Below are 122,296 nucleotides of genomic sequence, written 5' to 3'. Positions count from 1 at the left end.
AGGTTGCGGGTTCGGTCCCTGCCCTTGCTCAGTGGGTTAAGGATCCGGCGTTGCCGTGAGCTGTGGTGTAGGTTGCAGACGCGGCTCGGATCCCGCGTTGCTGTGGCTCTGGCGTAGGCCGGTGGCTACAGCTCCGATTAGACCCCTAGCCTGGGAATCTCCATATGCCGAGGAAGCGGCCCAAGAAATAGCAAAAAGACAAAAAATAAAATAAAATAAAATAAAAAAATAAAGTAACACTTGGAAAATTCTGAAGTTTATAAAATAAGTCAATGTTATCTCAAAAAATAATTAGTAATAAAACAGTCATGGAGATATCTTGCAAAATTCTGTTTTAAATGTGAGATGGCCTTATCTTTTGGCCCAGATTCCTAAGAAAATATTTTCAGAATGTCAAATGTGACAAGCTCTACAATAAATGATACCGCTGTCAACAGTGTTATCAACATAATATATTGAAAAGCACTGAGAAAAGCCACCAAATAATAACCTAGGTTGCACAGTATGTGAAGAATTATTTAGGAAGCCAGGAGATGATTGAGGGTTTGGGTACTATTTTATCTCAGTTTAAGTTGATGCTCACTGAAACCCACTTTCTCCCCCTTTAGCCCTTGTTTAATGGGTGAGTGATGTTTAAAGATGTATTCTTGAAATTTAATTGACATTTTTGAAGTAGATTTGTAAGTCACATAGAAGGGGTTCTGTGCTGTTAGGAACTTGGTCCCATGTGGTTTTCACAGCAGTTGCAAAAATAAATGTTGCTTGCAAAAACATAACCCAGTTGTTTCAGATCAAATATAATTTATTGCCAGAGAAGTCATAATATAAATATAATATGAGATAAATGAGGGACATCAGCCAAAGTATGTAAAATCCACGATCTGGGTGATAAGGGTAACTAAAAGGAGAATTCTTCTAGATTATAAAGGAAACTCAAGGGAACTAAATGGCTCTGACAGATGACTTTAATGAAATTAGGAGATAGATGGATAGAAAGCTAGATAGCTAGCTAGATAGATAAAAGAGAGAAAGAAAGAAAGTTAGTTCACCCCAGAGAAGAAATAAAGATAGCCGTATTCCAAATACATAATAAAGTAAAATAGTGGGATAGTTCTATTGCTAAGCATCTTCTTAAGCAAGAATTTGATGGGGGCAGTCTGCCCTGTCCTTTGTGGATTTGGTTTAGCCAGTGGACTCTTCACAGAACAAAGAGACAAGCCTGTAGTCACTGACCCTCTGAAATTATTTAAAACCTTGCACTGGTCCAAAGAGCATTCCCTTCTTTGTTCCTCAACATTTTTTATTGAGGCCTTTACACTTCACATTAAGTTCTACAGGGAGCAATGGAAAGGGTGTGAAAACAGAGAGAAACAGTTATTTTTACTAGACCTTTTAGTGATGGTGGATTGGTATTTTAGGCAAGGTCAGCTCTTCAGGACCTTAAAGTGATGTTTGTTCCTGGAATGCTTTTCTTAGGAATTAAAGAGACATGGAGTTCCCATTGTGGCTTGATGGGTTAAGAGCCCAACATAGTGTCCATGAGGATGCAAGTTCAATCCCTGGATTCTCAGTGGGTTAAGGATCTGGCATTGCCACAAGCTACTGTATAGGTCACAAATGCAGCTCGGATCCTGAGTTGCCGTGGTTGTGGCGTAGGCCTCAGCTGCAGCTGTGATTAAAGCCCTGGCCCGGGAACTTCTGTATGCCACAGGCGCAGCCCTAAAAAGAAAAAAGAAAAGGAAAGGAATTAGGGAGACATAGCAAAAAGTGCTTTAACTAAAGATTCAGCTTATTTCTTGGGGTTCCTGTCGTGGCGCAGCAGAAACAAATCTGACAAGGAACCGTGAGGTTGCAGATTCGATCCCTGGCCTCACTCAGTGGGTTAAGGATCCGGCATTGCTGTGAGCTGTGGTGTAGGCTGGGAGCTGTAGCTCCAATTCAACCCCTAGCCTAGGAACCTCCATATGCCGTGAGTGTGGCCCTAAAAAGCAAAAAGCAAAAAAAGAAAAAAAGAAAAAAGAAAAAAATTCAGCTGTTTCTCTCAGAAGAGTTCTTGAGTCTCTACCAGGATGTAAACTCCACAATAGGGAGTTCTGTCTTGTTTTCTCTTGGGAACAAGAATGCCTGATTCAGAGTAAGGACTCCATGACTATTGGTTGTATGAATTACGAATGAATAAATGAAGAGTGAATGAATGTTGCATAGTTTGCATTATTATCCCTTCTTTACAGATAAGGCTAGTGAGGCATCAAAGGAAGAAACTTACCTGGGATTAACCCATACCACCCCTCATAGTGTGTAATGTCACTGCTGTGGCTTGGAATTTCCACATGCCGCATATATATATATATATATGAGATTCACTTTGCTGTACCCCTGAAACTAATACATTATACTGCAATGAAATTTGAAATAATAATAAGTTTATTATAGCTTCCGAATCACTCATTAGTAAAACACAGCACTGATTTTTTCAGTATCATATTTAAATGCCCAGGATGATGACCAAGGTTTCCATTACACGCCTGGCATCTTGCCTAAGTGTGGCTGCCCTGGGCTCCTCTCCATGGATCAGTCCCCCTTTAAAAAAAAAAAAAAAAAAAAAAAAAAACCTATTGACAGAGACACCAACAGCAAGGCCATCCCCCAGGATGGAGAGCTTCCCTGGGGCACCTCTGGGAGACCAGGAAGGGACAAGATTCCGTGGCTTTGGGGAAAAGCCGGGCGGCAAGGACTAGGGTGCACCTGAAGTGGGGTGCTGTCATGCACCTGGCTACCAGAGGTGCTAAAACCCTATCAAAGCCTCAATTTCCTCATCTGTGATATGGGGACAGCTCTACCAGTCTCCTAGGGTCAAATGTCAAATGGGGGGTCGTGGCACATGGAAAAGGCTCTCCCTCACCCAGCTAGTGAGATCAGCCTCTCTGCTCCCACCTCCACGTGGGCCACATGTGCTCTACCTGTCAGGGTTCTGTGTGGTATTTTGGGGACTTGGGTAGTTGAAGACAAGGGCAGAGCTTGTCCTCCTTCCTTCCTCCTCCGTGACCCCAAAGTGCCCACTTACAGCTGACTGTTACATAGGATCTTCGTACAAATGTCTGTTGAATGAATGTGTTATTCCAAACCATTTGGGAGCCCTCCCCCCACCCCACCCCATGAAGATCCTGCCCAGTCATGGGAAGCCACAGGGCAAGCATTCCAGCCCTGCTTCTCAGAATGACCCGCTCTGATGTTTTGCAAGCCGGTTGTTGAAGCGTGTGGTGAAATCCCAGGCACTTGTGGCCAACAGATGCCAGTTTGGGCAAGGGAATCTTTGGTGACATGATGGGTGGTTGGCCGGTAGATAAAGCCAGCCTTCCTTACTCATGCTCTCAGCTTGGATAATGATTCACTGTTGCATCTGGTACTGGTTATTCCAGATGCTGCTCTGAAAGAGGCCTGTCCCCACCCTTAACCCCCACACCAAGAAGGAACAGGCCACAGAGGAGAGGCCACTGGGTGTATATGTATGACCATCTCACTGCAGCTGGAGGGTGGTGTTCATGACCAAGACAAAGGAGGCAGGAGGCAAAGACAAAGGAGGCAGGAGGCAAGAAAGAAAAGACAAGGAGAAGCTTTTACAAGTCTTCTGTTGGCAGGAAACATGCTTTGCATATCACAAGGGGTCAGGTTATTTTTCCCATTGTAGGGCTTTGTCACTGAGACAACATGGTCACCAAGTCCGGGCAGGTGTGAGGCCCTCCTTGTACCTTCAAGGACAGAATCGCCTTCTTGGGGCAAAGCCACGTGATCCACGTGAGGCTCCAAACTGGGTCCTCCCCTGTCATGTCATATTTGCCATAGCAAAGACGACCAGCATTAACAGCTCTATGAAAAATGCTAAAAGTCCTCTTGAAAACATCAGGGAGATTCTACCTGTCTGGCTTTTTACATTTAGAAAAGCTTCTGAGGTTGTCAGTCCTCTGTAAGCATATAAATAAGTCTAGAAATGATTGTTCACTTTTTCCCTTCACCTGCAATTCCTACCCCACTCTCTGCAAATGTGGAAATTCCATCCTTAAGATCCAGCCCACATGAAGTCCTCGTGACATCCACACCAAAAAGAAGGTAGGCAGGCCCAAAAGGGACAGGTCTTCTCCTTTGTACTTTGATCTCAGTTAGACTCTGCTGTCCTCAGAAGAATGGTGCTAACACTTGAGGCATTATACACACGCGTGCTACAGATTGCATGTCAGATTCACACGCTGAGGCCCTAATTCCCACTGTAACAGTGTTTGGAGGAGGGGCCTTTGGGGCTGGAGCCTTTGTACCCTGCTAAGGTTGGAGAGGGCTTACCTCTCCCTGCTCCCCACCATGTGAGGGTGGCCACCTGCAAACCAGGAGGCAGGCAGGCACTAGATCTGCTGGCACCTAGACCTTGGACTTCCCCGTTTCCAGGACCGTAAGAAATAAATGTCTGTTGTTTAAGTTGCTCCGTCTATGGTATATTGTTATAGCAGCCTCAACTAAGACAGTGTGGAAATGGAATGGCTTCAAAATCATATAAAATCTTTGGCTTAGTAAGAGTGTGTAAAAACGTAGTTAGAGAGAGGATGAGGGGATAAAGAATGGCTGATGGAGAGGAGAGAGAGACGTATGTGGCAGAGGTTTATTGATTGAGAAGTGAATGCCTCTCTCTCTCTTTCTCTCTTCCCCGCTCTCCTCATCTAAACTATCCCTTCTTAACTCTAAACACTCCCAGATGCGGAATGCATTTTTTCCTTCTGTCCTTCTCTTTGTGCTGCCCTGACATGTGTCAAGTGACAACTGTCAGTTTCTCCTGGCTCTTGGCGTGAATGTCACCACTTTGAGGTCTGTAAATGGTCATCCCGCTCCCTGGGAGAGGTTCGTGGAATCCACTGGCGCTCTCTGCTTGACAGAAGGCACGGGCCAGCTTATTCCTTTACATCTTTCATCATTAGCCAGAACTCAGAGAGCTTGGTTAAAACTTCATGCAGGAGTTCCTGTCGTGGCTCAGTGGCTAATGAATCCGACTAGGAACCATGAGGTTATGGGTTTGATCCCTGGCCTTGCTCAGTGGGTTAAGGATCCGGCATTGCCATGAGCTGTGGTGTAGGTCGCAGATGCAGCTCGGATCTGGCGTTGCTGTGGCTGTGTGTGTGTAGGCCGGCGGCTACAGCTCCAATTAGACCCCTAGCCTGGGAACCTCCATGTGCCACGGGTGCGGCCCTAGAAAAAGGCAAAAAGACCAGAAAAAAAAAAAAAAAAAACAAACTTCATGCAGTTAAAAAGACTGGGAGTTCCTATCATGGCTCAGTGGGTTAAGAACCTATCCATGAGAATGTGGGTTCAATCCCTGGCTTTGTTCAGTGGGTAAACAATCTGATAAGCTGTGATGTGGGTCAGAGATGTGGCTTAGATCTGGCGTTGCTGTGGCTGTGGTGTAGGCCAGTAGCTGTAGCTCTGATTCAACTCCTAGCCCAGGAACTTCCATATGCCACAGATGTGGCCATGAAAAAAAAAAGAAAGCCAGTTTCTGGGATGGTAATATTTTCACTCTCCTGTCCCTGCTTGGATTTGATCTATGTCCTTGAATCTTTCTAACTTGAAATATTATCAAAATACCAAGATGCTAAGAAGAATGGAAATGAATGTGGAAAAATGAAAACAGTTGTCCATTAAGTTTCTGGGATTGCATTTTATTTTTTAATTTCTGTGAAAATAGTGTTTGTGTCATCGATACATTAACAGTGGTCAAACGCTCCCAGAGAGGGAGATAGATGCTGCTCAACATGGAAAATATGGGGAGTTCTGTCGTGACTCCGTGGGTCACAAACCAGACTAGTGTCCATGAGGATGCAGGTTTGATCCCTGGCCTTGCTCAGTGGGTTAAGGATCCAGTGTTGCCATGAGCTGTGGTAGAGCTTGCAGACGCAGCTTAAATCCTGTGTTGCTGTGGCTGTAGTGTAGGCCTGCAACTGCAACTCCGATTGGATCCCTAGCCTGTGTATGGTGCAGGTGCGGCTCTGAAAAGAAAAAAAAAAAAACAAAACACCACTGAAAATATGGAATCTATGTGGTGGTGCCAGTGAACCTGACCATGTCTCACCTGTAGGACAGGAAAGGAGGGCAGCTTGCTCCCGCCCTTGATTAAATGACAGTCATGGGCCAGTGCCCAAGGGGAGCCCTGCATCCATGAAGGGTGTCCTGCAGCAGTTCTTTCCGAATGGACGAGAGGCGGATGGAGGAGAGAATCTCACCTACAGCTCGGCCCCCGTTGTGTTAGGATCCAGCTCACAATTCCATCCTAGGGGTCTACTCAAGAAATAAGTCGCACTGTGTTTTGTAACGGTCTACGAAATCTCTCTTTGTCCTTTCCACTGTCCCCACTGTACTCCAAGTCTCATCATCCACCCTGGCAGGTCTGGCCCTCCCACCTCCAAGCCACTCCCTCCAAAGTGCACTCCATCTCTCTGCCAGCCTCCTCCTCCTTCACAAAGCCTCCAGGTGGGTAGCTCCTTTTTCGTTGCCACTGTTGGCCTAAACTCTCTGGCCTTCACTGGCCTCGCTCTCTCCCAGCACATCACCAAAGCCTCCAATCCAAATTCTATGTATTCTTGAAAGTTCGCCATCTGGCTGACCCTGACTGTGTCCCCTCTGGCTCTACACAGTGACTGTAAACTCCAAACCCACCAGCCCAGGAGAAAGCACACCATGCTCAGCATTCACCTTCTACGTGGTTCTAATCAGAGCCGTGCTTTAGAAATCATAGCAGACTAGGATGACCCAGAACAGGTCCTAGGAACTCGGAGATCCAGTTAGGGGCTGTTGTTCCTATAACAGGAAGGAGGGGCTCACGCAGGATGGCTGCAGTAGGATTGCGAGGACCTTAGTGTCAGAAATCACCAAGAAAGACTTGATGGGCTTAGAAATGATTAACCAGGAGGGACAAAGAAAAGGAAGAGGTAACAGCCAGCGAGCTCAGAGCTTGGATAATTGGGAGAATGGCAAGATAAAGGGGAGCAGGGAAGAGTCAGTAGGGAGAACTGGCTGACAGGGGGCGGATTTGAAGAGTTTGGCTACACATGATTTGAGTTTGAGGGGCTGGTGGTACAGGCAGCTGCAAAGGGTAAGTAGCCAACTGGAAACACAAGACTAGAGTTGACAGGTAGGTCAATGCTAGAATCTGTGGGAAAAGATGATAGCAGCTATCATTATTTTGTTTTTGCTTTTTAGGGCCACGCCTGCGGCATATGGAAGTTCCCCGGCTAGGGGTCAAATCAGAGCTGCAGCTGTTGGCCTACACCACAGCCACAACAACGCCAGATCCTTAACCCACTGAGCAAGGCCAGGGATTGAACCTGCATCCTCATGGATACTGTTGTCGGGTTCTTAACCCACTGAGCCACAACAGGAACTACTGGAGATGGTGGTTGAAACCACGAGAACAGAGACAGTCAGTGAAGAAGTATGGACAAGAAAAGGCCCAGAGCAGAACCATGGGATGCAGTCCCTGTTGAGGACCTGAATGGGGTGTGAGAGGGGCTGAGGCTGCAGAGAACGAGTCAGGGACGGGGCAGGGGAACTTGCCGTCTTTCAGCATCCTTGGTAAAGCTGACTTTTCTATACAAGTCTCATCAAGCCACACCCATGCTCTAACATCTTCAGAGAATGTAGTCCTCATTTCTTAGTACAGCCACCCTCAGGCCCACACTGCTTTTCCAGCCCCATCTACAAGCTCTGCCAAGATGCCAGGCTCCTTCCCATCTCTCATTATTCTCTCCCAGTTTTGCCTCTGCAAGGAGGGTTCCATCCTCCCTGGCAAATTCCTACCTACCTCCAAAGGCCAACAAGCTCATCAGTTCCCATCTCCCAGCTACATGCTCGGGCATAAATACATAGGTCCTTTTGGTTTTCTCATAGCACTTTGTTCTTTTACAGTCATCATCATTTTGTATTATTTATGTCTCCTTCCTTCCTCCCTCCCTCCCATCTTCCCTCCTCCCTCCCTCCTTTCTTTCTTCCTTTCCTCCTTTCTTCCATTCGTTCTTTCTTTTTTTCTATCTCTTTCCTTCTTTCTTTCCTTCTTTTTCCAGCTGCACCTGCAGCATATGAAAGTTCCCGGGCCATGGTCAAACCTCACAGAGACTACGTCGGGTCCCTCTGAGCCACAATGGGAACTCATATCTTCTTTCTGAATCAAGCTCATGATCAAGCAATCCAGAGGAGGGAAGCAGGAAAAGATACCCAACAAGGACACAGGTGGAAGAGAGCAAAAGCCAGGTTTATGCCAGGGCCCTGCACAGAGTAAGGCAGGGTATCAAATCAGCGGCCAAGATGGAAACGAGAGCCCACCTGCAGGTGATGCTGGAGCACAGAGCACAGCCCAGAACTGGTAAATCCAGGTGGAGTGACAGCATCTAGCCTTTGATTTCACTGATGGCAGCTGGCAGGAAATGCTTCTTGGAGCCCCTGATCTCCCAGAAGCTCTGCTCTTGTGGTGTTAGGAACAGAATGAGGCCGGACACACTTGTCTCTCATGAGATTTAATAGCATACGTTTCTAACTCACTTTGATGCTTTTCTCTATTCTTCAAGATTGATTACCTCCCCAAGACTCCTGGTAAAATCTGCTTTAACACCTCCTATAGAATGCTTCCATCAGTGGTTTCCTTGTCTTTTTGAACCTTCAAATGCTAGTTAAGTAATGGGAGAAGCGTCTACCTAACTCAGCCTCTCCAGAAGTGCTTAAACAACTGAGAAATTCCCTGTTTCTCTCGCCTCAATTCTCTCACTTCACTGTAAAGAAAGAAAAACCAATGGTTTGTATGGAACAAGGTGATTGTCATTTTCCAACCAAATATATTTCTCTCTCTGACTTATCCACATTTTCCAATCATACGTGATACTAGCATTATTGTTATTCCCAAATTGCATGCAGTTTAAATTATACATCAAATACTAAAGAGAGATTTTTTAAGATGTTTAAAAAGCTGATTTCTAAAACAATGTGACTTCAGGCCAGGAACTTTTTGGAAATCTTGACTTAAAAATAGACATTTAAAGGAGTTTCCTGGTGGCTCAGCAGGTTAAGGACCTGGCAGTTGTTGCTGCTGTGGCTCAGGTCACTGCTGTGGCGCAAGTTTGATCCCTGGCCTGGGAACTTCTGCATGCCAAGAGCACAGCCAAAAAAATTTATTTTAAGCATTTAAATAGAACATTACAAAATTTTAAGGCAGTTAATCATTTCCCCAAACTATTACTTATTCCTTTTTAGGTAAACTCTACTGCATGTATTTATATGAGTTTAGAAATTGTAAAGTATCTGATTTGGGGTGTAAATTGAATCATAAAAATTTCCATCTCAGGTAATTTTATTTATTTAATTTGTCAATTAATTTAATAATTAATTTTGTCAATTAATTTATAATTACTTTCATCATAAAAGTAATAATTATCAACAGAAAAATATTTGAAAAATAAACACACACACTATAACTGTGTGAACATTCTATTTTGTACACTGATCTTTTCTCCATGTATTACCAAACATACTAAAAATAACAGTAAAATTATTTTCATTACATAGTAGTCATTCTTTCAATTAAAAATGAATGTTACTCTAACTTGTCCCTTTCACGCAACAATATTATGAACATTTTTCTAATTTTGTTAAATATTTTGAAACATGATTTGAAGTCATATAGTATTCCAAAATAAAGAAATACATAATTTATTCAACCAAACCCCTATATTGGGATTCTTATAAATTCCAGAAGGAAGGTCTGTAGTAAAACTCACTTTTCTGGAAATCACGTGTCCTGCTCCCTAGTGGGTGACCCGGTTTTGTACCTGTGACCCCATCTCCTAGGTAGCAGGGTAGGGCCAATCTGACCACTCCTCTTATGAACTTGAACGTGGGACTGACTGGTCAGACAGTCTCTGGGCAGCAGAGACAGACAGAGAGAACAAGGAATCCTATTCCTCCTGAACATGATTTTGAGAAAGAGAACACAAACATCCAACTTCTCTACAGCCACCCCCTTTCTTCCGGGCATTTCCAGGGCCTGGTGGCAGGAAGCACAAGGACAGGGCTGTGCCCTTGTAGGACATTCTCCTCTTCCGCCTAAGTTAGCTTTACGAGGTTTCTACTTCTTGCCACTCAAAGTGTTCCACCTAGTGATAAAGGCATAAACATTTTTAAGGACTGGAAACACCTTGCAAAGCTTTCCTCCAGAAAAAGTCATATCTGCGTTGTAAGTTTCTTGTATCTTGTGGGTTTTGTTTGTTTGTTTGTTTGTTTGTTTGTCTTTTTAGGGCCACACCACAGCATATGGAGGTTCCCAGGCTAGGGGTCTAATCGGAGCTGTAGCCGCTGGCCCACACCAGAGCCACAGCAACAAGGGATCCGAGCCTCGCCTGCGACCTACACCACAGCTCATGGCAACGCCAGATACTTAACCCACTGAGTGAGGCCAAGAATCAAACCCAAGTCCTTACGGATGCTAGTCGGGTTTGCTAACCACTGAGTCACGACAGGAATTCCCCAGTTTCTTGTATTTTGGAACAAAGGTTCTTTACCAGATATAGTTCTTAATAGGAAGCAGGTCTACTGTTCACTCTTTTTTGTTGTTTTTTTTGTTTTTGGGGTTTTTTGTTTTTTTGTTTTTGCCTTTTTAGAGCTGCACCCACAGCATATGGAGGTTCCCAGGTTAAGGGTTCAATTGGAGCTGTAGCCACTGGCCTACACCACAGCCACAGCAATGCCACATCTGAGCCTTGTCTGCGACCTATACCACAGCTCACTGAAAGGCCGGATCCTTAGCCCACTGAGTGAGGCCAGGGATCGAACCCAAATCTTCGTGGATACTAGTCCGGTTTGTTAACCGCTGAACCACGATGGGAACTCCTGCACTGTTCAGTCTTAAGTGCTACCAAAGGGAAAGAAGTAAGGCTTTGCAAAGTGTCGACAGAGACTTAACATGCATGTACAGGGATGCAGGCTGTAATCATAGTTGATGTGTGTAGGCGCAGGACCCAAAGACCAGTGGAATTTTCCTTCTGAGAGGCTGAGGCTGGGGTAATTTTCCTGACTAATTTGAAACTGGGAACAGTTCCTGTAAATTGCTGTAATCCGAGCCCATCTGCAAAGAGGCAGAAGACCTACGGGCCTGTTGCTGTCATCCAAGCTCATTTTAGCAACAAAAATCTAAATCCTCATTTGCTGGTGATGGTTCTCTCCAGAGAAGGACTGAAGCCAGGTCAAGGCAAGGCCGCGTTTGATGGCCACACCCATGGCATGGCCCACAGCTGTCATTACCAGTCTATGAGTCCCCATCCTCGAACCTCCCATGACTTGCTCTTTTATTAACTTGCCCTCTCTTGCTTCTTTCTCCTGCTTTCTAACTAGCTGTTTGTTTAGCAGCGGGACATGCTGACTTCCCAGCATGGCACAGAGACAAAAGGTGAGGAAAGGGGGCAGGGCCTCACTGCCTTGTGAGGGTCTAGCTAGACCACATGGTTCAGCCTGTTTTCCCCAAGCACATTTTTTTTAAAATTTTTTATTTTTGGGGCCGCACCCAAGGCATATGGAGATTCTCAGGCTAGTGGTCAAATCAGAGCCACAGCTGCCGGCCTACACCACAGCCACAACAACATGAGATCCGAGCCGTGTCTTCAACCTATACCACAGCTCAAGGCAATGCTGGATCCTTAGCCTACTGATCAAGGCCAGGGATTGAACTTGCAACCTGCAACCTCATGGTTCCTAGTTGAATTCATTTCCACTGTGCCAGGATGGTACTCCCCCAGCACCTTTTAAAAGGAGAAATTTCCTGGAGTTCCCATCGTGGCTCAGTGGTTAATGAATCCAACTAGGAACCATGAGGTTGCAGATTTGATCCCTGGCTTTGCTCAGTGGGTTAAGGATCCGGCATTGTCATGAGCTGTGGTGTAGGTTGCAGACTCGCTCGGATCCCCCGTTGCTGTGGATCCTGGTGTAGGCCGGTGGCTACAGCTCTGATTCAACCCCTAGCCTGGGAACCTCCATATGCCGTGGGAGCAGCCCAAGAAATGGCAAAAAGACCAAAATAAATAAATAAATAAATAAAAATAAAACAAATAAAATAAAAGGAGAAATTTCCCTTGCTGCTTTTAGCCCCCATGTAACTGCCAATTGCACCTGGTTAGAAACACGCCCAATTTTATAAACAGGGACTTTTATGATCTTCTTTTTTATTGTTATTATTATTATTATTGTTTCTTCCTTATTATTTATTTATTCATTTTTGCTTTGTTAGGGCTGAACCCATGGCATATGGAAGTTCCTAGGCTAGAGGTTGAATCAGAGCTGTAGCCACCGCCCTATACCACAGCCACAGCAACACCAGATCCAAGCCATGTCTGCAGCCTACACCACAGCTCATAGCAATGCCGGATCTTTAACCCACTGAGCAAGGCAGGGATCGAACCCGCAACCTCATGGATACTAGTCAGGTTCGTTACTGCTGAGCCGCGAGGGAACTCCTATATAGGGAATCTTCTATTGCCCAAAGTTTACAAGTTGGAGGATGCCTTTTCCCCCACCCTCAGAACAAGTTTATTTATCATTCCCCAACACCAAATTAATGAAGGTGAAGTAAGACCAGATATGTCTGTGGGGCCTGGATGGACTCATTTGTCTCACTGGAGAGAAACACCCCCTTTACTCTGTGGCTGTCTCTCTTTGGGCCTCACCCCAAGCCATTTTCTTTATTTTTTTAAATTTTAATATAATATATCACAACCTTTGAATAGTATATTTTATTTTTTAATTTATTTTTTGGCCGTGCCTGCAGCATGTGGAAGTTCCTAGGCCAGGGACTATACAAATATTTTATTAGATCAGTCTCCCAGGGCAACAGAGATATAAACAAAAATATACAAATGGGGCCTAATCAAACTTAAAAGCCTTTTCACAGCAAAAAAAAAAAAAAAAAAAACACTAAAAAACAAGCAAACAAACAAAAAAACTGGAAAGACAACCTACAGAATGGGAGAAAACAGTTGCAAATGATGCAGCTGTAAGGGCTTAATCTCTAAAATATACAAGCAACTCATACAACTCAGCAACAAAAAAACAAAACCCAATTGAAAAATGGGCAGAAGACCTAAATAGACATTTCTCCAAAGAAGACATACAATGGCCAATAGGTACATGAAAAGATGCTCAACGTCACTAATTATCAGAGAAATGCAAGTCAAAACTACAATGAGATACCACCTCACACCAGTCTGAATAGTCATCATTAATAAATCTACAAATAACAAATGCTGGAGAAGGTGTGGAGAAAAGGGAACCCTCCTACACTGTTGGTGGGAATATAAATTGGTACAACCACTATGGAAAACATAATGGAGCTTCCTCAAAAAAGTAAATCTAGAACTACCACATGATCCAGTAATCTTACTTCTAGCATCTATCCAGACAAAATTCTAATTCCAAAAAGATACATGCACCCCTATGTTCATAGCAGCATTATTCACAAAGCCAAGACATGGAAACAACCTAAATATCCATCAACAGATGAATGAATTAAGAAGATGTGGTACATATATATATGTATATATGTGTGTGTGTGTGTGTGTACACTACTCTGCCATGAAAAAGAACAAAATAATGCCATTGGCAGCAACACGGATGGAACTAGAGATTCTCATTCTAAGTGAGGTAAGTCAGAAAGAGAAAGACAAATATCCTAAGATATCACTTATACTGGAATCTAATATATGGTACAAATAAACCCTTCCACAGAAAAGAAACTCATGGACATGGACAACAGACTTGTGGTTGCCAATGGGGAGGGGGAGAAAGTGGGGTGGACTGGGAATCTGGGGTTAACACATGCAAACTATTGCCTTTGGAATGGATAAGCAATGAGATCCTGCTGTATAGCACTAGGAACTATATCTAGTCACATGATGGAGCGTGATGGAAGAAAATGTGAGAAAAAGAATGTACATATGTATGTGTGACTAGGTCACTTTGCTGTACAGTAGAAAACTGACAGAAAACTGTAAACCAACTCTAATGGAAAAAATAAAAATCATTAAAAAATAAGATAAAATATAGCACAAATGAATCTATCTACAGGTAGAAACAGACTCACAGACAAAGAGAACAGACTTGTGGTTGCCAAGGAGGGGTAGAGGGATGGATGGGGATTTGGGGGTTAGTAGATGCAAATTATTACATTAGAATGGATAATCCATGGGGTCCTGCTGTGTAGCACAGGGAGCTGTGTCCAATCTCTTGGGATAGAACATGATGGATATAATATTCAAAAAGATAATGTATATATATCGGAGTTCCCGTCGTGGCTCAGTGGCTAACGAATCCGACTAGGAACCATGAAGTTGCAGGTTTGATCCCTGGCCTTGCTCAGTGGGTTAAGGATCCGGCATTGCTATCAGCTGTGGTGTAGGTTGCAGACATGGCTTGGATCTGGTGTTGCTGTGGCTGTGGTATAGGCCGGTAGCTGCAGCTCTGATTCAACCTCTAGCCTGGGAACCTCCATATGCTGCGGGAGCGGCCCAAGAAATGGCAAAGAGACAAAAAATAGTAATAATGTGTGTGTGTGTGTGTATATATATGTATGTATGACTGGGTCACTTTGCTGTACAGCAGAAATTGGCACAACATTGTAAATCAACTATAATTTTTAAGATTTAAATTAAAAAAAAAAAAAAAAAGCCAAAAGCTCTGGGATCAGACAGCCAAGGTTGAAACCTCAGCCCCATCTGTGGACTGTGACTTTCAGTGACTTTCTCACATTTTCTCCTCTTCCATTTTTCTATAGGTGCTATTTTTATTTCCCCTTCTATGTGTCTCACATGAGGACTAAATGGGATAATACTAGTGAGTGCTCAGCACCGTGCCTGGCAGATACTAAATGCTTAACAGACCTGAGCTATGATATTATAACTGCTTGTCTGTCTGCTTAACTGGGCCATGAGTGGGTAGAGACTGTGGCTTTTTCATTTCTATCCCCCAGCATTAGCCCGGTGCCTAGCACTTGCGGTGGCTTCTCAATAGACACTTGTTGGTTGGATGGATGGGGTGAATGAATGTGTGAATTAGAGGCAGACAGGCTTTTGTAAACAGCGTCCTTGTCCCATCTCATCCTTTTTCTGGTATTGGAAAGACAACTGTAACACTGAGCAGGGGGAGGTTCACGCTCCTCCTCTTCTCTCAGAGGGACACCGTGCCTCTTACAGACCACATGACGATCTGAGAACCATTTTTTCGCCAGTCACCAACGTTCTTCCCTAGACAAAAACTACCTACACTGTGATCAGTAAGGCAGACTAGGCACAGAGCCACGGGTTTAGCTTTCTCATCAAAAGCATGGTTCTACAGGGTCTGTTTTCTCATAATGCAAATTGCTGCAGAAATAGCCACAAGCAAAAAGAGCAGAGAACCATGTATGTATAATAAGATATAAAGAAAGAGATGTGTGGGTCCTGTGATATCAAAACCAAGGCTCAGCAGTTAATGAACCCAACTAGTATCCGTGAGGATGAGGGTTCGATCCCTGGCATCTCTGCTCAGTGGGTTAAGGATCCACAGCTGTGAACTGTGGTGTAAGTCGCAGACGCTGCTCGGATCCCACTTGGCTGTGGATGTGGCTGTGGCTGTGGTGTAGGCCAGCAGCTACAGCTCCGATTCGACCCCTAGCCTGGGAACCTCCATATGTCACAGGAGCGGCCCTAAAAAGCAAAAAAAAAAAAAAAAAAATCTTTGTGGTTATACCAAGTGCATGCAAAAAGGAGAAACTATTTTATTGGTTGATTGATTTACTTACTTACTTATTGGCTGCACCCATACCATGTGCAAGTTCCCAGGCCAGGCTTCAAAGCCTCGCCAGAGCAGTGATCTGAGCCACTTCAGTGACAATGCTGTATCCTTAACCCACTTCACCACAAGAAAACTCCAAGAAATGCATTATTTTAAGTTCTGATTATAGTGTTCCCATTGTGGCACAGTGGAAAGGAATCCATCTAGTATCCATGAGGAGGCGGGTTCAATCCCTGGCCTTGCTGAGTAGGTTGGGGATCCTGCATTGCTGTGGTCGTGGTGTAGGCTGGCAGCTGTAGCTCCGACTCTACCCCTAGCCTGGGAACTTCCATATGCCTTGGGTGTGGCCCTAAAAAGCAAAAACATACAAATAACATATAAATTCTGATCATAGTAAGTGACAATTACTAGTCTTTTTTTTTTTTTTTTTGGGCTTCTTTTTTCTTTTTAGGGCCACACACGTACCACATGGAAGTTCCCAGGCTAAGGGTCAAATTGGAGCTGCAGCTGCCGGCCTACACCACAGCCGCGCAATTCAGGATCCAAGCAGCATCTGAGACCTACACCATAGCTCTTGGCAACGCCAGATCCCGGACCACTGAGCGAGGCCAGGGATCAAATTCGCATCCTCGTGGATACGTGTTGGATTCATTTCCCCTGAGCCACAGCGGGAATTCCCAACAATTACTAGTCTTATCTGAGATTATATAAGCCTTGACAAATTTGTTCATTCTTAGGCAAAATGTAGAGTTGCCTTAAATACCAAACCAATCCATATGGTTCCCAATGGATGACCGCTGGGAGATCCTCTAATGTAACACGGTGGCATTTCTACCTGGTCTCTGGCTGGAACCAGTCAGAGCACTTTACCACATGCTTGCTCTCCCTCCTACCTTCCTCCCCCTCCCTCCATCCCCCATGTCAAATCCCAGGGGAAATTCATCCTTGGGCCTGCTGAGCTCAAGGCAGTTTTATTTTTTCAATGAAATATGGTGATTTTCACTTTTTATTTCCTTGTAATATTCTTTTCTTTAAAAAAAAGTTGAAGTACAATTGATTTACAGTGCTTTGGGTGCACAGAAAAGTCATTCAATTATACATACATGTATAAATATTTATCCTTTTCCAGATTTTTTTCCATTATTGAAAATAGTTCCCCATGCTATATAGTAGGACTTTGCTGGCTATCTATTTTATACAGAGTTGTGTGTATATGTTAATCCAAATTCCTAATTTATCCCTTCCCCCTCCTTTCCTTTTTGCTCAACTGTTAAGTTTGTTTTCTATGTCTGAGTCTACTTCTGTTTTATAAGTAAGTTCATTTGTATACATTTTTTAGATGCCATAAACAAGTGATATCATATAGTTTTCTTTGTTTGACTTACTTCACCTAGTATGATCATCTCTAGGTCCATCCATGTTGCTTCAAATGGCGTTATTTCATTCTTTTAATGGCTGAGTAGTATTCTATTGTGTATATGCACCACCTCTTCTTTATCTGCTCCTCTGTTGATGGACATTTAGGTTGTTTCCATGTCTTGGCTATTGTGAATAGCGCTGTGATAAACATTGAGGGGGTGCACATATCTTTTCGAATTAGAGTTTTCAACTTTGGTTCTGGATATATGCTTAGGGGTGGGATTGCTGGATCATATGGAAACTCCATGTTTCTTTATCTGATTGACTTCATTAAGTGGACATATATTTAGGAGCTAAGGCCAAGGGTGCTGGAGCCAAGCCCCACTGGCCCCACCACACCACACTTCATGGAGTGCTTATTCCATGGCAAACACTCCGGCAAAATTCAAGAGCTGTGACAGTTAAGTCACTCTCGCACCTGAGCCATCAAAGTGGAGAGAACACTGGTGCTAACCTCAGAGGGTTCTTGAGGGGATTAAACAAGCTGATAAAGTATAGACCTTAGAAAAATGCCAATTGTATCATGTGCTCAAGACGTGTGGACTCCAAGGACGCTGGAGGCCAGCATGGGCCACTCAGCACTAAGGACAGCGGGCAACTGAGAGCCTGGCCCCCAACAGACCATCCTGGTTTGGCTGGGAACTTCAACAAGGCAGTAAAACTGGAAATGTCCGAATCACCCTGATTTGGCACAGGTTACATTTTCTATATCCAGGAGAAACTAGAGCTTGTGAACTGAGCTGTGTTCAATTACAGGGAAATATTAGTTTCATCCATATTTGCATACCCACCTGGTAATGGAACTGGTAAAGGTGAGGCTTGCAAACTGTAGACCTAAAGTGATTTTATATTTGTGGGCACATAGCTTGAAGAAAGAAAAGGACTACCAGAATTCCAATCGCAACCATAATTATTCAAGAACATGCTTGATTCTCTGGGGTTTTAAAAAGAGGAGGAAAAAAAAAAAATCCCAAGGCAGTGGGATAGACTTTCATATCCTAGTTTGATGCTTCTCAGGCGTGGTTCCTGGACCATCTATGGTAAACTTCCTGGGCACTGATGAGGATGCAGACCAAGCCTATCCCAGGCCCCCAAATCAGTATTAACGGAGATTTTTCAGGCTGCTGCTGGTGATTTCCTTTCTCTCCCCTCTCTCCCACTTGTCTTCCTGTGCTGCAACTAAACTGAATTTTGACCCTGAACCCCTCAAAACCCAGACTCTTGCTTAAAACCACAGAGACTCCCACTCTAATGACTGTCTGAGGCAGAAGCATGGAGAGATGCTCTAATTTCAGGGTGGCAGCACATCCTAATGCAACGTTCTGCCTTGACTTTCTGCAAATGTTCTCTCTGTGCTGTCTGCTACGGTAGCCACCAGCTGCTCCTATGGAGCCAGTGTGACTGAGGAATGAACAAGTGTGTCCTTTCATTTTATTGAATCATGTGACAGTGCTGATGGCTAGACAAGTGCATATTGGGGACATTGTTAGAGGTGGACGTAGCTGGATGTGATGGTGAACGGGGCGGGGGGATTGGAAACAGAAACTGCCTCTCGCAGACTCAGGATGGCCTGAGGGGTGCTGGCCCGAGCTGCTGGGTAGGAGGGAAGAGTGGAGGATGGCACTGACCCTGGGGTAAGGAGTCACCAGCTCCAGGGCAGACATCTGAGGATGCTCATGGATATAGACCTGTCCTGCGGGTCTGAGGCACAGTGGGTGACTCTGCTGATTTCTGCTCTGATTCATATCAGTCATGTCTCCTTATTTACTTTTTTTTGTCTTTTTAGGGCTGCACACACAGCATATGGAGGTTGCCAGGCTAGGGGTCCAACTGGAGCTGTAGCCGTTGGCCGACACCACAGCCACAGCAACACCAGATCCGAGCCACATCTGTGACTTACACCACAGCTCATGGCAACGCTGGATCCTTAACCCACTGAGTGAGGCAAAGGATCAAACCTGCAACCTCATGGTTCCTAGTCGGATTCGTTTCCACTGCGCCACGACGGGAACTCTGTGTCTCCTTATTTCTAAATTATTGGAAGGCAGGCTTGGAGAGCTGGAGGTGAGTTTCCTGTCCCTCATACACTTTACTCGTCAGAAACATTCCGCACCAAGTCTCTAGTCCACCAACCAGCGCCACCTAGAGGATCTTTTCAAGTTAGTCTTTTAAAAGCGTGAACATGTTATTCATGGGAGCAAGCTTACAAACAGAGCTGAGATATTCAGAAAAGTCTACAAAATTAAGTTCACAATATAATGAAGTACTACCAGAGAACATCATTTGGGATTATTTCTGTGGAAAAGCTTATTCTGAAGTCAAAGGAAGAACTCTCTAAGCTGTACTGTTTCGCATAATAGCCACTGGCTACCTGTGGCTATCTGAACTTAAAGTCATTAAACTAAATTAAAGAGTTTCCGATGGTGCAGCGGAAATGTATCCGATTAGGATCCATGAGATTGCAGGTTCAATCCCTGACCTCACTCAGTGGGTTAAGGATCCAGCGTTGCCATGAGCTGAGGTGCAGGGTGCAGATGCAGCTCGGATCTGGTGTTGCTGTGGCTGTGGCGTAGACTGGCAGCTACAGCTCTGATTAGCCCCTAGCCTGGGGACATCCATATGCTGCAGGTACAGTCCTAAAAAGACAAAAGACAAAACAAACAAATAAACAAAAAACAAAAAATAGTTAAATTAAAAACTCAGTTTCTCCAGTCACATGAGCACTAAAGCAGGTGTTCAGTGGTCACATGCGGCTGGTGGCTGCCATCCTGGATGAGGCAGATATAGAACATTCCCATCACACAGATGGTCCTACTGGACAGCACTGGGCGAAGGGCGAGGTCCCCACGGGCAGCAAGACATGATGGTACTAAAGCGCAGTGTGGCTGAGGTGGATGCAGGGAAGAGCTGTAAGAGGTGAGGCTGGACAAACCCTGGGTTCTGGTAGACTTGGGTTTATTTCTGGTCAGTGAGATGCTGTGAGGGGCGTAAGCAGAGCAGCAGCAGGAAGACGGGTCAGAGGTGACAAAAGTGGTCAAGAGAGATTATGATGGAGGTCCCATTGTGGCTCAGTGGGTTAAGAACTTGACTTGCATCCATGAGGATGCAGGTTGGATCCCTGACCTCAATGCCAGGAGGTCACAGATCCAGCTTGGATCCTGAATGGCTGTGACTGTGGTGTAGGCTGGTAGCTGTAGCTCTGATTCGACCCTAGCCTGGGAACTTTCATATGCCAAGGGTGTGGCCCTAAAAAGCGGGGGTGGGGGATGGGGGGAAGCTGGACTGGGGAGGTACAATGGGGCCAAGAAAAAAGCACAGAGATGGGGGTTTTGAAGAAAGAGAGAAGAGCTGGCTTGTTAATAGACTGCCTTGGGCTGGGTCCTGGGAGAAAGTTTCCGGAATAATCCACAGTCCCCTCTAAAACACATTTCAAATTATATAGGGGGTAAAGGAGCCCTAAGACTGATAACAAATAGGCAAATGAATTATCTAAAGAATTTAAAAAAAATTTTTTTGGTCTTTTCAGGGCCGCACCAGTGGCATATGGAAGTTCCCGGGGCTAGGGGTCGAATCAGAGCTGTAGCCACTGTCCTACACCACAGCCACAGCCACAGAGATCCAAGCCGTGTCTGTGACCTACACCACAGCTCATGGCAACACTGGATCCCCAACTCACTGAAGCCAGGGATTGAACCTGCATCCTCATGGATCCTTAATCCACTGAGCCACAACAGGAACACCTGGAGAATTTCTAATGGTAATAGCTGGAGTACTAGAGAAACAAAATGCATGAGCACAGACCAACATGCAAAGCACTATACACACAGCCTCTTACACTTGAATCCGACCTGGGGCAGAAAAGCCCCTCAAACCTGACATTTCCAGTTCTCATCACAGAGGTTGAGGGAGAGTGGGCTCAGGGTGTCAGAGACCCAGCAGGAGAATCCTGATTTCTATGCCATGAAATCAGAAGGACCAGGGTAGCTAACAAGATAAAAACCAAACACAGATGAAGGACACTTAGCAGCCTTATAGCTGCAGAAGGATCAAAAGGTTTTGATATGAAACTTTTTTTTGGTCTTTTTGTCTTTTTAGGGCCACACCCAACAGCATATGGAGGTTCCCAAGCTAGAGGTCCAATTGTAGCCGCCAGCCTAGGCCACAGCCATAGCAACTTGGGATCCAAGCCGAGTCGGCAACCTACACCACAGGTCACGGCAACACTGGATCCTTAACCCACTGAGCAAAGCCAAGGATCGAACTTCAGTCCTCACGGATGCTAGTTTGGTTTGCTAACCACTGAGCCACGACGGGAACTCCCTGATGTGAATTTTTTCAGGACAAAAGCAAACCCTAATTCTAATTTTAAAGATAAACATTTTTTTAAAAAGGCTTTAGGGGAGTTCCTTGGTGGCCTAGCAGGTGAAGGATCCAACATTGTCACTTCTATGGCACGGGTTCAATCCCTGGCCTGGGAAACTCTGCATGCCACAGGTGTGAATAAAAAGGAAAAAAAAAGTTTTAAACAGAGGATGACCCGTATGCTGGAATTCTGATTTTTAGATGCAGTTTTTCAGTTTAATAGACGATGTGATGAGAGAACTTTTATACCATGATATAAAAGTGCGAAACTCCAAATCTCCATGACCTTCTCGAGACAAGAACCCTCAAAGGAGGGAACGGGAGGGAGCACCAGTAGGTGGTACTTTCCAGTAATGTGCAGGTGGCAAACTTAGATACAAAAAAAATTTCTAATCTGGGGTTTAAGACATATTGTCCTATTTTAGAAAAGGTAGATAATTTCTTTGCATGATTTCCCCACCTGAAAATGGGTGTCTCACCATTAAAGATTTTGAAGCGCTGGTGATAAGGAAAAATCCTTGACAAAGTTCAAAGAGTCTGATTTTGAGATAATGAGCCAAAAAGTGGAAACATTTTAAAATCTACTCATTTCTCCTTCATTTCATCTCTGCCATTTCCACTTCACTTTGCAGTCCTGCAGAGTGTATCTGGGCAGCTCCTTTGTGGTTTTAAAAATCTCAGGTAGACCAGTTGGTCAAAGAGAGAGATGGAGAGGAATGTGGGACCTGAATCCCTGGTGCGCTGAGACCATGGTGGGCATCTCAGGGGCCTGGCTGGGATCCCCACCATGGAGGGGGGGTCATTAAACCCGGAGCTTCAACTCCTTCTCTTCTGATATGAAAATAAAGGCACTTGTCTTTTGTGAGCACAGGTTTGGTCTCAAGGGAAAAATGAAGTCTGTGTGAAATTCGTTTGCAAAATTAGTGCACCTGACAATTTATATCACCATCATCATCCAGATGAGAGGAGAACACAAGCCACATCTCAGTGGCTGGTTTTTTTTTTTCTTTTTTTTTCTTTTTCTGTCTTTTTAGAGCTGCACCTGCAGCATATGGAGCTTCCCAGGCTAGGGGTCGAATCAAAGCTGTAGCTGCTGGCCTACACCACAGTCACAGCCACGCCAGATCCGAGCCGTGTCTGTGACCTACATCTCAGCTCATGGTAACACTGGATCCTTAATCCACTGAGCGAGGCCAGGGATCAAACCTGCAACCTTTTGGTTCCTAGTTGGATTCGCTAACCTCTGAGCTGCAATGGGAACTCCCCTCAGTAGCTGTTCTGAAGCACATGTCAGCGCCCAGAACGGCATCCATCCACAGTGCAAGTCCCATCTGCCTGAAGCGCTGCAGTCCTCCAAGAGCACAGCTAACTATGCTACTGCCCAGTGTTCAGTCCCCGCCAGGCAACGCCTGCAGACACTCCTTTGTGCCCCTCACGCAAGGTCTTGAGACAAAAACTACATAACAGAAAGCAGTAAACAGTTTAACTCTTTAACAAAAAGTCAAAGAAAAATGATAACGGTTTTGAAATGGCAGCAGTTTAATGAAGCCATTTTACTCACCGTCATTTACCTAGTCTGCAAAAAGAAATCAGTCATCTTCTGACCTCTTCTTGTACCTGAAAGTGACACTAGTTCACAGAATAAAAACATACATAATCCAGTGTCCAAAACTGGTGATTTATCAAAATCACCCGTTTATTTTTTTCCAACAAAGAGGGGAAAAAACCCCAAGCATGGTTCAATAATTCAGGGTTTGAGTCACTGGCAAATACTGACCGCGTCCTTCAACGGAAGAGTTCCTGGCCATGAGCTCCGGGCACGCGGGTTGATGGCCACGAATCTTCCACGGTTCCCATGAACTGAGCGCAGGGGGTTACGTGAGTTGAGAACGAGATGCCTGACCACAAAATGCACACAAAGAAAAGTCTCGGGAGAATCGCCACATCTTTAAAGGAATGAAAACGCTCTCGTTTTGGTGTTGGTTTTGTTCCTTTTAATTACTCACTTTCGGTTTTTCAAGTCCGCTGTTTTCGCTGTGAGGAAGGGGTCATGTGACTTTGTAAGTGGAAACCAATGGGCCGCTGGCTGAGAGACACACCTTTCCTCCCAGACACAGGGCTCTCCTGTCCCCTCGAAACCCTTTCATGATTTGTAGTACGGTTCAGAGAGGTAAAGAAAATGATTTCAAGTCGTCCGTTCCTATCAAAAATTGGTATCAAAAGTAATAAAGGACCTAATTTCTTTATAATTCCATGTTTTAAAAAATAACTTAGGAAGCAAGAGGCCCGGCCCTTTACTTGTATAAATACCACAGCGTAACTAGAGTTTCTTAAGACAGCGTGGGGAGGAGTCCGTGTTTAGCACCTCGATCATTGATCTTAACGTTGGGAACGTCTCTGACACGGACGGGAGAGTCTTATAAGAAGGCGAAATGCTGAAAAGGAAAAACACGAAGCAGGTGTGTGAAAACCAAGACAAGTTTACCAAAAAGGCAAAGCTCACATCACACGAATTCCTATTCCAATATTCGCTTCCCAGCGCCCTGTGTGTGCGACACCAGGCAATGTTACGAAGGCAGGGGCAGCTGTGAGCAGGGCAGATTCTGCTGCAGCAGTGAAACGGGTATCTGCAGGCTCCCACCGTGCGTGCACCCAGGGTCTCTGGAGAAACTGAATCTCTGATTTACACAGAGTGTGGGGCGCACACGTCCTGCTGGGATGCACACTGGGCGTGGAACCGGAAGACACAGGCTCTATCCTCATCAGCTTTGGTAATTTCTCTAAGCCCCGCTTCCCAAACCTGCAGCAATAGGAACAGTGTTCCTAAGTCCCAGAGTTACTGGGAGTAGGAGTGAGATGCTGGATGCCAAGGTACACCGGGAAACACCAGGTAGGGCTGTTATTCTTTCCCTAAGGTACTGCCAAAAGATCAACACTATAAAATCATGTAGGAAACAGAAGCGAGGCCTTTGAGTTTATGGCTGTTACTAAACTGGACCTGAAACAATACAGTGGAATAGGAAGTCCCCTGGAGGCCAGTGGTTAGGATTCAGTGTTTTCACCCTTGCAGCCTGGGATCAGTTCTTGGTCTGGGAACTGAGATCCCATACCAAGCCACCATACACCATGGCCAAAAAATAAAACAAAACAAATCAAAATAAAATAAAATGACTTTGTCCCGAGAATTAAGAAAAAAGAATACGCTGGAACAAGCCTCGGTTGTTAGGAGCTTTCATTTGAAGGCTAATGGAATACTTAGAAATCGAACAAGAGTGTCCTAGAGACATTTACTTTTCTGTTTTGCAAAACTGGAGGTGGTTATGATATTAAAAAACAATGGGGAAGGAGCAAGAATTAATAAGGCTGAATAGTGAGATTTGCTTATTCTTCATTAACTATGAAACTATTAAAGTGAGTTTAATTTCATCCCAGATTCACATGTTCCCCTACAGTCCTTCTGGAAACCAGAGCAGGAAAGGTCAGAATCTGCTGGGCTCACCCGCGTAAGCATCAGGGATCACTTCCTGCTAGTGGTGCCTGATTGGCACCTCACCTATGTTACAAGAAAGTACCACCTTCTCAAAACCTAGAGCGCAGGAAAAATGCAGCAGAAAGGCAGGTGCCCACCACCTGAGTCAGTCTGCGTCAGGTCCAAATGGGTTTCCAGACTTACTCCTGAACGCTGAGCCCGAGAGTCTGGGACAAAGGGGGAATTAGCCAAGAAATGTGACTGTCTGGCTATACAAATAATATGTGTAACCTCACCTTCACAAACCGGCTCCCCCACTTTGTTCATTATTCACTTTGATTCATACACTCACCTGTTCAGGGGGTTTACGTGACAGCAAAAACATCTTAACTTTGAAAAGTGGGTTCTATTCACTGTCTAAGAATAACTCCTAGAGATGAGTACGATTCCAGTTTTATGACGCTCTAAAAGTACCAGGAAGTTCCTTTTTTTTCCCTTTTCAGTTGTAACATCCTTTTGTGGATCCCTATCAAGCAGTTACCTTTTCAAGTTCATCCAGCTTTTAGCTATTTTGCTAAAGGCCTCTGAACCAGGGGCGGTCATTGCTTCAAAGTCAACCAACTGAAAAAGAAAGAAATTTATAAACGTGATTAAACATGAAAGAGAGAGGCTCACGTATCTTTTTTTTTTTTTTTTAAACTTGGCCTGATTGTTTACATAAGTGTATAATTGATAATATTGGCTTTTTTTTTTTTTTTTAGGCTGCACCCTGCAGCATATAGAGGTTCCCGGAGCAGGGACTGAATCTGTGCCACAGCAGGAACCCAAGCCACGTCAGTAACCTGCACCACAGCAGTGACAATGCCAGACCCTTAACCCGCTGAGCTGCAAGGGAACTCTGACTCATGTATCTGAACACAAAAACCTCACTGGGATTTGAACACACAACTGTTTTCCCTTCCAGCCTCAACATACCTTCCCTTTGGGAATTTTTCCTGCTACTTCTTTTCCACTTGCCATCAGAGCTCCCACGATCACTGAGTAAGCGATTACACTATTTACAAAAAGAACAATTACCAGTTAATCCCAGGCCTCAGACACCACAATAAAACTCCCCATGATTCTGCATCACGAAGGATGACATTTTACTTCTTTTAAGAATTCTTTGAACATTAAACATAAGAATTGTTTCATTGTTTTAAAGTATTTACTGATTCACTAATTCAAGGGTAAATGTGACCAAGAATAAAATTTTTCCGAGAACAAAAAGTTTCTTTTGATTAGGAGTTTTCTTCCCACTTGGTTTTTCTTTTTATCTTTCTTTCCTTTTTTTTTTGGCCATGCCCGCAGCATGCAGAAGTTCCCAGGCTGGGGACTGAACCTGTGCCACAGCAGTGACAACACTGGATCCTTAACCCCCTGAGCCACCAGGGAACTCCCACTTGGTTTTCCTGTTCTTGTGAAATAGTGAATTAGAAAATGTGCCTGCTTATATTTTTAACAACTTCATGATGCTTGTCTTTAAAATGCACATATATATATACAATATATTTTATAAATACAAACACATTAATCTTATTGTTTAAGCAGTAAAAATTTGGCCCCACCCTCAAGAAGAAAAGCAGAACCATTCTCAGAAGGCATGAACAGCCAGGTCTGAAAATGGCTGCGTTATAAGGACTTCCTTCCTGGCCTAGGAATATTCTGCATGCTGCAAGTGTGTCCAAAAAAATTAAAAAAAAAAAGATCAAGACATTCAATTATATTATTTTAGCCAAAACATCTTAAATTCAAACATATGCAAATAATGGCATATGCCAGTCACATGATTTACTGTACACAGTAATGGATAAAGGAGAATAAAAAGAAACTTCTAGGCTCACTGCTGTTTTAATGAACACCTAAAAGACTCCTGATGGATTCATAAGAAGCAAGAATTCATTCATCATAATAAAAATAATATGGGATGGTGGGTGACTCAAAAATAATAAACATTAGGGCCAAAGGTCAATTAATGGCCAAAATATAGGGGAGAAGAGGGCAGGGTAACAGTCTGGGAAAATATCAGAAATTAAAACACAATGACACATGTGTATACTAAGTGAGAATTTGACACATTTTTGCCAATGAATGACGCCTAGCCTGTAGACCTAATCACACTCTATTACACTATCTTCCATAACTCTTTTTTCTTTTTTTTTTGCTGCATCTGTGGCATGCAGAAGTTCTCAGGCCAGGGATAGGACCCTCACCACAACAGTGACAGCAGATCCTTAACTTCCTGAGCCACCAGGGAACTCCTCCATAACTCTTCTGACAAAGTGGCAAATCAAGGACATCATTGGGGGTGGACTTTGAAGAACCTAAAGGGGGCTTCTCGCCATTGCTGAGCCACCTGTACCCACACCCACATGGGTTATGCAAGCAAAAAGCGTGTGTTCTTCACTGTAAAACTGTCAGATGTCAGGATACCACTCACCTGGATCCACGAGAGAGTGGCATCAAATTATAAAAGTAATAAACTAAGGATAAGATTAAGTTGCAAACAGCATCAGCCTCCTAGGAAAAAAAAAGACACATGCTCATGAACTTAAGTACTAGATTTTTTTTTTTTTTTTTTGAGGAGGAAGAGGTGACATTTTTTTCTATTTTTTAATTAAAATATAGTTGATTTACAGTGTTATGACAATTTCTGCTGTACAGCAAACTGACTCAGTTATAGATATATACATACATTCCCTTTTTATATTCTTTTCCATCATGGTTTATCTGGGGAGATTTAGATATAGTTCCCTAAATGCTAGATTATAGACTTGTTTTTTATTAGGTGACCAAACACACTGGAATCATGTTAAGTTAGGGAGAGGATTATTTCATTCTTCCCTAAAAAGAACCCACTTTTCACATCTTCGAATATTTTATACTCTCTTGCATCATTTTTTTCTAATGAAAAAGTATATATTCAGTTCCGTTTAGAACAGTCTTCCCAGCTGCCTTTAAAACTGCAACCTTTTCTAATAAATGTAAACATCTCAGTCTCGCTCTATATATAATGTTACTGGAAATGTCAAAATATATATTGAGATTAAAATAAAGCATCATTTTTAGACTTTCCGTGGTTGCTCAGTGGGTTAAGAACCCGACTAGTATCCATGAGCATGTAGGTTCGATCCCTGGCCTCACTCAGTAGGTTAAGGATCCAGCATTGCCGTGAACTGTGGTGTAGGTTGCAGACACAGCTCGGATCCTGCACTGCTGTGGCTGTGGTGTAGGCCGGCAGCTGCAGCTCTGACTTGACCCCTAGCATGGGAACTTCCATATGCTGCAGGTGTGGGCCTGGGGAAAAAAAAAAAAAAAAAAAGCAAAATGAATAAGATAAAATAAAGCACTTCTTAATACTGAATATTCTTTCTCAAACTGCAGGCCTTTCTACTCCAAGATTCTGATTAGTATCCCACCCCTCCCATGAGATTTAGGTGATACATAACAATATGTATAAACTGATTAAAAATCCAGAGAAATAGGAGAGTTCCCGTCACGGCTCAGCAGTTTAACGAACCCGACTGGCATTCATGAGGATGTAGGTTTGATCCCTGGCCTTGCTCAGTGGGTCAAGGATCCAGTGTTGCTGTGAGCTGTGGTGTGGGTAGCAGATGAAGCTCAGATCCTGCGTTGGGTGGCTGTGGTGTATGCCAGTGCTAGGCTTCCCTAGCCTGGGAACCTCCATAAGCCACAGGTGCGGCCCTAAAAAGACAAATAATAATAATAATAATAATCCAGAGAAATAAAGTAACTTCCCAAGGGCCCCCAGCATCCATTCTGGAATGCGGATGGAGTGCCCCTCATGGCTGCTGCCGCCAAAGTGACATTGCAGATCCTGCCCCCAAGCAGCCCTTGAGTGGAGGAGGCAATGGAGGGGGGAGGGGCCACCCAGGAGAGGGTCCCTCATGCAGGAGAGGTCATTCCCATCAAGACCAATTTTCCATTTAAATCTTGACAAGCCCCATATTTAAGATACTCTAACGTATTAACTGCCTACATCTATCAATCTCCCCTACTCAGCTTCTATAGCTACTAAATATGGGAACTGTTGCTCTAAGAACATTAAAAAGGAAATATTTACCAGTCAATTAAAGCTGATTTCAAGCATAAAATATCTAATCCCAATGGTAGAGGTTTAAAAAATTTTATGAAAGACTCCTAGGAAGCAGGGATAAAATGGAAACAAACAAAAACCTACCCCAAATTCTGATGAGAGAATTAGTACTTTTCCTTTGGCCGTTAGATCTTTATAAAGTGCATCTATTTCGGCGTGATATAATTGCGTCCTTTCTTCTGTGGTTTGAGTCTCCACAGAAAATAGTATATTGCCAACCCTACAAATAACAAGGATGTGTGTCAAAGGCATATGTTATAGGAGGCAAAGAGCCAAAGGCAGGGGCGGGGGGCAGCGTGGTGACGTGGCACGGGCCGCGTAGAGGTCACAGCGGGCAGTTTCTTCACAACTTCAATCAGTCCAACCATGTGGACTTCCCGTATGAGCTCCCACTAATACGGGAGGAAACAACTGCACACAGGACAATACACTTCAAAGCCCAGGAAAGTCCAGCCACCCCGTTAGGACTAGGGCAGGGGCAGGGGCAGGGACAGGGACAGGGGCAGGGGCAGGGGCAGTGAGAGGTAAGCAGGCTCCAGGACGCCACTCCTTTTTTTTTTTTTTCTTTTGGTCTTTTTTGTCCTTTTTTTAGGGCCGCACCTGTAGCACATGGAGGGTCCCAGGCTAGGGATCTAATTGGAGCTGTAGCCACCAGCCTATGTCAGAGCCACAGAAACACAGGATCTGAGCTGCGTCTGGGGGACCTATACCACAGCTCACCGCAATACTGGTTTGATCCCTGGCCTTGCTCAGTGACCTTAACCCACTGAGCAAGGCCAGGGATCGAACCCACAAGCTCACGGTTCCTAGTTGGATTTGTTTCTACTGCACCACAACAGGACCTCCATCCTTCCTTCTTGAAGCTGCTGCTGCTGCACGTGCAGCTCCACAGAGGCTCAATGGAGGACTTAAACTTGAAGCAACAGGTCTTTACTGCCAAACACCTCCACCCAAATGCTGGAAGAGTCCTTGGAGCCGATAAAAGACAACCCAGCATAGCTGCTGCCTTTACAGGGGAAGTGGTGGGGAGGGGCAGGGCCGAGGCCACAGACCATCAAGTGAGGCCTCAGAGGAGGAAGAATAGATGGAACTGGAAGACAGGAAGGAGACAGGAAATGCTTTGTGGAAGTAGGGTCTGAACTTGGATCTTGAAGATGAGGATGGGAGTGACAGAGGCTCAGAGCCAGGAGGTGGGAGATAACCTCAGGGAACAAGGGGTCCAACCAAATGAGCAGGCCAGGCCCTGCCGGGAAAGCAGCTCAGGTAAAGTGGCAAGTGTTTCAAGGTCCTATTACAAAAGGCCTTGAATGCCTGACAGAGGAGCTGATCTTTGAATCAACAGGCAATGGTGGGGTGTGAACTGGGGAGGGGTTTGGGAGCCAGAGGGTGGAGCCATCAGGATGGATGAAACACTGGTCAGCCACCAGGGGCCCAGAGGTAAAGTCAGGAGTCATGCGGGGTTTAGAAGTCCCAACCAAGCCTGACAACAGATGGGTGAAAGAAGAGAAGGCGCTGGGTTTCGGAGAAGGATCTATCTTCTTTTATTCAGTGGCCCCATTTCTGCCTGGAAGTTTAATCGCAGGTGGATGAAGAGGTAGGAGAAAAGCTTTTACATCAGTGGAAAACCCTGGAATCCCTTTTGCCAGGGAATGCCCTTTACTGGGAAAGCACTTTAACAAGCGGCTCGGGGTAGAGGTGGAGACCTCAAGGACACAGAAGAGTCACAGAATCCGGAAGCCGCTAGGCGGGTGTTTGCTCTCGCAGGCCTGTGTGAGTTCTGACAAGGAAGCAAGAGCCCAGGAGGCAGAGGGGCTGAGGACCCAGGTAGGAGGCACTGGGCTGGCAGGAAGCACCTGAGGACTGTGTGCTGGGGAAGGGCAGTGAATGGGGAGGGTCAAGGTCATCCCACCCCAAATTCAAGGGGCGGAGGCTCTGCAGTGACATGTGGATTTCAGATGTAAATAAAATGACTATGAATAAAAAACATTCATTGCTATTTATAAGGTGAAAAAATGGGAAACACCCTAAATGCTCAACAATTACAAAATGAGTTGGAGAAACTCTACGCAATTCATAAAATGAAATACCATGCAATTTTAAAAAATGCTTTGAAGAATTAGATGTGAGAAAATGTTCATAAGGGCAGCAAAGAAACAGGCTATAAAACAATAGGTATAGCATAACCTCAGTTTTAAAAGGAAATAATGAGTTAAAAATTTTTAACCTTGCTTATCTGTGTATTCTCAATTTTCCACAGGACTGCACTTATGATTAAAACTTTAATATTTAAAAAATCTAAAAATAGCCTTCAATCTGCCAATCTCTCATCTTTTCTTTCATTTTATTAGTAAAAGTCTTCAAGAACCCAGAAAAAAGCTTTCCACAAACCTCGCTAGACTTTATACCTAATATCTAGAAAATTGTTAGATTTAGCAGTCAGAAAATCTGCTTGTGTAATAATACCCTAAATGTCACATTAAAAAAACAGTTGGTTCTGAGAGTTCCCATCGTGGTGCAGTGGAAACGAATCCAAGCAGGAACCATGAGGTTTCGGGTTCGTATTCATGGCCCTGCTCAGTGGGTTAAGGATCTGGCGTTGCCATGAGCTGTGGTGTAGGTCACAGATGTGGCTCGGATCTGGCGATGCTGTGGAGTAGGCCGGCGGCTGCAGCTCTGATTGGACCCCTAGCCTGGGAACATCCATATGCCACAGGTGCGGCACTAAAAAAAGACAAACAACAACAACAACAAAAACCAGCTGGTTCTATGGAGCTCCTGTTGTGGCACAGCAGAAACAAGTCTAATAACCATGAGGTTGTGGGTTCGATCCCCAGCCTCACTCAGTGGGTTGGAGATCTTGTGTTGCCGTGAGCTGTGGTGTAGATCAAAGATGCAGCTCTGATTTGACCCCTAGCCTGGGAACCTCCATATGCCTTGGGTGCGGCCCTAAAAAGCCAAAAAAGAAAACCCCAAGCAAACAAACAAACAAACAGTTGGTTCTAGCTACACACAAGACCCTGCTAATTCCCATCTCAGGAGACAAGGGCCTCACCCGAGGGCCCAGTATGTGGAACCTCCCATGCCAGAACCTTCTGCACACGCCCCAGCCCCAGTCTGCACACGCACACTTGGGAAGCACACGTACTTGTCTCCTGTAATAGTGATCGTGAAGCCATCGTATTCCTTCCCCTGGTCTTTGAGGCTGGGAACTTTTGTGTTCACAGTGAACCCATCCTTTGTTTTAGTATTAAACTGCTTTCAGGGAAAAAGAAAATTCACATTACTGGCGGAGAATACATTGTAAATCCCCAGCCGCTGCTCTGTGGTGCTGACTCCGACTTTGACGTTTTTAAGAGAGGTCACAGAAGTCCCCAAGGCAAGCCACCGTGTATTCTCTGTCCTGGCAATTAGTGGCCAGGACCCCACCCAAACTCCCAGCCCAAGTCACACTCTGCATGGCCCCTGCCAGAGGCCCGCAGAGAACCTCAGTGCGAAAGATGCCCAGCCTCCCTTCCACGGCAAGGCCCCTGCTCCCTTCTAAGAGCTCCCTTAGAGAGCAACATCTTAATATGCCGCAACACTGATACTTAACAGAATAGTTGTGCTCGATATCTTGTAATTCAAAAAAAGCAACTTGTGTTTGTGCCATCGGGCTTCTTCAAAGCAGATTCTTAGCTGTCTGCAAAGTACTCAGAATTTTGTCAACTGGAAAATTTCTCACACACACACACTAACTCTGCAGACCACAGAAAACAAAGCAGAGGAAGCTAAAGGAATTACTCAGAGCTAAGACTGGCTCTGTAGCGTGAGGAGTATGAACACAGAGCTTTCTGTTTAAAACTACTTTGACAAACTGAAATGCCAAAAAATAGGTGTTGTCATTGCTCCAGAAAAGTCCTACTCAAATTTAGTCATTTAGTGTGGCCAACCAAGGCTTTTAGGATTGACAGACTTGAATAAGAGAATCGATGATAAAGTAAAAGGAGGTTGTGCTTCACATAAGACATTGCTGGGGGGAAAGTCTGGCCAAAAACAGTGACATCCAGCAGCTATTCACCAAGGTCCAGAGAAGGAGAGGGATGAGTGGACATGAGCTGGACGGCCATGGCAGCAGGGGCAAAGACAGGAGGTGTCTTGAATGAAGACAAGGGCTTTTACAGCAAGAATGTGCTAACACTTAGCATGGGCCAATTGTCTTTTTTTTTTTTTTTTTTTTCGGTCTTTTTGTCTTTTTAGGGCCGCTCCTGCGGCACATGGAGGTTCCCATGCTAGGGAGCTAATCAGAGCTGTTGCTGCCGGCCTACACCACAGTGACAGCAACGCCAGATCCGAGGTGCATCTGTGACCAACACCTCAGCTCATGGCAATGCCGGATCCTTAACCCACTGAGCGAGGCCAGGGATCGAACCCGCAACCTCATGGTTCCTAGTCAGACTCATTTCCGCTGCACCAAGACAAGGACTCCCCAGTTGTCTTTAATGCTCATAATGTGCCCATAGGGCAGGGCATGGTCTCCCTCATATAGGTGAAGAAACCAAGTGAAGGTGAGAGGAGCTGAGCTGAGCTGTTGTGAGAGGAGGTAAAGTGTGCAGAGGTGAGGTGAAGTGAGAGGAGGTGAAAGGAGATAAGGTGAGGTGAGGTGAAGTGAGCTGAGATGAGGGGAGGTGAGAGGAAGTGAGGTGACCTGAGCTGAGGGGACAGGAGATGAGGTGAAGTGAGCTGAGGTGAAGTGAGGTGAGGTGAGGTGAGAGGAACTGAGGTGAGGCCCAGCCCGAGCTGGTGCTCAGGGGTGGCAGAGTGGGATCAGGGACCCAGGCCCTCGAGATGCGCAGTTTCCTTATTTGCTAACCAGCTGCCTGAAGGGGAGCGCAGGTACATTTAACTTGGCTTTCAGCAAAAGTACATCGTTGTACATCTCAGCCATGGCATCACATTCACCAAGCACTTTAAACACAAAAGTGCATTTTTATACACTTCCACATAAGCCTCTGGTAGCGCCAGTGTTCCCACAGCCTGGGTGGAGGCTGCTGTGCAAGGCCACAGCAGACGGCCACTCCCAGAGGCGGTCAGGCAGGCAGTGACTTCACACGGGGAGCCGAGCACCGGCAGCCTCTCAGCCGCTCTCCAAGCATCCGCAGCCTTTAGTCCATCACACTTTTCTTTTCAGACAAAGACACGTTTATTGCAATCTCTTTAAGGCGATCTTGTATTCTGCCTCATACAGTAAATTTAAAAGCCTAAAATACTCACGGAAAAAGCTAGAGACTCCAAACAGGCTCCAGTTTTCCTTCTGTCTGGTGCACCCAGCAGCACCTCCTGCCCCCTGGGGGGGCGTTTGGGGAATTTACAGGAGAGTGTGAGGGCCTCAGGGAAAAGGTGGGTGGGGGCCAAAACCACCGTGTGCCACAGAGCAAGGAACAGTCACACGTGCACAACTTCACTGGGCTTTCATGTAGATGGTGATGCAGATGTTTATAATTTAATAATTGCCTAAGCCTGGAACCAGACTCCGTTTTACACTAACATGCTGAATATTTGTTACTGGTGGAATACACGCTGACTTTTCTAGGAATGCAAACAGCCTACAAACTGAGGAAGAAGTAAAATTATATATTGCATGGAACTTCGTTAAGCGTGGTTTTACCATTACAGAAAACCATATTGCCAATGACATCATAGCTCGTGATACCTGAGTTACCAAGTGGCATGTGGACACAGGGCTGCTTCTGTAGCTGTCACGTTCACCAAGATTTTACACTCATGTGCAAGCAACTGGTGACTTTTTTGTGGCTTCTCATGAAGACATGCCTGAATGTTGACCTACTGAAATGCATGGTTTTTCTACTATAAATAGTGGTCTTTTAGAGCTCCTTGATGGCACCATGGTGATGTTTTAAAGACTTTTTGGAGTAGGTGGGATCTGTTCTTTATGAATTTCATCTTGGTGCAGTGAAGGGGGCATATGAACATGTTTTTGACCTTTTGAGGCTGGCTTATTTCACTGAGCATAATATCTTCAAGTTCATCCAAGGTGTAGCAGGTGTCGAATCTCATTCCTTTTTGAAGCTGAATAATATGGTACGGAGGGACCACATCTTGTTTATCCATTCATCCATCAACAGATACTTGGGTTGTTTCCACATCTGGCTATTGTGAGTAATGCTGCTGTGGACATGGGGATGCACATATCTGTCTGAGTCCCTGCTTTCAATTCTTTTGAACACATACTCAGAGGTGGAACTGCTGGATCTTACAGTAATTCCATGTTCAATTTTTTAGGGAACTCTCCTTTATCTGAAGTCCCCCAATTTTATCAACATGTGTCTAGATGCCCCCAGATGAGGCCAGAACTCCAGCACCTCTCAGTGCTGTGAAGTCTGCGATGCCGCTGTTCAGCTCAACCCCAGCAGCCACTCACTGCTGAGCCCCTATCTCACTGCAGGTGCACCATCCAGCCCTCAGCCCAGGTGACAGGTGCACCATCCAGCCCTCAGCCCAGGTGATGGGACTCCCACGCTGTCCTGTGGGCACCCCAGGCACGTAGCTCCCTGCTCTGTGGCACTGTCCTACCACATCACGTTCCAGCCACTGTCACAGACCCAGGCTCCAGACTCTGCCTCCTGAGCTGCTGGAGTTCCACATCCCTGCCCAGTGGTCTGGCAAGCCTTCCCAAGCAGAAAGCTGGGGTGAGGTGGGGCTCACCTCACATGGCTCCTTTCTCTCAAGAATCAGTCTTGAAACCATTCAACACCTGAAAAGAGCTGCCTTGTATTTTGTCCAGTTTTATCATTGCTATGATGTAGAAGGGCAGTCGGTAGTGGGGACGACTCTGTGTCCAGAAGCAGAATTCAATTACATGTATCTTTAAGTTTTCTTCGGTTTCCAACATCAACTGCTTCCCCACAGATCTGCTTTTAGGTTTAAGACGAATGCCTATGTTTTACTTTACTTTGGTTATTATTCAGAGTGTGTTTATATATGTCTATAAAAACACTTTCTATCAATATTTTCAAGCAGCATGCTTATAATACTGAACATGCTTCTAATAATAACAAAACATGCATTTAGTAATTAGGAGTTCTTTTTTAGAAAGTGCTAATTTTTTTTTCCTAAAAACACTTACTGCGATTTTGATGATAAATTTACCTTCATAATTGGAAGGAGGTCTTCTACTTTGTGGACCTTTTCCAGAGCTTCTCTAACTTCCAACAATCCCTTAGGATTATTAGCTCTTAAAAAGTGAGAGAGAGAGGGAGAGACAGTAACAAAAATTAATACATAAATTAATAATTATGATATTCCTTTAATTAATTTTTTTTCCCGCTGTACAGCATGGGGATCAAGTTACTCTTACATGTATACATTTTTTCCCCACCCTTTGTTCTGTTGCAATATGAGTATCTAGACATAGTTCTCAATGCTACTCAGCAGGATCTCCTTGTAAATCTATTCTAAGTTGTATCTGATAACCCCAAGCTCCCGATCCTCCCACTCCCTCCCTCTCCCATCAGGCAGCCACAAGTCTATTCTCCAAGTCCATGCTTTAATTTAAATAAAGCATCCTTAATTATGAGTGGCTCAATATTCAAGATGGTGGACCAGGACCAAAGTTTGTAAATAATGGGATGCGTTAATCTAATGAGTTTTGGATTATAGGTGAGAATTAAGGAAACAGAGCAGTCTGTCTAGAAGGTGAAACAGGGCAAATGGCATGGAGGAACAGCCAGTGCCTGTGTGGACATGTCTGAGCTTGGCTGGAAAATCCCGATTCTCCTATTCCAACTATGAAATTAGAAGGAAATGTTTTCTCTCTAAAGTGGCTCAAATGGGAGTTCTCTTGTGGTGCAGCAGGTTAAGGATCTTGCAGAGTACATCAGCATTGAAAGGAGGCTTGTGGGGAATATCCAAAAAAAAAATGGAAAAATGAGTTTCATGTTAAGTGAAAAAGAGCAGAGAACCACATTTTATATATATATGTAAAATATCATCATAAGGATAGACATATATTCAAATATGATTTATGCATCAAAAAAGAATGGAAGGAAATAAAATATTAACATTACTCAGAGATATTTTTTTTTTCTTTCAATTCTCTTTATTTTTTTTGTTTTTTTAATTTATTTTTTATTGGTATTTCCCCCAACATACTTTTTTTTTTCCCCACTGTACAGTATGGGTCAATTCTCTTTAATTTGTTAAAAATTTTAATGAGTCTATTTCTCAAATCTTTTAAAAATTATCATACAGGAAAATTGACTTTTGGGGGAAATGTGTACAGTTTTGCACATTTTGATACACGTATAGATTTATATAACATTACCACAGTCAGGATACGTGAATCACTTATTTATAAGAAGAAAAAAAGTAGTAAATTTTCTGAAAAAAGAAAATAGAGTTTCCTGGAGTTTCCCAGTTGCTCAGTGGGTTAAGGATCCAGCACCGTCACTGACATGGCTTGTATTGCTGCTGTGCTGTGGTCCAATCCCTGGCCTGAAAACTTCTGCATGTTTCAGGGGCAGCCAGGATAAGTAAGTAAATAAAAAAAGTTGCTCAAATAGAAGTATCCTATTAGTTTTTTTTTGGCGGGGGGAGAGAGGTTATGGCCGAACCCAAGGCATATGGAAGTTCCAGGGCCAGAAACTGAATCTGAGCCGCATCTGTGACTTACAATGCAGCTGTGGCAACGCCAGATCCTTTAACCCACTGCACTGGGCCGGGGATCAAACCTGTGCCTTCGAAGCGTCCCAAGCTACTGCAGTCGGATTCTTAACCCACTGCACCACAGCAGGATCTCCCCTAGGAGGTTTTTATAGCAATTTTATATTTCCTTGGTGATAGCTGACATTCAGAAGTCTTTTTTTCCCAGCGATGTGTTCTATACTATACTGCCTCTTAGGTGAAACGGAGTGAGACTTAAGGCTGAAATTCCTCATTTCATCCCTAATTAACACATGCAAAGAAACATCCTGCTTTTTAGAAGAAAGAGGCTAGAAAAGTCGCAGTATTGTGTGTAAGATAAAAATACTCAGTTGCGGTCCACAGATTTTGTGAGGCTCTTAAAGAGAAAGTTGATAAATGGCTGTGAAAGACTTTATGATCCCAAACACTAAGTAAAAATCTGATACACTCTGTTTTGTCCATCAATAGGCCTAGTTTTCAAGTTTCATAAATACAGGAGTGTCAAATATATTAAATCTCTCCATTACTATGAAAAGAAAATTGGAAGATTACCCATGATAAACCAGAATTCTATCTTTAATAAAATGGAGAATTTTCTCAAAATATTCCAGGTATCTCATGTTAATCACCTGACCCCTGTAAGAAAAAAAAAAATTAAGAATGTTTTTGCAAAAGAACATGCGCCACACAACATCTAATTTCAAAGTTAATTCAAACGGACACAAAGGCTCTGAGGATAATGCAGCAAAGAGGTTTGGGAAAATCTCTTGTGTGCATTCAAAGAGTGGAGGAGCAAGCACCTGTCTTAGCAAGGGTGATGGTCAGCACCTGGAGCTTGTTCTGGTGGGAACGCGTCAAACTCCGCCCTGGAGATGCCCGAGCAGGAAGAAAGGTCCTCAAGCACTTAAATAAGGCTCAGATTTTCACACCAGCTTCAGAGCACGTTACCTGCTAAGAATGGACTTCACCTCCTCCACCGCTTGCCACACAGCCTTTTCCCCACATTTCCAATCCCACTGCCATTTATTTTTATTTTATTTTTATTTTTTTGTGCTTCTTAGGACCCCACGGCATGTGGAAGTTCCCAGGCTAGGGTTGGAATAGGAGCCACAGCTGCCAGCCTACACCACAGCCACAGCAATGCCGGATTCTTAACCCACTGAGCGGGACTAGGGCTCGAACCCCAGTCCTCATGGATACTAGCTGGGTTTGTAACCACTGAGCCGTAACAGGAACTCTCCCACCCCCATTTTTAGAGCTCTCTTGAACCTCGTGTACAGCCAGCAGGCTGGTGTCCGTGTGTCCCACAGGCCCAGCTGCTCTCTGGACATGGCTCCCTGGACTGCCCACAGTTCAGCAACTCACACCCCCAGCCCGCTAGGCCCCCAGCTCCAGCTCCCAAGTGTGTTCACCTGCTTCCTGTCCTGGGGCCACCAAGCATCTGCAAGACCTCAGCCTAGCCTCCCCACAGCCACACACTTGAACACCTCTCACCCGCCCCCCAGTGCTCCGACCCTGCCTTCTCAGAATCCACACTTCCCCTCCCATTTACATCCACAAGGCTTTCTAGACTGCTGCACTAGTGCATCTGAATATTACACAACTTCCAGAGTTCGTGCCTGTGGCGCAATCAGATAGGTGGCGTCTCTGCAGCACCAGGATGCAGGTTTGATGGGTTAAAGGATTCGGCATTGCTGCAGAATCTGATCCCTGGGCTGGGAACCTCCATACGTCAAGGGATGGCCAAAAAAGAAAAAGAAAACCCACTCCCCACACATCCAGGGGAGCCGCTGACTCCTCATCTAATTCTGCCACCAGCGGCCACAGTGATGACCCAAATATGCAAATCTGCTCACGCCACATCTCTGCTTCTGATCTCTGAATGGCTCCCCATCATTTCAGGACCAAAAAAAATGCCTTGGCATGACAAAAGTTAGTTAGATTTAGGGTGAGGGGAGCTATTTCTGCTTTGGCCTCTGCCTGTCTTTCTAGTCTGATTCCTGATAGGTCCTTAATTGCAAACCAATCACCAGTGGTAACGAATCAGTCTTACCTCCCTGACCACATGGACACGTGAGTGGCTCTAGGTCCTTCCACCTCTCTTTGTTTTCCATCTTTCCAAACAGCATCACCTAAGGCTGGGCTGAGCACCCCTGGCATTCTGCACACATGACCACCACCACTCCTTACCCACTACATGGTCCTTCACTGGTCCATTTCCTCACTAGGCTGTGAACTTTCTGAGACCAGGGCCATGCTGCACGGCTGTATCACCATCATGCAGCACAGCACGTGGACAGTGGCCTTTGGTTAAAGCTAGTGAGTCTATCTGCACATGCCACAAATTATTCCATAAGAATCTTTACAGGAATATCCAAGTCATAAGGGGAAAAGAAATTTATTTATTTATTTATTTATTTATTTTTTGTCTTTTTGCCTTTTCTAGGGCTGCTCCCGCAGCATATGGAGGTTCCCAGGCTAGGGGTCGAATCAGAACTGTAACCGCAGGCCTATGCCAGAGCCACAGCAACTCGGGATCCGAGCGAGTCTGCAACCTACACCACAGTCATGGCAATGCCTGATCCTTAACCCACTGAGCGAGGCCAGGGATCGAACCCACAACCTCATGGTTCCTAGTCAGATTCGTTAACCACTGCGCCACGACGGGAACCCAGAAATTTATTTTTTAAAAATTAAAACAAAAATAAATGTCTCAATAACATTTCCATTAAAGATAAATGTCAAACTGGGAGTTCCCATTGTGGTGCAGCAGAAACAAATCCAACCAGAATCCATGAGGTCTCAGGTTGGATCCCTGGCCTTGCTCCATGGATGAAAGATCCAGCATTGCTGTGAGCTGTGGTGTAGGCTCGCAGCTACAGCTCCGATTAGACCCCTAGCCTGGGAACTTCCATATGCAGCAACTGTGGCCCTAAAAAAAAAAAAAAGTCAACGTGGTATAGTATAATATTGTCTTGATTCAAGTTTCTGGAATTAAAAGCATTTTAAATGTGACACAACAACCATATTTGTCCATTTTATCTGAATTTAATTCAGTGGGTCTCCTTGGAGCTGAAATTCTTTAATATTTCCTTATTGTTTACTCCGGGGGTGGCTAAACACATGAGGGGCAGGGTAAGGAAGGAAGAACTCCCCCACAGCTCTGACTGGCCAGGTAACCTGACTTGTCCTCCCTGGACGGTAGTTTAGAGCCCAGACCAGTGTTATTGACGCAAACCCTTCATGCGCTGCAGGCTGGGACAAGGGAGCCTTTTCCCCACCAGGAGAATGCTCTACACCAAGCAATATTATCAGGATGGCAGGGTAAACAAAATGTTCTCCATCCCATTACTCTGTGATGTTTTAGAACCCTTTCAAGATTGCCATCAAGGCAGAAAGCCAGCCCTCTACCCTGCAACAAGGCTCTGCATCAAAGAGAAGCCTGGAGAAGCAGCACAGACTAGCGCACAGCAACACAGGCAGGACCCTGCAGGTGCAGAGCTACACTGCATCCCAAAGCCAGTGGGAAGGGAGCAAAGGGCTGCTTGTGGTCTCCACAGACTGTATATTTCAAATAAGAGTCCTACGAAACCAGGAGAGATGAACAGGATGTTCATACCTGATTAAATTGATGTGGTTGTTAAATCCTCTGCTAAGACTTCGTGCCGGCATTTGATCCAACCATAGCACTGGCTGGTCTGGGTCAGCGATCCTGTAAAATAGGGCTTGTTAAACATGAAGGCTGATTAAACCTAGGAACGTTCAGAAACATTACAAATAAAACATGGAGAAGTCTTTGCAGAAGTGGGGAGAAAACAATGGCTCAGTTCATTACACCTAAAAGTACGAAACATAAACCTGCAAATTCCATAAAAGATGCTTCAACTGGGCCAAGTAAGAAGTCAGTACAAGTTTTTTTTTTTTTTTTCATAAAAATGAGTATCAGCCATTCCCCCATGTCAACTGTGGTGGGTTGGCCAGGCCCACACTTCAACCATGAAGACACTGACGCCCTGAGGTTCATTCAAAGGTACCTGGGGAATGATATGCTCCCAGGGAGGCTGTCGTTCCTACAACACTGCACTTCGAGTGTGCTTGGAAACACCTAAAAATCAGTTCCAATTTCACAAACAACTGTTGAGTGCATTTCAAAGAATAACAATGCCAGAAATTTCCAACAAACTTTACAGAGGAAAACATAACTTACAAGGTCTGTTATCAGTGAATAAAATGAGACTGAAAGTCTGTTAACTACGGGAGACTTAGACTGTTTTACAATGGTAAGACCTCTAGCTTGTTTTACTTTTTAAAAATTTTTTTACTTTTTAGCTTGTTTTAATTTAAACGCCAGTTACCGTCTCCACTTCACCGCAATGTCGAACATGTCTCTCCACTGCATCAGCCGCGTTTTCCCGTTCATCCGAACCTTTGAATTGGTCCACGTACGCTGTACGGCTTGCATGACTTCCAAAGCTGCCAAGCCCATGGCTGAAAGGAGGAAACATGGGGAAAACAGAGTTTGTAGAGGGATCTTTATCGGTAGCTCAGTGAACAACTCGGAAGCCATCACGTAAAAAAAAAAAAGAATCACACGAGTTCCCATTGGCTCAGCAGGTTAAGAACCTAACTAGTATCCATGAAGATGCGGATTCAGTCCCTGGCCTTGCTCAGTGGGTTAAGGATCAGGGGTGGTGGCAAACTGCGGTAAAGATCCAAGATGTGGCTCAGATGCGGTGTTGCTGCGGCTGTGGCTTAGGGTGGCAGCTGCAGCTCTGATTCGATCCTTAGCCTGGGAATTTCCATATGCCACAGGTGTGGCCCTAAAATAATAATAATAATAATAATAATAATAACAATAAAAAGACTAACAAGTGTGGGTAATTTAGTAAGACCAGAGATGCATTACAATCTTAATGCCTCAGAGTTCCCTAGTGGCCTAGTGGTTAAGGACCTGGTGTGGTCACTGCTGTAGCTTCAGTTCAATCTCTGGCCGGCCACATGGCTTGGCCAAAACAAAACAAACCAAAAAACAATCATGACAGCCTGCTGAAAACTCTGCTCTATCAGAGGAAACTGGAGCCGATCCCAGATGTGTCTGCTCCCAGCCCTGAAGGAGCTGAGGCTCACCCTCCTCTTCCCTCCGCAGCAAGGAGATGGCGCTGGGGGAGGAGCGGTCTGACTGACAGCCGTGATGAAAGACCCACATCCTACATCCGCATTTAGCATCAGCACAAAGGCCAAAGCTGGAAGCAGTCTTCTTTCAGAATTCACTGTGAATGAATCTACTCATTTCTGTTCCAATGTCATGCAGATTCTGAGTAAGCACAACAAAGGATTTTTTTTTTTTTTAAGTACAACATGATTTAATAATCCTTGCTCTTTGGTCAGAAATACTCCCATTTTCAGATAGTTTTCAAATACCTCTGTGTATTCTCTTGTTTGGCAGGAAACCAGGTGTTTCGTATTGCATCAGGGATCCCAAACGATCAGCTACACAAACCAGCTCTTGCACCTCAGGTTTATAACTCTCAAAATTCTGATGTAACACGTCTCTGGAAGAAACATTAAGTGCATGATACAGACTTTGACGACAGATACCTGGTTAGCTCATTTCACCTGAAAAGCAGTCACTTCCTCCACTGGAAAAATAATCAAGACACCTAGCACCGCATGATCCTAAATTCCATGCTCTGCACCCAACCATACACCAACTAAGAGAAGGAATCTTTGTGAGGGTGTGGAGACACTATCATATGCTTGGTAGCCACACTGATATTTAGTTTGCAAGGTACCTCTGAGCATCATGTGTTTCGTAAACTTCTCCAGAATAAACAACTTGCATGGACTGCCTTTTTCAACAAGCAACCATACCCAACCCTCTGTCCATTCTTACTCCAGCCCCAAGTGGTATCACTGCCAACTGTGCTTGGGGTTGTGTATGTGGCTCCTGTCTCGCTGCCAACCTGCTACAAGTTTCCGTAACAAAGACTGCAACTCTAAGTTATTCTAAGTTACAGGCTGTGTCAGGGTCCCCGAGAGTCCCCTGGGCTTCAGAAAGTCTCAGAGTGGGCTCCTGGGCTCCCAGTACAGCTGTACTCAGGGGGCATTGAGATTCAGGGGAAGCCAGGACTCCAGGGAGACACATGGCACTAATTCCAGGGTGACACACTCACTGGACACTTACTGCTCCGGGACTGTACTGGGAGGACCCCTGCCAGCCCCCAGGGAAAGTAAGTGTGTGGCCTACACTGTGCTGTCTGTACACACAGGCAGGTGCAGGGGGCCATGCTTCCCAGCTCGGGATGAAGGGAGCTCCCCAAACCCATGTCCCAGAAGCCAGCCTGGGGACTAAAGCTTCCCTCATTATTTCTTTAATCTGTCTGGTCACTTTTTAAATAATCTCACGTTTCTTGCTCATGTTTGTGATTTCTTTACTACTTCCTCTGGAGTGATTTTAGGGTCTGTTTTCAACAATTCCAATAGCTGAAGTCCCTGAGCGTCAAAGTCTATTGTCTGTTGTTTCTGCTGATTCTCACAGCTGGTTTTGGTAACACTGGTTGTAATTCTCACACCAGTGATCTTCATCTGTGGGAATACTCGGGGGCACAAACTGGCACTAATTTCTTCCCAGGATGGATCTGCATTTGCTTCTGTTGAGACCCTGGGAAGGCCTCCACCGTGGCATCAGCCAGCCATGAAGGTCTGAAAACCCATTTTGCCCACGCCTCAAGGCATTCCATGGACATCCTTTTCCTTTAAAATGTGCTTAACCATCCACCACTCTTGTTTGAATAACTCCCCTTTCTTTCTTTTTAGGGAGTGAGGGCGCTGATCTTTACAGATTTTTCCTAATTTTTTTTTTTTTTTGGTCTTTTGTCTTTTTTCAGGGCTGCACCTGTGGCACATGGAGGTTCCCAGGCTAGAGGTCCAATCAGAGCTGCAGCTGCTGGCCTACACCACAGCCACAACGATGTGGGATCCAAGCCACGTCTGTGACCTACACCACAGCTCACAGCAACGCCAGATCCTTAACCCACTGAGGGAGGCCAGGGATGGAACCTACATCCTCATGGACCTAGTCTGGTTCGTTAACTACTGAGCCATGACGGGAACTCCAGATTTTTCCCAATGTTTTAAGGCATTGCTAGATGCCCAGGAATTAATTTCTATTCTAAACCTAATTGCTCTGTAAAGGCATACTGTTTGAGCATATCTGTTCTGCCGTACTGCAGCAGCAATTGGCCAGTATGGTAATTTCAAACTTTTAATATGTTGAGAAACTTGTTTTAAGCTAACAAGGTATAAGAATGATGCATGTCAAAGGCTCTAATAAGCATGAGTGCATTTGAAGTTTGAAGGTGCCCCAAACTACGTCAGGCTAGAGGGAAAGATGATATTCAAAGGTGAGGTTCAAGGTACCTTATAAACTAGGAGAAATATTTGCAGACACATCAAACCCCCCAAAAAATCCATCAGAAGGCCACTTATCAATCAAGAGATATGATAAAGGTATAGCTTGGTGTCGAAGAGGAAAAAACAGCCTCTTTTTGAAGCACTCACTTTATGTGGGGTTGCAGCCCTGGCTGCTCTTCGTAGTCTTCTATGAGGAAAGGCAGGTTCTTAGCCCAGTGGTCTTTAAAGCTCCCAGGCAGATCCACGTCAATGTTGTACTCCGTAAGGGGGGTATCCAGGTGTGCGTGAAGGTATCGAGAATACTCTGCAGACAGGAGGTGAGATCTGATGCACCCAAATATGCCCAAGGAACTGTGTTTAGGGCTGTCATTTTTCATAGCCAATTTGCACAAAGTCCAAGGACTTCACAACAAACTTCCATTTAATGATAAGAATTTTTAAGTGGACTCCAAATTTTAGTAAGTCACTATAAGATGACAATGGAGGTGGCCTGCTGCTGACTTGAGTCGCCAAGGCCAAATACACGCCAGTCAATCTGGGCCCACTTTGGCTAAATTTTAACTGCTTTTCCACAAGCAATACTAAAGATCTCACTATTCAATACTAGAATCTAAGAATGCAAGTTCAATGCCACAGAGAGCCTGGTTCCTTGTCAACGGATAGATCTACTGACTGTGGATGCGATTTCATCAACTGACCAACTGCTGTTTGTCTCTAGGAACATGGTGTAGGGAAAAAACAGAATAAGGAGTGCCCGCATCTTCAATCGATAGTTTACAAGTCCAAGTTCTCCCAAACCAGGAACGAACAGAGAATTACAATTTAGAGTAAGCAGCTGCACTGTCCAAAAGGTGGCCCCTAGCCAGCTGGCTATTGAGAACTTCAGATGTGGCTAGTGTGGCTGAAAAACTGAACTTTAAATTTTACTTAACTCAGATTAATTTAAACATAAATTAATACTTTGCTATCTTGTGCAATTATTAGAACACAATGTTTGGAACAACCCACATATATCAACCTACTTTTGAACTTTAAATTTTATGAACTCTTGGAGTTCCTGTCATGGCTCAGTGGTTAACGAATCTGACTAGAAACCATGAGATTGAAGGTTCAATCCCTGGCCTCACTCAGTGGGTTAAGGATCTGGCGTTGCCATGAGCTGTGGTGTAGGTTGCAGACTCAGCTCAGATCTAGCGTTGTTGTGGCTGTGGCATAGGCCGGCGGCAACAACTCCGATTGTACCCCTAGCCTGGGAACCTCCATGTGCCGCGGGTATGGCCTTAAAAAGACAAATAAATAAATAAATAAATAAATAAATTTTATGAACTCTTAAGTCCACATCATGAATCTCCAATGAAAATTTAGCATCCAAGTTGACAGGAACTGTAAGTGTAAAATATATTTCAGGAGTTCCCATCATGGCTCAGCAGAAAGAAGTCTGACTAGTATCCATGAGGATGGAGGTTCGATCTCTGGCCTTACTCAGTGGGTTAAGGATCCGGGTTTGCCATGAGCTGTGGTGTAGGTTGCAGACACGCAGACTCGGCTTGGATCTCACGTTGCTGTGGTTGCAGTGTAGGCCAGCAGCCACAGCTCTGATTCAACTCCTATCCTGGGAACCTCCATATGCCTCGGGTGTGGCCCTAAAAAGACAAAAAAATAAAACAGATTTCCAAGACAAGTACAGAAAATGGAAAATATCTAACAAACAGAATTTTCATATTTACCAGAGGCTGAACTAATACTGTGAGTGTACTAAGGTACATGAAATGTATTATTAAAATGAATTCCACCTTTTTATTTTTTGTCTTTTGTTTGTTTTGACTTTTTACTGAAGCCAATAGAAATTTAAAATCACACATACGGCTTGCAATTTTTCTCACTTGGACAGTACTGGAACAGAGGGCAAAATATGACGAAAGAGAAATGAAAGTAAAGATTTGCCTTTCTATGAAAAACAAAACTATCTTTATGTAGGGCAGAGAGAAGGTAAGACTGACTAATGAAAAGATAACTCAAAGACGAGTTTCCTCTTCAGCCTGATTTAAATTCTCCAACATAGGTGAGAACTCTGATATGAAGGAATGACAGATCAAAGATACTAAGCTTATACTGAACAGCAGAAACCTTATAAAGGGGTACTTTTCTGTCATCCCTTTATCTTTGGATGAGACGTGACAAAACACACATACCCAGATGATGGTCACATTTAGTTCAAGATATGTTTTTTTTTTTTTTTTGACTTAAGTAAAAACTTTTAACTTTAGTGACAAAGAAGCCAAAAAAAAAAAAGAAAAGGAAAGAAAGAAAGGCACTGGACTGGCCTTCATAAGACATAGGGTCTCTAGCCCTGACACTCGCATTCCCCGAGGGGTGGCAGTGGGCAAGCTTCTCTGAGAGTCTCAGCTGCCTTGGAGGGGACCTTGGAGAGACAAGCCGTGTGACACCTGCACCTTCAAGCTTTTAAATGCGGTGACCCTGCAACTGCCTGACTTACCTCGCAGATACTTCACTTTAAGGTACTCTGGGCTAGCCTTCTGGCCGGGAAGAGGGTCATTGAGCATAACTTTCGTTTGGGCCTTTATCCCTTCATAAAACTGCCCCATTGCTACGTGGCTGAGTCCTTTCATGTACTGGCACACCTCATTATATGGCTCCAACTGCAGACACCGCTGAGGCATTGAAGGAGAAAATGTGTTATTAGTTAGCAATACACTTTAAAGTATATTCGTCTTTAATCTGGAATTGGAAAAACTTTCCCTCCGGGTTAAATCAGGCCAAATACGTCCTCTGTAAATCAGTCAACAGGACAAGGTAATGGTTTTCTCTTTCTTTTTGCTGCAGTATAAGCCCTATTCTTGTCCCTCCCCCACCCCCACCCCCACCCCGTTGCACCGAACTTTGCTGAGGATCCATGCAGGTCTGCAGTCACGGTGCTTCTCACTTTCAGATGCTCACCTTAAAGTTCTTCAGGGCCTCCTGTAAGCTGCCATGGTGATAGAGCATCACTCCCCTGAGCTGGAGGGTCTGCACATGATTTTGGTTGAGCAACAGAGCCTTTTGAAAGCTCTCAGTGGCTGCTTCAAAATTGCCCAGTTCTCTAGGTATTTAACAATAGTGATGAACATAGTACAGACATTTCAGTAAACATACAGAACAAGTTATCCTCAGAATTACCGTCCAATCTGCAAATAAGATAGCCCGATATGGGTGTTTGCTTTTTAATTTTACCACTTTATAGCTACTTAGCCTCATCATATCCTACTTGCTTTTTCTTTTTTTTTGTCTTTTTAGGGCCGCACCTGTGGCATATGGAGGTTCCCAGGCTGGGGTTGAATCAGAGCTGTAGCTGCTGGCCTACGCCACAGCCACAGCAATGCCAGATCCGAACCATGTCTGTGACCTACACCAGAGCTCGCGGCAACACTGGATCCTTAACGCATTGAACAGTGCCAGGGATCAAACCTGAGTTCTCATGGATGCTAGTCAGATTCATTTCCACTGAGCCACAATGGGAACTCCCTACTTAATTTTTCTAAATCTTACCAGATTATAGGACAATCATAGAGCTCTTGAAATTCTTTAGGGGGAAATTAATTTATTGATTTCCAAAGACATAAGCTTATTCAAATTCTTTTCCCCAATCCAGCATGAGCTCCAACCCCTAAAAAACTTTGTGTAAGTTTTAGTTTTTTGGCTAGAAACATGTTTCTCTTTTGGGAAAAAAGTATGTAGGTTATAATCATACAGAGGTATATCATTGTGAATCAAGTTCATAGGTTTAAATATTTTTTCTGTCACTAAAGTTACTTTACGTAAAATCTCGTAAATCATTAATTTAAAATTCTGAAAGAAGTATATTTTAGAATTTTTGATCATTTCAGAGTAGAAAGGTTCTTACTGAGCAGCCTTCTTTTATATATCAAATTTCTTATAAATAATAGAGCCTCCAAAATATCCAATATGTCAGTTTTCTATAAATAAGGAATATTTTAAAAATATATGTAGCACTCACTTTTTTTTTTTCTTTTTTTTTAAGGGCTGTACCTGTGGCACATGGAAGTTCTCAAGCTAGGGGTTGAATTAGAGTTGCAGCTGCTGGCCTACGACACAGCCACGGCAACACTGGATCGGAGCGCATCTGTGACCTACACCACACCTTGCGGCAATGCCAGGTCCTTAACCCACTGAGCGGGGCCAGGGATCTAACCTGCATCCTCATGGATACTAGTTGGGTTTGTAACCCACTGAGCCACAATGGGAACTCCTGTTATGTGGGTATTAACCTCAGTTACTGTCTAAAAAAGCAGCAGCATATAGAACTCAACAGTTTATAATGCCACTATTCAAAGCAACAACCCTTGAAGCACTACCATTTTCTAGACCAATATCTATAAAAGAGGTTCTCTTAAGACAGATAACAGGCATCCTGACATCCTCTTACTGACAGTTCTATAGTCCAGAGAAGATCTCAACAAGGATATACATGCCTGTGTAATTCAGAATGAGCATCTCTTTTGGTTAAGAAATGCTTTAAAATATGTGTGTGTGTGTATATATAATATTGTATATACCGATTACGAGGCTGTCTTATCTCCCCATCGACACCCTCCCTCCTCCCCCACCTGTTATTACTTTACTCACCTATAGGCCTGCCCAAGACTTTTATATGCATCAATAAAGTCAACTTTTTGCTTCAAAGCTTCTTTGAAGGATTCAATAGCTTCCTGTAAAAAGTATGTAGAAAATTATTTCATTTACTTAACTTAAAATTGAGTTTCTCTTAAATCACTAAAGGACTTATCTACATCTTATGCATGGTCTCTGAGTGATTTTATTTTTAAATAAGAGGACTTAAAAGAGAGAGGTATAAAGCACAATAAACTATGAGTCAGGATGATTTGATTTCAACAGTAAACAAATGCATTACTATGGAAAACAGGGCCTTAAGTTTCTCCCTTTCAAAAAGGGAAAACAGCTTCTCACTATCTCTTTCATTAGGATTTTGAGTGTTAATAACACCTTCATTTTAACATAGTTTCCTTAATGGATAAAAGCCGCATGGAACAAAAGGAAGCCTAAGAGCTGCGTGAAATAATCCAAAATGATCACAGCCAGCAGCATTTAAAAGTGAACCAACAGAAGAGACAGAAAAGAGCAAGCCCAATGTGCAATTGTTTATAAGACAAGAAAAAAGGCTCCTAGGAGAGCATCTGAAGGACTCCCATGATCTACAAGGAAAAAGGAACAAAATAAGAGAAACCTTCACTCTGGGGGCAGGCGGACTGTGGCTCCCACCAAGGTTCCAGGTGTGCGCTAAGGGCCCAGAACCGCACACACTATGCCTTGACACCAACCCTCAGAACCACAGTATACTTGGCTGCAAGGGGACTCTCTGTGAAAACTGGCAATAAAATGCACCATTCCATGTCAGAAAAAACATCCTAGGCTTCCACCAGCATTGAATGCACTTTTCATTATAACTTTATTTACTGTAAAAAAAAAAAAATTACGAAGACATTTCACCCATCTCCCCAGGAAAAGACATATCTCACTTAATAGCTATAAAGGATCACGGTCTCTAAGAGCTTTAATGAGAAAGCCTTAAAAACTCCTGGGATAGAACATTGCAGCCTCATTAGATAATTCATAGCAAAAACTACTAAAGATATCATATGCCTTGCACATGGTAGGCACTCAATAAACATTTAATTCCCTGGTAGGCACACAAAATAGTTTGGCAAAAGCAGGACAATCTTGATTCTTTTCAGAAAGTCATTCCTTCTCTGCTTCTTGGTTTCTCGGGGCGGTGGGGGGGCAGCAGTCAAGAGAGGCTGGATTTGAAACTCTTCAGAGGCAACACGGGGATAAACCTTTTCATTAAGGAGTCCCACTGCATAGCTACTGCCTGGGAGAAAGATGAAAATCAATTCGAACACTGAAGTGTTAAGGACCACTCTTAATTAGGCTTCTTGCCATGACACAGTCCGGATCTTTTAGGGTTTCTACAACTATATATTTAATTCAACAAACATATAGTGAGTGCCTACTATGTGCCAGGGGCCACAGGAGGGAAGGGAACACAAAGATAGGCAGGTCATTATCTCTGTCCTCTAAGAATTCACAGTGTTGTTAGAAAGCCAATTGTGTCACCAGGTTATTAGAATACAAACTAAGAGCTACGACAGAGGTGTGAGCAAAAGTCTCTGGGAATAAAGTGAAAGAAACAACTAACTGAGCCTGAGGGACCAGAAGAGGCTGCACAAGGAGGTGACAAGGAGCTGGGTTTACAGAATGAGGGTTTGGGGAAGAAAGTGGAGCTTCTTGGACGGGGAGCACTAGGACACTGGGGCGTGAGCACAGGGTGCATGGGTGAGGGTGGGAGAGGGAGATGCGGGGGTCAGGGGCCAGAGGGCTCTGCAGCCTGGGCCAACCCTGAAGCCCTGAGGACTGGGGCCTGGGTGGCGGTCCCCATCTCACAACATGTACCCATTAGAGATGATAAAGGCGGGCAAAACCAGAGAAGACACACGGGAACCGGGAGAGGATGGATGGAGCCCGGCCAGGAGGCGGCCGCATGGGTCCAGGCAAGAGATGATGAGAGCTCAGACTGAGATAGTGTCTCAAGGGAGAGAAAAGAAGGGTCCCATTCAGGAAGGGTTGGTTTTTTAAAGGCAAACGAAGACCCTACTGGCTGTGTGGGGCTGGGGGAGAAGGGAGGTGAGGGCAGGGAGAGTTGAAGCTGAGAGCCTGGGTGCAGGGCCGGGGTGTTAACCGAGGCGGTTTAGCAGGTGGACAGCTGCGAGGTGGGGGGAGGCCATGAGTCCACCATTAAGTCTGGGGTGTAGGTGGACGTCTGGAGGAGATGCCCGGGGGCCTCTGCTGCCCACGGCACTTACAGCATGCTTGGACGCCACAGTTCTTCAAAGTCTGATTTCTCTTCAGCTTTTAAGAGTCTTTGGTTTCGGGGTTCCTGTCTAATCACTGCACAGCTCTCTACCTCATTCTGCCAAAAAGGGGACATAGCAGAATCAAGATTTTAAGCCATTGGGAACAAAGAAACCACGTTCGTTGAATCAATCTCTCAGCATACGAACTGGCTCTGAATTCGTCTACACAGGGAATGCAATGGTCACCACTTAAGTTGCCATCCTCCTCACTAGCTGGTGAGCAGCCAGCACTCTGGGGCCATTCAGTTATAACTGAACAGGACAACCGCAGGCAACTCTCAAGGTCAATGTATGTGTTCCAAATATACAGTTTTTGAAATATCCTTACAACGGGTATACAATTCAATAGAAAGATTTTTGCTATTCTTTCCCCTAAGAAAATCCAAAATGTCTGATATAGCTACTGAACTGGACAGCTGTGAAATTTGTCATGTAATATATCCTAATATAGTTCTTTTTTTTTTTTTAAGGGCTGGACCTGCACCGCTGGAGGTTCCTGGGCTAGGGGTCTAATAGGAGCTGTGGCCGCCGGCCTATGCCACAGCCACAGCCACGCCAGATCCAAGCCATGTCTGCAACCTACACCAAAGCTCATGGCAATGCCAGATCCTTAACCCACTGAGTGAGACCCAGGATCGAACCTGCATCCTCAGATGCTAGTCAGATTCATTTCTGCTGAGCCATAGCAGAACCATGATGGGAACTCCTATCCTAATATATTTCTTTCTTTTTTTTTTTTTTTTTTTTTGTCTGTTTGTCTTTTTAGGGCCACACCCTCAGCCTATGGAGGTTCCCAGGCTAGGGGTCAAATCGGAGCTGTAGCCTCCGGCCTACGGCAGAGCCACAACAACGCCAGATCCAAGCTGATCACAGCTCATGGCAATGCCGGATCCTCAACCCACTGAGCAAGGCCAGGGATTGAACCTGCAACATCATGGTTCCTAGTTGGATTTGTTTCTTGTGCCACAACGGGAACTCCCTGATATATTTCTAATGTATGATATCATAAAGTAAATAAGCAATCACCCACTTAATTTCTAAATTGCTGCTGATCTGGAGAGATCACCTTTAGGATACAGTGATAATGCAAACTCTTTGGACTATTTAATACTTTTTAAATTTTTTCCTTTTATGGCTACACCCATGGCATATGGAAGTTTCCAGGCTAAGGGTTGAGTCGGAGCTGCAGCTGCTGGCCTACGCCACAGCCACAGCAATGCAGGATCCAAGCTGCATCTGCAGCCTATGCCTCAGCTCAAGGCAACACCGGATCCTTTAACCCACTGAGCGAGGCCAAGGCTCAAACCCACATCCTCATGGATACTGGCTGGGTTCCAAACCTGCTAAGCCACAACGGGCATTCCAGTGCGGTTTATACTTTGTCTCTACAGTTAAGAAGAAAAGAGAAGTATCTAAACTAAGTTCATTAATGTAATTAAGGCATTTCACCACTGACTCAGTTTTCCAATCTGTGTAACTGGGACACCCTCTGCTCCTTCTCTACTTCATGGGGATGTCATGCCGTTGGGATGAGTGAGACAATACGTAAACAGTCTGACCTCTTCGGACAGCAGATCTACAAAACGCAAAGAAAAAGGTCTCATCCATTACACACGTTGATGCTGTGTTTATGAGCGTGGCGAAAAGAAGGAAGGATCAAAACCACTGAGGGAGACTGATTCACTGAGGGGCTTCTGATGCTCCGAGAAGGAAAGCACTGCTTCTAGGTTCTCACCATGTAGGTTTGAAATATACCAAACTGAACTTTAGTCCATGTCCAGTTTCTACTTGGTGTCTCTGTCACCACTCTTTTCCGAAAATTTGTCCTTTGGATATAACACAGAGAGCCCCGCCCACGTTCCTAAACCTGGTTTTTCAGTTAAAAGTGGAATCATTTGTTTGCATTTGTTTACCTTAACAAAGTGTTTTTACCCTCTGAGTAGTAACAGTTCGCGTTTTTTCCTATTTCAAATCTCTTTTTCCTCCATGTCATACTCAAGGGACAGGCTCTGAACAGGGTATTGTGATTTTGCATTTTTTAATTGAAGGTGACCGAGAGAAGATGAGAGGAATAGAGGGCAGATACGAAACAAATGGAAAGAGATCATCGGGCCGCTGCTCAAAGCACATGTGGAATAACTGTCCTCAAAGCCCCTGTGCTGCCCCATGAATCCTGAGGGGAGCCAGAAAGGGTCCTTGTTGGGACCACCCTCCATGTACTTGCAAAAAGGAGAGGACGTGGATGAAACGAGATCTGAGAAATTCTTTCTGGTTTGGTTTTTAATGACTGGGGGTTACTTTTTTTTTTAATGGGTCTATAAATGAAATTTCCACATATAAAATAATCTGTAATAATTAATACCTGATCCACATTTAGAGTTTATGCAGGACTTTTCACACACGCTATTCTAGGTCATCCTCATTGTCATTCCAGGAGGCGGAGAGTGGCAGCACCCCTACCGGACAGATGTGGAAGGAGAGGCCCAAAGAGGTGGAGCAGCACGTCCAGTTATGCAATCAAGAAGATTCGGAGCCAGAGCTCAGACCCAGGCCTTCAGTGCAGTGCTCTGTCTTTGAAATGCACTCATCCCACGGATACTTACTGAGCACCTACTATGTGACAGACACTGTAACACTGAGGATTTACAGCTTGAGGGCTTTTCAAAGGTAAACCCTCTCCCAACCTCCAAGCGTGCATGTGTGTGTGCGTGTGTGTGTGTGTGTGTGTGTATGTGAGATCCTCGGAACTATTTTCAACAATAACGTGCATGTTCTCTTGCCACGTGCTACTGGAACTTGTCACAGCTTTCCAAGACCAGGTTCAGTGGAACCTCCTCTGGACTCCCCACCTCCTCACTGCAATGGAGGGTTGTCATTTCCCACTGTCTTTGGCTCTTAGGCTGGCCTGTCCTCACTCAGCCGGTTTGGACACGTCCTGTGCCAGAGCACTGCTATGTGTCAGGCCTGGCTTGGGTGAGGGGCTGAGCTCCACTCTCAGCCCTCAGTGTTTCTGCGCTCGTCCATGGCAGGGACAGGCCTGGCACAGGCTGGGAGAATGCAGGGTCACAGGTAGGGGGAGGAGCTGGTGGGGGCATCCCACCCACACCTGGCGTCAGCTGAAACAGAGCCCCACCAGGGTCCCTCAACTGCTCCTTCAAGGGAAGAGCTGGCACCGCCCCTGCAGCCCCCAGAGGGCCTGAGGCAGTCTGGCCGCCCCAATCTGAACGTGGCCAGCGTCTCCTGTGTCCCTGTCCCTACCCTCCTCGGCCCCTGCCGCCTCAGCATCCACTTCCTAAATGCAAACCGGGTCTTGTCTCTGTATTTCCCCCAAATCCAGGTTTTACAGTACCTCTGGGCCACCGATTAAAGCCAGAATTCTCAGCACAGCACTCCTGACCTTCAGGACGCCCTCCCCGTGGCCCAGCCCCGTCTCCTGGCACTCAGCCCCGCTGTGCTCCGGGCACTGACCGTGGCTGTGTCCCCCGGCGCTGGTATCATCGCTCATGCTTTTTCAAAACTTCCCAGCCCCACTCCGCCTTCCAGGTCAGGATGCAGCCCACTTGCTCTCTGGCCTGCCCCCAACCCCTGGGTTCAAAGGAATCTTTCTCACCTCTGCTTCCAAAGCCCTTGGTTGATATCACTTTAGTGTATTCACCGTATGACACACGATATGTAGAGAAAAGAAAGTCTTTGTAAAATGCATCCGTCCTAAATGCAAAGTATTATGTCTCCCTCCTAACCTTCTGTCCTCCCCCTTCTGCATCTATCAGACAGTAGGAGCTCAATAAATATGTTGATTCAAACTACTTTCTAAAATAAACCAATCAGACACTTGAGACGTCATTTAAAAACATGCCAAACTAAAGCCCACCCGCAAAGGAAAAGCAGGATCGCTGTATGTACACATATCACACAGCACTTTCACCTTCAAAAGTCCTCTGTGAAAGAAAGTTAAACCTTTGTATAGCATAGCTATGGGCTGGTTTTTGTTCAGTTCTAAGGACTGCTGAAAGTCTTCATGGGCTGTGGCATAGTCCTACAAAAAGGAGAATGAAAAAAAAATAAAGTAGTATTCATTAGATATTTTGGACATGTTGTACCTTTGACTGATAGAGGAAAAAAATTCCCAATTTATCCTGTGCCCTTTCTGGCTTTAAAAGAAACATTTCATGATCATAAATATGAGTTGAATGCTTATTACTGTTTGTTGAAAGAGTGGATTTAAATTGATGGGAAAACTCATAAAGGTTTAATTTAAGCATGCTGTCTCGACCGCAACAAGAATATTATTTTACACACGATTAAAGTCATAATCTGTTATAGAAACTTACAAATTATTTTCTGGTACTAGCATTTTATTACACCAAGTACTTCTAAAATAGTCATGATGTAGATCAACCTCGAAACATGTTATGCTGATATTTTGAAACTCTATTTCTTGTACAATAGCAAATTGTTATTAAAAATGACTGTAAACCCACAAAAATAAGTGTGACAGTCATAAACACCACTCTGATGATAAAAGATAATCTTGCTAGACTGAGAAGGTACAGTCTGGGAAGCCACATTCATTCAGGTTTTAGTTCTTGGGTTGTGAGACCCACAGAAATTCAAATTGTTCCTGTAAGTTTAATGGTCACAGTGGTAACATGGACATGCTTCTCTATGCTGCTATCCGCAAGAAAGGTGACGGTATAATCTGTAAACCATATTTCTCTTCTTCTGTTTCTCACTCTCCTTCTTTTTATCCCCCAGCCCAGAATTAGGTACCGCTGACAACTCAAGCAAGAAAATGTGTTCCTGACACTTCATATGTCTCCACTGGGTTCGATTTCAGCTAAAGAGAATGCTTTTATACCTGTCTTTGAAGGCAAATGTAGTATGACTCAGCCCCAAACCCAAATCTATCAACAAGCCGTTTTCTGAACTAGAAGGAAAGGCCAAGTCTTGATCATTGTGAAAGGAAAGGTTGCAAGGCAAGAATAATTCACCTCTGATATGAAGTACAGGGTCCCCCGGTGTCTGTACAGCCGTGCTGAGGGCTGAAGCTGAATAGCTTTAGTGAGATCATTCACTGCTTCATTAATTCGTCCCAGAGGGGACAGAATCTATAAACCCAAAAATGCAATTAGGGGAGAAAAGTCCCAATGATCATCCTCACACTGCCAACGTTTTTGACTTTTCAACTCCACTTCCCCACACCACACGCCCTATCACTCCCTCTGCAGCCTAAAACCCTGGACCCCAGGCACCAGGCAGTGAGGTTCAAAGTCAACAGGCGAAGGGCCACCGACCTTGTCCGGCCAAGAGGAGGCTAAGGAATTACAACAATGGCAATGGACTTATCCTTGTTTCATGTTCTGGGTCACAACAAATGCTGCTTTTCCTGACGTATGACCATTCCCCCCCCCACAACCTGTCATTTACCTTTCAAAACAAAATTTGGTGTGTCAAATTAACCTGAAGGACAACCCTGAACCATTGAAATAGAGGAAGTGTTCATCACAGATCAGAGTCCGCCATGCTCTCTAGCTGTGCCCTGTGTGGTATTAAGTGCTGAATGGCAATTTCTAAGATCCTGCGTGTTTTGACAGCCCTCTGTGTGAACTCTCAACTCATTGGTCATGATCTGAAAGGAAGGAAGTAAACAGCTGCAAGCCTGTTCTGAAACCGCCTTTTAATCCAGCAGTCGGTTGTGTTCTGGCAACACTGACAATACAGAAGGCAGCTCAGGATGCAAAAATACACCCCAAAGGAGTTCCCATCATCGCTCAGTGGTTAACAAACCCGACGAGCATCTATGAGGACTCAGGTTCGATCCCTGGCCTTGCTCAGTGAGTTAAGGATCCAGCATTGCTGGGAGCTCTGGTGTAGGTCACAGACGCAGCTCGGATCTGGTGCTGCTGTGGCTCTGGCATAGGCTGGTGGCTATAGCTCTGACTGGACCCCTAGCCTGGGAACCTCCATACGCCGCAGAGGCAGCCCTGAAAAAAAAACAAAAAACAAAAAAAACACCCAACAACAATGAAAAAAACACCCCAAAGACACAAGAAAAATTCAAATGTGTATCTGTATTCATGAACTGCGTTCAAGCAACTTATCCAGAACAGATGTCTTTAAATTTGGGTTAATTTTGTTCTTAGAATAGGACACTTCCATCCAGTTTTACTAACTGGTTTCCTCCTCTGCAGGAACTTAAAGCCAGCAAAAGAGAGAAGAGTCAGGTAGTCACATCACAGTGGCAAGAAAGATAGTTGAGAAAGAGGAAAGAAGTGGAATTACGCCCTGAGATTTCAAGCCCCATAGTGGCCTGGCATTGTATTTTCAAAGGAACAACATCTTGACCTGGTAGGTTAACCCTCAGAGACGTAACTGAATTGTCACACACCAGCACACCAATCAACATGCATAGTAGTGTCACTAAAAAAGGTTACATTATGTTCACTGAACACAGACTATTTCAGAAAGCATCAAAGTGAAAAGTTTCTTGTAAAAGAATTTCTGACATAGATCAATGGTATCCCGTAACTGAGCTGGAAAAAAATCACTACGTTGTGACATTATTGTCTGATTATGCCAGAAAATGCGGGTATTATTATTTCGTTTTTCAGATAATGGGAAATCACTTTTCTGATTACCAATATTATTTGGGGTACACAATTAGCTTTTTTTTTGAAGCTGCTCAGTCTTCTTTCTAAGTACACTGAGCGAAATTCATGCTTTGTCATAACGTTTGAGCGTGACATCATCGTAATGGTGAGGAAAAGCACATGGCCTCTCCCTGGAGCAGAGGGTCACCAACTGGGCCACCAAACGCTCCCCCTAAAAACCAATAGGACTCTCATACAGCAGCAAACAGATTCACTTAACCCTTAGGGTTACGATCCAAAGAGACAAGAGATAATGAATTTTTTCATTAATGGAGAAGGAATTTCATTCAGGAAGTCAAAACCCCAATAAAACATAAAACTCATGTTAAGAAACTGAACTGTAACTTAAGACATTATCATTTTGAGGACAAAAACCTCACACATGCAGACTTTAAAACACTAAAACACTTTGTGTTCCCTCTGCTTGCTCAGTTTTCTCCCCTCGAAGAGGGGAAAAAAGTCATTTGCCCCTTTAGTGGAACTCTCAAATCCCACCAGATCAGACTATTAAAAGTTAAATTTTATTCAGATTGAATTCATTAACATAAATTCTAAGGCCAATAATGTGAGTATAGGTGCAGTAAAATAAATACAGCATGAAATCTGGATGGTTTACTATTGCTTTATGAAAATAGTAAAATGGACACATTTCATTTAAAAACATTAAAAAGGACACCTTTGCACACACGCCTTTCCCTGGCCTGGACACCCCACCCCACCTTGTCCCCCAGGACAAGGGATCTGACCCGCTCCAGCATCACCTCTTCAGTGAGGCCTCTGCAAACACTCCCCGAACCTGTCCCCTTGCTGACCTGTCCCTGAGCCCTGGCAGACCATGCTTTCCTGAAGTCCCCCCCTCGGAGTCCACTGTCACAGGTGTTACCTGGAATTTTCACCACATGTTTCTTCTCTGTCTCCACCTTCAGTCATAAGTTCTGGTTATGGTCCCCCTTACCTGATCTATGTCTCTATATAGACAGGTGTATCTCATGCGAATTATATACCAGTATGCACATGTGTGCACGAGCACACACACACACACACACACACACACACACACACACACACACACACCCCGAGATGCTTCTAAAGGCTAGAAATCTCATTTGACCATACTGTCACACTGTTTTGCTAAAGTAAGTCATATGTACAGCAAACATCACGTATGACATAGTTTTCAATGGGCACTGACAATGGCACGACACACCATAACTGTGTATTTTAATACCAAATATTACTATTACATGTTAAGTCAGGAGTATCGCTCGGCCCATAGTTTTTAGTAATCTCCACCGTGTTTTAAGGCATTATGTATCTATGGAGGAAAACACAATAGGTATAAGCGAGGTTTTAATTTATAAGTAATAAAATAATAGGGAAAAAAGTCTGAGATTCGACTAAACCAGTAACAGAGGGGAAAAAGAAAACCACACTCACTTCGGCTCGCTGCTCAAATACCTCTGGACGATCTGGTTCCAAGGTAATTACTCGGCTCAGTTCGAACAGAGCAAGCTCAGCATTCTTAACGTCCTTGAAAAGGCATTAGCTTAGTATGAGATGCACTGTTATGTGAAACCAGCTTGAATAGATTTTTCTGAAAAAACTAATCATTTAGTAAGGACATAGCTACTTATTGGGAAATAAATACCAACTTCACTTCTACACAAGAGATCTGCCAGGTTAAATATGTTATATTCCAACTCTTTCACTCACTCAGCTCTAACTATTCACTCACAGAACACTGGACCTGCTACCTGCCACAGGTGCCACAGATGGCAGCATAATTTCTCAGTTTAACCTATTTAAACACCACACCAACAAATTCCCAGGGCTGAGTGCACGGACACCAGCGTGCAAAATGATGCTGACCAGTGGCGATGTGGGGAGAGAGAGGAGCCATGACAGTGTCAAGTCAAAACCCTAGACTCACACACCTACACCTTAGGATGTCCACGTAAGTTCTCTTTAAAATTTGGACATGACTTTTATATCAAAAAGATATGAGCATGTTTCTTTTACATTAAGAATGCATTTAAGATACGAGCAAATTTCGCATCAAGATATAAAATTTAAAAAGATGAAATTGGGAAGAAGCAGTTTATCTCTGACCTTTACTAGGGCAACTTCGGTCATTTACTGATGCCCTGGACCTAACTAGGGCTAATTATGGATGCTCTGAGCGTAATATTGTTCCTTCCTAAACACCTTTGTCATTCCCAAATCTGAGTTCCTTCTCAGTCTTCCTTCACATGTCTCAGAAGTATACAAATATACAAGAGTTCTCCAACGATTTTTTTCTTCATTGGCAAAGATATAAAAGTGACATTTCTCCGGAGTTCCTGTTGTGGCTCAGCAGTAACGAACCTGACTAGTATCCATGATCCATGAGGATGCAGGTTCGATCCCTGGCCTCGCTCAAGGGTTAAGTATCCGCATTGCAATGAGCTATGATGTAGGTCAAAGATGTTGCTCAGGAGTTCCCGTCGTGGCGCAGTGGTTAAAGAATCCGACTAGGAACCATGAGGTTGCGGGTTCGGTCCCTGCCCTTGCTCAGTGGGTTAACGATCCGGCGTTGGCGTGAGCTGTGGTGTAGGTTGCAGACGTGGCTCGGATCCTGCGTTGCTGTGGCTCTGGCGTAGGCCAGTGGCTACAGCTCCGATTAGACCCCTAGCCTGGGAACCTCCATATGCCGCGGAGCGGCCCAAAGAAATAGCAAAAAAGACAAAAAAAAAAAAAAAAAAAAAAAGATGTTGCTCAGATCCACCCGTGGCTGTGGCTGTGGCATAGGCCAGTGGCTACAGTTCTAATTTGATCTCTAGCCTGGGAATTTCCATATGCTGCATGTGCAGCCCTAAAAAGCAAAAAAAAAAAAAAAGAAAGAAAGAAAAGAAAAAAAGTGACATTTCTCTTCTAAAGCATAATTTCATTTGACTATTTTCAATATAAAATAATTTTTTAAAAAATATGCATAATGTTCTAGACTGAACATCTGGACAGCTGATCTTAGACTATTTTATTATTTACTCTATAATCTCAGGAACGTCTTCATTTTTAGATCATGTTGCCTTTGTTTGAGCAAAATATACTTCTTAGTGCCTCCCTCCTGCACTCCGCAGAGAAATATGGGGGATAAGGTTCCAAAGACATACCTATCTGGGAAAGGATAATCTAGGATAACAAATTAAAAATAAGTTTTTGTTCTTTTATGCAACCTTTAAAAGCTGTGAAAGGAACTCAGATTCTAAGTGCTCCTGTACTACCGACACCCAGTTTCTCTTTTGCTAAAGACTCTTTCTTGGGCATTCACAAGGTCTCAAGCTTTTCTTGGTTTATGCCCGGGCAGTTGAGGTTGGCAAAGGCTGTCCTTTTGGAGTTGGTGAAATGGACCTCAGAAGACCTGGGCAGAAACTCCCAGCACCCCCGCTCCCCAGCCACTTGATCTTGAGGAAATCCTTCGCAGCCACTGTCTCTTCCGGGAGCTGGGATGGCACCCCTGCATGTTCCATCAGAGCTTGGGGAGCAGTGGGGGGGCCCTCGGGGAAACCCTGGTCCAAGCCCGGGCATGTAGGCACTGTGGCGAGCGTTAACTATTCCATACTCACATGTAGGCCCTTCTTTCCATAGGCTATCCCTCGGCCATAAATTGCACTAACCAGATCAGGCTCCTCCTAGTCAGACCAAAACAGAAACACGTCAAAAAACTAGAAACGAAACAAAACAAAGAAGTCAGTTTCTGCTTACAGCGCAGGGTTAATGGCACAAAGGGCAGCTCTACGTTAGGCTACCAGCCCTCATGTCAATCAGTACGAGGTTCCCCCGCCAAAAAGCTCATGATAAGGAGACATGGATGCGAGTTTTGCATTCTAATTTTTTTAGTTTTTATTTTGTTTTATCTTATTTTTCGGTTTTTAGGGCCGCATCCATGGTATCTGGAGGTTCCCAGACTAAGGGTCAAATTGGAGCTACAGCTGCCAGCCTATGCCACAGCCACAGCAACATCAGATACAAGCCGAGTCTTCAACCTATACCACAGCTCATGGCAATGCCGGATCCTTAATCCACTGAACGAGGCCAGGGATCAAACCCACATCCTCATGGATCCTAGACAGGTTCATCAACCACTGAGCCACAAAGGGAACTCCTGCACTAAAAAAAAGTTTTAAATAAAGAGAAACAACATTTCTGTGTTCTGCGCTTGCTTTCCTTAAAGACACCTTTGTCTTCCTTAAAATGTAAGCCTCTCAGCAACTCTCTGACTGGCAGCGCAGAGGGAAAACAGGGCTCAGAGAAGCACACACGGGAGTCAGGGGCTGGGGGATGCCTCTTCCTAGTTTGTCTCCAGTTGTGAAATAACCTGGAAAGGAAGGAACCCTCGGTGCCAGCGCAGTGAGGAACAAGAGATGAATCGGCTCCACGATCTGACAGGACTCACACAGCCCTTTACTCCGCTGGATCAGAGGAAGAACAGAACCTCTGAGCACTCTGCTCCCACATGGACGGGATGAAACACCTCCAGAGCCCAGGCCCATCGCATCTGCTGCCTGGATATCCTGCCCCTGCCCCACTGGCCAAGTGACATGCCTCTCAGCTACATTTAGCCTCTGCCATTCTCACCCTCATCTCTGAATCTTTCCCTATACATTTGTGAAAGAAGAGTACACAGACTCTGGCTATAAGGTCCCAAGAGGGAATTTAACAGAACAGGACTACACCAGGCGAGGGATCTTACAGGCTAATCTACCGTTGGTTTCAAACCTGAGATGGCCGGGGCGGAGGGGGTGGTCCTTGCCAGGATCACAGAAGAAGACACATCAGCATCAGTGATGAGTCCAAGGAGAAGAATAAAGAAGATGCCTATACACTGAAAGGCAAAACGAGGCTACCGCAAACTGAATGAGGCGCAGCACATCAAGGAGAAAACTGGGGCGTCACCGGCTGCAACCCAGCCAGGAGGTGGGCTTCTCGATGTATGGAAAATGGGAAAAATTCAGGTAAACAAGTACAGATTCAACAATGATAGACCCACAGTTGGGAATGAAACTGTAAGAACATGCACCCCCCACCACAAAAAAGAATTAGCGCTGAGTCCTGGCTGCCCATTTAGATGAGGGGTGTGTCTACCACAGCCCACCCACTGCCTCAAGGTGGCATCAATGCACTTCTCTCTTTTAAGTTGCCTCCCTGGTTCCCATACTGTCTGGGATTTCTGACTTATACCTTATACGTAACTGGCACGAAGGCTGTCTATGCTACTTGCTGAGGGAGAAAAAGTCTAAATGACAGGGCAACAGAACAATGGGGGTCACTGCTTATAAATAATACTTATATATATGATTATGTGGGTCAGGATGTGTGCAGAAAAGGGCGCTCCCAAACACTAAGGATAATTTTCTCTGGGGAGCGTCATTCCTAGATACGTTCCCCTTCTGCTTAATATACTTATGCATCATTCCTTTGAATTACTTAAATCAAACATGCATACATTTACAACCAAACCGAAATGTTTTCAGTAAAATATTTTCAGTAAAATGTATTCCAGAAAATAAGAGAAAACTTCAGTATAAATTGAACATACTATGCTAAGTAAATAAATAGAAAATTTATTATAAATTACAGACCACTTAGAAAATGAAGAAAATCACAAAAAAAAAGAAGGTAAAGGGCACCCCATAATCCCATTACCCAGAGGTAACACTGTAGATATTTCAATATCTGTCCTGACAGATGAACAGATCTGCCTGCAGGGCAGGCGGCAATGGAGCAATAAATGAGCCCCATAAAACACTTCACGTAGGAGTTCCTGTTGTGGCTCAGCAGTAACGAACCCGACTAGTATCCATGAGGAGGACGAGGGTTCAATCCCTGGCCTAGCTCAGTGGGTTAAGGATCCCAAGCTGCCGCGAGCTGTGGTGGCAGGGTGCAGGCTGGCAGCTGCAGCTCTAGTTTGACCCCTAGCCTAGGAACTTCCATATGCTGCAGGTCAGCCCTTAAAAAAAACCAAAAAACAAAAAAAACTTCACATTAAAAAAAGTAACTAGGAGTTCCCATGGTGGCGCAGTGGTTAACGAATCTGACTAGGAACCATGAGGTTGCGGGTTCGGTCCCTGCCCTTGCTCAGTGGGTTAAAGATCTGGCGTTGCCGTGAGCTGTGGTGTAGGTCGCAGACGTGGCTCGGATCCCGAGTTGCTGTGGCTCTGGCATAGGCTGGTGGCTACGGCTCCGATTTGACCCCTAACCTGGGAACCTTCATATGCCGTGGGAGCGGCCCAAAGAAATAGCAAAAAGACAAAAATAAATAAATAAATAAATAAAGTAACTAAATAAATATCTTTCCTGGAAGGAGAGGGTTATAGGCACAGAGGAGGAGGAGGGGCAGGAAAGACAGTCCCTGGAAAGGAGATGAAGGATGACAGTCTTCATGTCTTCCCCTCACAAAGCACCTGCCAGGAGACAAAAGAGCCTGCTGGGCTGGGCTAATAATAGCAGGGGCGGCGAGGCCATGGGGCTCATGCCTGCTGACTACAGGCTGCAGGAAGGAGACCCCACTTCCAGATTTGTAATGTTCCAAAATATACCATCTAAGAAGCTTTTCTCCTCCACTGAGAAGAGGAGATACCAGATGACAGGAGGTAAATTACAAAAAGGTGCATTTAAGTAAGTAGTTAATCTACTGATCTAGGACCACACCAGCCATGCTGGGCATCGTTCTCATCTCCCCAGCCACACATCTACTCATGAAACCCTGGCAGCTTCACCTCCTGACCCATCAGCTACCGCCCAGTTTAAGCTTTCCTCTCACACGTGGCTACTGCAATTGCCTTAACCACTTTCTTGTTTCTTCCCATCCCTTCTCCAGGTGCCCACTAAGAGTCATCCAACACCAGGGCTGATCACAACAGATGTGAAACTGGCTGAGACTCTTCACTGGCTCCGCAACACCTACAACGGCAACATTCAAACACTGTTCACTCTAATCCATAGTAAGAAATAATTTACACTGTGACCCAGTACACTCACACATATATACATAACACACACACACACACTAGAAACAAAAGTTTCATTAAGTCACACCTAGCCTTACTACACACAATATAATCTGAGATTTTCTTTCTTTCTTTTTTTTTTTTTTTTTGTCTTTTCGCCTTTTCTAGGGCCGCTCCCGTGGCACATGAAGGTTCCCAGGCTGGGGGTCCAATCGGAGCTGTAGCCGCCAGCCTATGCCAGAGCCACAGCAACGCGGGATCCGAGCCGCGTCTGCAACCTACACCACAGCTCACGGCAATGCCAGATCCTTAACCCACTGAGCAAGGACAGGGATCAAACCCGCAACCTCACGGTTCCTAGTCAGATTTGTTAACCACTGCGCCACAACGGGAACTCCGAGATTTTCTTGTCTGACGCATTTCATTTTAAAAAATTCTAGGCTTGACTCACAAATTAATTTCAGGCCCTACGAAAGGGCAGCAACTTATAATTTGAAAAACAGAGAGGTAGCATCTAAACACCTTTTGCAGAGAATGCTGATCATTCAGGCTCCCCTCCTTCCATTTCCCCCTCACGGTTTACACTTAGCAGTCCACACAGTTCATACGTAGCAGTTCCCAAGATACAACGTGCTCTCCCAAGCTCGGGCTTTGCACATGCTCCCCTCACTGCCTCAAACCCCCACCCACCACCTCTGTGCCCACAAAAGTCATTTGGTCCTCGAAGTCTTAGCTCAAACACTATCAAACACTCCTTAGAGACACCCCTGGACAATAAATATACTTCTCTCCTCTGTTCCACCATATGTCGTGCAGACATTAGTCATTTTTCAGGGACAGCGATGAGCCATGTCCCATCCCATGTGCTAAGAACACCACGGTAACTGAAAACCAACACAGAAGGCAAAAGATTCTTGCTTTTTCGGAGCTCAGCCAAAGAATCACAACACAGATGTAAAGTGACATCCTCAGTAAGGACTAGAGTGGTAAATGGTGCTTTAAGAAATTGCACAAAGACTTCAATAAGGCTAGGGAGGTTCTCTAAAAAGAGATACCTGGGCTGAGATGTGCTGGGGGAGGGAGGGGTCCCAGAATTGCTGGTCCAGGCAGAAGGGCAGCCTGTGCCAAGGCACTGAGGGAAGCAGGGAACACAGCATCTCCAGGATGAGCTGGAGAGGCAGGGAGGGACTTTGTTAGCGATTTTTATCTTTAACCTAAAAGCAGCAGCAAAGCACATGTGTGTTTAAAGTGCACGTTTGTACAGTGTGCACGTGTATGGGAGAGAGGCCAGGAAATGAGAGCCCCATCTGTCCTCTGGCAGATGGAAGCAGCTCGGCTGAGGGTTGAACAGAGCCAGGAAGAGCAGAAGGTACTTAGGAGGCGTGCAGAGAGCTGGTGACAAAGTAAGTGGCACATGTGTGTGTAGAGCATGTGCCTCACAGAACCCAATGGAGGGGATATTGAGCTGGGCAACACAGGGATGTGACAAGGAATTCTTTTTCAGTTGCGGGAGGTGGTGCGGGATCAGGTGACAGTATGCAGCTGGTCTAGAACCTTTTAAAAAAAATGTTTTTTGTTAGAGTTGATTTACAATGCTCTGTCAATTTCTGCTGTACAGCAAAGGGACCCAGGTCTACATACACATACATTCTTTTTCTCATATTATCTTCCATTGCGTTCTATCCCAAGGGATTGGATAGGGTTCCCTGTGCTATACAGTAGGACATCACTGCTGATCTGAAGTTGAAGATGCCTTTTAGATGTCCAAGTGAGTATAATTCCATTCAAGTAATTCTCCGATCACATCATTATTTTGCATTCGCATAGTGTCGCCCTGCTGGAGTCCAGAGGACATACCTTTTCATGTCAGGGCACATGAGCACAGCCCCTGGCACATGATAAGTCTTAATACGTGGCAGTTATTTATTATTTACGTTATTCAACAAACACTGGCCATATGTGAGGCAGCTATGAAAACCTTCATGCACGTTAAAGGCTATCAGATCAAAGCAGCTCCGCCTGGCCTGCTCTTCCCACAGGGGCTGTAGTGGGATGAAGACCATGGAAGAAAAACACCAGACCCAGGATTCACGAAGGCTGAGGTGCCCTGGGGCGTGGATTCTGCTGGGCCACCAGTATGGCAGCTCTAACGTTATTGCACAATACAACCTTTAAAAAAGAGCCACTTGAAAGTCCATAACCATTGAAAGCTCTGAACACTGACTACTTCCTGCAGTCAGTTATTGTACTGGCTCCTGGGGTCTCACACATGCCCCATCTTTGCCCTCCCCTCAAACTACCCCTTGGTCTCATCATGACTTAGCAGTGACTTACTTTCAGGACTGCAAAGACAGACCAAGTGATAGAGTTGTATCAATCACTGGAGTTCCTGCTGTGGCGCAATGGGATTGGCCACATCTCTGGTGCACTGGGTTGCAGGTTCAATCCCCAGCTCGGCACAGTGGGTTAAGGATCCCCTGTTGCCACAGCTATAGCGTGGGTCACAACTGCGGCTCAGATCTGATCCCTGGCCTGGGAACTCCATATGCCCCAGGGTGGCCAAAAAAGAAAAAAAGGAGTTTCTGTTGTGGGTCAGGAAGTTAAGAACTGGACTAGTATCCGTGAGGATGCAGGTGCGATCCCTGGCCTTGCTCAGTGTGTTAAAGGATCTGGTGTTGCCATGAGCTGTGGTGTATGTAGGTAGCAAGTGTGGCTTGGATCTGGTGTTGCTGTGGCTGTGACATAGGCTGGCAGCTGCAGCTCTAATTGGAAGTCTAGCCTGGGAACTTCCATATGCTACAGGTATTCTATAGGTGTGGCCCTAAAAAGGTAAAAAAAAGAAAAAGAAAAAAAAGTAATAAAATCTACCATTTAATTGAGGAAGCCACAATACTAGGCTATAACTATGCTAGCAGCCAGAATAAGTAAACATCCTTCTATGCTGCTGGGAAAAAACTCTGAAGAGGAAACTGAATGAAGAAAACCGAAATACCTTACAGACGCACACATTAGTTAGGTTTTTCCCTCTTTCTCAATTTACATTTTCTCTTTTAGAATTTTTTCCAACAGCATGGAAGGATGTATAATTACTGTGATATTATCACAGTTATACCATAGTATTACAGGTTCCTAAATTTAAATAGATATCATTACTTTTTTTGATTGATACAACTTTAATATTTTATCATTGGCTTCAGACATTAGCAAGAAGTTAAATTCTTTCTTTACAAAATATCACAATGAATTATTTTTTCAAATAAAAGCAATGTTTATTTATTTCCTTTTTTTTTCTTTTTTCTTTTTTTGCTTTTTAGGCCCGCACCCAAGGCATATGGAAGTTTCCAGGCTAGGGATTGAATCGGAGCTACAGCTGCCGGCCTATGCCACAGTCACAGCAAGACGGGATCTGAGCTGCGTCTGTGACCTACACCACAGCTCACGGCAACGCCAGATCCTTAACCCACTGAGCATGGCCAGGGATTGGACCTGGGTCCTCATGGATACTAGTCGGGCTTGTTACCTCTGAGCCACAATGGGAACTCCTGCAATACTTATTTCTAAAAACCAGTTGGCCTCAGAATATCATTTCAAAGTATTTTTGAATACACAAGTCTAATAACAGTTACATTTTACAGTTTTCAGATTTTTAAATGAATTAAACTAATATTTCAATCTTCCACTGTTACTTTAGGCAAATGCAAAATCATTTTATAACAAGACAGGTAGCTTACTGTGGTCATATCCACTTACATGCCTCAATTCTCAAAAAAAAAAAAAAAAAAAAAAAAACCACCATTTTTTAAAATCCATGAAAGTCTAACATCAAAAGCTATCACGGAGTTCCCGTCGTGGCGTAGTGGTTAACGAATCCGACTAGGAACCATGAGGTTGCGGGTTTGATCCCTGTCCTTGCTCAGTGGGTTAAGGATCCAGCATCGCCGTGAGCTGTGGTGTGGGTCCCAGATGCAGCTCGGATCTGGCGTTGCTGTGGCTGTGGTGTAGGCCGGCGGCTACAGCTCCAATTCGACCCCTAGCCTGGGAACCTCCATACGCCATGGGAGCGGCTCTAGAAAAGGCAAAAAGACGACCAAAAAAAAAAAAAAAAAAGCTATCACTTACATGTGGGATCTGAAAAAAGGACACAATGAACTTCTTTGCAGAACAGATACTGACTCACAGACTTTGAAAAACTTATGGTTTCCAAAGGACCCACTTCGGGGGGTGGGGGGATGTCCTGGGGTTGTGGGATGGAAATCCTATAAAATTAGATTGTGATGGTCATTGTCCAACTATAAATGTAATAAATTCATTGAGTAATAAAAAATAAATAAAATCCATGAAAGTCTAATTTATCATCCTTGTTATATTATTTATATAGTAACTTTAAAATTTACAAATATTTATTTTGCTACCACAAGGTTGGCTTTTTGCTAAAATGTGAAAGTCACTGGCTCAAAGACATATAAGTGAGCCAAAAAAGTCACGGCCCAGCAACATGAGGAGGTTTAAGTTCTGTGTAAGTGGTGGGTGCACACACACGTAAAGGATGGTTACAAAATCATGCGCAGAAGGATGTTTCACATTGTGTCTGCTTGTGTAAAAAAAGAAAGTTCTTTCAGGAATTCAGTTCCACCAGAAGCAGATGACCTCAACGTCACACAACTAATAACAAAGTCCAGTTACGTCGTAACATTGTCACGGCACTTATGTTACCCGGCCCTGCATGAGCATCAAAGCAGCATGGAAATCAGGAAACAATACCACTTTCAAGGACACTGTGATCAAGGCGGTGACATGTGTGGACACTGACATAGAGAAAATACTGACTGATAAGCTTTTAAAATCAAGTGTTTCCAGGAGTTCCCATCGTGGTGCAGTGGAAACGAATCTGACTAGGAACCAGGAGGATGTGGGTTCGATCCCTGGCTTTGCTCAGTGGGTTAAGGATCCGACATTGCCGTGAACTGTGGTATAGGTCGCAGACACGGCTCGAATCTGGTGTTGCTGTGGCTGTGGTGTAGGCCAGCAGCTGTAGCTCTGATTCGACCCCTAGCCTGGGAACCTCCATATGCCGCTGCTACAGCCCTAAAAAGCCAAAAATAAAAAAACAAAAAATAAATAAAAAATTCAAGTGTTTCCAGTGAAGACAGACCTATCTAATGAAGCCTTGAGACTGTGCTCCTTGAAAACTCTGATGCTCAAGGAACACTGTCTTCCTTTATAGACACGCCAATCAAACCATATTTGGGTCAATATTCAAATGAACACCTTGAAACGACAAAGATTATGGAAGTATCTCATAAGCTTGTTCCCTGATGTGTAGCTAAGACAACAAGCTATAAAAGCCTTACATCACAGAGGGTCATTCTGGAATGGGAGCAGCCTTCACACACAGATCCAAATTTCACCTTAAATGAGTTTATAAAAACGGTGAATAAAATAAAACCCCAGCCCCATGGTCTCATTTGTCTTCAGCTTTCTATGCATGGAATCAGATTCCATGTGCTGCTGCTTCACCCTGGAGCTCACAGGTTGTCCAAAAGAAACATTCTGCCAGGAGTTAGCAAACTAAAAAAACTGGAAGAGAATATCACTGAAGACTTGTTAAAGGATCTTTCCTGGCTTTGAAACACAGAAGAATGTTTGCACACGTGAAAGGTCCTGCAAGGAACAGGTGAACATCTACTAGCAAGTACTGACAAAAATGGTCCCCCCTCACTCAGCATTCCTCCATGCTTGGAAACACTTTACCACTCTCTGAATGTGGCATATAAAAAGTATTGCTGGGGTAAAAATCAATTTCACTACCACAAGACAATAAAAGAAAAGGAAGAGCAGTTAGATTTAAAGAATGATCATACTTTTTTTTTTTAACTTATTTTTATTTTATTTTTACAGCTGCACCTGTGGCATATGGAAGCTCCCAGGCTAGGGGTCCAATTGGAACTGCAACCTCAGGCCTATGCCACAACCATGGCAACACCAGATCCAGATCAACACCGGATCTGGGTTGAGCCACATCTTCAACCTATGCCTGCTGTAGTTTGTGGAAACGCCAGATCCTTAACCCGCTGAGCGAGGCCAGGGATTGAACCCGCATCCTCTCCGACACTATGACGGGTTCTTAACCCACTGAGCCTCAAGGGGAACTCCAAGAATGGTCATATTTTAAAAAATATAACATTAGAGTTCCCACTATGGTGCAGTGAGTTAAGAATCTGACTGCAGGAGTTCCCGTCGTGGCATAGTGGTTAACGAATCTGACTAGGAACCATGAGATTGCGGGTTCGGTCCCTGCCCTTGCTCAGTGGGTTAACGATCCGGCGTTGCCGTGAGCTGTGGTGTAGGTTGCAGACGCGGCTCGGATCCCGCGTTGCTGTGGCTCTGGCGTAGGCCGGTGGCTACAGCTCTGATTGGACCCCTTGCCTGGGAATCTCCATATGCTGCAAGAGCGGCCCAAGAAATAGCAAAAAGACAAAAAAAAAAAAAAAAGAAATTGTAGTCTTTCTGGAGTTCCCGTCGTGGCGCAGTGGTTAACGAATCTGACTAGGAACCATGAGGTTGCGGGTTCGGTCCCTGCCCTTGCTCAGTGGGTTAACGATCCGGCGTTGCCGTGAGCTGTGGTGTAGGTTGCAGACGTGGCTCGGATCCTGCGTTGCTGTGGCTCTGGCATAGGCCAGTGGCTACAGCTCTGATTTGACCCCTAGCCTGGGAACCTCCATATGCCGCGGGAGCGGCCCAAAGAAATAGCAAAAAGACAAAAAAAAAAAAAAAAAGAATCTGACTGCAGCAGTGCAAGTTGCTGCAGAGGTTAGGTTCAATCCCCGGCCCTGTGCAATGGGTTAAGGATCCAGCATTGCCGAAACTGCAGCAGAGGTCACAGCTGTGGCTCAGATTCCACCCCTGGCCTGGGCAACCCCCCTGTGGATTCGGCCATAAAAACAGCAAGAGACTGATTTATGTAAATTTTGATTCATAAAGAGTTTTGACCAATTGGAGAAATAGCAGTAACTATTCTTTGAACACTTGCTACCCCTTGTACAGTTTCTTGATGAGAACAGCTATCAAGAATTTGAAGAAATCAATGAAAAGCTCTTATAGGAATTGTGTTCATTAATTTCAAACATAGAGCCTAATACGAAAAAGTAATACCTAGAAAAGCAGGATCAAGTCTCTTATTAAAATTTAAAAAAATTTTTTTAAAGAAAGGCGTTCCCATTGTGGCTCAGCAGGTTAAGAACTCAACTGTATCCATGAGGCTATGGGTTCCATCCCTGGCCTGGCTCAGTGGGTTAAGGATCTGGCAGTGCCAAAAGGTCTCAGATGTAGCTTGGCTCTGGTGTTGCTGTGGCTGTGGCTGTGGCCTGAAGTTACAGCTCTGATTCCACCCCTAGGAACTTCCACATGCCGCAAGTGCAAAAAATAACAATAATAATAATTTTAGCCTTTAATATCAAATCTTTGTATTTTGTATTTAGCAGAGTCATATAACATAAAGAAGACGTGGCAGATTTTGGCCAAGCCCTATCTGGAAGCCTCTGAACTTGCTCCTGCTTATTCTAATGTGTCACACGAATGTGATTTTCCACGTGCATCATGATGCGCCAATGGCTGGGAAGCATGGAGGCAGAGAAGAGAGACATCACCAAGAAGAGCACCAGCAGGAAAGCCGAGAGAGCCTCGTGTTCCCGGGTGAAGGCGTGTCATGAATGACCACCCACCTTGTATTCTTGGGCCAGGAGTATCTGACCCTTCTGCTTCACCCCCATCCTCTGTTCCTGCCCCATCAGGAGCTGGAATCACCAGAGAAGCAGTCCAACCTTATAATCCACACACTCTTAAAGAAAAATTCCCAGATGCAAGCAACCCATCACAAATGGATGAAAATGCTTTATCAGACTCCAGTAGAGTAATATCTTCTCTTAGCGCAAAGAGAAAATTTCTGATCTACTTTCTGAATGCAACTGCAAGAGCCATACATTTTACAACTATACATGGATGACACATTATAGAGTCATCAAAACTGTAAGATTGTAGAGATATACTGAAAAATATTTATAGCATAAAATTAAAAGTAATCAAATAGTACATATATTCAGATTATAAAAGGCAAACGCATACTTTGAAAATGTCAAAAACAAAAAACTTAAATTATGGTAGAGTGGCAAAAGTAGGAAATTTTTTTATTGCTTAAACTTTTTTCTTTAACATTGTTACATTGCCTTCAACTAGAATGGTAATAATATTTTTCAAAAAGATGAATGAATTGATAACAGGTCTGCAAGCCCATACTGTCTTCTTCTGTCAGCTACCATAAATTAACTGACATTTGCTCCTATGAATGTATCAAAGTCTCCCTTTCAAAGCAGGGCGTTAAACTGCTTTCTTACCTTTTTAAATATTGCCACGCTAATCAGAAAGGCAAATTTTCAAACTACTTATAATCTACCCGTTTTACATTAAACTCCACTGAAGAATATTATTCCATATGACCAAACACACAGCTGCTTGGATCTAAGGACTCTAATAATTAGAAATCTCTTATAGATTACTTGAGAATGAAGACAGAATTATCCACATAATTAACCCTATGTTTAAAAAGAGAAAAAAATTCAAAATCAATAACTTTTTTTTTTTTTTGTCTTTTTGCCTTTTCTAGGGCTGCTCCCACGGCAATATGGAGATTCCCAGGCTAGGGGTCCAATCGGAGCTCTTGCCGCCAGCCTACACCAGAGCCACTGCAACGTGGGATCCGAGCCACATCTGCGACCTACACCACAGCTCATGGCAACACCGGATCCTTAACCCACTGAGCAAGGCCTGGGATCGACCCTGCAACCTCATGGTTCCTAGTCGGATTCATTAACCATTGTGCCATGACGGGAACCCCTCAAAATTAATAACAAAATTAAGTCCACCTGCTGGACTGTTAACTATCTACTGATTCTTGCTGTACCAGCTCTGATGAATATGCCAGAACGGTGCTCTGAGTAGTGGAAATTAACTGAGCACTTACTGTGTGCCAGGCACTTAGTACTTTTTTAAGCTATTTCATTTAAACTGAATGAGAATATTTTTGGAGATAGTTATTATCATGCTCATAATCCAGAAGGTGAAATAAGTCACTAGGGAGCAGCAAAGTGGATTAGAACTTGGGCTTCTCTAACTCTGAAGCCCATGTCTTCTTCACTGGGCTCCCCTGCACAGACACATTGACAGTAGATAATGATCAAGCGTCCACAAGAACAGTTAAACAACAACATGAGATACACAACCAACAATGTCAGGCTGCATGACAGGTCTCCTTTACAACCATAATACATCTATTTTTAAGTTCTTTGTCTTAACCAGGTTTTTTTAACACAGCCGTCAATCAACAGAGGTCTGCTACTTCCCCTGCAGAATCTTATAATTACACTTCGAGGTGAGAAACAGATCCATGAGTGGACATGGAGTAACCATGCAGACTGACTCTGTGCAGAGCGTATACATCCCGAATTCCAAGAATTTCCAGTGTCTGCATCGCATGGGAGATACCAAGGTAGAGAGGAAAATGAGCCAAAGCTAATGTTTGTCTTTTTGAAACTTGTGTTTGACTCTCAGCTCTGCCACCTGACAGTGGGGAGACTACAAGCAAATTGCCTACCTCCTTAGATCTCATTTTCTTGCTTTAAAGTAAAGTAACACTGCAAAGATTAAATGAGAATATATTCCAAGGCCTGCACCAAGAAAGAGCTCAGTCAGGGATGGCTTCCTTTACTTTCTTGCAAAATCTTAAAATCCACATTTTATTGCAGAACTTTAGCAATTAAGTCTTTATTTTTGTCATGACTGTAAACTTGAAATTGTATAATTAAGAAGAAAAATTACCTGAAGCATTGTTGAAAAATGTCTTATTGCTTCATCATAGAGACCACTGCCGATCAATACATATGCAATAGCTATGAAAAAAAAATACAAAAATATTAAAGGAACAAATAAAGGATTTCAGACAGAAAGTGGTACCTAAATTCTTTACTGAATCTTAAAAAGCAGCTCCAAGGAGGAGAAGCAGTTAAAGAAAACCTAGAAGTTAATAAGATGTAACTGAATTCTCCCAGCTCTCAGCACTTGATAATCAGTCTTCCAGTTCTATCTAGATTTTAATTATTAAAGTCATCTATAAAACATCTGCCTACAAGAAGTAATTATCTTTTTCTCAGCCCATCACTCACTTTCAAATACCAAATAATCTTTATGAATGTTTCCTATCCTTAAATCAAAAGAGCTAATAATAAGCTTGAATAATACCCACACAATGTGGCAATGTGATTTTACTGTGAAAGTTAGAAGAAATATCCAAATAGCATCACGTATCTCAGTTCCTGCAGGTGCAGGAACTGGATTTACTGCCAGTTACCTAGTCTGAACAAAACAGAGGCTCAAATTATTATATATTAATATAATGCTTAACTGTAAATAATTCACATCACTGCGATGCAGTGGTGGTCTTTTCCCTACCTCTTCTATTCAAAACATAGTCAAAACACTGCTCAAAATATATTCTTACAATGAATAAATAGTTTCAAATCAAATTGTTTATGTAAGTGGTATTTTGTAATGAGAGCCATGACAATCTCTTAAAGCACAGCAGTATTTTGACTAAACTTTTTAGCATGATCAAAAATAAATTTTAATATTTTAGATTATATTTCCATCTATATTTGCCTTAACGCTCTAAATCTCTGAATACCCCTGAAAAAAGGTATGTTCTTAACTCAATATAATACTATTTTGATTCCATTTCTTTGCAAAAAAAAAAAATAGCTTTATTGTAACCCTCTAATTCTAAGACCTAATAGGTATTCAAGAAGACGGCAATTTAAAACTTTTACTGTCACTCAGAGTTTCAATTTCCTGATAGTTAAAAGCAGGAGAAACAGTAAATGCAAAAAGAGATGTAGAGTATCTTTATAACTAACCTGAGAAAGACAAAGTTCAAAACACTGAGCATCATAATAATATAAGGGCTTTGGGAGGGCATTCTTCAACATGAAAAGAGGACTGTTTTTAAGCCAATTTCTTTGAAAAGATAATTAAGGCCAAACTCATATTCAGAGTAATAGGAATGGATACTATTCAGGTAGTTTTAGCAGATGGCGAGATAGCCAGAGATCTCTTTGGTGGGGGCCAGCAGTATCGGTAGCAAAACCAGCAACAACAATAATAAGTGTCACATACTGCATTCTTAATACGTGCCAGGCACAGCCCCAAGCATTTATACACACTTATATACACTCATTTACTCCTTAATTCCAATGAGGGACAACAACTGTATGTCCCCATTTGCAGACAAGGAAATGAAGCATTTAAACTGTCCAAAGACAACATGCAGTGAGACAAGAGAACCAGGCTGCCTCGCTCTGGGATCCGCCCTCCTAAACAACAAGCCACCCTGAGTAAAATCAAGGCTGCACCGAAAGGGCTGTGCAATGGGCCAAATTCCTTGATGACTGGGTGAACAGGGACTGAACCATAAACTTGTACTTTTTTTAAGTGCACTAAGCTGTTCGCTGTGCTGTTCAGTCCTGTTTTCAATGCTCTGCCCATACCTTCAAGTGTGAGCTGATCAGGCGATGAGGGGGACACACCCAAAGCAGATCAGATGCTGGTGAAACTGGCCTCTTACAACACAGTCTTGAACAAGGCAAACTGCACGACCCATCTGCAGATCTGAATGAACTCAACCTTCTACACCCACGGGCTTAGACCCATGGGTACATTAACCCAAACCTAGCTCATTTATTACACAGTAGACTAAAGCAGGTGTGATTCTCTTTCCGCTTTCTCTTCTAAATTGTACTTGATGACAGCACACGAATAACCTTTTAATGAATGATAACAGCGCAAAGGAACTCATTACCATAATCATTCATTTCCATAGAAACACAAAGCTGGGACAGTCCTTACCAATTCCATCCAGATCTTTTATTTTATGATGAATAATACAGAGACCCTCACAAGGGTTGAATGCCCCATCCATGATCACACCGCTCATATTGGCAGAGCCACTCTCTGTTTTTCCTGCCTCCCCATCCTGCCTACTCGCTCTTCATCTTAGAAACTCTAGGTAAATACCCCAGGAATAGCCCCCGTGTCAAGTCTCACCTAATTCTTCATTTGTGCTGTCATTATCAGTTGCAAATGGGAATCTCTTCTGTTCGGCAATAGACTTGGCCTGGCTCTGAAATAAAAACAAACATACATTTTAGCTTATGGCAAAAGAAAAGATACAACGAAAACTGAATTTTATTTATTTATTTATTTACTTGGCCGCCCTGTGGCTTACGGAGTTCCCGGGTCAGGGATCAGATCTGAGCTGCAGTTGCGACCTGAGCTGCAGCTTCGACAACGCTGGTTCTTTAACCCATTGTGCCCAGCTGGAGATCGAGCCTAAATCCCAGTTCTCACAAGATCCTGCTGATTTGTTGTGCCACAGTGGGAACTCTGAAACCTGTATTTTATTTTATTTTTGCTTATTAGGGCCGCACCTGTGACATATGGAGGTTCCCAGGCTAGGGGTCGAATCAGAGCTGCATCTGCTGGCCTACGCCACAGCCACAGCAACGTCAGATCCGAGCCATGTCTGTGACCTACACCACAGCTCACGGCAATGCCAGATCCTTAACCCGCTAAGCTAGGCCAGGGACGGAACCCACAACTTCATGTACCTAGTCGGATTCGTTTCCGCTGCGCCACGACGGAAACTCCCCTCAAACCTGTAATTTAAAAAATTAAAGCTACACTTACTTTTGACAGCCAGAAAATATTCACATTAAGTCATTATCAATAATGGACCTCGAAGACACAATCTGTGCTGTAGCTGATTTGCTTCCTTCCTTTATCGTTAGTGGTTTGGTCTCCAAGAACACCTATTCCTTTATGTTCGTGGGCATTAATCTTCCTGGCTGCTTCAGAGCTCCCTTCAAACACTATTTCATGACATTGCTCATGTTAGAAAGATCACATTCTAGTGACTGGTCTTCAATGTGGCTTGATAACAGAATACTGCTCTTTAAACCCTATTTTAGTATTTTAGAAATAAGAGCTACAGGTTATAGGAAGATGACACCATAATAAGACCAGCCAAACCTGACCAAGAAACAAGACATTTTATTAAGTAATGCACAGCAGGTAATGAACATAACCGTCCCACTTGACACAGTACATTTGCCCATGAGGAAATCAAGCAGACACACATGTGTACACTTGGCAGAAGAGATAAAATAAAAACAGTAACTAGGGAAAAACAAAATAAGTTAGCTTAGCAATAGGAATGATTTTTTAGGCAGTACTGGTCCACCACCCGAAACAACGGCTCTATTGTGTTTTGGAGACAAGTCGTGTCTGATAACACAAACAGCTGTCACTTGGCTGGAAGATTTCACTGCTGACACTGAGTCGTGACAGGTTTAGCCTACAGGGTACACATTAAGATGACAACTTCATACCAGATTCACCTAAGGTATGTTGAAAACGTGTACACACAGACAGAGGAAGCTAAGATAAGGCGAGACAAAAGAGTCACTTGGGCAGAACTATAGGATTAGAACCTAGTGACATCCCAATTATTCGAATCCCTCTTTTTTTTTTTTAAAATCCATTGTACAGATGCCTACGGGCATACATGACAGCCAAAGACTTCTACACAGGTGACTCTTAGGACTGATGACTGTGCTATTTGGCTAATAATTGTTCTCATTAGCCACAGTCTCTTGGGCTTCACTGACTCACATAACAGAGTTAACAGGTATTCCCACCTACACGCCCTACACTCTTAAGGTTCAGATTGATGTTCAGATATGGAGTGGTTTTGGGAATTTGCCTAGAAGACAGGTCAAGGGAGCTTCATGGTGGACTAGTGGTCTGGACTCAGCACTTTCACTGCTGCAGCCCAGGTTCAATCCCTGGTCTGGGAACTGAGATCCCACATCAAGCCACTTCACGCTGAGGGCAAAAACACAAATAAATAAATAAACAAATAAGTAAATAAAATGGGTCAAGGAGTTCCCATTGTAGCTCAGTGGGTTAAGAACCAGAGGTAGTGTCCGTGAGGACATAGGCTCAATCCCTGGCCTTGCTCAGTAGGTTAAAGATCTGGCGTTGTGTCTGTGGCATAGGCCGGCATTTGTAGTTCCAATTTGACCTATAGCCTGGGAACTGCCATATGCTGAAGGTGTGGCCATAGTAAGAAAAAAAAATTTTTTTTTTTTTTGGTCTTTTGTCCTTTTGCACCCGCGGCATATGGAGGTTCCCAGGCTAGGGGTCTAATCAGAGCTGCAGCCGCTAGCCTAAGCCAGAGACACAGCAACATGGGATCAGAGCTGCATCTGCGACCTACACCACAGCTCACAGCAACGCCGATCCTCAACACACTGAGCAAGGCCAGGGATCGAATCTGCAACCTCATAGTTCCCAGTCGGATTCGTTAACCACTGAGCCATGATGGGAACTCTTGAAAAAAAAATTTTAATAAAATGAAACAGGTCAAGAATAGCGATCTCTGGTCAGAACACAAGTTAAAAGATACAGGTCAAAAGGGCACCCCATCTTAGGAGACTCGGGCCTCTCGTGTCAATCCATGCAGAATCCTGAGCAAAATGAAACATCTGAAAATTCTACTGCTTGGGGAATGTTTACATTTTCCCTCTTCCAGGAAAACCTTGAGGACTACAGAGAAACTCTGTCAGCTCTCTCCTGCTTTGCTCTCTAGCTGGGAGCTTCCGCACATGGATGCCTAATCCAGCTGCTCCACAAAGCGGCAGGTTCAACACCATGTGAGGGGTTTATAACACATTCAGATGTGACCAGCCAAGAGCGCTTCCTCTTTCCAGTTGCTTACAGACAAACGCACAGAGGCAAAAGCTTTTTCTGCTTTACAAGTTGCTTAGAGCCAAGAAAAGGAGTCTATAAACAATGCTTTTAATACTTCAAAAGTCTTGTGATCTCCAGTAACCAACGAAGTCAACCATTTGCCAAGCCTCTGTGCAAAAAGATGGTGAAAGAAGGAGTTCCTGGTGTGGGTCAGCAGGTTACGAACTCTACTACTAGTACCCACGAGGATGCAGTTTGATCCCTGGCCTCGATCAGTGGGTTAAGGATCCAGAGTTGCTGTGAGTTGTGGTGTAGGCTGCAGACGCGGCTCAGATCCCCCCTTGCTGTGGCTCTGGCGTAGGCCGGTGGCTACAGCTCCAATTCGATCCCTAGCCTGGGAACCTCCATATGCTGTGGGTGCAGCCCTAGAAAAGGCAAAAAGACAAAAGAAAGAAAGAAAGAAAGAAAATCTATAGCAGATAGCAGACATGGACAGGAAAAGTATAGTATGGACAAATTAATTTCATGATCAAAAAGAATCATTCCCATTTCTAATACTGCATCCATAGCTATCTTCTGGGGACAGAGTGGGTTAGCTATGATCATGGAAGTTCCAACACACAGCCCCACTCTGCTAGTAGACGAACTCCAATCCACCTTTCGGCCCCTGCTTCTGTTTCAGTTCTGAAAGCTGTCTTGTCTGTTTCTTCTAATATAAGAGAGATTATGTTGACCCCCTGTTTTTCCTTTATATGGTTTGCACAACTGAACTTCCACTTGCATTTGTACAGTTATTTGACTAGTGCCTGTCAGAGTCATAATCGCAGGACCACAGCTATCTGGATCACGACCCTACAGCTAAGTACTTACTTAGCACAATGCCTGGCACAATCGAGGTGCCAAATAAACACCTGGAAACTGAAACTAAACAAATAGTTTAACTCCCAGAATTTTCAGCCTGGGGAGAATGAAAGGCCTCTATTGATAAGCATTCTCCCAAAGGTTACTAGCTAGGGCCATGTTCAGCTAGAAATGCCACTAACAGAAAATATTTGAACTACTATCAGCAAGAAGGTCCCTACTAAGTCTAAGAATCTAATCACTTATCCAGGGTAGGGATCACCTAATTTATAGTTAAATGTTTTCAGGGACAGCCAACTCACTACTTCACACGTTGGCCCATTTTGGTTTGGCACAAGTCTAACCGAAAAGTTCTTCCCGGTATCAAGTTGACGGCTATGCAATGAGTGGGGTAAAATCAGTTGATCATTCTCTAGCCTGCAATTTCTACCTATATTTAGTAGTTCTTTTTAAAAAAAAAACAAAACCTGAAATTAAAGTATAGTTGATTATTCAGTGATTCTTACATGAAAAGGCGGAGCTTTGTCTAGAAAAGAAAGAATACCCTAAAGGGAAATTGCAAATGAAAGAAGCAAACAAATTTACGCAGATGTTGAAGGAAAAGACCTGGAGAAAAAATATGTTAACCTCGGCCACTGAAAGTATAACTCAATCTCACGGAATTAAGTGTGAACAAAAAGACCCTTGCACTTCGAGACAGTTGTGCCAGGAGACTACACATGCTAACAGGGATAGGCAGGCACCGAGGTGGCACAGTGCCAGGTCCTCAGCCCTGGAGTGGAGACATCTCCTGCACAGATGAGTGAGTACTGATCAAAAACATAGATGTAAGAGTTCCCATCGTGGCTCAGTGAAAACAAACCTGACTAGCATCCATGAGGATGCAGGTTCACTCCCTGGCCTCGCTCAGTGGGTTAAGGATCCAGAGTTGCTATGAGTTGTGGTGTAGGTTGCAGACTCAGCTCGGATCTGGTGTTGCTGTGGCTGTGGTGTAGGCTGGCGGCTACAGCTCTGATTAGACCCCTAGCCTGAGAACCTCCATATGCCGTGGGGGCAGCCCTAAAAAGACAAAAAAAAAACAAAACAAAACAAAACAAAAAAAACATAGGTATAAGGGGTACTCATGCAGGCAAAGGCTAGAAAAATAAGATTATACTCTTTGCTCCAATCCATAAGGCTCCTAGAAACAAGCGTTAACCATGATCTCCTTTATTCCGTGGAACTTAAAAGTGAGAAGTGCTAAGTCCAGAATGACCAACCGTCTAATTCATAAGATCAATGGGACAGCAGATCAATGGGACAAAATACCAGATGACCAATCTTTATCTTTATGTAGAACCAACTGGACTCAACTCCTAGTGCAAGAACTTCGCCTTCTGGAACTAGTATCACCGTGTTTTGGGCCACAAAAAAAAAGCCCGGCTGGGAGATGCATACCAGAATCTTCTCAGTGTTGAGGGAAAGCAGTGAGTCGCAGGGTGGTGATCCTTTGGGTTCGCAGTCGGAGTCATGGAAGTTCAAAAAAGATGACTCTGAAAAGCAAACAGTCCTTGTTATTCTCCTCACCTTAGATTTATGGCTCATCGTTGCTTAACTGTGAATTGGAATGTTAAGAATCCATGAAACCAAAATAAAGTGTAAAAAACACTAAAAGGGGCACCCTGTCTTCCAATTGTATGATGTTTAGAGCTTCCAAGTGTCTTGCACACCCATCAGTGATTGTCCTCACAACATGAAGAGTCAGTTGTTAAAGACTCTTTCATCAGACACCTCCTATTTGGTGGCATTTACCAGAGGTTAAAAAAAATCACGAAGAGGGCAGCAAAGTGAAGCCAGGAAGACCGACTATTAAAAGACATGCAGTAAGGGTATAGCGTCCAGAAGGTATAAAAACTCTTACAATTCAACAGGAAAAAGACAACCCAATTTATTTATTTTGTCTTTTTAGGGCTGCACCTTTGGCATATGGAAATTCCCAGGCTAGGGCTCAAATCAGAGCCGCAGCTGCAGGCCTACACCACAGCCACACCAGACCCAAGCCAGGTCTTCGACCTACACCACAGCTCACAGCAACACCGGATCCTTAACCCACTGAGCAAGGCCAGGGATTAAACCTGTGTCCTTATGGATACTAGCTGGGTTCTTAACCTAGTGAGCCACAATGGGAACTTCAGACAACCCAATTTAAAAGCAGGCAAAGGGAGTTCCCATCATGGCTCAGTGGTAACAAACCTGACTAAGATCCATGAGGACACAGTTCGATCCCTGGCCTCGCTCAGTAGGTTAAGGATCTGGCACTGCCATGAGCTCTGGTGTAGGTCACAGTCCTGGCTCGGATCCCACACTGCTGTGGCATAGGCTGGAAGCTACAATTCCGATTCAACCCCTAGCCTGGGAACTTCCACTTGCTGTGGGTGCAGCCCTAAAAAAAAGGACAAAAATAAATAAAGCAGGCAAAGGACTTGAATTGGCAACACTCCAAAGAAGATCTACAAACAGCTAGTGAGTACATGAAAAGAGGCTCTACGTCATTATTAATTAGGGAATGCAACTCAAACCACAGTGAGGTACCACTTCACACCCATTAGGATGGCTACAATTTTTTTCTAACGGGAAATCACAAATGTTGACAAGGATATAGAGAAATTTAACCCTCGTGCATTGCTGATGGGGAGGTAAAATGGTGTGGCCACTATAGGAAACAACTGGTTGTTTCCTCAAAAACAAAAAAGTTAAAATGCAGAATGACCACATGGTCCCACTATTCCACTCCTAGGTCTGTAGCCCCAAAGAATGGATAAAGGGGACCCAAACAAGTACATACACACACATGTTCAAAGCAGCACTATTTACAATAATCAAAAGGTGGAAATAGCCTAAATGTCCATCAGCAGGTAATGGATAAGCAAATTGTGGTATATACATGCAGTGGAATATTATTCAGCCTTTAAAACGAATGAAGTACTAATACATACTACAACATGGAAGAACTTCCAAAACAAAAACTAAGTGAAAAAAACTAGACACAAAAGGCCACATATTGTGTGATTCTATTTATATGAAATACACAGAATAAGTAAATTCACAGAGATAGAATGTACCTTGGTGGATGAGGGCAGGAATAGGGATAAACTTCATACTAGGCAAGGGAACTGACTTTGGAGGGAGGGAAATGCTTGGGGTAACTGAGCTACTTAGTGAATGTACTAAATGCGACTGAACGGTTCACTTGAAAATGGCTAATTTTATGTTATGTGAGTTTTGCCTCAAATTATTTTTTGATATAGGCTTGAATTCAGCAGTCATTAAAGAGCAACAAATTATGTTCAAGGAACCATGAGAACCAATTTGGCTGAATTCTGGCGTGTGTGTCCTCATGGCAGAAAGCTAGCCCTGATGGATCAAAGAGCCCAGGTGGGAATAATGATGGGGGCCCGATGGGGCACAGTGGGGCTGAAAGGATGGGCAGGATCTGATGAGTACACAGGACACAAGGGGAATGGGCATTCGAGGCAGAATGTGTGGTGTGCAGAAACACAAAGGCAAGCGAATGCCAAGGGGCCAATGAGCAGACAACCCTGGCTAGGGGAGCGAGTTGGTGCTGGCGAATAAAAAGCATGCCTTTGAAAGATGAGTGGTCATACTGGGGAAAGTCAAGGACCCAAAGAAGGGCTTTAGTCGGACAAGAATGAAGAGCCAGTGGTCCTTGCTGATAGGCAGCTGGAAATATATTAATTTATAACCTGTTTCTTCTACCTTTAAAAAAAAAAAAGGTACCATTTGAGAACTGACCACATGCAGAGCCCTGTGCTAAGCATTGCACAGACATGGCCATATTCTAACAATCCCTCTACTTGGTGGAATTCTTCCCAGTTTCAATACATAAACATCTATATAGTTCTAGTGGGCTCTACAGCATTCCATCCCCCGGAACTTAACCAGACCCCTACCACTGGATAATTAGCATGTCCTTTCTCTTCTCTATAAACAGTTTCAGTGAGTATACCTGGTCTATATTTTTTCACAAATGTACCCAACTGGGCAATTAACACATAACGTATATCATTTCTGAGGCAAAGGGTGTAAACACTTTTAAGAGTTTCCAGATGTATACGGCTCCATTTCCCTCCCAATACATAATACGGCTCCATTTCCCTCCGTCTATTTCCCTCTACTCAGAATACTGCCATTCCTTTTATCTTTCCCAACCTGAAAATAGTTCTAGTAAACCTTTGATTTACTGGCCATGTGTACCTCTTCCGTAAATCGCTTGTATCCTGTGCTATTTTGTAAGTCATCTGATCTATTTAGGTCTAAGATATGGAGAAGTTCTGATTATCTCCTCTCCAAATGGTTACCCAGAGATCCAGCACCACTTAAGAAATTATAAAGTTTGAATGCCACCTTTATAACACATTATAGTCACTGGAATCTATTTCTAGACTTTTTCTTTTTGTCTTTTTAGGGCCACACCCTCAGCATATGCAAGTTCCCAGGCTAGGGGTCAAATAGGAGCTGTAGCCAGACCCACAGCAGCGCGGAATCCGAGCCGCGTGTGCAACCTACACCACAGATCTCGGCAATGCTGGATCTTTAACCCACTGAGTGAGGCCAGGGATCGAACCCGCAACCTCATGGTTCCTGGTTGGATTCGTTAACCACTGAGCCACGACGGGAACTCCTAGACTTTCTTTTTTTAAAAGGAATCTTTGAGATGATTTACATCTACCTTCTGCAGTAGCTCTGACAGATGACTGCCCAATCTCTATGTGGACATTTATTTCTAAAAAAATTATAGTTAGTCATGTTCATTGTAGTAAAATGCAGAAAAATCACAAAACATGAATAAAAGTCACACAGAATATCACCACGTGCCGAGAAGCACCATGAATTGTTGGTGTATGTAATTAAACTGTCTGAAATCAGATAGCTGGGTTTGAATTCCTGTTCTCTGCCACTACTAACTAGCTCTTGGCCACTGTCTCCACCTCTTCAATCTTCAATTTCTTCTCGTCTAAAACAGGGTCAGTAACAAATTACCTATATCACAGGGGAGGTTGTGAGATTTAAATGAGGAAATTTAAGTAAAGCATGCGGTAGTTTCTGACATAATGGAGCTCAAAGAACGCGGGCTACTATTATTGTCATTAGGTTGTGAGAACTGAATGAGCTACATTGTTTTATAACCTGCCCTTTTAACTTCATAATATAAACACGTACCCATACAATTAAATATCCACATGATTAAATTTTCTTCCACATGAAACTTGGGGAGATTATATATCATTTTTAATTTAATATTTTAAGAATAAAATTTCCATTTTCTACAGTAAACATGCATTTTGTTTCTTGTAGGCTTTCTAACCCATTTAATGATCTGTTTATTCTGACTGCAGTATTACATAGTTTTAATTACTCTAACCTTATAATAAATACATATATTTTAGTATAAAAGCAAAGCCTCATTTTTTTCTTCCAAAAATGTTGTGGCTATGTGGAAAATGTTCTTCCTTCAGATAAACTTCAGTCATTTTGTTAAGGTTCCAAAACCAAAAAAATGCCATATGATTTTTATTAGAATTGCATTAAAATTGTAGATTAATCTGGGGAGGAATACTCGACTTTACAAAATTTTATTTTTATTCAAGTCTTTTATTAACCTACATGGAATTTTATAATTTTTGTGTAAGATTTACACATTCGAGCTTGTGATCTTAAAAAAAAAAAAAAAAAAAAAACTGGTTGATGAAGTTCCCTGGACCTAGTGGTTAAGAATTAGGTGTAGTCACTGCTGTGGCATGGGTTTGATCCCTGGCCTGGGAACTTCTACAAGCCGTGGGTACAGACAAAAAAATAAAAATTGGGAGTTCCGATCGCAGCTCAGCACAAATGAATCCGGCTAGCGTCCATGAGGATGCTAGTTCAATCCCAGGCCTTGCTCAGTGGGTTAAGTAAGGATCCAGCATTGCCATGAGCTGTGGTGTAGGTCACAGATGTGGCTTGAATCCCAGGTTGCTGTGGCTGCAGTGTAGGCCAGCAGCTGCAGCTCTGATTTGACCCCTAGCCTGGGAACTTCCATATGCTGCCAGTGCAGCCCTAAAAAGAAAAAAGAAAGAAATACGCTAGCCCAGCAGGACAACTTCCTGATGATCAGGGAGAGCTGACCCCAAGCACTTGGTCATATATGTTTTTGTAGTCCAGGGACAAAGGAGAGAAGAGAGGTCTTACAACACACTTGCTGGTTGGTTGAAGCATATAATTTCCCTGTAGGGGCAGGGCAAGGAACAGGCCAAGTAACTTTACTAATACAGGACAGGAGGGAGTAGACAGGTTGCTGAATGGGAAGAGGGGGCTCGAGAACTTTCTAACAGTTGCAGTGAGACAGGTGGAGGATAAGGGTCTGGTAATTTTTATCCACATGTTGGTGGACTGTCTGCCACAAAAAAGAGTGAAGGCAAATCTGAGCAAAGTTAACGACTTAACAGGCAAAGGTCCACGGGAGGCTGGCAGGACTGGGAGAGTGGTTCAGGCACAAATATAACATACTGTCAATCTTTTGTCTCCTTAGCTGGCTAAAGCTGAATATTTCATCTCCCCACATTACTGATCTCTTAACAGGCCTATTAATGTCTCCATTTACACTGTGGATAATTATATCATCTATATGTAATTATATCAAGGTCTTTTTTTTTTTTTTTTTTTTCTGGCTGCTTCAGGGGTATACGGGCCAGAGCTGGAGCTGAGCTAATGCACAGCTGCAGCAATGCTGGATCCTTAACCTGCTGTGCTGGGCACCTCCACAGAGACAAGCTGGATTACTAACCCACTGCACCACAGCAGGATCTGCAAGATCTTTTTAATATTTACTTAGCATTTTATTATACTATATAAAACCTCCCCAAAATAAAAGGCACTCCTGGAGTTCCCACTGTGGTTCAGTGAGTGAAGACTCAACTGAAATGGCATGGGTGTCTGCAGAAGTGCAGGTTTGATCCATGACACGGAGCAGTGGGTTAAAGCTCCGGCAGGTCATCGGTTGCAGCTGCAGCTCAGAGTCGATCCCTGGCCTGTGAACTTCCACAAGTGGTGGGTGAAGCTTTAAAATTAAAAAAAAAAAAAAAAAAAAAAAAAGGCACTCCTGCTTATTTTTCTTTTCTTTTTGCCATACATACAGCATATGGAAGTTCATGGGCCAGGGATTGAACCAGCACTATCAGAAACTAGCTGGATCATTAACCCACTGCAATATAGCTGGGAACTCTACTCCTTATTTTTGTCAACACTTCATTTGCTGACCCAGAATTTCTTCAACTTTTGACAATAATACTTTTTAATTAACACTTCTAAACATCCAGTGGGAAGCTGCTCTATGCGGCTATTTTGAGATTGATGCATTTTACCACATAAGGGAAGAATTCTCCAATCTTTTGCTTTACCAAAAATCAGGAAAGCTGGCTGAACTTTATCAAGTGATGTGGATATTTCTTTTTGATAATCATATGATTTTTCTCCTTTGATCTATTAAAGTGATTAATTCAATTTTTTTAAAAGTTAAACCTTTTTTTACTTATAGAATAAAATAATTGATCAAGGCAGATTATTCTTCTAACTGCTTGCTGGCTTCCCTTTACTAATATTTTACTTAGGATTTTTATAACAATGTTAATAGCTTTCTCCCCTCCCCCGCAACTGTATCAGATTCTGGCATCCATGTTTTCGCTGGTCTGGTAAGGTCTGTGATAGAAAGACAGTTTTGTTCTACAGACTTGTGGTTGCCAAGAGGGAGGGGAGGGAGGGGAATGGACTGGGAATTTGGGGTTAATAGATGCAAACTATTGCTTTTGGAATGGATAAGCAATGAGATCCTGCTGTGTAGCACTGGGAAATTTATCTAATCACTTATGATGGAGCATGATAATGTGAGAAAAAAGAATGTATACATGTATGTGTGACTGGGTCACCTTGCTGTACAGTAGAAAATTGACAGAACACTGTAAACCAGCTATAATGGAAAACATAAAAATCATTTTTTTAAAAAAGAAAGTTTGTTCTAGTTGTAAGTAGAGTTGCCTGGAACAGGTTAAACTTGTTATTTTTATTTTTTTTGTTGTTTTTTGTTTTTTGTCTTTTTGCCATTTCTTGGGCCGCTCCTGCGGCATATGGAGGTTCCCAGGCTAGGGGTCCAATCAGAGCTGTTGCCACCAGCCTACACCAGAGCCACAGAAATGCGGGATCCGAGCCGCATCTGCAACCTACACCACAGCTCACGGCAATGCTGGATCCTTAACCCACTGAGCAAGGCCAGGGATTGAACCGGCAACCTCATGGTTTCTAGTCGGATTCATTACCACTACTGCACCACGACAGGAACTCCTAAACTTGTTCTTTAAAAATATTTAACTCACTATGGCTTCAACTATTTTTATAATAACATCCCAGTCAGCTGTATTTAAATGGTATAGGGGTTCCCCTTGTGGCATAGTGGGTTAAGAATCCAATTGCAGCGGCTTGGGTCACTGCAGAGAGACAGGTTCATTCCCTAACCAGGCACAGTGGGTTAAAGGATCCGGCATTGCTGCAACTGTGACACTTTCATATGCTGCAAGTGTGGCCATAAAAAATAACAATAAGTAAATGGTATAGATTTCCACAGAACTAGGTAAAGTCTGTTTTCTTCCTTGTTTAGGTCATACAAGTAATTTAATGGTGATTACTGCAGAAATATTCTCAAAACACATCACAGATTTTCAACTTTTTCTTCTACATCATCTTCCTAGATATTTTTTATTGTTTTAGAGTTTTAACTTTATTAGCAAAGATTTCTACACAGTTGTCTCTTAATTCTGCATCTGTGCACACATCCCCCCTTTGTAGGCACATGTGCATCTGCTCCCCTATTTATATATTAGCCTTATTGATCTATTGTATTCTTTTTAAAGAACCAGCTCTTCTAACTATTGATCAATGCTACTGTCACTCTAACTCACTTATTCTGGCTTTGTTCTATTCAGTCTTTCCAATTTCCCTTATTTCCTCATCCAGTTTCTCAAGTTTGATATCCAATTCACTTAGTCCCTTTCTTTTTTAAGATGCCAAGGAAAGGCATTCCCATTGTGGCTCAGCGGAAACAAATCCGACTAGGAACCATGAGGTTTCGGGTTTGATCCCAGGCCTCACTCAGTGGGTTAAGGATATGGCGTTGCTGTGAGCTGTGGTGTAGGTCACAGACTCTGATAAGATCCTGTATTGCCGTAGCTGTGGTGTAGGCCGGCAGTTGTAGCTCTGATTTGACTCCTAGCCTGGAAACCTCCATATGCTGCAAAAAAAAAAAAAAAAAAAAGTCAGGGAAATCTTAAGCAGGAAGAAAGATCACTGACAAAGGTGTGAGGAGAGGACAGGAGATGGGGGTCTGGGGCCAAGCAGAGGCTGTGGCCAGAAAAACGGGACAGTCGTAACACAGGCTTGGCCACTGGCTTGAAATGGAGGGGAGGTGATAGCGATTCTCTAAAGAGATATGGAGTTAAAAGGATGGGGCCTGGAGAAAAACTGGGCACGGGAAGAGGAAAGAGGCTGTTTCCAGTTTGTGCAGCTAGAAAAGGAGCGGTACCAGTAGCTGAGGTGGGGAATTCAAGAGGAGGGAGGGAAGTAAAGCACTAACTTTGGGTTTAAGTCAAGTGCTCCCAAGATGCTGAACCAGGAGCTGTCTTGCATGTAGTTAGGAAATCCCAGATAAAGATTAAGAGCTACAGACATGAGTGTGATAATCATTAACTTATGGCAGATGATTAAGCAGGGAATGTAGGCAGGATCTCTAAGAAAGCTTAGGAAGCTTAAAGGTAAAGAGGAAAAGAGCTGACCCTGCTCAGGACACGGTATTTAAGAAGAGACGGGCAATCATATTGGTCATTTACCTTTTTCTAAAGAGCTATCCATTTCTTTGAATCGTTCCACCTCTTTGTCATAAGCGACAGAGTTATAATGACTCCTGAGACCCTCCAACAACTTAGGGGTGAGGAATGCCAACCCTCCGTGCAGCTGAAAATCTGCATTTTATATACAGTTAACCATGTGAACCCATGGTTCCACAACTGTACACTCAACCAACTATAGTACTGCAGTATTTACTACTGAAAAAAATCTACACTTAAGTGGACCCAAGCCACCCAAACCCATGTTGTTCAAGGGTCAGCTGTATTTACCTCTTCTCATTTTCTTGATTAGACTTGCTAGATAATTGTCTAAACTTTACCTGTATTTTCTTCCTTTTTTTTTTTTTTTTTTGCTTTTTAGGGCCACACTCACAGCACATGGAAGTTCCCAGGCTAGTGGTCAAAATCAGAGCCACATCTTCGACCTACACCACAGCTCACAGCAACGCTGGATTCTTAACCCACTGAGCAAGGCAAGGGATCAAACCCGAGTCCTCTTGGATACTAGTTGGGTTCGTTACCACTGAGTCACAACAGGAATTCCTACCTGTATTTTCAAAGAACCAGCTCTTCTACTGAAATCTACCCTTTCTCTGACTTCAAATATAATTAATTGGTTTGGAGGTAAGGCAGCAGAACAGTTGAGAGCACAGGCTGTGGAGGCAGACTCAGATCAGATGCCTAACTGGCTGTTGGACTTAGGGCAAGTCCTTTAATTTCTCTTAGCCTCAGTTTCCTCATTTGTAAAATAGGACTAACTACCACCACACATCCTCACAGGGCAACTGTGAGTGACCTCTGTGCACTAATGCCAAGTTAATCTCAGCAACAGAGTTTTTGGTGAAGGAGAAAAGAATAGCTTTATTGCTTTGACAGGCAAAGGGGCCACAGTGAGCTCATGTCTACACAACCTGTGTGTCCCACCTGGGAGGATTTGGTGAGGAGTTTTATAGCTATGGTTCAAAGGTGGGGTTGCTGATAAGGATCAGGGTGTGTGCAGGGCCTGTGTTTCTTTAATCTGGCCCCAGGGGGTCTCTGGATGAACTTCTGTGGTTCTCGGGTTATCAAACTGTGACCTGCTCTCTGGAATGAAGAAGGCTTCATCAAGTAGTTAACATTTTCCATTTGGTGGGGGTTTAGTTCTACAGAAGAGCTCAAGATATGTGTTTCCCTGGAGAAGGACCCAGGGCGCTGCCCCAAGGCTGCACCCTTGTTTCTGCTCCACCCTGGTCTCTGCATCTTCTCCTTCCCTGATGAGTAACTGTTTGAACCTGCCCTTTGGAACCCGGGGAAGACTGTGGAGGCTGAAGCCTATTCCCTGCGAAAAATAAATGGGGGACACAGAAAGGCTTCCATACCCCAGAGCCCCACAGTGTCCTGCTTGGTTTCATGAGGAATAGAATGACTGTTAAATGTTAGTTTGTGCATCTAGGCATCTAGGCTTAAGTTTGCTGGGGTTCTGTTGTTGTTAATTTCTTTTTCCTACTTAAGTTCATTTTAGTCCTCATATTACAGCTTTTTTTTTTTTTTTCTTCTTCTTCTTTTTAGGGATATGGAAGTTTCCAGGCTAGGGGTTGAATTGAAGCTACAGCTGCTGGCCTTACACTACAGCCACAACAATGTGGGATCCAAGCTGCATCTGCGACCTACACCACAGCTCACGGCAACGGTGGAACCTTAAACCACTGATCGAAACTGCACCCTCATGGATCCCAGTCTGGTTCGTTAACCGCTAAGCCATGAAGGGAACTCCCACTTTACAGCTCTTAAAATGCTTTCACAGACATTATTTCTTTTGGTCCTCCATCCTCTGAGGTGGGCAGAACATTCCCTGGGCTCACGGTGCATGTGGGACTGATGCTCAGTGCTGATGTGTTCGAGACTGAAACCACCCACCTTGGCCAGGCACGGTAGTCGTCACTTTCACGACTTGTCTCACAACCGGAGGCCCTGATAAGGAAAGGAGTGCTGCCCTGAAGACTAAACTGGAGGATTTGGGAGGGGACAGTAAGAGGGAGGAGACCACCAACCTCCCAGGATCCTTGGCTGAGAGATACACAGGCCACCAAGAAGGACCCTGGGCCAGACCAAGTATGGGCCGAGCAAGATGACGGGCCAGAGACAATCCAGAAACGAACCCCATTCCCATAAAACCTGAGGCTGCAGGGGCACGTGCCGAGCAGGTCTCCTGGTTCCCTCCCCCTGCTGCTCTCCGCCCAGGCCGCCTTCCCATAAAGTCTTCTGCTTTGTCAGCACGTGTGTCTCCTCAGTTCACTTCCAGGGTTAGACAAGAGCCCACGCTCAGCCACTTCCAGGGGACCCTTCCTGCAACAGATGGACATGTTTAAGATCACAAAACAAAGGAGCAGTGGAGCAGCCGCACCAGAGCAGTGCTCGCAGCCACCACGTCAATAGAGGTACACGGTATGTTAGTCACCACCCATTCTGCCTACACAGGGTCCTGGTAATAAACAATTTACTACAGCAACGCCATCCAGCTTCTCTCCTCTCCTCCTAAATCTTACAGCTGACTTAGAAGAGCACCTCTGGTGGAGAAACAGGAGCTGAGGAGGTTTGAGACAGAACTGGAGGCATGGGGACAATGCATATAGACATCACCTTTGAGGAATTCTGCTGTAAAAGGAAGCAGAGACGTGAGGTGGTGGCTGGAGTGAAACAAAAGGGAAAAGAGCAGGGCAAAACCTTTAAAAGAATGACAGAACCCTTGAAGACATAACAAAAACTGGTTAGAACCAACTAGGGCCAAGATGGTAGAAAATTCAGCTTCCAGCAGACCTCGAGCCTCATTATGCACTCATTGTAATACATTAGCATCTAAATGACAGGCCCACAGGTGCCAGGACAGCTCTGAGGTGACCACTACAGGGCAAAAAAGTAGACGGGCCCAGTTCCTGGAAACCCCTGCCCTTTCCTGAAATGGTTGGAATAATCCTCCTGCTCAGTAGCCTGTGAAATTGCCCAGTCCATAAATACCTGCCACCCTCATATTTCGGGGCTTCTAGCCTTCTGAGACGCCCACACACTCTCTCTCAATAAATCTACTTCTTACCTATCACTTTAGCTCTCACTGAACTCCTTCTGCTCTGAGACACCGAGAACCTGAACTTCAGTAATTCCTGAGACTAGGTGAGTGGTTTTAATTAAAAAACTGGGTTCAGGCGTTCTTGTTGTGGCTCAGCAGGTTAAGAACCATGAGGATGTGCGTCCAATCCCCGGCCTCAGTCAGTGGATTAAGAATCTGGCGTTGTCACAAGCTGTGGCATAGGCCCTGGATGTGGCTCAGATCCTGCATTGCTGTGGCTGTGGTGTAGGCCTGAGAACTTCCACATGCCGCAGGGTTGGCCCTAAAAAGAAAAAAGAAAAAAACAAAAAAACATGGGTTCAGATCCCAATCTGAGTTGTGCAGTTTCAGTAGGGCTCAGTGGTCATGACTCTGTTGTTTGTCTTTCCAAATAGGAGCTATTACAGCTGTCTGTAAACTGATGGGGCGAGACCAATGACTCTAGGCACAAGGGCAGAGCTGCTCCAGGCAAAAGCCATGAGGCTGCCATGGCACATGACCACAGGCTAAAGCTATCAGCGGCCTGACAGCTGAGATGCTGGGAGAGCACAGACATTCTCTCCTGACTGCTCCTTTCCCAGTCAAATAAGAGAGCGTTACCCCCTGGGGAGGAGAGGTGTCCCTGGAAGGGGCATGCGTTTGCCACACATTCCTGTCCTGCAAGTGAGAACTGACAGAAACCCACAAAGAGCAAACCCATGGCGACTCCCTGAAGGTAAACGTTTTGCAGGGACTATTCACAGCTGCTGGGCTGTGCTCTGACTTGCCCGCCTCTCTGGGTGGGCCCAGTTCACTGAAAACAAGGATGCCTGGGCTGGAACTTGGAAGTCGGGTGCCAGACAGTTATTGACAATTCTAGTCCCAGGGGCAGGTAACCTGAGAAGAGCAGATAGTGTTCTTGTGGCTGTGGAACCACCTGAAGGCCAAGCAAGTGCTACACACCTCTGCAGTGCTTTAGCTTTGTAAGACAACCACTGTTAAGGATGTTTAGGAGTTCCCTGAAAACCAAGCTCCCTGCCAAGTTTATGATTAACCTTTCTCACCAGAACTTCATTTTCCTTCTGGTCCTGCCCCACTCCCCTCAGAACTGAGACACATCAGAGAAGGAGCTGAAACCAAGCAAGACCTCGCTGGACCCTCCCAGTAGTAAAGCCCCTCAACCCCTGTCCCCTAGTTCTTGCCTGTAGAAAAATGCCTCAGTCTCCCAGGCCTCTGGGGGGGTTCCAAAAAGCAGACTCAGGCAGTTACTAATTGGGGAAATGAGGGATGCAGGGAAAAAAAGGACAACGCAGTCAAGCAAGAAAAGCACTGACAGCTTTAACAAAAATGATGAAATGGAGTCCTAGTTCCCCCTCAAGGGATTATACCTAACAATTTCTGAGTTGTTTTACAGGAGCTGAGATCCCCACGGTGGAGGATGGGGACTACCTAAGCACAGGGACCCTAGACCAGTTGGAACCAGAAGGCTGACAATTAAGATTCCCGAGATGTCACCTTGTCACCTCACCACCAACCAACTGGAAGAAAGCCCACAGGCTGCAACCCTCACCCCAGATGTTGCCTTTAAAACCTTTCCCTGAAAGCCACTGGAGAGTTCAGGTTTTTTGAGCATGAGCTGCTGGTTCTACAAATAAACACTGCACCTTCCTTCACCACAACCCAGCGTCAGCAGATTGGCTTTTTTTTTTTTTGTCTTTTTGCTATTTCTTTGGGCCGCTCCCGCGGCATATGGAAGTTCCTAGGCTAGGGGTTGAATCGGAGCTGTAGCCACCGGCCTACGCCAGAGCCACAGCAATGCGGGATCCGAGCCGCATCTGCAACCTACACCACAGCTCACGGCAACACTGGATCGTTAACCCACTGAGCAAGGGCAGGGACCGAACCCGCAACCTCATGGTTCCTAGTCGGATTCGTTAACCACTGCGCCACGACGGGAACTCCCCAGATTGGCTTTTAACGTGCTGCAGATGGGCAGACTCAAGTTCGGTTGGGTAGCAAGGACACTGTAGATTACACTACTTGATGATCCCAAGAGGCATTTTTTTTTTTTTTTAGGGCCACGCCTGCAGCATATGGAAGTTCTCAGGCTAGGGGTCAAATCAGAGCTGCAGCTGCCAGCCTATGCCACAGCCACAGCCACACTGGATCCGAGCTGCGTCTGTGACTTACACCACAGTTCATGACAACACCGAATCCTTAACCCACTGATCGAGGCCAGGGATGAAACCCGAATCCTCACAGATACTAGTCGGGTTCGTTACCACTGAGCCACAACGGTACTTTTTAAAAAAAATAATAACAGGAAAATTTCCCTCTGAAGAATTTATATGCTTCTTTTATTCTAATAAATATTATTCATCAGTATGAAATGTCTAAGTTATCATAAAACAACTCAAAAATGGAGGTTGCTCACTGAGAATTATGAAGTCAACATATAATTAATTCTCTAGAACAAGGACCTGCAGAAGGCATCTTAAAGGGGCAGAACAGTTTTTTAACAAAACATTAATCTGATTGAAGCTGTATTAATCCACATTGAAGTATTCACACATGCAAAGACTGTATAAAAACAAAAGAAAAAGGGTTCGTCAGCTGCATAGACTGGAAAAAGAGGCACGGAAGCAAATTATGTGGTACCAATGCAAGAACAGACCAGGCTGGCAGTGCTGCAGCCACCGAACTGGCAGCGGGCCTCACCACGAAGGCTATTCCCTTAGCTTGGGTTACGAATGGGACTGAAAATGCATCCGATGCTCAAAGTGGCTCGTACTTTAAGAGCGAAGCCTCCCTTTCTCATAAGCCCACACACACTGGCAGATACACCAGCTCTACTGTGAAGGCTGCTGGAGCAGATCTAGGAGGTGATGTGAGACCATCAGTGACAAGGGAACACAGTGTCACTTTCAATACCTCAAACATGGGAGAAAGTCACAAGGGAAGGCAACTGGTCTTTTCTGCAGAAGAGGTGCCGTGTGGAGGACAGACCTCCTGAGCAGGACCCCCGCTGTCTCTGTGAAGAACACCAGCATCCAAGCAGAGGCTGGCCACTGCCCGGTGCAGGTTCCTGAGTCAGAAATAAGGCCACAGCAAATATTTTCCAACGAAACAAAGGCGACAAGGAATAAGACTTTATTAGCATGCTTAAAACAAGGTATCAGTTATTGATTCAGGATTCTTCTGATTACATGAGTTACCCGGGTTGTGAGAATTCATGGAATTCCCCTTGTGGCTCAGCGGTAATGAATCCAACTAGTATCCATGAAGATGCCTCGCTTGGTGGGTTAAGCATCTGGCATTGCTGCAAACGGTGGTATAGGTCACAGATGCGGCTTAGACCCCAAGTTGCTGTGGCTGTGGTATAGGCCGGAAGCTGCAGTTTGGACTCCACCCCTGGCCCAGGAACTTCCATATGCCACAGGTGTGCCCCTAAAAAGAAAAAAACCAAAAAAACAAAACAGATATCAGTTATTGATTCAAGGTTCTTTTTCTGGTTACACAAGTCACCCAGAGTTGTGAGAATGCATGGAACTTTACACTTTCGATACACACATTTTTCTGCATATATACCACATTTCAATGAAAGTTAAAAATAACAGAAGGAAAATGTTAGAAAGCATTAACCCAAAGTGAACAGTGCTGAAATTCTGCTATTATAATAGATTTTGTACTTATTCTATCTACAAGAGAACAAGCCCAAACAAAAAGATAAGATGACCTCTTTAAAACACTGTGAAAAGAGGAAGCTTTAAAAGTTGGTCGGGGAGTTCCCATCATGGCTCAGCAGTAATGGACCCAACTAGTATCCACGAGGATTCGGGTTTGATCCCGGGCCTTACTCAGTGGATTAAGGATCTGGTATTACTGTGAACTGCGGTGTAGGTCGCAGACGAGACTCCAACCCCATATTGCTGTGGCTGTGGCGCAGGATGGCAGCTACAGCTCCATATGACCCCTAGCCTGGGAACTTCCATGTGTCGTTAGTTCAGCCCTTAAAAAAAAAAAAAAAAAAAAAAAAAAGGTTGGTCAGGAAGCTCCCTGGTGGCTCAGCAGGTTAAGGAACTGGTAATTGTCACTACAGTGGCTGGGGTTCCTGCTATGGCACAGATTCAATTCCTGGTCTGGTAACTTCCATAAGCCATGGGTGGGGAAAAAAAAAAAAAAATGTTGGTCAGCAGCCAACCATCTTTTGAGTGCAAAGTCTGCTGTCTCTCCACACAGTAAAAGAAACTCCTTAAAAAGTTTGTGTTCTGCCACTTCCTGAAGCCATGCTCCACAGAGGAAGATTTTAAAATCCTGGCCACATATCTTTCATTATATCTGCATATTGCCCTTATTCAGAGGAAGAAAAAAAGTTAACCTTTGTCACCAAAAGCTGAACACATCTACCTACCAAGCACAGACCTTGTCAATGGTAAATGCAATTCTCTCTCTCTTTTTTTTTTTTTTTTTTTTTTTTGCTTTTTAGGGCCGTACCTACAGCATATGGAAGTTCCCAGGCTAGGGGTCCAATCGGAGCTGTAGCTGCCAGCCTTTATCACAGCCACTTCAATGCGGGATCCGAGCCCTGTCTGCAACTAACACGGCAAGATCGGATTCATTTCCACTATGCCACAATGGGAACTTCCAGTAAATATAATTCTTAACAACAGATCTACAGGAAAAAGCTGACAAGTTTGCAAATACCATGGGCTGTCAGCTTCCCCGGGCTCTGGCTACAAAAAGCCACCCCTAAATCAGAGGACTTGCGGAAAAATGCTGCTCACCCTCCCTGGGATCAGTGGCCTGGGCTCGTTGAGATAACACCACCAATCTCTTTATCACTCCGTCTCAATCTCTGAGCTCAAAATGAGATAGCTCCTTGATCCTGGCAAATTTACTGTAGATGCCCTAAAAAATATCAGAAGAGATTTGCCGCAAAACTATGTACGATAACGAACACAGAAAATCAAGGCCAAGGGAAGAATGATCAAGCAAACACACTAACAGGAAGGGTTACTGCAGTTGCCATGACTGAGCACAAAACTCAGCTCTTAACTTCCCCATGGCCAGAACAAAAGAGGAAATCGCTCTTATTTTGAGTTTCCCTCTATTGATTCCTTACCACCTCTAAGGCGAAGCTGTGACTTAAGGTTGTGAGCTATAAGATTTCATGTATTTAAATGAGGGAGGTACCATAAACAATGACCATCTTTAGGTCTAATGGACTTTGTCAAAGAACTAGGTTCACAGCTATTGCTTTTCTGGCAGTTTAAGTTCCCAAATCGGACAAGTAGACATTAATGCTCTGTTTTCCACAAAAAAACAGTGGAAAGTGAAATAAATCTGTGATCATTAATTTCACCAAACAATTACTTAGGGTTGTAAATTAATCACTGAACTTGGCTGAGGTTTTTTTTTTTGGTTTGTTTTTTGGGGTTTTTGTCTTTTCTAGGGCCGCACCCATGGCATATGGAGGTTCCCAGGCTAGGGGTCTAATGGGAGCTGTAGCCGCTGGCCTACACCACAGCCACAGCCACGCCCGATCCGAGCCTCATCTTCGACCCAAACCATAGCTCACAGCAATGCTAGATCCTTAACCCACTGAGTGAGGCCAGGGATCAAACCCAGAACCTCATGGTTCCTAGTCGGATTCGTTAACCACTGAGCCACAACGGGAATTCCATGGCTGAGGTATTAGGCATGGATTGTGCCAATGTCACTAGGTAGATGAAGGAGGCTATTTGAAAACTACTATCACAATGTCAAGTACTAGTCTACCTCACTTGGGAACAGACAAAAAACCCTCAAGAAGGCAGTAAAAAAAATACATCACATAAATTCACTGTTCCTATTCATGGATTTTCAAAGGAAAACAAAAGTATTTTTGAAACAAGTACTAGAAATGCATATGTCTGAACAACTGAAACACATCTGGGCTGCCAGAAAAGAACACAGAAAGACATATTTCATACAGATGAATGCCATGTTGGAGCTGCAGCTGAGTTTTGGTAGGAAGAGCCGAGGAGAATACCTGAATTCTTGAATGAATGGACAAGTTACGACTAAACTAGACTCTACTTCACCAGATCCGGGATATCAGGGTGTCGAGTTAAGATGTCATCAAGATGGTTCCAGTCCTCGCTCCATCCAGGTCTCTGCTCACATCCCCGTGGCAGAGGCCTTCCCCAGCCATCTTTCAAGGGAGCACCCCACACCACTCTGTTCTTCTGGGCACTTTTCACCAGGCCTGTCGCTCATGGATTCCTTCCCCCGCTGGAACGCAGGCCCTACTGAGGAACTCAGCCAGCTGTGCTGTGACCCCAGGGTCCAGAACCCCAAGCAGCATCTAGGCACACAAACAGCTCCATAGCTGAAGAGATCCACCCTGCTCTACAGTTCAAAATATCAGGCTCAAGGGAGCATCATTACACACAGGTCAACAGAAAATTCTGGGAGAAGTTACCTGAGAATGCAACTTTCAACAAATAAGGCTTAAGGGTATAGGGCTTTTATCAATGACATTGGTAAGAAACTATACTAACAAGTAAATATTACTGAGGAGAAATTCACAAATGGTCAAGAGGCCAAGTTCAAATCCTGGCTCTACTCTCTACTGTGTTCTTTCTTTCTCTTTACCTCTGTTTTGCTTGTCTGATTTGGCAACTTTAATTGTCAGAGAGGGGGAGATAAAATGGGTATAAAAACAATATATACTTCAGTGTCAAGAGGGTTAAATAAGAATGCCAGTGTTTACAAATATAAAACTGAGGGACTGGGAGTTCCCGATATGGCACGCAGGGTTACGGATCCGACTGCTGCAGCTCGGGTCACTACAGAGGTTCAGGTTTGAACCCTGGCCCGACACAGTGCGTGAAGGATCTGGTGATGCTGCCATTGTGGCGTTAAGTTGCAGCTGCCCCTCAGATTCAATCCCTGGCCTGGGAACTTCCATTTGTCTCAAGGAGCAAAAATAAAAACAAAAAATTGAAGGAAAGGATTAGGGAAAAACTTTTGTTCATTAGCTCTCCCCACAATCCCAAACTACAAACAGGTCACAGATAACAAGGAGGGGAAGGAAAATGTATTTTTACTTGAAAGATGTATATTATAGTATTCATATCTTAAAAAAGTAAGATAAGAGTTCCCATTGTGGCTTAGCAGTAACAAACCCAACTAGTATCCATGAAGATTTGGGTTTGATCCCTGGCCTCACTCAGTGGGTTAAAGATCTGGTGTTGCAGTGAGCTGTGGTGCAGGTTGCAAACGAGGCTTGGATCCTGAGATGCTGTGGCTGTGGTGTAGACCTGCAGCTGCAGCTCCAACTGGACCCCTAGCCTGGAAACTTCCATATGCCGCACATGTGGCCCTAGAAGGCAATAAATAAATAAATAAATAAATCACTTTAAAAAAAAAGGTAAGATAATTTTCACCACAGGAAAACGGAAGATCAGAAGTTTGTGGTTACACATGTATTTCATATAAAAAGTGAAACACAGGAGTTCCTGTCATGGAGCACAGGAAACGAATCCGACTAGGAACCATGAGGTTGCAGGTTCAATCCCTGGCCTTGCTCAGTGGGTTAAGGATCCGGCATTGCCGTGAACTGTGGTATAGGTCGCAGACATGACTTGGATCCTGCATTGCTGTGGCTCTGGCGTACGCTGGCAGCAACAGCCCGATTGGACACCTAGCCTGGGAACCTCCATATGCCGCGGGTGTGGCCCTAAAAGGACAAAAGACAAAAAAAAAAAAGTGAAACACAAATGTGCTGGAGAAGAAGCTGAAGGGAGCTGGGCAACAGTGAGGCTGAGCCTGTGGCACGGAGATCACCCAGGCTTGTACTGTGAGCAGCTGGACCCCCCCCTCCCCAGCTGCTACCTGGGGCCTGGATTCCAGTCACCAGGTCTGGATCCCAGTGCTGTTCAGACTGACAACTCCAACGAGCTATTCTCTTTGGCCCTATAATCCCTGGGGCCAATCCCTGGTCTTAAAAAAATACAGCTCATTTGCAAGGGTGCAGATTTAGACCCAAGCAGGCATCAACTCAGCCACGAGAATCCAAAAGCAGTGAGAAGGCTTCTGAAAAGTGGCTGTGCTGCTGGGTCTACCCTCTGAAGAGAGGCTGGCTCGATGGGGACAGGCCTGGGGCTGGACAGACCGGCAAAGACCAGGACATGATTAACAGTTGCTGAGGTCAGATCTGTTTCGATTCTGGATAAATGACTGGTTCTGGATCCTGGCACTAGTTTATAGACCCCATACTGATCATTTGAGGTACAGACATGAGTCCCTCAGGCTACAATTCACTTAGTTGTAAATCCTGAACTTGTTGCTTCATCTGGTCCTCCTGGAACACACAGGGACTGGGGCAGGTTCCACCTGCTTCTACCTGGTTGTCCAGGATAACGATGGAAAAATGGGAGACACCCAAGGTGTTTCTGCCACACAAGAGATGGCTTTTGCCACAAGGCAGCCACTAAGGCTAAGGGGAACACCTGAAGACCCAAGAGCATAAGCAGCTGACTCTGGAAATTATTTCCTGGGGCTGAAGGCAGCAACAGGCAGGCCACTTCAGCTCTGTCGGCAGCTGCTGGGACAGTCACAGCAGCATAGCGGAGGCCATCTAGAAGTCTGTGCCCTGCGTTTGCAACAGCACGTTTTTTAATTGCAAACTAAGAAAATCAGTACTACATGGGGAAGGTAAAGAGAAAACTGAAACACTGAAATAAATTATGCTTAAAGCCTCATAATACAGCGTTCATCCTTTGAAGCAGAGAACATGAGAAAAAAAAATTTTTTTTTTTGGTCTTTTTAGGGCTGCACCTATGGCATATGGAAATTCCCAGACAAGGGAGGGTGTCGAATTGGAGCTGTAACTGACAGCCTATGCCACAGCCACATCAACTTGAGATCTGAGCCACATTTGCAACCTACACAACAGCTCACGGCAACACCAGATCCTTAACCCACAGAGCGAGGCCAGGGATCGAACCTTCATCCTCATGGATACTAGTCAGGGTCCTTTACTGAGCCACGACGGGAACTCTCATAAAATGGCCTTGATATGTGAGGGAATGACGGATGGACAGATTCTTCCAAATGCCTCGGTTCTGAAAACCTACATTTATCATGATCTGGGGGAAAAGCATAATACAGGTCAGAGTTGGCTCAAATGAAGACTTTTTTTTTTTTTTTTTGGCCACCCTTGGTACATGGAGTTTCCCGGATCCAAACCACAATTTCGATCTACACCGAAGCTGCAGCAATGCTGGATCCTTAACCCACTGTGCCAAGACAGGTATCGAACCCTTGTCCCAGGGCTTCAGAGAAGTCACGGATCCTGTTTTGCCACAGTGGGGACTCCTCAAATGAGGACTCTTAACCACTGGCAGAAGCCTGATGCTACAGAGTAAAATAAGCCACCTAGATCAATAACATCAACCGATTTCATAATATAAATCAATTTGTTTCTTTCATTGCCTAAAATCTGGGTCTCCTTTAGCCAGTGAGCATCACATGGCTACAGAAGGGAAGGGAAATGAAGATTTACACACCACACACTATACGCTTGCAAACACTACAGATGTGTTTCCATCCCTTTAACCACTTAGTGTTTAAGACAAATTGTGTCTGGCGCCTGACCACCTGGGCTCCTCCCTTTCCAGCTGTGGGCCCTCAGCAAAGCGATGATTTCACTGTGCTTTGGTTTTCTAATCTGAGAAAAGTAGCTACCGTCCAGTGATATAGTTACCGGTGTTCTGAAAGACTAAGAGAACTGGCTAACCAACCTAAAACTCTTACAGCAGCACCTGGCACAGAGCAAATACTGCATACGTGGATGTTAGCTATTTCTCATTTTCCTCGCAGCATCCTTATGAAGAAAATAAAACCCTGTAATTAGGTAACAGTGCCTTCAATTTACAGAGCAGGCGATTTTGCAAAGACAGGCTATTAACCTGTTCAGAGTCACAGAAAGTGACAGAGAGAAAAGCCCTTCTCTACCCACTATGCAACACTGGCCACGTCATTTATGCTGCTACTAGCCACCGCCTACTACAAAATACAGAAGTCACATAGCCCTCCATGAGCAAGACTTCCTCAAGGAAGTCAGATTGTGCTAAAAGGAAATCAGAGTGTGCTAATCTTGCCATCTCATCTCAACCAAAAAATACTTATTGTCCTTCCAGGTACACAATGCTAGACTGCTGAGAGGCCATAAAAGCAACCAGCCAGCTCCTTAAGAAGACCCAGACGTTTCAAAAGCAGGCCTTAAGGGAACTCGCGGAGGGCAGGAAGAAAGGGAAAGGGGAGGGAATTAAAGGGTTAAAAAGAACTACGGAACTCATAAACAAAAAAAGTACCTTGCCCCTGAGGAATCTGCCATGAGTTATTAAATTGAGGCCAAAAGCGCCCAATCTTAATGAATGAGCTGGCCCAGTTCCAATACACACACAGCTCTGATACACATGGGCAGGGTGCCCCAGGGCACTTTTTACGCCCTGGGAAACACCTGACAGATCACAGGTCAATCTTAAACAACTAGAAGCAAGATGTCAATGAGCAGATCCAATGGGCTTGCTCTTTTGCTCCCTTCTTTTTCCAGGTATCAAATTTTTAGACTCTGTGTTTAACACAAGACGTCAACCGGGAGGGGCGGATATCTCGTTTCCAGGCCTAAGATGGGCCAGGCATCACGGCTCTGGACGCGGGTCCGGTCCTCCTGGTCTGTCGGTACTTCCCTAGGCTCCCACAGCCCCCGTGGGGGCCGGGGGCTGCCCTGGAACACCTGCCATCTCCTCCTCCACCCTTTCAACAGTTATGAGGACTGCGGAGAGGCCGCCCTGGCCTCGGGAGCATGCTGTCAGCTCTTTCACTATTCACCGCCCTTCCCAAGGCTGCCTCGGCAGAGGGGCGCACAGCGGCGTGGGTGTGAGCGGTGGGAAGCGGCCCCGGCGTGACACCTCGCGGAGCCGTCTCCCGCGGGGGCACACGCCGCGGCTGGCGGCAGCGAGACCTGGGCGGCCAGCAACATCGGCCCCGGGGCCCGCAGCCCCCAAGGCCCCGCCACCCGGCGCTCCGCTGCGACCCGGACGCCCGCCCGCCGCCGCCGCCCACTCACCGCCGCACTCGGCCGAGTACTGGTCCCCCCAGTCCCCGGACTGCGGGCTGCAGCCGCCGCCCGCCGGGGCCTCCTGCTGCTGCCGGTGCTGCAGCTCCTGCTTGAGCAGGGACAGCGGCGAGTAGTGCTCGGTGGCCAGGGCGCCCGGCCGCGGCCCAGCGGACAGTACCCCCAGCAGCAGCAGCACCGGGACGCGCCGGGCGGCGCCCGCGGCGGCCACAGCGCCGCCCCAGCAGCCGCAGCAGCCGCAGCCGGCAGGTGCCATCTTCCCTCAGGGCGCATGTGCGGCGTCCCTCGCCGCGCGCTGCGGCCTCCCAGCCCTTACCCGAGGCGGGCAGGTGGGCCTTGGCAGGGGGGCTGAAGAAAGAGAGTGGCGGTGCCTGCTGGGAGTTGTAGTCCCATATAGGCCAGTCTGGGTCCCCCTGTCTGGGGCCGGGACTGCGAATCCCATCAAGCACTGCGCGCGCAAGGCTTCCGGTCTGGCGTCTGACGTCTGCCCCGCCACTGAATCGGAAGTTCTGGGCTGCAGTTGCGTGGAAATGGGCACTGGTGGGCGGAGTGGGCTTCGGCCAGGCAAGGGGAACGCAGAAGGGGTGACAGCGGGAAAGGGGAAGGCGGATGGGGTGGCAGTGACTCCTACTGCTGCCTCAGCCTCCTGCCAGTACAGGTGTATCGAATGCAACCAGGAGGCCAAGGAGTTGTACCGAGACTATAACCACGGCGTGCTGAAGATAACCATCTGTGTGAGTTGTCAGCTGTGGGGTTCCTTGGGGAAAAAATGGCGCAGTGAGATTTGGGGAGCGTGAGCGACCATGGAATCTGTATCAGCTGTTCAGGGTGATAAAATGTAAAAAATCAACAGTTTCAGGGTCTTCTAATACAGACTAAATTTTGACGCTCGACCTTCCCCGTCGAATGTTTGCCTGAATACCTAGAGTAGTAGAGAAGTCACACCCCACAGTGCTTTTCTCAGATCCGTCACGTTTGCTGACGGATCCTCGGACCTGATGGATGCAGGCGCTGTGCCGAGAAATTTAAAGGTCAGATTAGGTTGACGGTAAAGCTATTTCATTCTTAGTTGTTTTCCCTCTGATAGACAGATGTTGCCATCTTTGCGCTTCATAACCTATGGCGAATTCTCTAGATATTTTTTCAGGTTTCATCCATTGTGGTTATGGAATGGACAGCATTGTGTATAAAGCACTGTGCTAGACGTTGGTGATACAAAAACCAAAAATGAGGAAGTAAAAGTTCTGCTTTCAAAGTGTTCATAGTCTCTTTATAGGGAATGGTCCTTTGTTTTAAAAGTCATAAAATTGGGAGTTCCCGTCGTAGCTCAGCGGTTAACGAACCCGACAAGCACATATAAGAACACGGGTTCGATCCCTGGCCTCACTCAGTGGGTTAAGGATCCGGCGTCGACATGAGCTATGAGCTGTGGTGTAGTTCGCAGACCTGGCTGGGATCCTGCCTTGCTGTGCCTCTGGCGTAAGCCGTCGGCTACAGCTCCGATTGGACCCCTAGCTTGGGAACCTCCATATGCCCTGGATGCTGCCCTAAAAAGACAAAAAGACCAAAAAAAAAAAAAAAAAAAAGGTCATAAAATTGGAAGTTCTTTGGGGGCCATTAGCAAAGAGTCTGTCACATTATGGGTAGTCACTATGTTTTTCTCCCATTTCCGATCCCATTTCTATTAATCTTCATTCCAAAAACACAGCACATAGTAATTTACCAGGGAGCAGACAGTATGAATATGTACCAGTTTCTGACTGTCAGACATGGTAATCACTCTGGTGCATGCGATCCCAATTTCCTGTTCTTTTTCCACTCACTTGGCAAAATTTTGACCCTGGTTAAATGCAGCATATTGCCTACTCTGTCCCTACCTACCCTTGCATCTGGCATTATAGGGGAGACCTGAAATTCATGATCACTAACCTCATTTTCTCTTCTGAATCTACTTGGGACAGACTTTCTCCCACCCTCCCATCCTACTTACCCTTGTCCTCCACTGTGTCACTAGAAACTGTTCTCGTTAAGATCACCACTGACTTCCTCTTTTCTAGTCCATTCTCAGTTAATTAGCAGCTTTTGACCTTATTGCTGCCTCCTCCTGGAAATGCTGTGTTTACTTGCCAGGGGACCATATGTTCTTCTAGATTTCTTGCTTCACTGGCTATTTCCTTTCAACCTCCTTTCTGGTTCTGCTTCACCTCTCACTAACTCTAAACCATGGAATATGCTGAGGCTTGGTTCTTCCACCTATTTCTGTCTACACACTCTTCTTTGAAGACCTCATTCTGGCTCATGGCTTTAAATAGCATCTAAATGTAGAAAATCCCCAAATTTATACCTTCAGCCTGAATCCCTTCCTTGACCGCCTGAACCCATTACTTGACCACCTGAACCCATCCCTTGACCTCCTGACTCAAACATCCAACTACCTACCTGACTTCTCCACTTGGACTTCAGTAATCACCTCAACCTTTCAAGGAGTTAATGGCAGCTCTATCATTTTATTTCCTAAGACCAAAAAACCTTGTAGTCATCCTTGATTCCTCTTCTCTCACATTCCTTATTCAATTGCTCAGCAAATCCTGTTAGCTCTATCTTCAGATTATGTTCAGAATCCTCTACTTCTCACCCTGTCCCATTGTAGCACATTTACCATAGCATGTTTATTTGTCTTCCCCTTCTAAACTGTAAGGTCCTTGAGGATAGAGCTTATGTCTTAAACCAAGTGGCCAGCACCTCACAAGTGCCTGGTCCTTAGAAAGGGCTGAGTAAAGAGAGCTGTTGGTCTGAGTGTAATCACCACTGCAAACGCACTCTTCAGGCAGGTGATTGCAGAAGGAATAACTGCACTACCCTGTCTCCTCCTGCTGGTTTCTGCCCATCTCCTTCTCAGAATGTCCCAGTTCCATCTTAGACTTGTGACGCTGCCCAAAGATGGGTTTTAGAGAACTTTTAAAGGACAAAGAGAGGATCCTTGACCAGTCTGCGGTCTCACCTTAAAATGAAATAGCATCTTTGGTCTTCTACTTATGTGTATAAAAAGAAAAACTGTTCATATGAATAGCACAGGGAAAAGATCTGCAAAACTACCGTCGTGTATACAGTATTTCCGACTCTGTGGCTTCTGTTTAGACACTGGCTTGCTCTTTGCTCAGCTGAAAAGCCTAACATCTTAGGCCTCAGATTTATTAGGCAGATTTGAATTTGGGGTAATAGTACATCTTCACTGGCTCACTTGACTAGAAAAACATAACACACTTTTTGTAATGACATGAATGAAGGGGAGAAACAAACTGGTACTGAGTCTAATTCTTCATGACATTGGGAGTGCAAGGTTAATATTCTTCAGTATACTCCATTTTTCTTCTTACTTTGATGTAATTAAAAGGCAGTCTTAGTAAGTTTGCAGATCCATCACTTCTGTTTCCATTTTAACCTCTCAGAGTTTTGCAGTGTTTTGTGTTTGAATTGTAGCCATTAGTTCATGCAGTGACTAGTAGCCTTGGTGCAACTTTGTAGCTAATACTGTTTGAAATGTCACATTTCTAATAAGCTTTTCCCCCAATACCTACATTTTATAGTTTATATGTTCTAATGTATCAGGATTTCATAGCATTGTAATCACATGTGTCAAAAACAAAACAAACAAAAACCCATGCAAAATCCATTTATTAGCCCAGAGAGCCTTGATCTGGATAACTTGGAACCAGGCACAACCCAGTTCTTATCCGCAGCCCAGCATTCTCCAGGGTCTTTGCTATAGCAGAGAAAGACCATTTTCCATATTCTTAGTGTTATTGGAGAAAATAACACTGTGTGTCACTGTTTCTACCTGCCTGTAGCTCTTAGAAGCTCTGGGTACAGGGTTACTTTTCTAAACCTTTTTCTCCAAATGGTGTTTCAAGAACCACAAAGTCGGAGCCATCTAGCCAACAGGCAACAGTTTGTCAGTGAAAGTACAGTGTAGATTTATTTATTTTATAACAGTTTCTACAAATTGAAAGTAGAATTTATGGAGTTCCCATCGTGGCGCAGCAGAAACGAATCCGACCAGGAACCATGAGGTTGCGGGTTCGATCCCTGGCCTCGCTCAGTGGGTTAAGGATCCAGCATTGCTCTGAGCTGTGGTTTAGGTTGCAGACGCAGCTTGGATCTGGCATTGCTGTGGCTCTGTCCTAGGCCGGCAGCAACAGCTCTGATTAGATCCCTATCCTGGGAACCTCCATATGCTGCGGGTGCGGCCCTAAAAAGAAAAAAAGAAGAAGATTTCAAAATGTATGAATCTGCTTGTTCTAATATTATCTTGCATTATTTCAGAAATCCTGCCAGAAACCTGTAGACAAATACATCGAGTATGATCCTGTTATCATCTTGATTAATGCTATTTTATGCAAAGCCCAGGCCTACAGGCATATTCTTTTCAATACTAAAATAAACGTAAGTTGTGATAATTTTTTTATTTTCTAACTTTACTTCATGATTTTTTATTTTAAAATAACGGTAATTTTGAACAAAATGCAAGGACATCATTTAAAGAAATTCCAACAAGAGTGGGTTTTTATCTCAACAAGTCTGGAAATTTCTAGAAATAGCAGGCATTGATTTTTTTTTAAAAGATGTACAATGTTTAGTGTCTATTTAATAATATGATCACTGGCAGAAAACTGACAAATCATAATCTGGATTCCTTTTCGTAGGTTCCTTTTTGAAACAGACATCAATAAATTTGAACAGAATAAAATAATAATTTTTGCATGTTACACTCTGCTGTTGAGGGAATGCATGAGGTGAAAAATGAGGAAAGTCCTAATATATAATGTTGGGTTTTTCTAAATATACATTTAGTGTATCAACTTGTGAACTCTTAATAGTTTGGGTAAGATTGACAGATAAAGTACAGGACACACAGTGCAATCAAAATTGGAAATCAAATAAACAGTAATTTTTTGACATGTCCTAAATATTGCATGGAACATACATATACAAAAAAAGCATTTATTTATCTGAAATGCATCTTTAACTGGGTGTCCTATGTTTTTGTTTGCTAAATCTGGCCTCCCTAATTTTGGGCTAACATGGACAGCAACAGTGCAATTTTTTTTATCTCTGTGCCTCCTCTCCCAGGTTAAATAACCCAGGCAGTTTTTAAATTACTAGAGCACTGAGTCTCAAACTTTGCTTCACATTAGAATTACCTGGGAGAGAGAGAGGGGAGGGCAGTTAACTCTTCCAAGCTGAGGCCTTACCCAGAACCAGTTAAATCAGAATCTTTGGGGATGGGGTCCAGGCATCGTTTCTATGAAAAACCCCCTTGCAATTCCAGAGTGCAGCCAAGAAAAGCAGAGTGCCAGCCGAAGGAACCTCAGAAGCTCACACCCATACCTGTTCCTGGACCCTGTGGGATTTGCACACACTTTCTCGTCCCCACTTTATATTGATAAAGTTTAGCCAATAGGAGAAGTATATAGAAAAGAGCCAGTTCTTTTTGCCTATTATTTTCTACTTTTGCCAAAATTTCAGAGTTTTTAGAACCTTCAGCTGGTTTGTCATCTTTTAATTACTGTTTCTCACTATATTATACTCATCCAGCCTAGAATGTGTCTGGGGCATTTTTTCTTTTTTTTTATTTACCTTCAGGGAGTTCCCATTGTGGCTCAGCAGCTTACAAACCCAGCTACCATCCATGAGGATGTGGGATCAGTCCCTGGCCTCATTCAGTGGGTTAAGGATCCGGCATTGCTGTGGGCTATGGTATAGGTCATAGATGCAGCTTGGATCTGATGTGGCTGTGGCTGTGGCTGTGGCCAGTGGCTGCAGCTCCAATTCAACCCTTAGCCTGGAAACCTCCACATGCTGTGGGTGGGGCCCTAAAAAGAGAAAAATTGTATTCAGAAATCATGAAATCTTCGGATTAAATCCATTCTCATTTTGCTGTTTGCACCTATCCTGAGTCACATAAATTCTTGCTTGAGTCTATATAATCGGATGAATGTTGACAATATAAGAAAAGGTGAACTGCTGTTTAAAGCAGTGATTCTTAACTCACCCTCAACCTGGAACTGTTTCAAAATGTACATGTCTATGGTTTCCTTCCATAGATTCTGCATCAGGAGTGGGGCCTAGACGTTTGTGTTTTGAAAAATCTGCCCACTTGAAGATTCTACTGCATGTTGCAGATTAAGAACTACTGGTTACAGAAACAATACAGTTCCACACTTAATTGGGCAGTTCTAATTTTGAAAAGCTACTAGATGGGACTTTCTTCAAAAACCACAAACGTTAGCTCTGTCTGTGCCTATTGGTATTAAGTACAATTGTTCCTTTTTCTTATTTTATTCTTTTTATTAAAGTATAGTTGATTGACGATGTGCCAATTTCTGCTGTACAGCAAAGTGACCCAGTCATATATATGTATATGTATATATATATACGCACACACATTCCCATTAAGTGTTTCTTTACCTGATTGAATGGCATTGCCTTTTTGACCAGATGCATGGAAAACTCTGCGTCTTCTGTTTGCTATGTGAAGCTTACCTGAGATGGTGGCAGCTTCAAGATTCGAGCCGGATCACTGATCCTGATGACTTTATCAGATATGCCAAGGAATGGGATTTCTATAGAATGTTTGCAATTGCTTCTCTAGGTAGGAAGAAGCCATGCTTTCCATTCTGGTTAACCCACTAGTTTGTTGGTTGGTTGGTTGGTCTTTTTAGGGCGCACCTGGGCCATGTGGAGGTTCCCAGGATAGGGGTCAAATCACAGCTGTAGCTGCTGGCCTACACCACAGCCACAGCAACACCAGATCTGAGCCACGTCTTCGACCTACACCACAGGTCCTGGCAACGCCGGATCCTTAACCTACTGTGCAAGGCCAGGGATCAAACCTGTATCCTCATGGTTGCTAGTCAGATTCGTTTCTGCTGAACCATGACGGGAACTCCCAGAGTACTAACGATCTTAATGAAGAGAATAATGCAGTTAAAAGAAATGGTAAATTCCTAGTTGATGGGAACAGAGCAGATTGTACTCCATTCTGATGATGGGACACCAGAGGAGTTATTGCCTCTTCTAGTCTGGATTCTGCTTTCTGGAAGGATGAGGAATTACACTCAACAAGTTTGTCAAAATGAATAAGGGAAGTTTTAATTTAGGTAACAGAGAAGGTTCTCTCGTGGCTCAGCAGGTTAAGAATCTGGCATTGTCACTGCAGGGGCTAGGGTCAGCGCTGTGATGAGAGTTCGATCTCTGGCCTGGGAACTTCCATATGCCTCAGGCATGAACTAATTATAATAAATTAATTAAGGTAACAGAATCTAAGATCTTATGGATAATAGGCACTTAATAAACAGTAGAAGGGAATTCCTCTTGTGGTTCAGTGGATTAAGAGCCATGTTAGTATACATGAGGACACGGCTTCAATCCCTGGCTAAGGATCCAGTGTTACCATGAGCTGAGGTGTACGTGGCAGATGTGGCTCAGATCTGGCATTGCTGTGGCTGTGGCATAGGCCAGCACCTGCAACTCTGATTCAACCCCAGCCTGGGAACCTCCATATGCCACAGGTATGGCCATAAAATGACCAAAAAAAAAAAAAATAGTAGAAGAATGAACAATGAGGAACATCTTCATATGTCATTCCTAAGATGGGTCCCCTATTTCAGATTTTTTTTTTTTTTTTTTTTTTTTTTGCCTTTTTTGAGGGCCGCACCCTTGGCATATGGAGGTTCCCAGGCTAGGGTTCTAATCGGAGCTGTAGCTGCTGGCCTACGCCAGAGCCAAAGCAACACCAGATCCGAGCCGCATCTGCGACCTACACCACAGCTCACGACAACACCAGATCCTTAACCCACTGAGTGAGGCCAGGGATCAAACCCGCCACCTCAGGGTTCCTAGTCAGATTCATTTCTACTGCGCCACGACAGGAACTCCCCATATTTCAGATTTAAAAGCTTCCATGCTCCTGTCTGCTCTTTGTGTGGAAATCTCTAAGACCGAAGATATTTAAACAGAACCTTACTTCCTAGAAGGAACTTTGGAGAGTTGACGATTATAGTTCCCATGGAGTTACTTTTTCTTCAGAGAATGATAAAGTTCTTCATGAAGGAATTATTGAAGTATGTTTCTGAAATCAAAGCAGCAGGATTTGACACAAAAGGCAGGGGTTTATTTTTAAAAAAGAATAAGAAGGAGAAAAGGAAAAAAGAAATTTGATCTTGATAAAGAAGCATTTCTTATGTGGTCAGCCGATAGGCTGTATTTTGGAATTGCAGTTTATTTGTTTTTAGGGGGCTTTGGTTTGGATTAGGACATTCATATTTTTATTTTTCATTTCCTCCCTAGAACAAACTGCCTATTTTAGTGGCATTTTTACTTTCCTGTGGGTAGAACGACCCCTAAGAGCGAAAAAAAAACTCAACTTCGTTTTGCTGCTGAAAGCATTATTATTATCCAGCTACGGAAAACTCCTGCTGATTCCAGCTGTCATTTGGGAACATGATTACACACCCCTGTGCCTCAGACTCATTAAAGTATTTGTCCTCACATCAAACTTTCAGGCAATTAGAGGTATGTTTATGTTTTATTCTGTCTTCTCAGCTTTCAACCCATATAAAAGCTTAAGGCCTTATTTCTAGAGTACAGTTTTTATAGAGCCTGTTAAACACTGGGATTCTTCAAGAACAATAACAAGGCCTAACATTTCTCTAGTGCTTTATGCATAGCATGTATGCAGTGTTCGTTCAGTTGAACCAGTTGGTACTTTTTAGCTTTCCAGATGCTCTCATAGGCAGTGTCTCCATCCTGAGGGGCTAGTAGGGCAGCCGTCGTTACCTCCACCTTATAAATGAGCTTGTGGTAACCCGTCCAAAGTTGTAAGTCTGGGCAGTTATGAAGCCAGGGTAGGATGCAGGTGTCTGCCTCCCAACTCAGGCCAGTTCCTAGTGTATCCAAGAAGGGATAAGCAGCCTATGAGTCTTCATTTTTTCTCATCCATTATGAGAAGTGCTATTTCAAAGGAACCTGTTACCTAAGACTTCTCCTCATAATGTTTAATATCTTGTAAACTATAAAACAGAGTATCAATTTTTTTCTTTCATTCTCTTTATAACCTTAGAACCTGGAGTTCCTATCATGGCTCAGTGGTTAACAAATCCGACTAGGAACCGTGAGGTTGCGGGTTCGATCCCTGGCCTCGCTCAGTGGATTAAGGATCCCGAGTTGCTGTGGCTGTGGCGTAGGCCAGAAGCTATAGCTTGATTAGACCCCTAGCCTGGGACTCTCCATATGCCGTGGGTGTGGCCATAGAAAAGACAAAAAAAAAAAAAATCTGTTTTTCATCTTCCTGTTTAATATTCAAGGGAATCCGTGTCTCAGTGTGAGGAGGAGAAGCTTAGTGTTTTTATTATAAGCAGATGCCTTGGTTCTCTCAAAAGGTTTGCAGATGGAAAAGTGGGAGAAGGTTACAGCAGAGATTATTAAGAACAAATAGAGATTTTTCCAGAAACAGCTTTACAAAACAATTCCAGGCACGCTCTCACATGATTTCCATGCCAGTAGCATTTACTTAAACTCCTAAAACTGAGCAGTTGCCTTTTCTTTCTCAGTGACCCTGAATGTCAGCCGCAAGCTCTCCTTCTTGGCCATCCTGAGTGGCTTACTGGTGGAGAGCACCATGGTCTACTTCTTCCAGAGGATGGAATGGGCTGTCGGAAGCGACTGTGCCATCTACAAGTCTCAAGACTTTTGAAGAGGTAGAGAGCATCTCGGTGTTCATGCACACGCGCAAGTGCCCTCAAATTAGACAGAGGTCAGGGAATTCCCTGGTGGCCTTGTGGGTAAGGATCCGGTGTTGTCAGTGCCGTGGCTCGGGTCCCTGCTGTGGTGCAGGTGTGATCGCTGGCCCAGGAACTTGCATGTGCTGCATGGCAGAAATAAATAATTAGACAGAGGTCATTGTAGAATACAGAGCGTGTCCCCTAGCATCTGGGCCCCTCAAGGCTGCCTCTGTCACCCTTGGGAACTTTAGTGCTTGTCTCCCAGGGTCCTGCACGCTTGTTCTTTTATCATCCAGAGTGACAAGGTAACGTCAATAGCTGTGGTTTTGTTGCTTCTGGAGCCCTGTTCTCACAGCACCTCTGACACCTCCACTCCAACTCACTCCTGCTAAGAGCTAACTGCCAAGTCCATCCTGCTGACCTTTTCCACCCATTCCACTCCCTCCCTCACACCACCCCTGCCTTTTGCTTCCCATCTCCCTATGCCTCTCACCTTCCTCTACCTCTGGCCCATCCTATTTTTTAACCACCCTGGAGCCTACACGCAGCTGTTGCCTTATCTGCCGTCGGTCCCTTGACACCGGCCGGCTTCCATCAGCCTGCCCCATAGAGCTGCTGGGTGAGTCTCTTTTCTCCATGGAGCCGGGCCAGCCCTGTGTCTGTAGAGCACGACTGAGCAGCGGCTCCTCTGTCCTCTGGTCACCTCTGGTGCTCAGCCCCCTCTTCCTCGGGCCTCAGAGACGCCCGCTCCTCCTCCATCCTCTCTCCTGCAAGGCGCCTTCCCTCGGCTGGCAGATGCGCTGCTCTTCCTTCTTTTTATTCTAGAACAGCTGCTCTAAGCCTGTGTCTTCACTGCCTTTCCTCTTTGTAAAGCTCACTTTCTCCCTAGTCCCTGCACTTGGCTCCCAAGTCAGAAGGCCAGCTGCTGCTGGCTCTGTCAGGGCCCCCTTCCTGCTCTGCTCTGCTCTGCAGGCTGAGGCCACCCATGCACTTTCTGCCAGGCCCTCCTTCTCCACAGACCTCCCTGTGGCCCATGCCTCCGTCCTCAGCCCTCCTCTTTGCCCTCCTGCCATGCCTGGCCCATTCTCCCAGCGCAGGAAGCTTCCAGACCTGATGCCCCAGCCCTCGCTCCACCAAGTCACACATGTCACTGGCACTTTCCCCTGCCTCCTAGAGGGTGCAGAGCCGTCATCTCCAGAGCTGAACTCAGACCCACCCCTCCACCCTCCAAAATGACCCTTTCCTGACAGCCTTTCCTCTTGTCACTCCAAGCCCAGCTCAGCCCTCCTCATCTGCTGCTTAAAAGTTTAGAACAACCTCCTCACCAGCCTTGAGCCCCTCTTCACAAAGCACCACTTCTGTGTCTCTGTGAATTTCTCCTCATTTCTTCTTGCCAGCAGGGGTTTCCAGTCTTTCCTGAGGAGCACTTTTCATTTCCTCTGAGCTTCCATGGGGTCTGCACAGTCCGCCCCTCATTTCTCCCCTGTGGCCTGTTCCTGCTGCACTCTCTGCTGCAGTCTTTTCACCTCCAGATGTGTGCTCTGCTCCCCCCCCGCCCCGGGGCCTGGAGCTGCCTTTCCTCTTCTGCCTTTGCTTCCCCGGGCAGTGAGGACTTGAGTCTGTGGTGCTCACTCCTCCCCCAGTCTCCCCCTGCCCAGCTCAGCACCACTGCCCTCGTGCTCCCGGAGCACCTGAGACTTTCCCAGTGCCCAGGGCCTGGCGCTGCCTCTTAGTGCTTCTGACACGCAGCTGTCCATCAGAATCCTGGGTGGGAGCAGGCCCCCTGTCTCTAACGGCCATTTGAAAACCACTGTCCTCCTTTAACATCATCTCCTGTTTTATACTTGTTTATCTCTTACATTAAAATGCCGTATGTAGGAGTTCCCTGGTGGCTCAGCAGGTTAAGAATCTGGCATTGTCACTGCGGTGACTCCAGTCACTGCTGCAGTGCGGGTTTGATCCGATCCCTGGCCCAGGAATGTCTGCATGCCGTGGGTGAAGCCAAATAAAATCCTGTATGTTTATGCCCGACTGCCCCAACCCGGCTTGGTGCCAGGAGAGACCATACCTGAGGGTACTGGGTCTCCCACAGTACAGGGCCTGCCCTGATAAGTGTGGATTGATTTTCAGCAGAATGTGCCACTCTAAATTCTTCTTTCATTCCCCACAGTTTCATTCTTTACCATCTGTGGCATGACCAGCTGCATCCGTAAAACAGAAGACATAAAATATAAACCACGCTTCTCATTATTGTTGTGTAAAATGAAGCAAAGATCTGGATATGCTTCCTGGGGAAAAAAAAGCAACGATTATGGTGCTGGGGACTCCTAACCCATCACCCCAGCCCTACATGTAGGAAACAGAGCAGGTACAGATTTGCACACACAGACACTCAGACACAAGGAATGTTGCCACAGGAAGGGACGTACACAGCAAGTGACGAGGTTGACCTTCTAGACTCTTCAGGTAAGCGTTCAGGCTGAAGGAACACGAACTCCTGAGTCACAGATAAGAAGATAAGAAGAGCTCTGTTTCATTCCTTTGCCGTATTTATATTTATATTTAAATGTTAATGGTTAAACTGAGCTTTTGTGAATTTTCAATTCAGTATCTTCTCCTGTGACTAAGTTACTCTCTGAAATCAGCTGATCCAAAAAGAAATAACTAAAAACAGCTGCCTTGTACACTTTACAGGAGTGAAGTATATCTCAGCAGAGCTGTTATTAAATAAATAGTTGTGTCACCTGTCTTCCTGTTTCCTTTATTCTTTCGTTCATTATTTACATATTCATTCATCAGATATTTACTAAGCCCCTACTCTGCTTGGGTCAGACATTGTGGATACAGTGGTAAAAAAAGACACAGCTCTCTTAAAGTTTACTGAGTAGCAATAGATTGAGAAATATGAGCAGGTTGGAGTTCCCTGGTGGTGTAGAGATTATGGACTCAGCATTGTCACTGCAGTGGCTCAGAGGTTTGATCCCTGGCCCAGGAGCTTCTGCATGCCGAGGGTGTAGCCAAAAACATGAGAGATGTAATTGCAGTACAGTGTCATACATGTTATGAAGGGGTGAGTATAGTGTACTTGGAAAAGGTGGAATGGGAACACCTGTTCCGTTCTTAGACGTCAAGGAGGTCTTCCAAGGGGAGGGGGAAAAGAAAGGAGCTTTCCAGGTCCTTGGCAGAAAGGCTGACAATGCTCACAAATTCCCAGGGAGCAGGGTGTGTGATTTGCAAGCACAGGAAACTGAAAGCAAAATGACATGCCAGGTGGAGTGTGGGCAGTGGCGGCTTACAAATAATGCTAGGAAGTCACGTAAAGGGCTTCACAAGTTGTCATTTATCCCAAGGACAATGAAACCAACACAGACAGTTAAAGGGAAGCATCCAGGAGTTCCCCAGTGGCCCAGCAGGTTAGGTGTCCCGCTTGGATCAGATCCCAGAACAGCTGTAGGATGGAAATGACCACTAGATGGAGCCTGCGAGTATTAAGGAGAAGAGAAAACGTGGTTCAAAAGCATGCAACCAATTAAAAAACAAGCACTAGGAAAAATGAGCAAAAAAATAATACACTGACCATAGCCTTTAAATCCTTGATCTGTTAACTCGGGCAAGTGAAGAGAAACACATCACCCATTTGAAAATTCATACTCACCACATCCGCGGTCTAGATCACCATAAATAATGTATTTATTACTCTTTAAAACAGCAAGTGTTAGGCGTTCCCGTTGTGGTTCAGCAGTAATGAACATGACAAGTATCCATGAGGACTCAGGTTCGATCCCTGGCCTCAGTTGGTGGGTTAAGGATCCAGTGTTGCCTCAAGCTGCAACATAGGCCTAGCAACTGCAGCTCTGATTCCACCCCTAGCCTGGGAATGTCCACGTGCCATAGGTGTGGCCCTAGAAAAACAAAAAAATGAAAACAAAAAACACAATACAGCAGAAACTGACAACATTGTAAATCAAAATAAAACAACAGGTGTTAGAAACCTCTTTCCTGGCTGCCAAGGAGGCATCCACGAGCAGTGGGTGAGTGGCAGGGGCTACAAGGCAAAGCCTTCTGGTCCAGCTCTGATCTTGGCCTCTGACTCAGCACATCGGTCCTGGGAGTGAGAAAGGAAAGGGCGAGACTCCAGGAAGAAAGCAGAGAGGCAGCCTTCTGAGGACCAGCTGGCACACATGGCGGGTGACCCATCGGCCCTGCCCTGCCACCCAGCTCTGAGAGCTCATCTTCTGTCTGCTCTCAATGCCCTCACTTTTTCAACACATTTTATGATAAACTTCAAAGATACGAAAAAGCTGAAAGGATTGCACAGAGAAACACATATACCCACTGCCTAGATTTTACAGTTGTTAAATTTTGCCCTGACCTCTTTCTAAAAATTGTTTACATATGATTCCCAGATGGCAAGACTCTCAGTTATGCCAAGGAGATGAGTTGGTGGTGGTGCTGCTTTCAAATGCTGTCTGTTTTTTCCAAGACTATTTAAACATGGTCTAACAACAACCCAAAAGGTATTTATATGAAAATCCACTTGAAGTTGTAGAAGATCACTTTTATTTTTGTCTTTTGTCCTTTTAGGGCTGCACCTGCAGAATATGGAGGTTCCCAGGCTAAGGGGTCTACAGCTGCCGGCCTATACCACAGCCACAGCAACGCCAGAACCAAGCTATGTCTTTGACCTACACCGCAGCTCACGGCAACGCCGGATCCTTGACCCACTGAGCAAGGCCAAGGATCGAACCCGAAACCTCATGGTTCCTAGTCAGATTGGTTTCCGTTGCGCCATGATGGGAACTCCACTTTTATTTTTTATGGGCCGCACCTGCAGCATATGGACGTTCCCAGGCTAGGAGTAAAATTGCAACTGCCAGCCTATGCCACAGCCACAGCAATGCCAGCCACATCTGTGACCCATGCCACAGCTTGCGGCAACACTGGATCCTTAACCACCGAACAAGGCCAAGGATCAAACCTGCATCCTCATGCATGCTATGTCAGGTTTTTAACCCACTGAGCCACAACGGGAACTCCAGAAAACCTTGTAGAAATCCACACTTTTATTGAAAAAATGTATGCACCAAGCCATTCTAGAAAAGCTGCCTTCATAATCACAATGGATTAGTTATGGTCACACAGTGGCTATACAGCCAGAGCCCACCACTGGCTCCTGAGTTTTTAACACAGCCAAGAACAGGAGGAGGAAAAGTATCCAATTTATGAAAGCATGATATAGATGAGTAAGACACAAAGAAAATAGACAAATGGGCTTCCGTTAAAAGATTTTCGGAGTTCCCATTGTGGCTCAGTGGTAACAAACCCAACTAGCATCCATAGGCTGTGGGTTCGATCCCTGGCCCCACTCTGTGGTTAAGGACCCAGCATTGCAACGAGCTGTGGTGTAGGTTGCGGACTCAGCTCAGATCTGGCATTGCTGTGGTTGTGACATAAGCCAGCAGCTACAACTCCCAATTCAACCTCAACCCAGGAACTTCCATATGCCACAGGTGCAGCCCTAAAAAGACACACACACAAAAGATTTTCTAGCAGAGTGTTTGAGACCCTTTGAACTAAACTGGGAGGAAAACATAGTCAAAGAAGGGGTAATTTTTATTTTTATTTTTTTATTTTAAATTTTTTGTCTTTTTGCCTTTTTCTAGGGCCGCTCCTGTGGCATATGGAGGTTCCCAGGCTAGGGGTCTAATCAGAGAGATAGCCGCCAGCCTACGCCACAGCTATAGCAACTTGGGATCCAAGCCGCGTCTGCGACCTACACCACAGCTCAAGGCAACGTCAGATCCTTAACCCACTGAGCAAGGCCAGGGATCGAACCTGCAACCTCATCGTTCCTAGTCGGATTCGTTAACTATTGTGCCATGATGGGAACTCCAAAGAAGGGGCAATTTTTAGATATTTACAACAAAACAAGGCAAACAATCAGAAAATTTGGAGATTTTTAAAAATTGCAATCTTATATGAAGAAACTGAAGCTTAGCATGGTTCAGGGATATGCTTACAGTTCCATAAGCATATTGTGACAGAGTGGCACTAAAAACCTTGGTCTCCATTCCTAGTCTAATTGGGGATACCCTGACTCATCATCACTTGTCAAGAAAAAAGATAAATACAAATACAGTTAGGAATAGAAAACAGGAGACTTTTACTTTCTTTCTGTTGGCCCCGCCCGTGGGTAAGTCCCCAGGCCAGTGATGGAACCTGGGCCATAGCACCAGCAACTCCAGATCCTTAACCCCCAGAGGCACCAGGGAGCTCCAGAGTTTTAAATAAATAGGGAACTCAGATGACTAGAACCCGATTAAATATTAGCCCTTTGTCTCCAGGGAAGAAGATGTAGAAGAAAATGAGTTTTTTTTTTTTTTATTATTCTTTCCTGAACAGAATTGCTCTGATTCTGAAGACTCATGTTGTATCTTTCTAATATCGAACGCATCTAAGCATAAGTTTACTTATGAAGTTGGGGGTTCACTTAAGGGACAGTTAGCAACCTGAGACTCAATTAAAATGTTCTCTAACTCCTGACGAACCAGCAGAAGAAAAGCATTGCAAAAACAAGAATCTCAGTACCCAAATCAGGACTGTATTTATTCATTCCTGTATTTATATATACTACTTTGTACCAGGCAATATTTGAGGGCCATGGTAATTTTTTCTTTCTTTCTTTTTTTGTCTTTTTGCTATTTCTTTGGGCCGCTCCCGCGGCATATGGAGGTTCCCAGGCTAGGGGTCGAATCGGAGCTGTA

General features: G+C 44.5%; 2 protein-coding genes across 10 annotated transcripts; one reads left to right on the top strand and one right to left on the bottom strand.

The window, feature by feature from the left end:
- On the bottom strand, nucleotides 23,273-106,111 carry TTC13 (tetratricopeptide repeat domain 13). 8 transcript variants are annotated; one of them, XM_001926662.5, is made up of 23 exons: nucleotides 105,742-106,076; nucleotides 83,070-83,164; nucleotides 78,066-78,141; nucleotides 75,789-75,859; nucleotides 62,535-62,600; nucleotides 60,370-60,462; nucleotides 57,274-57,390; nucleotides 56,208-56,318; nucleotides 49,977-50,059; nucleotides 48,291-48,432; nucleotides 47,830-48,004; nucleotides 45,480-45,636; nucleotides 43,341-43,471; nucleotides 42,275-42,407; nucleotides 41,539-41,631; nucleotides 38,472-38,555; nucleotides 36,387-36,471; nucleotides 32,386-32,495; nucleotides 29,325-29,460; nucleotides 27,564-27,643; nucleotides 26,060-26,138; nucleotides 25,626-25,705; nucleotides 23,273-24,050 (listed from the first exon to the last, which is right to left on the bottom strand). In XM_001926662.5, the coding sequence occupies exons 1-23, from the start codon at nucleotides 106,004-106,006 to the stop codon at nucleotides 23,936-23,938; spliced, it is 2,577 nt and encodes an 858-aa protein (XP_001926697.1). In that variant the 5' UTR covers nucleotides 106,007-106,076; the 3' UTR covers nucleotides 23,273-23,935. The 8 variants fall into 8 exon arrangements, with proteins under 8 accessions (XP_001926697.1, XP_005652475.1, XP_001926679.2 ...); XM_005652418.3 differs by having other exon boundaries at nucleotides 32,386-32,492; nucleotides 105,742-106,060; XM_013993736.2 differs by lacking the exon at nucleotides 56,208-56,318 and having other exon boundaries at nucleotides 23,544-24,050; nucleotides 105,742-106,060.
- Nucleotides 106,231-118,281, top strand: ARV1 (ARV1 homolog, fatty acid homeostasis modulator). Of its 2 annotated transcripts, none has more exons than XR_002338273.1 (6): nucleotides 106,231-106,484; nucleotides 110,074-110,193; nucleotides 112,249-112,402; nucleotides 114,100-114,324; nucleotides 115,362-115,592; nucleotides 117,703-118,281. XR_002338273.1 is itself a non-coding variant. In NM_001243293.1 (6 exon segments), coding segments are annotated over 5 exon segments (846 nt in total). In that variant the 5' UTR covers nucleotides 106,246-106,280; the 3' UTR covers nucleotides 115,505-115,508; nucleotides 117,703-118,281.

The sequence above is a fragment of the Sus scrofa genome, chromosome 14 (genome assembly GCF_000003025.6).
Source record: "Sus scrofa isolate TJ Tabasco breed Duroc chromosome 14, Sscrofa11.1, whole genome shotgun sequence".
NCBI lineage: Eukaryota > Metazoa > Chordata > Mammalia > Artiodactyla > Suidae > Sus > Sus scrofa.
The sequence above is the reverse complement of the archived record's forward strand: the minus strand, read 5'-3'. Positions and strand labels throughout refer to the sequence as shown.

Bases quoted from the DNA above. Each gene is read 5' to 3' on its own strand.
- TTC13 (XM_001926662.5), bottom strand. From the start codon at position 106,006: ATGGCACCTGCCGGCTGCGGCTGCTGCGGCTGCTGGGGCGGCGCTGTG. The intron at 43,472-45,479 runs GTGAGTGCTTCA...TGTTTCTTCCAG, and splicing joins GGGCTGCAACCCCACATAAA to AGACGTGTTACATCAGAATT. The intron at 32,496-36,386 runs GTAAATTTATCA...TTTCCCTGAAAG, and splicing joins ACCTCCTTCCAATTATGAAG to CAGTTTAATACTAAAACAAA.